This window comes from Ciconia boyciana, chromosome 2, assembly GCF_034638445.1.
Source record: "Ciconia boyciana chromosome 2, ASM3463844v1, whole genome shotgun sequence".
Lineage (NCBI taxonomy): Eukaryota > Metazoa > Chordata > Aves > Ciconiiformes > Ciconiidae > Ciconia > Ciconia boyciana.
Genome location: NC_132935.1, coordinates 137,909,963 through 138,037,537, shown reverse-complemented (window position 1 = coordinate 138,037,537; position 127,575 = coordinate 137,909,963). Strand labels below are relative to the sequence as shown.

The window sequence follows — 127,575 nt, the reverse complement described above, 5'->3', positions numbered from 1 at the left end:
CTGGGGAACTCTGGTCATTACCAGAGGGGTAGTTTGGGGTAGTTTCTTCTGCTGCCCTACAGCTTTTGCCATGTAAACCTGCTTTTCTGCCTGTAGACAGGCCTGTTGGACTGGAATGGTTGTCTGCAAGGAATCTGTACAATTAAAGTTAGTGTCAGGCCCTACGGTGTGGTATGAGACTGTTCAGTGGCAGTAACATACTGATCCTCATGCTGTCCTCTTCCACCAGCCATCATAAGGGTCTTACAACCTGGATGCGTATGTCTTGGGTACTGAAACTGCTTTTGCTTTGCACGGGCAGGGATGTTTGGTGCCAGACATGCAAGTATATCATGGTGCCTGAATATTTTGGGTCTTACTGTCAGTGATTTAGTTCTTTTTTTGTTTTGTTTAAGGAAGCAAACTTAACCACTGTTAACATCCACTGTACAGAGTATGCATATAATAGCTTGAGATATGTATAGAAATACTAATGAGTGATAACTATTTTTGTAACTTAAGAATTGTAAACTGTTGTTCTTGTAACTATGTAGCAAACAATCTATCAACTTAAGCATGATAAACATTCTAGAAGTCAAGGGGTATTTGGGAATGACTTGTAGGACACAGAAGATATCTTAATGTAAGTTACCTGGGACAAAGGATCTTGTTATTAGAGGTTCAAAATCTGGAGTTAACTTCATTATGAATATATGTTTCTAGACAGGATTGTTTCACTCAAAGAATTATATTAAATTTTCTATTAAAAAAAGCTTGGGTCATGTATCTCTTTTTTAAAACTGACAATAATTTTCTCTCCTCCTTCCCTATCTCTCACAAGATTTCCCTGTATCTCCCCATACTTTTCCCACAAGCTTTCATGTATTTTTCAATGGTATGATTTCAATTTTTGTAACTATTGGCATTCCATGATGTGAAAACTGCAATCTACTTTTTTTGATACTATGTTTTATTGTGTTAAGTGTGTAATAAACTGGAGTATCTGAAGCTAAGCACCATATGTGAATGAATTAGTGTTGTCTGACTGGACTACTGAAGTAACTGAGTTAAAAACCTCGGCTGCTGTGGTGGGTTGACCCCAGCTAGCAGGTGAGCCCCCAGCCAGTTACTCATACGCTCTTTCCCCTGGTGGGATGGTGGAGAGAAGCAGAAGGACAAAAGCATGAAAACTCATGGGTCAGGATAAAGACAGTTTAATAGGGGAAGCAAAACTGTGTGCACAGGTGATGCAAAATAAGGAATTTATTTCCTGTCAGCAGGCATGTGTTTACAATGGGAAGACAAACACCATAACCCCACATGTCCCTTCTTCCTCTTCCTTTCCCTGAGCTTTTATTGCTGAGCACGATCCCATATGGAATATCCCTTTGGTCAGCTGGGGGCATCTGTCCTGGCTGTCTCCCCTCCCAGCTTCTTGACCACCCCCAGCCTAGTCACTGCTGGGCAGAGTCAGGGGGAGGAAGAGGAGGCGGCAATGAAAAAGGAAACCTCTGTACTGTATGTGCACTGCTCAGCATCAGCAAAAACACTGGTGTGTTATCAACACTTTTAGCCACAAACCCAAAACACAGAACTAATGGGGTGCTACGAAGAAAACTTAACTCCATCCCAGCCAGACGCAGTACAGCTAGTTGCAAAGTTATTTTAAGGAACTGTTATTGCCTAAAAGCTTTAATCTTTAAAAACAGGACAACAAAGAACACTGCTTTGAAATGTTCATGATGTTCAAATGTTACCTGTAGTATTACACAGATATTTTAGAACACCTTAGTGGTTTTTTTTAAAGGTTTGTCCTACAGAAACCTATTGCATATTCATGACTGCTACATTGTTTTTCTGGTATGGATAACTAATGGGGGTCTCTATGTAGGGGGTTTTTTAGCTGTTTTGTTTCAGCCTGTGGTTCTCTTTACAAAGACCTTTTTTAAAAAAAACCTAAGTTTAGATGGGAAAATAAGTAGTCATGCTTGCTGTTTTCATTTTCATATAGTCCTTTTTCCTTCCCAGAGTTGTCATAACCATTGTCCAAACTTTCCTATTTGAACAAGCCCTTTATTGAACACTCTAAATGGGAGAACAATAACTTTTAAGCAGTATTTTGCTATCTATAAATAAGAGCTTGAAGAGATGTAAAGAACTGCTGCTCTCTTGCTCTACCTGTCTGGGGACAGGTAGGCAAAATTGTCTTTAGCAGTGAAGAGTTTTACTTGATCCAAATACTTCAAACTACAGGATTTGGATTCCTCTCCTGTTTTTTTCCATTCAGAGCAGTTAGGGGAGTACGAAGGTGAATTCCTACCAGGCAAATTTCAAACTGCACCTTGTCCATCTGGAGAGTGTGAAGAGGATTAAAAGGGAATACACTGACATATGGGAATAGGTAAACAAATGTGAATTTGGGCAAATTTAAAGACCCAAAAATTGTTATCCTGGAACACCCAAAGCAGATGTTTTTGAGATCTAACTACTGAACGATCTGACATCTTAAAATGGCCTAGTTTCAAAGACCTGACAATGACAGAAGCTTCTGAAAGATTTTGGAAGTTTCCCTGTCTGGGTGTAGGTTGCTTTCCTTTTACTTCTCAAGATTTCATACAGCTTTCTATATAACCGTGTAACTGAGTACATACTTCGGACATGCTTTTGTGCTAATACATTCACATGGGAGGACTTTGGGTACACCAGTGATGAATGACAGTAATTGCCTTTCAGGGTGAAGATGATGTCTATCTGGCAACTTAAGGAATACCAAATCACACATTTAATTCTGGTAGAAGTCTTCTCGATGTCAGATGAGGTAAAGATCCCTCTACACTTTTTTTTTTCCCCCTCCTCCTCCTCCAGGAATCCCTGCCTCTGAAGCCTGAGAGCTGAGATGCCTCACTCGTGTTTCCTGTGTATGTGTAGCAGGTGCCACAGAGTTTAATGAGCTATTATGGGCACTATGGAGCTGACACTGCTCCATAATGGAGCTGCTTTTTCATGAGCCACTGAATCGCCTAATACAGTAAAACTAGAACTTGATTAAGGAGCTTCAGCATCACTGTAATGTAACATTTCACTGACTGCAGTTATGGATATCTGAAAAGTAATGATGCATATAATTCTTGAGAGGTCTTTAGGAAGTAATACTTCTAGCAGCCCTAGCAATACTGTTGAGGTTGAGAAATGAACGCAATTTGCCTTTGACTTTTCTTCTGACAATCATACCACAAGACTGTTGTTCTGGTACTGGTCAGAGGAGTGATATAAGGGTTACTTCAATAGATGATAATATCGAGAAAAATAGGTAAAGACCTACTGACTGGTTTTCATGAGTTTTGGAGGCTTATATACTACTAAGATATATATAATTTCTTAAATGTTAAGTCTGTCTTAGTTTAGGCTGTGGGAATGTTAGCAGCTGTCTGCATGGGGACCCATTTAAGTGAATTCACTCACCATGAACTTGTGACCAAATTTTACATTCAATGTGTTTAAACACGTTGACACAATCAGTGCAACTATTTCACTTTCCATGCTGACACTAAATTTGTGAACTTTTCATCGAATATATGCTGAGAAATGTTAAAATAAGCCTTAGAAGTCCAAAATATTGCTGCAGAATATAGATACTAAAACTTGTACCATTTACAACCATTTTTGCTTGCAGCCAATCCTCGCCCAGAGATGGGGCAGAGTTGCTATTTCCATGTCACTTTTAATGAGCTATGTGACCTGACATGCCTGACTTCCTTCTGAATGTTTTACAGTCAGGAGATGATCCTGGCTACTTTGACATCTCTGCCACTCTGTGTGGCATGCCAGGGTCCAGCTCTTTGGTATTGGTGAATATTCTTGGGGGTCAGGACCGAAGTATTGCCTTGTAGACTTTAGGAAGGCCAGCAGTGTTTGTGGAGGGGCCCAGCAGATTTAAGCTGCTCTTTGATTTCTGGAAGGAAATTAAGCTGTTGTGTAGACACACCCAGTGTCCTGCTCTTGCAGATGGCTACCAAGCTTGCCTTTGGTTTGTTCTCACTAAAAATGCAAAATAGTAGGACAGAAGGAAGCTGAGACTTAGAAAAAAATAAAATGTGCTAATCTTATGTTGCATGCTGACAACTACACTGTTTGATATGCTAATAGTTGAAAAATCCTATTTAAACTGAAAGCTGGGCTTCTCAAACATGGGAGGGATTCAATTTCCTTCTCAAAAGAGCTGTAGAAATGCTGAATACAACCCAAGGTTACTTAGTAACCTTCATGAGATCAGCTAAACCCAGGAAAAGGAGTATGCAGGGTCCTTTATTTAAAAAACAGAAAGAACCACCCCTGGCTCCTAAGACACCCCCCTCCAAAAAAAACCCCCAAAACCCAAGAAACCACCACTATTATTGCCAATTAATTTGTACATCTAACTGATTGCTACTTGCAGTGCAGTCTGAGGCACCCTAGTTTTTATTCTGGTGCTGTTTAATCCTTTTTTTGTAGGCTGAACGCTCACCTGCCGAGGCCAGTGTGCGCTGGTGCCTTCCCTCTATAATGGGTGCTGGGAGCCCGCGGCATGTGCCGGGGGCAACTGCCTCCTCCGCGAGGCGGGTGTAGTTCAGGTGATGCTTGAGGAGCTGACGAGTGCTCCCTGAGGAAGGGAACCGGGTTCAAAGTGTGTTTCTGCTTCCCAGCCCTTCACCGCCCACCCCACCCCAGCATTTCAGTGCAACCAGAAGCAAAAATAACCTTCCAGAAAAGAGCGGGGCTGTCTCGGTTGAACTGTTCGGTTGAAATGGAGTTTTAAGCTAATAAATACAGTATATGACTTCCATTCTGAATGTGTGAAATATTCCCATTCAGAGGTCTATTTTGGATTTTGAAATGTAAGAGACCTGAGTATGTATTAACTGAACAGCACTGAGAATACGGTGTTGATGCCGAGACATTTAATTCAGTGCAAGACTTTGAGCAACCCCTGTTTGTGTCTGTGCAGCCACTTAAGGCTCACCAAACTCAAAATCTCTTTTTCGGGTTTCAAATCTGTTTTCTTGCTCTTCTTGTGATGGCCTGGTAACCACAGTCTACTCTGACATTCAAGCTGAGTTGTTTGGGGGTTTTTTTCATCCATTATTGCCCAGTTGTGCTCCTACCATGTTTGCTCTCTGCCTATGGTATACCAGCAGTGAGTCAATGGTACGGATGATAGCCTTTTTCAGAAGACCAGAAAAACGCTGCAGAGAAGTTTGCTGCCAGGGTGTGCTGTTGGCTCATTTGTACTCAGCTCACCGTCTGCCAACACCCCAGGCCCTTTTCAGCACAGCTGCTCCCCAGCCCCACGGTGCTCAGCTGTCTCGTTGCAGGGCTTCCCAGGTGCAGGGCTTTGCCTTTCTCCTTGTCAAATTTCATCAGATCCCTAGGACCCATCCCTCCAGCCTGTCCTGGTAACTCTGAATGGTGGTCTTCCACTTGAGTGTATCTGCTAGTCCCTCCCAGTTTGGTGTCTTCTGTAAACTTGATGTGTGCATTGTCACCTTCTCAAGGTCACTGATATGGTTGTTAAACAGGACAGGTCCTAGTACAGACCCCTGACCCCAGTCAGAGTACTGCCTGTTAACCACTACCCTCTGAGCCCAATCATCCAGCCAGTTTTTAAACTGTTTTAGCTGCCCACCTATCCAGAACATCATGTTCTTGCTTGGATACAAGAATATTGTGGGAGATGGTCTCAAAAGTCAAGCTAAAGTGGAGATAAATCGTATCTACTGCTCTCCCTTCATCCCCAAATCCAGTCACAGTGGTTATGATATCCCCTTCATAAATCTGCTCCGACTGCTCCCAGTCCACCCCCTCCTTCCCAGGAGTGTCTTCCAGGAGGACTTGCTCTGATTTTCCCAGTGAGGCTGACTGGTATGTAGCTCCTGGACTTGCTTTTTGGCCTTTGCTGAAGATGAGGGCAACATTTGCCTTTCTCCAGTTGTTTTGGACCTCTCTGGATCTCCACAGTCTTTCAAAGATGGCAGAGAGTGGCCTTGCAAGAGCATCAGCCACTTCTCCCAGTACTCCTGGACGCAGAAATGCAGAGGGCGAGCCCGTGCCTCTGGAACAGCGGCTAGCGGCCGAGCACATGGGGAATCAAGCGGCGGGTTAAAGGTGCCGGGCAGAAGGAAAGCTTTTGTAGAAGCTCTCCTCCCACCAAGAAAAATGTTTGGATGATATACAATTATGAATTTCAAAATTACTCTAGAAGAGACGGATGTAATATTTTATTTCCCTGTAAATCATTACCTTTTATCCTGCTGAAACCATGATCCTTGACTGCCTCTGAATTCAGTAGGTTTGCATTGTTGCTAAACCTAGACCTGTCACAATAAATCCATGGGAGGGGACGTTACTGGCACAGCAATTAATACCACTACCATTACATTAACATGAACATAGATAGAATCAGATAAATGTGTATTAGACGGAGAGGTGCTTACAGGCGATACTCTGTTCAGGCTTCTGGACCAAGAAAACACTGTTAAGAGATGATCTTGGTTAAAAACAAATAGCTGTGGACTCTGTCCCGGGGCACTACCAGAGGCACGTCCAAGACCTCATCGCTATGCATGTTTCCCTTAACATGTCAGAGTGATGGCTTTAAATACATATTGTGTTATAGAGTGCTAATATGTAAAAAAACTTGTTTGCATTGTGCAAATGTACATCTCTTGGTATCAGTTTCTGACCCTGTTCTCCACTAGATGTCTTCAGCAGCATTTTACAGTACATTAAATTAATATCTAACATTGAAAGGTACTTTTTGCTGCTACCTAGGGAATGAAATACAGAATGTACCTGTTCAGACTTCTGAGTTTTACCATATGATCATCCTTAGATAGTGAGTTGTTAACAGTACACTGAGAAACCTATCCCAAATTCAGTCTCTATCATACGCCTGGGAAAATCTTATTTCTCAGACATACCTCCCTGTGTAGTTTTTAGCATACTCACATAGTAGACTTGAAGTTTGTATCTAGTAATTTATTTAAAATCAGATGTATTGCTTAATGGCTCAGACCCAGCATTTGAAACCAAAAAATTCCTGAATTCATTCCCAGGCTCTCAAATTGTGACCTTTAAAGAGCTAACTGCCTTATTTTGAAAATGCGGATATTCCTACCCCTTCGCTACAGAGAGACTTATTAGGATATAATATCTTCAAGGTACGTATGTTAATCATCACTATTAATGCAAATCAGATTTTGAAAAACAATTTTCCCGTGGTATGAACAAGAGTACATGTGAGAGTTACACGTACCAGTGTATCTGGAGTGGCATCTATTTTCTGTAGACACTTAACTTTGTAGTAAATGGATATCTACTCAATAAAAATAGCCTAGCGTGACTGAGTTATTTCTTAATAGCTGGGGGAGGGGAAATTCACTGAGAGGGCGCAAATGTTTAATATAACAACAAATGCAGTGAGCAGATTTGTTAGTGTTTCACATCCATGCTCCTCCATAGGTTTTACATCTATAAGGCATTGAAGAACATCTCTGATGTTGTAGGATATATTTACAGTGACCATGCAACAGACAAACTGGTCTGGGATTTTAGGTTGATGAGGACGGCATTTTGCTTGATTTTTTTTTTCTTTTCTTAGTCTCCTGAGCTATTTGAATAATAGATCCTGTTAGCAGTATTACCTTACCAGGTAACCAGTATAGCCTTGATCTGACAATGTAATGCACTCATGATGGGCTTCACTAAATACATTCCTGGATATAACTTATCTATTTTATTTTGGGAAAGTCATCTGGGCAGCCTTTGCATGCTACTAATAGTGTGATACTGAACTATGATTGGGTGGAATCTCCAATGTATTAATACTTCTGGATAATTGTTCAATACCTATAGTCCAAGCATGTACAACTATTTCCAGCAATCCAGAGTTTCTTTGCCATTATGTCTTCAGGAAAATTTGAAACGCAGCTGCTATTGTGAGACTATAGCAGATGTGGTCATGTTGCTAGACACTGTGGCCATGACCTCTGATGAATTGCTGTAGTGCAGCAGCGCAGGTATTTTTGTGGGTTTTTTTTTTTCCTCAAGCCTGATCTGATAATTCGAACTAATTACCGAAGAGACTTACAAATTAACGTACCCAGGTTCCTGGGGTTTGGGTTCCTGCGGGAGAGCACACTGCAAATAGTGCTGTTGCCTTGCAGCGGCAGTGGTCACTCCATTAGGATGGCTGATTGATAGCGGGAGGTGTGCGAAGCACAGAGGTGTGCAAGTAACTGCCAGGAGACATAAGCTGGGGCTGTGCAGAATCTGACCCAAATCTCATCTCAAGTGTCAAGAAGAGCAATTACTTTATTATGGAGGTATATGAGATGATTGGTGATTCAGCCTGTGTGCGCGTGTATGTGCCTGTGCACATGCACACATTTTTCCCATGTGGGCTACTGATCCATTGCATTTGCAGTCTCCCCTTTAAGCCTGTGAATACTATGCTGAAAACTCATGGTAATAAAATTTATCGTTAGCATAACACCGTTCAAAAAAGGATTGTTTGGGGTCAGCCATTTGAAGGTAAAGCAATACTTTTCATTTTTCTCTGTGACTATTCTTTAGCTGAAGTAAACAAATTCTGCTCGGAAAAAAATCCATTCAAATTGCATGAATGCTAAATCATGATGTCATCAGGAGAGTTTAGAGCTGACCTTACAATGATGGTATAGAAGTCACAGAAGGTCTTTATTTCTACTCATCACCACTGGTCATGCCGTGCTGCAAGATCAGTGAGCACTTTCATTGGATAACATCAAGCATCCCTGGAAAAAAAAAACATAAAAAATGATGAATACTGAATCTTTGTCTAACTAGCAAAGTATAGGCATAATCCATGAAATATCTGAACATGTAAGTACATACAATGTCACTGAAATGTTAAGTTTTTATAAATAAAAATAAATCCCTCTCTCAAGTGGAAAACTAACTACCTCAGAGTTGATGTGATACATTGTGTAATAAGTGCTTTGGTGAATCCTTTTCGAAAACAAAATATCAGTTGTTAATAAATAAATAAACAAAATATATAAAGTATATATACACATATATATTATATAAGATATATATAAAATATAGATTAATAATATACACACACACACACACACAAAATGTGTGGATGTGTATATGTGTGTATATATATATCTCTAATATCCCAATAGAAACTACCAGGAAGGAAGAACAGATGTGTTACTTCTGCTAGTACTTTATACTGAAATGCTGATTCTATATTTGGTATATTGATAAACTGGACCAGTTTTTACATATCCCCTGGAAAGCTAATGAGATTTGCATCTGTGTAGTACTTTCCAAAATGAAGCCATTCATTTAAAAGATGAATGAATACATGTCTGATCCAACTTCTGGCTTCTGTGCTTTATTCTTTGGCAAGAATATTACTTCTTATTTAACAGATTTAAATTCTCTGCTTCTCCATTTGGCAGGTGGTGATAGGAAAGAGTGCAACCTGGAGAAATTAAATTGTGCAAAGTATCACTGCCAATGAACTGAATTAAAAAAAGAAACCTCAAAAGTAAAATGAGCTCCTGCATAACAGCATGCAGGTGTCAGAGGGAGAAATTGTAAAGTAGATGTAGAAATCAACCTTACAGTTTAGCAAAACGACTTATCTAATTCTCAGTTCATCTTTTCAATTTTTTTTCTTATTTTTTTCCATAGAAAGAAGAATCATGTAGTAGTTTAATTATTTTGTCTGTTACAAATCCCTCGGTGTTTTCCTTTGTCAACTTAATCATTTAATTAGAAGTATAAAACATGATTTTAAGTCATTTTGAAAAATTGAAGGTCCTGCTAATGAAATATTAAGTGTGCCATGTATAAGAAAAGCAGTCATTCAAATGCAGCAAGAAGTAAAGTGTAATTAAGATAATTTTAGTAGAATTTCAAGTAGTTGGATAGAAAGATACACAACTGTTCCATGATGGGGGGAAAGGATGGTTTATCCCTTGCATCCCTAATTCTATTAAAAAGTAATATAAAATAATCAGGATACCAAGGAAGCAGGGTCACGTATCTTGAAAATGCATTTTGGACAGTTCAAAGCTTAAAGCACTTAAAACAGTTTGGGAAGTGTTATGATTTTATCTGAAAATTGCTTGATTTTTTTTTTAAACTGAGTTCTTCCCAATGCATTAAGTGCTGCTTTATTAGCGTAGTACAAAACTCAAAGTCCAAAGCAATTTTCCAGAGACATATCTGGCTTTTGTCATTGTAATATCTTGATCTTTCTTAAAGGCTTATTTATTCTTTATTTTTTGTTCTGTAGACATTTAAGATTACTGCTCAAATGCCTAAGTCTTAGCATTAAATTATTAGTGCTGGCTGAAATTTGGTATTCATGGAAAGATTTATATTTTATTTTGAATCAGAAAAAAAAAATTTCCAGGAAGCAATATTCTGATTAAAATATATTTTTGAAATTTAAACTATGAGGATGTTATCAGGTAATGCATTTTAGTCTTCTGTAGGAGCAGGGTCCCATAAGCAGCCTCAGTCCCTGTCGTGGTTCGTGAGCAGGGTATCTGGCTTACAAAGAGACACCAGGGTTTCTATGAAATCTCTTGGGTATAGCTAAACCCAGGATTTTGGAGACCTAAAATTGGTGAAATCAAGACGGGAGGCATTTGAATTTGGTAAAGACTTCAACATGAGACCAATCAGTATGATTGGTTTGTCTACTAGAAAAAATAAAAACTATGAGACTAGACATTAAAATTCTGCATGGGAAGAGCAATGGTACTGATACTACTGATGTTCTGACAGCCTTCACCCGTGAAGTTTGTTTCTCTTCAGTGAGTAAAACTACACTGTAATTTTTAACTCTGGTGCATGAAAAAGTGTGTATACGTGTATGTATACACATCTGTGAATACACATTCGAGTTACTAAGCACTGAAGGACCATGATAAAAGACATAAACATTGATGGTATCAATGAGGCTAAGGATTATTCTGTTTTTTGCTGATGAGCAGGCCATTAGGCTTTAATATTGCCTTGTTTAAGCTATATTTTTGCAGAAAAATTATTACATAATGAGTGTCTGTGCCTTCTTTGTAATATATTGACGGTCTTGACAGATTTTCGAGACGCATGTGGGACTCATTTGTTACCAGTCCCAGGAGGGATGTCATGATGATAAATAATGACTGTATCATCCAGTTTTGTCTCTAGAGTGATGTTGCCTCTGGAACAGCGTGTCGGGGGAAGAAAATGGCTAATGGCCCAAACTGAATTGACATACAGACTGGAGTTTTCATACGACAGTATATCAAGCTAGAGGTGGGTCCTGAATATTGATATACATCACCTCTTCTTGGTGTGTTGTTATCCAAATCATTCCCTGATATAGTTTATTCAGCCTTTCCCACTTTCCTCTGACCTTATTCCTAGCTACAAATGGTGCAGCATCAACTTACAACACATGTGATAGAAATGTCTGGCTTGTAGGCTGTATCTGAAAGCATACTAAGCAAAACCACAATAATGCCTGGAGGCCATAACCCTGAACATGTCAGGTGGAGGATGCTGGAAATAATACAATTTCTAGTTTAGCTGTCATTTGAGATGTATTGAAAGTGAATAGTGAAGTTAACATTTATATAAGTAACCCATGTATTTTCTTGGGATATCCAGAACAAAACTTTCCATGTGTCCATGTATGAAATGTGTCTTACAGCCTTGCAGGCCTTACACTGTCATATATAGGTAGACTTTTTGTGCCTAACTCACAACGATGAAGGACCTGATAATGTCAGATGATCAGCACTGGCAGCCCAGGCAGGTAGCTGGAGTGGGACTGAGAAGGAGGAAGGAACAAGCATTAAAAACTTCTCAGTTCTGGGAATTAATTACTTGATATCCACAAAACACATTAACAGACCTGAAGGAAAAAATGAGATTAGAAGACAGATGTTCCTCCTTACAGGTTTCTAACCTCCCGGTTCACCTCTGTGCTGGGGTGTTTTCCAACAGAGCAGAATCATGATTAGTTTTCTTACATTACATTTTTGTCATTTCCAGGGAAAATAATTAGACATTCTGCTGGCAGGAGATTGCTTAAAACATTGTTTCCCATATTGTTTGTTTCCATTTATTCGCATGAATACATATGCCTGTGCACATATTCAGAATACACAACTTATACACAAGATTGTGAAGGGTTCTGCAGCAACAAATACGACTAACAATATGCTGTCAATAACATTCATTAAAAAATTGTTAGCAAAGCTTATTCCTGCACCTCCAGCAAACCTACAGTATTCAGTCAGAAACATCTTTTTGTGTCACATTCTGCAAACACCAAGTTAAACAGTGAATAGATGAAAAAAATGTTCATTGCTCTACTAGAAACTAGCTATGGACTAGGTGCAAGCCTCAATATAGTCAGTAGAGGAATCACACTGAACTGGGATTTTGGAGCATTTACCCAAACTGAAGAAATTCTTTTTTGTTAAAATTTTGTTCATTTATTTTGTTAAAATTCTAAAGATAACTTTTACTAAACTAAGAGGTTTGTGAAGTTTATTAATTTCTTTTTTGAGATCTTTGGTCCAAAGTTATGTAAAAATATTACTGAAAGTTTTTAATATAATTTAAATAGGAAAAAGAAGTTGTTTTTTTTCTTTTGAAGACAAAATGAATGTTCTAGATTTGATAAAGATGCTTACTTAAATTTTTGTTTTGGGCAATCATCATTCTGCCAATGATTTTAATGTGATCTGGAAAGGCTGGCACCTCTAGAGCTTGATGATATTTGCTTTCTGCTCAGAAGCAGCACAGAGCTGGAACTGGGGAGCAGGGAAACAGGAGATGCTCCTCGATCCAAATAATACCCAGGGGTTGTAATGTAATGTGAAGTGCTGTCTGGACACTCTGACCCATTCCATTTGGTCACATACTGGATGTGACAGTCCTGTTGGACAACTGGAAAATAGCCCCTAGCTTTGCGGTTGTTCGAAGGACCTTCTGGCCTGCTCATCTGGCGAACTTGTCAGTCAGGTTCACTGCTGGAAGTGCAGCGGCTGAAGGACAGGGCAGCGTTGCCGGGGTTTCAGAGCGTCCCTTCAGTTTCAGGTGCAGGCAGCACCCATGAAGCGTGTGTTAAGATGCATCTTGCGCTACTTTGCGCCTTCTCCCTGAGGGCCTGTGGCTTTTTGCACGGTTCTGCCTTTCAGCAGCAGGTGCTCGCCATGTGCCTGCAGATGCTCCACCGACACGGCGCGGCAGGGGGGACGTGCTCTCTTACACGCCTTGAGCGCATCCTGTGGGAAAGTCCCTCAAGCCTTTCCTCAGGAGACTGCTATACGCAGTGTGACAAACCCCACTTGTCAGGCCCCGTCAGTTTGGGGATTTGACGTCCATAGACCGAAGTTATTTGTTTATTTAATCTTAATTCCATGCCTGCATTCAAGGCAGTGGCTTTGTGCATGTGTTTACTTGCTCTTACATGCACGCTCACATCCTTGTACCCTTGGGTCATTGTACATTTAGCTGGAAAAATACATGTATGTGTAATACGCTGTTAATATTTAATCAAACTCCCTAGTAAGATTTCCACCAAGCTAACGTTCAGAAAACTGAATAGATTAAAAAAAAAAGACAACTGTCATAAATGGGGTTACTTTGTAAAGCCCCAAGTGAATTAGGTTTCTGCACTGTTAGATATGATGGAGAAAATACTGTAGGGAACATATTCTTTGTCATGTATCTGCATTTTCATAAATGACAAATGACAAAGTTGTGGGGGCCCGTACTGCGGATACAATTCCCACTCTGTTTTATATTGTTAAACAACATATGCTTGGATGAGTTAGTGTCCCATCATAAATTCAAGCCTTCAGGCAAATTCTGACAAATTGTAAATGTAATTTAATTACATTAGGGGGAGAAACAAAGACATTTCTTAGGCTAAGAGTTTGCAGAGAGCCATAGGTTCCACTCCTGATTGGGCTAGCTTTATGCAACGTGCTGACTGCAGCCAGCTTAACTGAACCAAGTCCTAGAGTTTTTTGTGTATATATATGTCAACGGGCTTTTTTCCCAGGTCTCTTGCTGGGAAAGTCACTTTTCTTGCTGTTACATTTTCAACGCCACGACTGAACTGTGAATTAACATTGCAAAAGGCTGTCTTTAGTCTCTGGTTCCTGACTGTACAGGTAGTGTTTGCAGAAAGCCTCCTCTGAACTGTTGAACTGCAGAAAAGCATGTTAAATCTATCCAGCGTTTGGACAAGAAAAAAATTGCTATTTTTAATTTTGTGTGAACAAACATTTTAAAGCACTTTAGTACAGCTGACAGATGGTGAAAATGAAAGGTGAAGATTTTCTCATGTGAACGATTTTATGTGTCATGAGACTAACAACATTGACAGAACTTAAGATTTCCTCTTTCTTAGCCCCAGCTTTAGTCTCTCAAGCCACAGATTTCTTCAGACCACCAAGTCTTGGCCATGGAGTTGAGCTCAACATGCAAGTCAATCTGCCACCCTTGTCAGTGCTCCCCAGAGATGAGTTTGTTCTGTCTCCAGCTTCCCAGGCGTTGTGGTGGTTTCTGTAGGAGTCGCACCACCGATCCCGCTCATAGCCTGCTGCTTGGCTCACGGGCTCTGCAGGAAGCATCCTTTCTCTGCAAAAGGTCTAGCAGAGAGATCAGCCCATCCCTGGGGCCTCCGGGGGGACCGCACTCCCCCCTCGAGTGTTAACAACCGGGGAGGGCTGTGCCCAGCCTCTGAGTTCCTCCTGATGGGAAATGGTCTAGACAACGATGTTTATCCTTTCACAGAAAGACATTTACCTTGCAGTTTCTCTGCACCCTACTGACTGTACTTCCTTCGTCTTCCCCACTGCTGTGCCCCAGAATACTATATGCTCTAATGGCTAAAACAGATCATTGCAATGCTGGTCTTAGTGTTTGTACTTCAGATTTAAGGATGTGGTTTTGACAAGACATCTGCCAAGCAAACCACTTTTGTTTTTCTTTAATCAGCACGCTGTCCCCCTATCCTCTTAATCTCTTCTAACTCTCATGGCAAAAATAATTGAACAATCTCAGAAGCATAGGCTCTTATAGGATTACTTATGGCACTGACTAATTTGGGATTTATTTCTTAGAAGGGTGCTGGTTTTGGAAATCTAGGCACCCCTAATTTTCCTTCCTTTAAAATTTTTATAACACTGTCAGGAACTTTCTCTTTTCCAATTTTTTTTTAAGCAGTAATTACTCTGTCAGATAAATCAGTAAATCCTTTAGATTAGATATTTAGCAACGGGACCGTTTCTATGTGGATTCTTCAGTGTCCCATAAAAGTTGTATCCTTCCTACAACAGGGGTATTTTTGAGATCTCTCTTTTACACAACCATCAATTTTTGCAGCACTTGCACCTGATATCTCAACTGACTTCATTTCTATGTTTGGTTGGTGGTGTTTAATGGGTTCAAAGGCAATAGGCAGGTTGGGGTCAGACAGATAGACCAAGTGTATGCTTAAGCTTTGTTTCTCTAGAACCAAGCTAAAAGCCAATAGTCCCTGTTTTATTAAGACTGTACTTATTAGCTGCTTCACCCACAGGTTTGATTCACATGATTTTGATTTGGAGAAGCCTTGCAAAGCTCCTTTGTAAATAGGGCTCTGCATGATCAGAGGAGATCTGCAGGAGTCAAATAAATGAGTGCCATGTGAATGTGTGGAACCTGACAATCTCCACCATGCCCTGCAGATGCAAGACATGGTAATGAAGGGAGCATGAATTAACAAGCTTTTTCATGAGATACACAGGCATCTTTCATTAGAGTTTGTGCGCCTTTGATGAACCGGATTTGGGTCTGGTCTCTGAAACTGGCTTCACTGCTGAGTCACTGTGTGTTGGTGGCAGAGGATGGTATGAATAAGCCCTAGCATCAGGGATCTGTGTCCTACTCCACTGGTGACTCAAGACTAACCTCAGCAAAGTCATTTGCTTTCTCTATATTGTAGTCTTCCCACGCCTGAAAAAGGGCGGGGTGAAGATGAACCCACCTCTTCTGGTGGCTGGACACTTGGGAAGAGCCTTATGTAAATGCAGTGCATGACTAATCTTTCTTCTCCTGATCAACTTGTCTCTTATGGGAACTGCTGAAACTTCTGTTCTCTTGCTCTTTGGAGCTACAGAGTCCTTTTGGAGCTCTCTTGCTCTCTTGCTTCTAGCTCTCTTTGGAGCTACAGAGTCCAGGTGTTGTTAATGACATCACGTAGGCGAGCAGACAGTCACACAAATAAGCAAAATTAAAGTTAACTTCATCTGTGTTTGTCCCTGCAGTGTGCAAGTATCCACATGCTGTACCAATTTTAGCTCTTAGATGAGGAGGAGGTGGCTCGTGTTTTGCCAGTCTGGAGGAGGAAGGTGGAAGACAGAGGGTCGACAACTGGCAGGAACTGAAATCTCTGCCTTTGAGATGTGTTATCAGCCATGGAGAGAAGGGAGAAGCTGCAATGGTGCCAAGAGCATGGTTGCTGTCCTTAACAACATATTTCTTTGGGGATTGTTGCATTCCCAGTTGGTTTCAGAAAAGCAGAGCACCCTGACCTGCTGCGCACATCCTGCTGAGGCAGGGCGGACGCTGGGGCAGAGCATCCAGCTCGCTGGCTCCTGGTGCTGGCCGTCTCAGCAGAGCCTTGCTGCGATGCCCTCTCCTTTTCCTTTCTTTTTCCCAGCTCAGTTTCCGTTAAACGTATGTCACTGCTGGCCAATGCTGCGGCAGTTGAGGCCTCCTCTTCCATTTTGATCATGTGAAGTGGAAGTCATGCTGGTCCTGGCATGCTCATCTCCTCCGGCCTTTGTGACTGCTCAGTTTATGGTGTAACTCTGTAAAGATGAATCAGAGCTGCAGGCACTTTTGTCAACGTTTGGCTTCACCTGTCTTCCTGGCTCTGTGGCTATCGCCTTCCCAAGGGTGGGAAGGAAAATTATGTACCTGGCCACTTCTCCATATTCTACAAAAGAATTATAGCTTGTGAGACGGAGGAAACAAATGGTGCTCAACTTCTGAAGTGCTCTTACCTCTCAGAAATACTCTCATGAAATGCTCCAAATGAAAAGCTTTTGTCTACATTTTTTATCATTTAGCCAGATGTGCGACTGTTGTGGAGAGGCTTCATTTATTACTTCACCTGACTGTGGAGTCCTAATTTGTGGTTTCATCTGAAAACCATTTCAGATTTGGGCTCTTTGGGAAAAGGAAAAGAAAGTGGGTTCAAGAGCCTTTTGTTTCCTGAACCCCTGGTTCCCACCAGGAAAGCGTGTTCGTGCCACAAACGGATAAAAACTACAAGGGTTCATTCAGGAATGTAACATCCATTTAATTCATCTATTCACAATCACAAAATCAAAGGCAGGATTTATTAGGCTTTGACATACGGATTGAGTATGCTCCTTTTGTTTCTAGATGACATTTTCCTCCTCTCAAACTTAGCTAAAAATGTAATAGCCCCTCAGTTCAACACAGATTCACAAACCTCCTTTGTCCCTTCTTGGTCAACCATTGACTCTTTGTGAAGCCCAACAAGGAATCACAGTCTCAATGGATAGTCCCACAACACTATGGAGTAAGAAAGAAAGAAAGAAAGAAAGAAAGAAAAAAAAAGAATATAATGAATTACTTATAAAGTTCACTGAGATACGGCCACTGACAAGAAGAGTAATGACTAGCTTCTAGGCTTAACTACTCTAGGCTTTTTTTTTTTTCTTCACATAGACTTTCATTACTGAGCCACAAAGGTGTAAATGGGCTGAAAGTGTTTCCTGTATTCATAGAGTGATGGAAAAGCTATCAAGTAATGTGGGACATGCACATTTTTCATGGCATCATGTTTTATTTTTAAGTTCAGAAATACCAGCTGCTTCAGAAGAACAAACCTACAGTCTCCCTTAAACATGAAAGACACTGCCTGCTTCCTCCTCACTGTGCAAGCCACAGCTGCTGGACCTGTTTTGAATCATTGAAACGAGGGGGAATACCCGCCAGCAGCAGGTTACTCAGGTCTCATCCTAATTTTAGTACTAAGAGGGGAAGCACTAACTAAATTCCTCGGGATGTGTGGGTGAGATTCAAGGGAACGTGGGCTGAGGTGGCCTTAAGGCATAGCCGTGCTTTTCCAAATCTGTACTGTGCTAGGGGCTGAAGCAGTCAGCAGTCCCAAGTGGAGCATAACCAGGCTTCTAAAGTATGCTCCGCTTGCTGTCACCCGCTGTCACTTGGACACTGCTATAGAATTACAAGGACTGTTTCTGCAGTGTCAGGAGCTGCTGGATGTGCGGGTAGCCATAAACTACATCAGCCAAACCACACAACACAAACAAAAACATTATTCATTTATTTATTTTAAATTCAACCAGACATGCAAAATCCCACTGTTTCACCAATTTACATGTGTATAATTTTCTTGCACGTCCTTTAAGATAGCTGAGTCCCCTCAGGCTAAGATAGCGGCTTATGTGGGTTAGGTTAGGGTACAGACCTATGGGCTATAATGCTGATGAACCCTCTGCAAAACATCCTCCCACTCTGCCAGAGAGCTCTTGGAAAGAGCTCAGGGTGTTTCCCACCGGTTCTGCTCTCACCCCGCAGCAGTCTCATCTCCCCCAGCACGTTGCCCTCGCCCCCCGGTGAGATTGTCACACATAACCATGTCAAAGCCTTATCAAAGCCACAGGAGTGGTAAGTTAAAATGCTAGTGGCAGGCAATATAAATCCTGTTCTTTTGCAGTTAACACTGGGAAACTCATTTCCTAATCTCGCTTTCATGTTTGCATGGCCTTTCCGTTATATTGTGCCCAAAGAGCATTAATAAGGACAAGGTGTGTGTTGTGGTCTGCACTGGCTTGCCGAGTGCATCGTATTATGTGTTGGGATACAAGAGCCCTCCCCTGCACGGGCGAGGAGCTATAGCCATTTCACAGGCACTGTCGATGTTCAGGGTTAACATCTCAATTTCTGCTGGCCTCCTAGACAGCAGAAAAGTGCTTTACTCATCAGTCAGGGGCAGCTCTTAGCCTCCTTCCTATTACCCTTCCCTCTTACCATCGGTACCGTGCACTAAAATGGTACATTTTCCTGACTGAAACTTCAGTGTATTGAAGGCTGTTTGCACCAGAGCTACGCCAGGGAATTTCTAGTTCTTGCATTATTTCATGCCCAGCCGGAAACCTTTTGCTTAATTAACAGTGTATCTTTTAGAAACAGGAGCAATCCTTGCAGCCAGATGCCCTGACTTTAAAGGCTAACTGTGTAATTAAGTAGGGTCTTTGCCTAGGACTAGTTTCTAGGCCTATATCAATATAAATTCAGATTTTGTTTGGCCTTATTTTAGCTGCAAAAAGGACTCCAAAAGAGTTTTCTCACAATCAGATTTTTAAGACCCCCCAAAAAGTCACAGTAAAGGTAAGTGCAAAGTTTTACCCTTGATGTTAATTAACAGCTGAAATAATTTGCCAAGAGAAAAGCAGATTTTTCCATCCCTTGCAGCATTATAGAGGGGAACTTTTTAGGAAATGGGAAAACTTACCATCATAGCTTTAAAATGATTTAACCTCTCCCCACTTTACCATCTGATCCTCTTCATTTACTATGGCTTGTAATTAGCTTCTGCAGGCTTCAGTCAGAGGTGCTTGTTCAGAAGCACTTACCAACAACTATTGCCTTGGTACCATTACATGGAAATGCTCGAAGCTCTGGGGCTCACTCTGGGTGTAAGTAGGGCCAGATGACCCACTGTACCAAGATCAGGAGGGTAAATATTGTTCTATAGCATGTACTTGTTATGTGTGTTAAAAGTGGAGCCAAGTTTTGCCGCATTTGCTTCAGAGGAGTTATATGGCCTTATCCTGGAAAGAGTAAGGTAAGTGCTATTGATACAAGGTTGTTTTACCCCGTGTCAGAGGTGACACCAGGATTTATTTCTTAACACTTAGCAGGACTGAACTCAAATTGAGGTCTGCAACACTTTCTCTTCAGATTTTGTTGGAACAAATAAGAAAGCATTTTAAAATATATCCATTTTGTTTACAGTCTACATTAAATTACAGGCTTCTAGGTAAAAGTATTAGCCTGTCTTTGTTTTCTGTGAGACTCATGCTGAGGTTCTCTGAGTTGCTGAGCAATAGTATAGTTAGAGCTTTACATCGATTTCTATGTGAATTGGATGTACATGTGAACCCTCAAATGCACACTATTTAGAGGGACATTTACTGCCTCCAGAATGTATTCAAATTGCTTGTTTTTCCCAACCATCTCGGTTATAAACAGTTGTCACAACGTTTGGTTTTGTTTTCTCATTTCTGTGCTTTTTAGCGATACTGAACCTGCTGGAGAGACAGATTTGTTTTCTTTTTTTAATGATTATTGTCTACACTGATGACTTTCCCCAATAAAACGCAGGACAATTGATTAATGTTGTGAGTAGTAATTTGCGTTCTTTTGTAAAGGTTGCAATTATATCTGTGTTGCTTATATGTTAGGCTGCAGACTGTAAACCCGATTTTAGGAGCAAAGCATAAGTGGAGTATGCGTTACCGTGAGGATAGACTGGAAATTAAAAAGCTGTGATAGCCAATCCAGAAGTGCTTTCCTTCTGCCTCTGTGATCAAGTTAATAGCTGGTAATCACAAGTCCCTCATCCTTCTACAAGCTTTCTTGTGGATGCCTTCTTTTTCCAAAATCATGTCAAACCATGGAGTCCCTCTCAAAGTTGTCATAGTAATAAAGAAATGTACTTTGAACGTTTTTCCTACTATCTAGTCTGAAATAGACAGAAGTAGAATATTTTTAGCTTAAGAAGTATGAGAGGAGAATATTGCCTGCAATGGTATTAAAGCAAATATCTTAGTACAAATTATTCTAAACAGTTCTCTACTAATCTGTTTATAACACTTTCTCTCACACTTATCATTAACCTTTTAACCTTAATATTGCGTAAAATATTTTGCCATCTGAATGCTGAGCAGTTCTTCCTTGACAACATAATGTGGAGTTAGTACTTTACGCATCTAACCCAATATTGTGCCTGTGTATTTAAGACAGAAATGTAATAGCATTTGACATATAATTAATCTGCCTGTGGCTATTCCACTGAAGTAAAAGGCTCTTTTGGTCAGAGATGGATCACAACTGAGATTTTCCTCTGTTTCCAAATCCTAATATACATACTGGATAACAGTGAATCTGCTTGGTGTAGGTCTTAGGGCAGATAACCCTGTGGTGCATTAGGGGATGCTAGGGCTGTAAAGCTACATCTAGATTAGGATATTAAAAGTATCCAGGTCCGTTTGCTGGTAGAGACTAACAGGCATGATGTACCCTGCCCATGTAAACTGTCTTATCCTGCAAAACAAGGTGGATGGGCACAAGCTGCCTGCTGGGAATGGTCCTCGAGGAGTTCAAACTCAGTAAGTGTCCATAGGGGTGGCCTGGGAGAGTGCTGGCTGGTATGGCCAAGAGCAAGGCACGTCATGCGAACAGTTTACCAACACAGAATTTACCGATTTCCCGGTAATAGTCCCTGGCACTGTTTGATGCAGAACTACATGTTTAGTTTCTTCAGTTTAGAAACTTCAGTTTCATGCTGGTTTCATTCTGGTTCTTGCTGTTTAGCTGCAGATTTGCTTCACCACATCCCAAATTCATCTTGTCCGACCTATTTGTGATTTGAATGATTAAAGGTGTCACTTTCCCAAGTAGAGTATGGACGGGAAGACTGGCTGGTCAGGGGGATTCAAGGCTGAACACCGAGAGGTCTGGGCACACTTGGTTGTTTGACCAGACCAGGAAATATTAGGATACTAAAGTCCCACCTATAACATATACAAACAGTGCCAGAGCACCCGCTAATTGCATGGTTTGGAAAGAGAGCATACACAGACAGTGAAAGGAATAATGACGAAGGCCAGACCATGGGATTGTATAGGATACACACTCTTCTGTTGCTTCCATGCTTTGACTGCCTTCTATCCTGACTTCAGCTTCTTTTCCTGTTTTTATTTATTTATTTATTTTCATTCCTTGCTAGAGGTTTAGAATCCTCTCAATCCCCCACCAGCAGTTTATCAGCAAACTCCAGGTTAGGAACCTGTGATGCCCAGAAATGCACAAAAGACTTTTTCAGTAACTAGTTTTAATGGAGGTTGAGTAAACAAATCTACAAAATTGTGATTTTCTTCTGGCAAATGGAAGTAACACAGAGAGGGGTGGATTTCAGTGGGCTTTAGTTTTGGCTAATTCCAAGCAGTTTAAATTAAACATTAATTCTTCTTCACAAAACCAAATTAAAAAACCCTGCCAACGCTGTTTGCATCATTACTGTGCATATGCTAATATGGAATTGTATTTCAGAATTAAAGACTATAATCTAAAATGATCACAAAAAAATAAATCATAAGTCCCAAGGCATTTTTCTAGGTTGTATTTTTTTGTCCATGTCGGGTAGTATATTATACGCTGTTTGGATTTGGTACTTTGAAAATACCTCTTGATTATACTCTAGAAATTTAATCGTTGCTAAGTAATTCTAATACCTATATTGCTGGATGTGAACAGAACCTAAAGAAACTGAGGAATGTACTGACAATGAAGAATAATTATGCTTCTGGGCAGCAAATAATTTAGTACATTTGGGGGGAAAAAAACCTTGGGGGGGAAAGGCAGCTAGTCTCCATTAGCAAATAAATGGCAGGAAGTCATACTTCACATGGAACTAGAATAACACAAATGACACAGTGAAGCACAGGCTAATAACTGCAGCCATTCTGCTGGGGGCAAGTAATTGAGAGACACGGGAAGCATTTTTAGGAATGCCGAAAACCACATCATTACTGGCTATTTGATGGGACATGTCAAAAAGCCACAGTCAGCTAAAAATTAAGACACATTTAAATAGATGTATCTGTAGCAGTCTGGACAATATTCTACAGATGGAGAGCTAATGCTCAGGAATGACATATGCAAGGAAGACATTACGGTATTTACACTCCATTTTAGCTCTGTTGTATACATAAACTGTGAACAGCTTAGATGTGAAAACTCACCAAGTCCCAGTGATGCACTATACAAATGCACTATACAATTGTATGCACACATACAATGTGATGCACTATAGGGACTATGCAGATTGCTGGGTCATCTCCTTCTATTGCAAATCCATAATGGCCAATATTGAATGCGAGGACTGCAAAGGAGACACAAATTCTTACAGTCTCATAATAACTCCATTCACTGCGCTAGACAGTATTGTGTATTGACTTCCATGTCAGCTTACAGATAATAGTGGTAGAGGAAAAATAGCTATGAATGCGGTGTTATTCCATGTAGGTGTTCTTAGCACTGAAAATAGGAAATAAAACTTCCTTTTTCCAGACCACTATTAGATCATTTTTATTCTTACTGTGAAACAGAAATATAACCCAGCTTTTACAATTGTAATTTTTGCAACTTCCCTTATTTGGTACTACTTTAAAATCAGTCTTTCTTGGCTTTGACTATATATTGCTTATTTTACTGCTGTGATTAGCCTCATTGCCTTTGCAGCAATGAAAGTAACTCACAAAAATAATATCCGTAAGTGTACCCAGGAACAGTAGCACTGCCCTGCTATTGGCCAGTACCTAGGCAATAATGCTGGTTTTGCACTGGGTAGACTCCAGTGGGATGATTTTTATGTAGGCAAAATGATTGCTGCCTGACTTTGACTGTGCTGCTCAAGAGGAGCTCATGTCCTCCTTTTGTTGCAGACTGGGCTGGCCGGGAGCCACTGGTGGGGTATTTTTTTTTATGATGGGAAATGTTTCCTTCTTAGGGTTATTTGGCTTATCTAAGTTTTCACTAAGAAAATTCCATGCAGGTATAAACAACAAAAGCTTTGGTAGTGTCTTTCATATCTTTTGCCTTCTTTCTGAGGAACGATGCACTGTTCTGAAGAGGCTGATGTTACACATTAGGAGCTTTTAGCTTGTGTGGGGTGTTGGTGCTGGATGGCTCAGAGTGCTAAGGAGAGATGTAGGGACCAGGTGTCCTTGGAGCCATTGGGATGGTGCAGATTCCCATCAGCCTCATCTTCTTTCAGCAGTGTAACAAAAATAACAGTTTTAATGGTGAGTCAAACATTACTCATGTTTCATATTGATTAACGAGCGTAAAGGTCACTACGAATTGTGCCTGGAACGCTTGAATGCCACCCCTGAGCTGACTGAGGAGGGAAGCGATGGCCCTGCTTTTGTCATCTTCAGCCCATCTGCTCCTCTGAGTGCCATTAAAAAGGAAGTGAAATAGAGGATGTATGGTTTATAGCAAAGAGCATGGCTGTTTTGTCACCTTCTTCCTTGCAAATACATATTGATTTGCACTTGCAGGGCAGGCTTATTTTAAGGTGTCAGGGCAGTAGGATAGCAAGTTTATCAAGGCAAGTGGCCAACTTTAGAAGTTCTAGTAGACAGCAGAAACAAAGTTTTGTCCTTTTCTTCATAAGCCATGCAGGTTTTTTTAGCCCATAAACTAATGCAGTATAAAGCATGAAAAATATCAACCCCCCAAAAATTAAGTCAAGCACCCTCTAACAATGATTTGTCTTGAAACAGGGTCCTGCAACCTACATTAACTCTGCAATCCACATTAACAGGGCCTTGTAATAACTTTGCAGAGCAATATTTGACATCCGCTACTGAAGTATTTTTGTTAACCTCTATAGTCAACCAGTATAGGGTCTTAAAACAGAACCATATGCTCCAAACATGAGCAAATATATGTGATAGAGGAATGTTGCACAATTGTTTATGCAGATATGATACCTTTTGAAAGATTTTGCTGTTAAATATTATCAGGGCTGTGTTTGTTACTAGTTGTCACTGTGGTGAAATACAATTATTGATCAGAAATTATTTTTAGAAATTGAAACTGCTGCATATTTCTAAAGAGGGGATGGAGATTATATAATCTGACAGTATTAATTAAATTGTAGTTATGCTATTTCATTCTGGTTTTTCCTTAGAAAAATTGCTAAGACTCTTAATGAAAATTTGAAAAAAAAAAAAGATGTTAAAAAGGGGAAGGTCTGTTCTGGCATTGTCTCGTTGTCTTGTTTAAGGCAAAGGAGAGGCTAAGTAATGCAGGTCTGGACTTTTTCGTCACTGAAATCAGTAGAACTGAATTATTTCAACATTAATATTAACCATTGCAGAAAGGAAGAGGCTGTCTTACAAGCTGTTTGCAGTATTGAGGCTGGTTTTCAGATTAATTTTTTAAACTTTGGTTATTCTTTTGAAAATATGACATAGTGTGTATGTCCAGTCTACCTATAAATCCCCAACCAGCAACATTAAATTTGGAAGCAAAATCATCTTGCCCATAAGTAGCGTGAGCTGGAAGTCTAAAGTGCTAAGCAGCTGGGCTTTTATTAAGCTCATCTTCATCAAGTATACTTAGCCAAATGTATACAGTCAACATTTTGTTTTCAATTGTCTGAAACATTTTTGCTGAGCTTTTCTACCACGTTTCAAGCCAGAGTGGTGTTTGCAGCAGCTCTGCACTCCTCTGTTCAGCATCTAAGTCCTATATCGCAGTCCTACATCCATTATACAGCTGTAGATAGGATCAGCATATACGAGGTGATGTGATCATTTTGTGCCAATGGTTGACAATTAGGTGCAGAAAGGTATCTTGTTTATTTACATTTAATTGCCTGTTGTGGTGACTGAAACTTTGATAACTGCCTGCTTTGTCAGTGCCAGATTTAAACCAGCTCAGAATAATTAGGTGACAAAATGAGAAAGCATGAACGTCCTCTATCCACACTTGAGATTCAAATATAACTTGTAATTGTTGTTTTGTAACAAGGAGAAGGACGCTTTCCAGAAGAGACACAGCCTAAGAAATTGGATTAATAAAAAGTCAAATGTCAAAATCACCTAAGGTAATGCAAGGGATTGCATTAGTAATGCCTGCAGATGTGACATTTAAATTAGCAAATGGAGACTCTTATGTCTTGGAAGTCTGATTTTCAGGATTTTTGGACTGGGACTGTGCTAGAATGTCAGGCCACCTCAGGCTCTGTTTCATGAACATGTGCAGGTGTGCATGTATGTACAAAGTTGCCAGTTCACATTTATAAAAAGTGAAATTAAGGACAGTATTACCAACCCTAGGAACTCAAAAGACAGACACAAAAAAATACTAGTTAAAAAAAAAAAAAAATTTTTAAGAAGTTGGCAGTTAAGAAGTTTATCTGCTTGAGCTTTCTAGAATCACATTCTTAGCTCTTTTTCACAGCTTTCAAAATTAAAACTGAGTGTTAAAACTACTCACAGGATTCCAGAATCTGAAGATTTAGGGAAGGAAAAAAACCAAACCACAAACTGTGAAAACTCTTCACAATTGGCAATACTGTCAATACACAAATATGACATTCACTACTAAATACAACATGAAAAGTCTTCACAATCAGCACAGACAAAAGCGTCCATCAGAGTTAGTGTGCATCAAGGGACTGAGTGTAAATGGGAGCATGAATGGCAGAGAGAGCTGAGCTGATCCACTGGAGATTGCCTATCTAATGGGATGTTTAAAGAGAGACCCATGACAATAACAAAGATGCTGGTGTTCTTTTTCTACAAATGTTAAAATTTCCTGGATATATTAATTTCCTCCACCTGTTACCCACGCATACGTGAGTCAGAGGTAGATTTGAGGTATTTTCATTGACAGTGATGATGATTTTCACTTTTTTGTTTGTTGGCTAACAAGAATTTTAACTCAGTGTCAACCTGTTTGCTCTGTTGTCATTAAGGATTTAGGTTAGCAACTCCTAATTTTTAAGTTTCTTGGATCCAGATTCCAGCTCTATTCAAATTAGAGGTGAGATCCCTTGACATGACCATACCTGTGTGATTTGGAAAGATGATGTCTACCGGTGGTTTTCAGATGAATGACAGCGTTCTTTAGAAATAAACTATTACCCAACTTTTTTCTTTTTTCATATTCATTTCCTGGCCAGACTTGCACAGATCACATGAAGACACGTTTGTATCAGACATGCTGTCATGATTTGAAACCTGGACCAAACAAATAATACCATGTATACTCCAGCTTTGCTATTAGCTCTAAGTGTGAGTTGCCTAGCAACTTTGTGTTGCCTCACCATTTGTAAAGTGGTTCTGCTATTTAATTTTCCCTCAGGAGTGCTATGAAAGTTAGCACAAGCAGGCAACGTTTATAATGAACTTTAAATTTGTAAAGTGCTGCTCAACTTCCAAGTACTATTTACTTGAGCTCCCACTTTCTTTGTTCAGAGGTAGATTTGAGGTAACATAACTTAACAAACATAACAATGACATGAAAAACACAGAAATATGTATTAAACCAATTTTTTAACCACCAGCTGCCAAACTATAGTCTTCTCTGTTGGTGGACAGTAAAGAACTGATTGTACTTTTTTTTTTTTTTTTAATAAGGGAGCATTCAGAGTGCTGATGCTTTGAATGAATTCCAGCATGAGTAATTACATCCTACCATATCTAAATATCAATTAGATGTGGCCTTTTTTTATTCGTTTCCTGTTCCACATTGCTGGGTTGTGTTGCTGTGCCCTGTTGAACAGTAGACACATTCACCCTAAAGTTGGCAACATTTTTGTGGCAGACAAAGTGATATCTTTATGTCTCAAGGATGGTTCTCTGAATGCTTCCACAGACACTGGTTTTGCTCTGGGGCAGCTTGAGTAGTGTTGCTTTGGCTTACAGCAGCATAAGCGTGCGTGTAGGGATTATGGTCCAATAATAACTATACAAATATCAAATGATTAATAATATTTGATACTGTGGACAGTTGATGGATACAAAGCTGAATCCTGTGAGGCAGAGATTTAACTGCTGGAACAATATAAAATTCACTACTCAGTACTAAAAAACCCCTATCTTAGAATTAGCATTTACCCTCTCGGGTTTTTTCCTCAAGTTCGTTGGGATAAATTGTGAATGTGGACCTTCCACTTCAATTAATTTACAGACCATTAGGCCCCTGGTATTTATGCTGTGTGCAGTGGTGTGGTATCTGAGTCATAGTCAATAGTCATACCAAGTGCTATTCAATTATTCTTTTCATTGGATATGATGCCAAATTTCTTTGAGGGCAAAATATAAGATTCAGTGACCAAAAAAAATCATTTATTTATGAGGGACATGGTTGAGAGCCCACGAGTAGTGAGGAAATCAAATTCTTTTCATTTGCTTGCAAGGCCACTTCAGCAACTCAGCAGAATACAGTGCAGAAAGAAAAGAGGATGGGAAGACGACTATTTCAGTTTGACTTTGATGGCATTGTGAGATACTGAGCCCTTTAAACTCCAGGCCAAATAAAAATTCAAGGTACCTGGTGCCTTGCAACATCATGCCCTTTATTTGCCGGAATGTGGAGCCTGATACCACAGATGCTGAAGAAAATAAGGAGGTTTCCAGATGGCTCTAAAGGAAGCTGGATGTGATACTTAAAAGTGTCTCACAGTCTTGCTTAATCTGGACTTTGGTCCTTAAGAGTGATTTTTATATATGAATCACAGATTTGGTTTCTGCTGATGGGTATCTGCTCAGCATTTTTCAGATGGTGCATCTATAGAATGGGGCTAATCTTAAGACCTATAGCATGATCAGAAAGTTCCTTAGTTATAGTGAGACTGGCCTCAGCTTTTAAAATTAAATTGGGCAATATTTGTGTAAACATTTGGTCCCTCCTCATTGCAGCAACTAACCAAGGTGATCTGCAGTGGAAGATTAGGGCCTTGTTTTATAAAATTGCAACTTTGAAGTAACACTTTATGTTTGTGAAATCAGATAAAGGGTCACTGGTCTAGCCACTTTGTAGAAATGGAAGGTTTCTTAGCTTAGACATCGCCAAATGTTCCCAAAAGATAAAATCAGATCCAACAAGTAATTAGGGTTACAGTTGAAAGCTGAGTTGTTTGCCAGGGAATAAGACAAGCCTTGATCTTTTTGCTCAGTACTCTTTTAATGGGAAAAAGAAACATCATCTCTTTCCCTGTCAGGTAATTTACATCCAGGATTCAAAAGAGGGAGTAGTGACTGGGTGACCTTGTCTTGCACAAAACAGAGCTTCAAACAGAGGTAAACTGTTTCTAGTGAGCCTGGCTGGTCTTTTGACAATACTCTTCTATTGCTTTGGGATACCCAGAGTCCCCAGGCACAGATTTATTCTGCAGTCTAATTGGAAATGCCTAGTAAAGGTGACAATCTGAGAGATTTATAACTAATTGCAATGATTAAAGTGTTAATTCTGAAATATCTCACTAAGATATACCATTTCCATGTTTCTATCTAGTAAGCAAGATAAATCTGTGAACAAGGACTTCAGTGCACATCAGTCTTGTTGACTGAACATCACACATTGAGAGTTTGCCGTTATGAGAAGAAAATTACTTATCAGAATAATGGTTCCAAAAGTTGCATACAGAGCTGGCATCCTTTGGATTAATATATTTGTTTCAGACAAATTAAAATAGGGCTTCATATTATGAAATCAGGGCTAGGTGCACTAATGGGGACAATCTGTACATGCAATCCATAGAGGCCCTTAATTTTGGAGACCAACAAGAGATGTGCATGGCAGTTGTGGATGAATGTTTGTACACAGCCTGTACATATATAATATTTCTGCTCACCTAATTCACACATGGGCATGTTTGAAAATAAACCCATATATCATTTTCCTTCTTTTGGCAGAATTATAGTGACTTTCATACATATTTTTCAAATGCCACTGTAGCCCAATTGCACTGAAAGACAGATCAGTATTCAAACTGTCAACAAAGAAGACTGATGTTGATCATAAGTCCCTATTATCTGGAAGATTTGACATGGACTTGAGTTGGGATACAGCTTTGATCAATGCTACTTAACTGTATCATTACCTGATGGCTCATCCATACATGATAGAATGGACATCAAATTATGCTGAAAAGTACTTATAAACGTGGGTGCTAATTGTGATGCTACACCGATAAAGGAAGTGTCAGCTCTGGATGACACTTTATTAGGTGTAATTAAGTACAGCACTGAGTCCAGCAGTAACAGTGCAGCTGTGATTGTCGGCTTTGAACTGTGCATACTGCAGTGCTAGGAAAGAGGTTAGCTGTATAACACACCTCCTAACGTTACCTTCCACCCCAGCAAATCTACTTGATTAATGACCTACTGACATCTTATTAGATTATCATGCATCACAACTCCACAAGTACCCTCTAAAATTTTGTATCCTGATTTCTAGGCTTACCATTTCCTTGCAAGTCAGTACTTTTGAGAGCAGGTTGTGCTGTATTATGGCTGGCTGACTCACAAAATCCCATGGCACATGAAGATCTGAGCTTATACTTCTTCAATATTTTTCACACTGTAACGAAATAAAAATCTTTGAAATAAGCAAAAGACCCATGCGCACGCTCTAGGATGGCCAGAAGTGGGGTATGGAGTGGCCATGAAGTTGTGGGAGAGCCCAATCCTTGTACCTGCTCTGCCTTACAGGGAGCAGAATCCCAAACTCCAGGTAAGCATCCTTATTCCCACAATATATTGCCGAGTAACTTAGCTCCGATTATAGTGCAGGTTTTGCTTCTTCCCTGTCTTCTTCTCCGGACTGGACAGCAGTGCCCCTCAAGAGGCTATTACATATTGCTGTCTATGATACAGGTAGGCAGTACAGCAGAAGGATGTTGACACTCTTTCCTCTACTGTTTAAATAAGCAAAAAACAAGCCTGTGAATGTCCTAGTCCTAAAACTGCTTTAGTTTGTTTTTAGTTTGAAACTAAGTATCAGATATAACCGTTACAACATGAATCAATGAACGTGAATTCTCTTTGTCTAACCCTCTACTTAGCAACTCCATTAACAGCTGTCTTTTTTTTTTTTTTTAATCAGATTGTGCTTCTAAGGCTAAAGCATGTTGGGTGCCTGGAAGTATTTCTGTTTTCAGTGAGAACCTCTGTTAACATGACACAATCCCTTTAAAATGCAGACATGCACTCAGCAAATTTGATAAGCCCTGAGATGAATTTAGATGCACAAAGATGGTGAAGCAGCCTAATCCTTCCTACAGAAGATAATGTTTAAACAAATTTATTTCATTCAGTGAAACACCTGGGCAAGCTTATTTAATATAGTCTCTGCATTTAATTATCTCTGCTGAAGGGGCACTTGCCATATTTCAAAATATGATTCTTTTATTTTGTATTAATTATTTTAAGATCCTCAAAGGAAACCTGGAGAGAAATAAAAAAAGAAGGGCTCTTAATTAACCTGAGCCACCAGAAGTCATCTTTTTGGAATAGGGAAGCTGGGATATGGGACTGAAAATAAATGGTACTTTAAAAATCAGACTGTCTACATGAATAATGAAAAATAGCTGTTAAAACCTGAAAAGAATTCTGTATGAATGAATTGTTGCTAGGCATTAATATCAGAAAGGCACACTTACACATTGAACTGTCTTTTGGAGAAAAGACAAAAATAGAAAAAATAATTCTGTGAAGAACTCGGTCAAAATTATTGGCAGAAGGCAAGGAAGTGTAAAATTATGATATACCCAGAGAACAATACAGCCCAGAGTCAGCGTCTCGGTTCTTTTCTTCTCTCCTTTTGCTCTTGTGGTGTTGGCATAAACAAAGCTGTTCCTTTTGGGAAGAATTTATTCCACAATATATTTCTGGCAAGCAATTTTTCCAAGAGTGCTCTCACTACACAATCCAATTACCCTCATACTTGCAAGAGGGAATACTGTGTACGAAAATAGGAGACCCTGTTCTCCCCACCACAACTGGAACTGCAATACGAACAGGGTTGGATGTTTTTACCCTAGATAACAAATTTACAGACTATGGCAACTAATGCACGAGTAATTAGATCACTGCATTTTTGCAGCATCAGTACTACATGAAAGGATATTTGCAACATGGAGTTGCACAGGATGAATGTAATTGTATGTCTGTATCATCTAAAAGTTACTTTGGTTGCCTAGGTACAAGCAAGGGTGGAATTGTGCCCATTTTAGGCAATTATTGCCTAAATATTTAGTATTGCACGTCTAGGCTCCTCTTGTGTAATCATTTCACATGTTACTTTGCTCCTTGAAAGGCTAAATACAGTCTCGCAAAGATCACAGTGCCTTAATCTTTGCAGGAAGCCAGACACCACCTCATACTATCAGTAACAGATTTGCCTTGCATATTACTCCCTCTAGGAACTGTATGTTCCACACTCCGTAGGTGTGAAAAGGGATCAAAGCCAGTTTTCCAACAGAAGTACTTTTGCCTTTTATTCTATCAAGCAATTACACAAATTTTAATTTCCAGTCAAAGTGAATTCAGTTACCAGATCATACTACTGCTTCATTTAGACAACAAATGAAGCTGGTTTATGCCACTTGCAGAACTAATTCAAAGTCAAATCTCACTGTTGAAGACAGACTTGTTTTTCCTTAGTTTTTCAAAAGGCATGAGGTTTATTTAACTTTTCTGTAGACGCATTGTACAGTTGCTTATACTATCCTTTTATCACTATTGGTCAAACTCATCTGAAAAAAAATCCCTTGGGCTCCGTCCCTTGGGCGTTGAAAGTGTGTGCTTTCTCTGAGAAACATTTAAAATTATGGGAAATGCTTGTGAAAGATGGGAAATAACGGGGGGAAAAATGTTTTCTGATCATCTATGTCTGTGTTCTTGCAACTGAAGATATTTTCACAACTGAACTGAAATATATTGCTATTTTATTGGTCACAGAATTGTAGTCAAGCTGTAAGTTCCTAGAGAGTGCACGCTAGATGAGGCAGCAGCATGAAACTCTTACTCCTCCAGTTTTTGCATCTGCGAAGTGGCAGTGAGTTCAGTACGTCAGTCCTCTCTCTCAAATCACCCTTAAATATTGTGTCACAATATTCACATCGTATAGTGACTTTAGAGATGAAAGCGAATAGAAACTAGAGATTCTGGAAGGTCACGAAGAGGGAGGGAAGGAGGGAGATCAGTTACATGGCAAGAGCAGTGCCATCCTGGAAATGGGCAGAAGGCTAGGCTTCTGCTAGGCTTCTCGCTAAGGCTTCATGCTAAGGCGGACTCCTTGACCTGCGTACAGTTTCGCCCTGATAAATGACTACCTAGTGGCTGGTCCTCTGCCTGCGGCGGGCTCCGGGCCGGGCTGCGGCCTGCAGGCCCCCCGGGCCCGGTTTACTTCAGCCACTGCGGCCGAGTCCCGCGGAAGCCCCTGGTCGCCTGACAGGAGGCCGGTGCCGGCCCCCCTGGCCCTGCTCGCACCCGGGTAACCCGCTGGCTGTCACGGACACCCGGGTGGGACTTCCACCCGCCGTGACACGCCGCGGGGGGCGGCGAGGCGAGGCGGGGGGAGGCCGGCCCTGCTGTGGGGGTGAGGAGGAGGAGTGGAAAAGAACTGAGAGGGGAAAAGCGAGGGGGGCGTGAAGGAGCGGGGGGTGAAAGGGGAGTGAGCGGAGAGGAGGCGGCCGCGGGGAGCCGAGCGGAACGGCGGAGCTGCCCGAGCCAGCGGCTGCCGGCGGGCGAGGCGCCCGGGCCATGGCGCGGCGGGACGGCGGCGGGGGGCTGTCCCGCCTGCTGCTCTGGCTGGCGCTGTGGGGGCTGTGGCGCGGCGGCGCGGCCGGCGCCCTGCCCGCCCGCGGGGCGGCCCTGCCCTTCGGCGCGGGCCCGCCGGTGGCCTGCAGCCCGCGCTGCCAGCACGGCGGGCTCTGCCTCGGCAACGGCACCTGCATCTGCTCCAAGGGCTACGAGGGCGAGCTCTGCCAGCACGGTAACGGCCCGGCCTCGCCCCGCAGGGGCGCTCGGGGGTGCCGGTGGGCGGGAAGGCGGTGGCGGGTTCCGCTGTGGGGCGGCCGCGGGGCGATGGCGGGCGGGGAGAGGCCGCTCCGCGCCTCGCGTCGCCGTGGGGGAAAGGTGAGAAGCGCCGCGGGCAGGGCCGCGCCCGGCGGCCGGCCCCAGGCAGCCCGGAGAGCCCGGGGGCAGGGCGCCCTGCCATGCGTCGCCTGCCCGGGGCTGCGGGGACCTCTTCGTAGGTGGTGGTCCCTGGGGACCTGTCTTGGCCTGAACAGGGCTGGGAAAAAATACCTGTATGTGAGCTCTCGGAGCTGTTGGCCTTCCTGCGAGTAATCCCTCTGGGAAGGTCTGAGGAGCTCGGGTTTGGATATGGTATGAAACTGGTGGTTAGATGCTGGGGAGGACACAAGTAAAGTGGGGTGGAAGAAGATGGGTAGAGACACCCAGTTTCTGGTGAGGCGAGGCCATGTAGCAAACTGATAGAGCACAACCAAGAGTCGGCTCCTTTATGAAGACCCTCACATTAGGTGAGTAGACCCAGCTGTCGGAAAAGGCCGTATTGTCAGTAGATAGCGTTTAACCATTTGAACATTGGGTAAATGTCCACTTACTGGACAGGCTTCTGCCTCAGCTTCCTTTTATTGTTCTCTCTGTGCATGTTTAAGTACTTGCCTGAGTATGGAATGATGGTTTTAGAGGCTTGACAGCTTTCTGAGCCTGACCCACAGAATCATTTGTACATCCTGTTTCCATGGTGGGAAGCGTAAAGCTAGGGTGAACTGGAGTCTGTTCCTGTTGGTTTCCCAGGTGAGACAAAGTATTTTTGAAAATGTTGCCCAGTATGCAAAAGTAAACACTGGTGAGAAGAGTTTCAGTTTAAACCCTGTTTAAAGTAACATGCCCAATTTCTAATTCCTTTCTTCAAAAGTTTAACTACAGAGCATTGTGGTTAATAATTGCTAAAACACACTCCATATCAGAAGTTCTTTTGCTTTACATCTTGTCCTGTGTGAAGAGGCAATATAATTTGTACAGTATTTGTTTTAGTTCTCAATGCCTTTAATCTAAAACATGATTATTTTTAAACTCTGAAATGGGATGCTGAAAATTTCTTTCAGCACCGTAATCATTCACGGAATGTTGTTTTATTTAGAATTAAGGCTAGCAGGTGGTGACAAATGATATATAGCTAGTGCGCTGCATAGTGGGGATGAATAGCTATGCAGTATGCACTGTTCCAAACAACTGTTGGATCCTAGACATTTTGGGGTTTAGAGGAGATGTGAAAGATCATCGGAGGTGCAGATCTGGTTTTGAACTAGAGTTGAACTGTGTGGTATTGCTAAGGGAACCACTGAGTGATTGCTCTGATAAGGTCATCAATGCAGAAAAAAATCTGGATAAATGAAGCTTCATCCCTTGTTCTGTCAAGAAAATTCACTGAGATAAGTTAACTTTTTTCTCCCCCCCCCCCCTCACCAAAAACATACAAATGAAGGGTGGGACATGTCTGTTTGACTGGGGGGGTTCTTGTTTGTGCTGTGATTTTTTACTTGAAGTGTCATGTTCTTGAAATAGTGGGGTAAAAAACGTGTTTGTGATGCCTCTAGCCTTTTCTGGCTATTGAAATGATTCAGAGGGGAAGGAGAAAACCTGTTCTGTAATTAAAAAAAGGTGAAGTGAATTTCATTACAGTTGAAGGCAGTTTGGAAAAAAATTTTATTTGCTTTGGTTTTAAGTAGATGATCTCCAAACATATTGAATTCGTGGTTAGAAGCTAAATGGATCTAATTATATACACAGATGCTATGTTCATTATCAGTTTTGGAATACCCTAACCTGTGGGATTGTAAAACATAGATATAATGGAGGGAAAAAGTTGAACAAGACTTTTCCTAGGACTGGTTCTCTCTACTTGAGTGGATTGCTTAGGAAAGAGTTTTTCCTGCTTAGTCTTCTTGCTCAAAGTGGGATCACAATGACACGTGAGACAAGCATAGGGTAGTTCTGGTGGACTCAACTGTAGCACCTGTGAGCAGTCCTAAGAGGTCTCTGACATGGGTGTATTGTAAAATACTTCAAGGTGCATTCAGCGTAACCTTTATTCTGGTGAAGCCACTGGTAGTATGTTGTGCTGTCAAGCTGCAGGTCAGATCCCTCCCATTCACTGGAGATACAGTCTTGCTTGTTCTTAAAAGTCTGGGAGAAGCTGCAGATATTTTGGCAAAGGGTAAAACAAGCATAAGGAAAAGAAGTGCACTTTGGAGGCTGTGGATTTCAGGAAAATATTTAATTCTTTCACAAAGCCCCTGCCCTTTTGTCATGGACACCTTTATTGAAGTCCCTGCTTTCTAAAAGGTGCATGCCTGATGGAGAGTCTTTCTTCAGCTCTCTCCTATAAATGTTTTGCATGGGAAAGTGTCCAGCAGTCCAAATGGTAAAAGTTGGCAGATGAGAACAGTAGAATACAATTGCAGTACTCCATAGTGCACACAGTTAACCTTTTGGTATCTCACTGCTATTCTCTCTTTCCCCCCGCCCCATTTCATGCCAGTGCTTCCCACTTGCTATGCTTTCTTTGTGCAAGTGGTATCAAATTTAAGTATTAGGTCTTCAGGGCTAAAAGATGTTAGTATCTTTTAGCATAAATAGGTAAAGTAAACCTTACAAAACTATGTGAAATAACACAGAAATATAATTTTTCTTAAATTGAGAGCTCTTGTATGGCATTTCCAATGAACTGAAAGCATCTGGTAAAACAGTTATGCAGAGCTGAGTGCTGAATGGTTCTTTCATACATGTCTGTGTCCTTCATTTGCATGCAAATACCCATTCTGCAGATACTAATGTGAAAAATCCTCTATTCTTCAGTTGGATTGCTTGAGAGTGCACTGCGTATAGGAGGGCAAAATCAGTGCGGTGTAACTGCTCATCTTTTCCCTTTTCTTCCTTCTGTTTCAGACTTTTCACCCATCTAGTCAAAGGATAAAGAAATGTGATATAGAGAACTCATTCCACACCTGCAGTTAATTCAGATTAGACTCTCTGAAACACATGGGTTTCTAAAATCTGTGTGTGAATAAACAAATGTTTTCTCAGACACCAGGGCTGATTCAGGAATGATTTATAAGTAGCAAGGAGGGCTATGTGATAGGTAATTTATTTTCAGTCTGACTGGATTTACTCAGAATTTTGAAAAATGAAGTTTTTTATTTGTGCCTTATCCAACCTGTCCAAGCTGTCAGCAATGAAGAAGTTGCAGAATTTGTGATGATCATAGAAGCTTTTCTCCCAACAGATAATTACAGTTGTAACAAAAGTTACATTTATCTCAGATGATTTCTAAACACTGTACGTTGAAAGGTCTCTGAGAGGCCAACCGAGGCAAAAAAAAAAAGAGGATGGAGGAGAAGGAAGTGTTCTGGAGACATTTTAGAGAAGACATATGAGGAAATGAGCATGTAGTTTTTCTGGAGAGGTGTGTAGGAATCCAGTAAAGAGTTATGTCTGATCATTTTAAGAATCAGAAGGTGCCACTGAAGTTGCAGCATTTTTTATTAAATCTTTTCTTCTTCTCACCTCTTTTCTCACCTGTCACTTCTTGACTTCAGTTATCAAAAGCTGCTTTGGCAGTCCAGCTGTGTTCCTTTGTTCCTTTTTAATATGGCACTCTCTTTTGTCTATTCTGTCTAGGGTCCAAAAGTTTCCTTAGTTTTGAGTGTTTAAAAGCTTAAAATGGTGGAGTGCTCTCTGTGCAGGGAAACTATTTCACCTGATTGGCAATGTGGGATGGTAGGGCAAATATATCTTAGGAAATGTGAAGACAAAATGGGTACTTGGAGACTAGAATAATGCAAATTTCTTATGTACTTAAGCAGTAATTTTGGTAAGCTTCACCAATATTTATCCAAGCTTTGTTTGTTGTCTGTCTTACAGCAACATGTTATCCAAAATGCAAAAATGGTGGGGAGTGCCTCAGACCTGGAAAATGCAGATGTCCACCTGGCTATGGGGGTAGATACTGTCATAAAGGTGAGTAAAACTCAAACAAGTGATAGCTTGGAAAGAGAAGGAGTTTGAAAACAGACAAAACTAATTTAGGACTCCTCAGGTCCAGGAGCTAATGCTCTTTGAAATAATGACCTTAATTCCTTAGACCTCTGACCTTACTGTCAAAAAATGTATGGCCTAGAGGATCTGCATGCTTGCAGGAGAATAAGGTGGAGTACCTGTACTGAAATTTGTTGTGAGAATCTGAGACAATTTGGTCCCTTGGAAAATACCTTGTTTATGTGTTCTGTAAATATTCTGTCGTTTAAATGCTGTTTAGCTCTATAACAGACTCTTTCTAAATAATTTAATGAGATAACTTCTATAGATACATATTTCTGTATTAGGTGGTTGCAAGTTTTGTGTAGTATCTGCAAGATGGTAATATGGAGGGCAAGTTGCTAGAGGTATGCGTGGCAATGTATTGTCGATAGGTAACGGGAGATGACAGAGATGACGAGTAGCAAAGACCAATTTTTATGGTTTTGTGAAGCCTATCGAATATATGCATGGATTGGAAAAGCCAATCCAAGAAAACATTGTTATGTTGTTATGAACTGATCAGACTACTGATGATAACTTGAGCTCTGGGATAAAAGGGGAAGGAAACTTGAAATATTTGAGGGGAAAATGATGTAGTAGGCAAGATATCCCCAGAGACTGAAGGAAAAGAAAGCATTGTTTTCCTTTCAGAAGAAAAGCCTCAACCTGGCACTTAAGAAATTTCTAGAAGTTCTTTTTGAACAGACACTGGTAAATTAGTTGGGCAGTCATCACTGTGCTGAGAACTTAATAAGTATTCTCTCTGACTGTGGTCACAGCAGCTAGCAACATGTCACAGGATTCTCAGTTTGTGCTTGATGTTTATTCTGCGGGCATTTTCTTTATTTCCTTCGAATGTGAAATAGCTACAAGAGTTTACTTGGAATGTAACCTAATGGGTACTTGGGGAAGTGACTCAGCTAGCTTCTGCAGCTCTCTGGAGTCTTGTTGTTTTGGGTTGTCTGTGGGCTTTTTTGTTTTGTTTTGTTTTTTAATAAAGCTGTATTTGCTATTTTATGAAGAAAGCATGACCTGAGTGTACCTAATGTGGGAACATCTGTCTGAGTTTGCAGAAGCTTAAACTGTAGCTCTGGGATGTTAACTAGACTGAATGGGAATTCAACTGCCAGTGATAATAATTTGATATCAAAATTGTTAACATTGTAGAGGAATAAGAAAGATGAGGAAGTGCCTTCTAATGAACTGTATAACACAGTACTATTGTGTAATGCATTGGGAATTAACTGTTCATTTTGAGTAGACATAACAGTGTTGACAGCAGTGAGGTAAACTGGAGCATGGTCAGCTTCATTTTGCAGCAAAAGGATTTTTTTTTAATTTCTTAAAAGCCAACTGAAAGTATAGGTTTGTGGGGTCTTGACAGCGACCCCACAAGAAGGGGGAACTTGACCTTCTCAGAAGAGCCTAAATCGGAAGCAAGGTGAGAAGTACTGCTTAAACAGAAAAAGCAGAATGAGGATTCAGTTTATGCTAATACTACAGTCTAGACTTGGATTTGTATCTGAGTAAAGGTCCTACTTGTATCTGTTATCATGTTATCCCTGTAAAGCAACGGATGTGCTTGTGCTTACCTGTAAGGTGAAGTACTGTGGCATATGGACCCTGGATGTACAAACTCGCAGTGCAGTGTAGTGCAATGCGCTATTACAGAATCACACAGAATCACAGAATAGTTGAGGGTGGAAGGGACCTCTGGAGGTCATCTTGTCCAACCCTCCTGCTCAAGCAGGGCCACCTAGAGCCAGTTGCCAAGGACCATGTCCAGACAGCTTTTGAATATCTCCAAGGAGGGAGACTCCACAACCTCACTGGGCAACCTGTGCCAGTGCTCGGTCACCCTCACAATATCCACTGCTATCCCCTCATCTCATCGTATCATTTCATCGTAGAAGCGTATCAAGTTGGTCAAGCACGACTTCCTTTGGTGAAGCCATGCTGACTATTCTTGATGATTTTCTTGTCCTTAATGTGCCTGGAAATGGTTTCCAGGATCAACTGTTCCATTACCTTCCCAAGGATTAAGGTGAGGCTGACCAGCCTGTAGTTCCCTGGGTCCTCCTTGCCTTTCTTAAAGATTGGAGTGACATTTGCTTTCCTCCAGTCTTCAGGCACTTCTCCCAGTCACCACGACTGATCAAATACAATCAATATTAAATACATTAACTTATACTGTGTGACAAAGAAATATGCAAACAAGCTTTGAAGAGCTTTTCTGGCTGTACTGGAGTTGACTTGTGTGTCCTTGTGTGTTCAGCATTTGTGCCAAAAATCTGTTAGCTGAAATCATGCTTAAAACTTGTGGTAGAATAGAGATTTGGACTTTTTTCTACCAAGTATCAAGCAGACATCCCAACTGTCCATCATTATAATGAAGGATAGTTGTTTCTCTTCAATACAGTGAAGGTGGTGTATACCCTTACATTCATGCTTGTGGAAGGATGCATTTGATTGTACAAAACAGTGATTATACCATATTTCAAAGATGGTGCACACCACAGTCGATACCAATCATATGTCTGGTATAAATAATGCTTCATTAATGAGGCCTTCAGGGCTTTGACCTGTAGAATGATTCTGGAATGAGGAGGCTGACTTAGTTGGCCTTTGGGAAGGCACTGCTCAACTTGACTATAGCCATAGCTTCATTTGTCAAAGTAATATCACCTTTTCTTCTTCCTCTTGTTATGTGTAGGTCCTGTCAGGTAAGGAAGTATGTGAATCCTTGACCACATGTTACTGGCTTACAAGCTGTGATTTGGCAAGATCAATGAGAATATGCATGTTAGTAGTTACTGTGGTGTAGCTGATGAACAGTTGGTTCACAGTTGTGGGGGGAGGGGGCTGTGCCATAGCGATAATCGTGTTTGGTTGTTAGTACTCTCAGGCTAAATGCTCAAAGAGCTTTTAAGCACATGTTTAATTTTAACAGCATTTTGAGTTGGCATTTGCAGACATGGTTCTGTCATCCTCACTCCTTATGGAATTGTGCCTTTCTCCGAACAGTTGAAATTTTAGTCTTTGCAGATGTGATAAAAAAAGCAGTTGATGGTAGACCAGCTGTTTAAAGATAATTGTCTGAAGTCCTGTGCTGCTTCTGAAATGCACTGCGTATGCTGTTCTTCCGCAGTAAGCTGTGAAGGAGGCTGTCAAAATGGCGGGGAATGCATCTCTGTCAATGGAGTTGTGAAGTGCCTTTGTGCTTCTGGCTGGACAGGATCAAGATGCCAAGAAGGTGGGTATCTACATTCATGAAAATATTCATATTGAATCAAAATACAACTGCAGTAACAAAACCATTTTAAAAGTATTAAAAGGCTAATAACTATGGAAATGTCGTTGCATTACTACAGAAATGAAGGACCTGCATTATTGGTACATACTCAGATAAAATAGCGTCAAATTGTTTTGCATTAAAGTGTACATCTGTTAACACTTAAACCAAAATTCTTAACACAGTACGTAAGTATTTTTTTCCATTTCCAGGACCATGGAAATTCCTTTAGAGTTATACCAGTTGAATATCTGGCCTGGAAGAAAATGTGTTTTGCCATTTTGATTTGTATCATCCTGAATCTTTCATTCTGTCAGGATTCTTTTATATCAGTTTTATAAATCCTGCTGACTTACCCATTCTTTTCTTCTAGCAATTTGTCCTCAAGGTTGTCGGAATAATGGAGCTTGTGTGGCTCCTGGGATTTGTAGCTGTCCAGCTGGATGGGTTGGTGGAGCATGCCACTTAGGTAAACGACTTCTGACATTTTTCGTTTATCCTTTTCTCTACTTGTTTGATTTACCAATATAGTGCTCAAATCTTCAGCGCCTAACAAAGCTGCTAGGAAAGTATCTTAGAATAGTAAATGAGAGCTGCTTCTGCATACTGAGGATCTTACAAGTATGCATAAGGAGTAGATGGCTTTTCAATTTAGTCAGAAAGACAAAACTTTTCCACTTTAAGTAAATTCAGATTCAGATTTTGGTTGTCACCAAATTCATTACTTGTTATGTCTTGTCAGTATTTCTGAAATATTTTCTATAAACTGAGACCCCAGTATAAAGAACTGAAAATGGCCATTATAGAAACACTATCACTGCTGATGTGGGTTGGAAGCTTCACTAAATTTTATGGACATGGAAAATTGAAACTTGCTTCTCACTTTGAGGATAAGTTGGCAGCATCAACTCCAGGTGCTCTTAAAAGAGTAAGAAGAAGCCGGCTGTAATCAGGATTAGTACTGAGTGACAGTCTTGCTGAACAACCGCTTGCATTTTTCCAAATTTTGATTCACAAAAGCAGATGATGATTATAAAAACTTTAATCTACCCTCCTGTGGCAGGGCCTTGTATGCTTATAACAGCACTGCCTTGATGCTAAAAGCAATAATCCTGAGACTGTAAAAAGGAAAGGTTTTTTTGTTTGCTCTCTGGGAGACTGAGAGAAAGCTCATTTAAACATTGCTTATAAACTGGATATCGTGGGTGCAAGGTCTCCGGGTTAAGTCATCTGCATTTGAAATTTTTGTGTGGCTGTGGGAATCCAAATCAGCCAGTGTTACTTCTTCTGCAACATACATAATCAAGCAAACATTAACAAGTAATACTTTAACATTCCCATTTGACAAGCAAAACGCTTATCCTTTGTATTCATCAGTGTATTGAGACAGAGGGTGATATTAAAAGGTAAGTATGGGAGATGCAGAGAACTTACAAAATGCTTAGCTCCATTCCCTGCACCAGCAATAATGACAAAAGTGTTCAGGTTCTTAATGTCAAAATAATCACTGTTCCCAGACTAACTAGATCTGCATCCAGTTTGACTTCTGTTGGTACAGATGCTCATAAGCAAATTACAGCCCCTGGCTTCTTACCTTGAACTGGTGTGTAGCTAGGGGACAACTAAACCTGTGCCTACTCAGTCCTCCTCTGCTCCTCTTTTGGGTGAGTGGGGAAACAGAAGGGCAGTGTGTGAGCAACAGCTAGTATGTGGCTAGCGTTTCCTCATGGATGTGGATCCAAGAACCGGCTTGAATAAATTTCAGCAGGAATTTTTATTGTTCCCTCCCTTTCATGGAGGCATCCATCTCAAAAATAGCCTGTGCCTTATAGAACAACAGAAATGATGGTATTTTAAAAGGGGAATGGAGCATGAATAAGACTAGACGTACTGTGACTGTATTCTAGTGAAGACCACAATGCCATAAATCGAGAGACAGTGCTTTTCAGTTCTTCCATTATGCTTTTATTTATACTGTCCCAGTGCGGTCACCAGGGAACAATTCTGCTAGCACAGTGAGACAAAGAAGAAAAATGATGCTGTGTTGTGCTGAAGGTGTACTATGTATCTGGTGTCTCATTTCAGCTGTATGTAAACTACCTTGTCAACATGGAGGAAAATGCATAGCTCCAAATGTGTGCAGATGTCGACTGCCGTACTCTGGTCTACAGTGTACAAAGAAAAGGAAGGAATGAAGCAACTTCAGCAAAGATAAGCTGCATTTTCTTTATGTAACTCTTCATATAGAGATGAAGTCTGCAGCAGTGCGGGACCTTAAAACAAACATGGTAACTAATTGATTTCAGATAGCTTTTTGTCTTCATTATATTAAGTAAATGCATTTCTGTATGAAAGAAAATTATTGCTGATTGTAACAAAGCTGTTAAAAGTATCCAAGTGTGTGTAGTGTATAGCACATGTTTTCTTCTGTTCTCATTTTTCTTTGTAAGCAGAAGTATTATGTCTTGGTTGATACAGCTGACCTTGAAATAAAATTTACTCTTCAAATAAAGTACTTCAGAATAGATCTATGCTCTACTTTTTGAATTTTTTCCCCTTTGACTAGAATTATTGCGTTATATTAATGATATGTTTTTAAAAAGCACATGAAACAAAATGTCCTTAATTCAGATTATCAGAAGTGGATGTTAGTTCAAGTATAATTTACCTTTAATAAGATTACACAGTTGCAAGAGGAAACTTGCAGAGTTTGCATCTTTCTGGAACATCAGCAAACTGCAAAGCATCTTATTAAAATCCTGGTTATCACTTTATGTATGCTTCCTGCCCCTCCCCCAATCAGATTTGGATCTTGGTCAGTTAAACAGCATTAAAAAAACCCCCACAAAACACAGTACTTGTTCATACAGTTCCACTGTTACTTTCTAAAAGCTTAATCCATACTGATACTCTAAAAGAGTCCTTATCTTGACCACTTCTACAATCATATTATCTGATCATCTCTCAACTTCCAATTCCTTTCCTTATTCCAGTAAGGTAGGGAAATGTGTTTATCTCCCTTCTGGAGATGTAGACATCAATGATTCATTCCTATTCAAGATTCCTATTCCTATTCAAGACTGTGTTGTTACAGGAGCAATATAATGGGAGGCTACAGAGTGGCAGTGAGAAAAAGCCGTGTCTGTCACAAATCACCTGTGCGGAGGATGCTGAGGCTTGTCCTCTGGACGTGTTCCAGTTTGGCCTCGTTTAGGTTTTCCAGCCTTTTGAATGGGCTGCAGATTGGACTGAGACTCCTACGTTCATTATTCCATGTCTCATTTGTGCTGTTTCTTGAATCCTACAGTTGAGGAAGGTTTTGACAAAATATGCAAGTTGAATCACTCAATTTTCTGAATGGTTTCCAGATCCATTTTTTTTGAGAGATAGATTGATTTTCATTGTCTTCTAGGTGCAACTGGAATTTTTGGTGGCAGAATTTTAACTATGCATTATTTTAATCCATTTGCCTATGCATTCTTTTAATCCATTTGATGGAATAACATTGTATCTGTGTATAAGCTCCCTTACCAGAACATGTAGCTTTCATGGGCAGAGTGATTTACATGGACACATTTCTCCAGGAATTACAAGCCACCAAGCATTGACAAGAAGCAAGGAAATGGGGTCTTCTCAGTTACCAACCTTCTCTAAAAGACAGAACCCAAGCATACGGAGGGCAAATGAAAGACAATGGTATAGTTCATGAGACTCCTGTTTTCTGTTACAAGCAATTGCTGCGTTGTGTAGTTGAGAAGCCTTCCTGGAGGCTGTTGCATTTGGTTCAGATGAAACCTGCTGTGGACATGTGTTATGCAGGTTTTGTTGCCAGGGGCAGGGGACAGAGTAAGAGAAGTGTATGGGTTTTGTGCTGCTTTTGCTGTGATACACTGGATATTTCAGACATGATGGTGCAAAATGTGGTTTTCATGCATGGAACAAGATTATTTCATCAACGGTTCTGGAGTAGGCTTTATGACAATGAAATTCTGTGTCTGTGTCACAGTTCACTACAATAATCATGCCGTAATTTAGAAATTCAGGAGCTGAGTGCCTTAGATGACATACTGGTTGCAGGGAAGTGAATGGAGAAAAATTAATTGCCTCAGACCCAAGATTTCAGAGTAAATGAGCAGAAGAATGTAAATGCAAAGAGGCATAATCTCTCAGTATTGTTCCTGAAAAGACTGACTTCTACTAATAAAGCCAAAAGTGACAATAATGGTGATTAGAAGCCAAAAGAGATATTAGCATCATTAGGAGCATGAGACCAGGAGCAGTCAGTGAGAGACCTGTAATTGGTGTTTCTAAGCAGGCTAGAACAAATGCTAATTTAAATAGTTCCCTGTTTAGAAATGATTGAAGTAAGCAAGCAGTAATTTGATGGCACACAGAATGTGATGGCATATTTTAGAAATACTGCTTGAATGTAGCACCATCTACTGGCTACAGGGGTTTTCGTTGTAGTTTTTTGGTTTTGTTTTTAAGAAATATCATTTAAATCTCTGCAATATTTAAAGTGAATTTAAAGTGAATTTTCTAGTACTTAAAGTAGAACAGTCTCAGAATGTACTATTAATGACAGTCCAGGTCCCCAAATTATTATTTCCACAGTTCCACATATATTAAAAGATCTGTCAGTATTCCTTGTCTTTTGTTTGTTTCCCACTCACTGGAGGATTGAACATACTAGTTAGAGCATGTAATTTTGGGAGCTAGATGTATCTTCCTGTGAAAAGCTAGTTATGCATGCAGCTCACAGGCCAAGAAAAATGATACTGAACAGGTTACTTCCCTTATTTATTAGAGCTAACTGTAACACCTTATACAGATGCTCTGATTTTCACTACAAACAACTGGAAAATTTGTAGGGGTAGCGCACTGGTTGCACTTTTGATATTCTGTCTTTTTAGAGCATGTGTGGAAAGGTGGGAAGTGTTTCTTCTTTTTAATGTACTTACATGTACATTTTACCATTTATATTTTCTCTTCTACTGTAAGTGATTGTAGCAAGAATGGAGTTACATGGTTTATCTGTAAAATATCCTTTACTGGCTAAACTGAGCTGTGGGTGAAAGCTGAGTAAAATGACCCGACATTGCCATGTGGTACCTTTATACAAGAGAAACAGCATAAGCATCTTTAGTAATTAGTAGCACTTTCTAACCTCTGTGTTTGGTTTTTGTATATGTACCCAGGTGTTATGTTTTATTGGGAATTTAAACTTTGGATTTTCCCATTTGGGCAAGTAATGGAGTGGATATAGCCAATTTGTCAAATAGCTTAAGCTTTTATACTGATTTACTTTAGGGTTTGTGCTGATTCTTCTTCACGGGTTTGCTTTTGGTAGATGGAAATGTTGACTCACTTTCTGTTCTCAGCTATGAGGATGCATAATTAATTTTTGTAAAAAGAAAGAGCCTTTCACCTGGGGCCCACTTTTTTGGATTTTTTCTAAATCACAGCCAACATGGATACAAATGTAGGAAACTGAGTCCTTGCTAAGATCTGTGGTATCTTCTGTGACAGGAGTCCTTCCTTCAGAAAACATTCATTATACTGCATTTTAAAGATCTTTTCAAGATCATGGGCAAAAGTCAATCTGCACTTGACAGGATTTCTGCTGGTCTGCAGAGCAACTTTAGTGCAACCACATAATAAATGGATGATGTAAACAGGTACCTTCCAGCACTGTTTAGTATTTAAAGAAATCATGCAAGAAAATTCAGTGAAGATACCTGTATTCTGTGCTAAGAATCACTGTAAGATCTTCAGTTTGGCACAAGTTGCCCTTCGTTCCATCAGACTGGAAGTGTGGCAACTCCTGCAGTATGCAACCCTTCTCCCCCCTTCCAAATCCCCAAACTGTTTTGGGCCTAATTTCAGATTGCATTATGCAATTTTAGAACAATTTTGTTAACCTGTATACACAAGCCCTCTGTATGCTTCTGCCTCTTGTTAAACTGAGCAATTTTACTGCATTGTTGCAATGTGCTTTCTAATTACAGTGAATTCTGTTTCATGTGTATAATGGACAATCTAGTAACAAAATAGTTTCAACTAATCACATAAGTACTGGGCAGCTTTGAAGTAGCTGTCTGTCTTTATGCATGCACTAGTAATTTTTCTGCTTCACGTGCTTGCTGGAAAATAGCACAGCTTAGCACTGTGCATTTTTAACTACGGTAGCAAAACTCTGGATGTGTGTTTGTTTGCACAGCTTGCATTTGGAAAATGTGAAAGAAATAACTTCTACCTTTAGAAACACTGACAATAAGTGAGAAATACGAAAAGTTATGATTAAAAAACCCCCCTTTATTCAGCCTGAAATCCTAGAAAGCCATATCTATATGCCTTCACTCACTTTTGTGAATGAAGAGTTGCACAAACTCATTAACTGAAGTACTATTAACAGTGTTCCTGGCAGATGTTATCTCTCTCTTTAGCACAACACCTCTGTAACTGACACATGGAGTGGGGGTTATTGCAATATGAGGTTACGTGATATTGGTGTGTTTGCATTTTAAAGACATTTTCAGAACGTTGTGTATTCAAAGCATCATCCTGAGGCGTCAGTTCCAATAGCTAGTCAGGTTTTGATCCTAGAGATCTTTGTGAGATGTGAGAAAGGAAACAGTTCAAGTGGAGTAGGTTTTAAATAATACAACAGTTCCCAGCAGATCAGGCTATCAGCCACTTGGATGCTCGATTAAAAGAAACTATGGAAACATGGAAACTTAAAACACAAATGGGAAATTGAAAACATTTTTTAAATACACCAGTCAGGCACTTGGAAATCCATCAGGTATCATCCTGGAATGACACTGAGCTCTCATAATGACAGCTTACTTTGCAAATTGACTTAAGAGGACTATCAAAAGGTGAGGAGAAATCTAGGCACAGAGCTGCTAACAGCTATGATTTGGCAATCAGCATCCCACAGTGGCAGTAAATGCCAAAATGAGCTCCCTTTTATTCCCGTTCAGAATCAGTGTATGTAAATTGAATATTGCTCAGGAGAACAGGAACTCATGAAGTTTATTTTTGGTTTTAAAAAAACCAAAACAAAGCAGTGAACTTCAATGGCTTAGCTAAAGGGACATTTGTATCTATTACCAGAGCTCGGTTGCAGCAGGAACTGAAATGCCTTTCACAGCTCTAGGGGAGAAGATGGTGGTCCTCTGTGGGAAACTTCAGAAAAACTGGAATTTTATTTGTTTAAAAACTATCTGGCTGCTGGTAGGTACTAGCAGTTCATTGGAGGAATAGGTAATTAATAGAAAAAAAACTCCTCTATGAAGTTTTTAGAATACTTTCTGATTTGATGCATACATATGGCATGATGTACAGAAAATTCCTCCTCTTAGTAGTTCCTACTTTAAGATTCAGCATGGCTAAAAGCATTGTCAAATTTCTCTAAAAGACTCAGGGACAAAATTTTCCCATATTTAAGAATGCCATTTCAGAACTGGGCCATAAAAGTGTCTTACAGACACAGAAATCACTCAGCAGTTGGCTACTCAACTGCGTAAGTGTAAGTAATGGAGAAGTCAAAACAGAAGAGTTGGCATCTGGCTCCTGGCTCCAAAGGCTTGCCATAGATAAACCAGAATTATTCTGCATCTGGTTGACTGTTAACAAGACATACGGCCTTGCCTCCAGTGCTAGTAGCCAAGCCTTGGTTTAGATTCCCCTTCCTTCCTCACTACTAGCTTGTCATTATAACAGACCGATGCAAATACAAGACGAAGAAAAAAATAGTTCTGCTTTTTCTTCTATACGCAGCCAAATAATATGTATGTAAACAATGTTTAAAAACAGAAGGTACCACTCACAAGTGATGAAGTGCTGCCGCCTTTCCTAGAGACACTTAGCAGCTATTACAGTCTTGTTCCCACAAAGGAAATCTCATAGTCCAGTTGACTACATCAACAAACTGCAGAATTTTGGGTTTGCATCATTCATCAAATCTGTGAGCCCAGTGAAGAATCAGAAGCTGTAGGGTTTGTGCATGAGGTAGCAAAAAATTATAGCAATATACATATGTTTTAATGACTACAAGATCGTTGTACTGAAGCTCACCAAAATTCATGACTGTAATATGAAGCTTTTAAAATAATGCTTCTGGATATTCCTTTCATTTAAATAAACTCTGTAATTGCCTTCAACCCTCTTCCTATTTTCAAGTTTCATACATCCATGCAGCATTGCAATTTGATACACTTCTTTTCTTCAACCATGATGCCTTTGTACCTTGGAGAGAAAAAATCAATAAATAAATGTAAAAAGACCTTTAATGACACAGCCCATTTTAATGATAAAGTTTAAGAAGCAATTTTAATGCATCTCTGCTTTCCTGATATGCAGAAACACAACATTAACTTAAAATATGTGTATATAGCTTATTTCTTTAAGAAAATGTGCTGTTTTGGTCAGTGTATGATACAGCACTGGCTGACTGATCAGCAGTGTATTTTCTAGATTAAAAATATACTAATGCTTTGCAGGATATATTTATGTAAACATTTAAATCAAAATTATTTCTCTTTTTAGGTCACATTTTGGAGATCCATATTGCAAACATTATAGTCTTATCCTCATAGGATGTGTAGTTTTATGTTTTCAAAGATGTGTATAAGCATTTATTAATTGTTTCAATTTCTTAAACATATTTGCCCCATCTCTAGCAAGTTATCTGCTATCTGACCACAAATGGTATTGGCATTGTCTATTGGACTTGAGAAACTAGAAAAAAGATCTGCAGTCCCTATAGTTTCAACTGGGAGAAACTGGATGAAAGTTAAACCATTGCCGTCTTTCCTGTTTTTTACCCATTTCTCACTAAAAATGCCTGCACATCTAGCAGTCACATTATAGGTTTTAAATTACAAGACATAATGTGGCAAAGTACTAAAAAGAAAGGAAAGATGGGAAGGATAGAACATGCTAGTTTGGCTGCAGCAGGAGACCGCAGAACTAAATCGTTTTTAAAACAAAACACAAGTGTGAACAGTGGCATGTAATTAAAGATGAATGTAAAGGAACAGCACCAGCGTGCAGTGCTAAAATCAGCTAGGCTATGTCCCAGCTCCACCAAATGAATTCTGCTGGCACCAGAAAAGTGTCTAAAAATGTTGAAATTAAAAGAAGAGAAACATCACAGATGATGCAAAAAGAGTAGAATGCTTTCTAGTCACAAAAAAGTTAGTTGTAATGAAATGTTTAATTAAATTACTTCAGTGAGTGACTGTCAGCACTCAAGCAAAGGAATACAACAGATGATTACGTGACAAAACAGAGAAACGGTCATCATTCACTACAATGCAAAAAAGTAAAGCTATCCAAAGCTACACTTGGGAATAAGGAACGTTTGTATAAAACAGGGATGAACTGAGTGACATTGTAGGTAGGTAGGTAGTTGAAAAAGATCAGGGCTTGACTTGACACAAGCTCAGAAAGTCAGCAGTGGGATACTCTTCCCCAAAATGGGGCCAGATGCTGGAAAAGAGAATAGTGGTTGTTATGAAGAGGATAGTTATCAATTCCTGCTGCAGCCACTTAGGGAATGACAAGAGATAATCAGCTTAATTCGAAACAAAGGAAATTTACTTTAGGCCTTGAGAACAATTCTCTAAGTATTAGAGCCTATAAATTACTGGAATAGCTCTTACAAATTTTATGAATTTTCCCTCACCGGAGACTGAAAGGAAGAAATTAGACAAACACAGTTGGTGTATTTTGTGCTGCTTCATTGGACAAAGGTGGACTAGATAATGACTCCCAAATCGCTGTGTCTGTGATGGTGTCTTGACTCTACATGTACCTGAATTTTCTTCCCACAGAGGACTCCAGTATAACCAGGACGACAAGAGCATACGTTAGGCGATACACACTTGCCTCCAAACAGACACTTCTGGTTGCACACAGCTGAAACAAGAGAGGTATATATGTGGCTTTATTCATGAAAACTTGGTGAAGGAAAAGTGACTGTTATCTCTATATACTTATTCTACCTGCTTATAGGAGCTTAGAACTTGGTAGGTATTTTCACAGGGAAACACCCCTCAGTGTAAGGAGACTTCTCAGTCACATGGAGCCAACAATGCTTTTATGCCTATTCCATCCCCCTTATGCAAAGATGCAGATTTAATAGGGGAACATGCTGAGGGCATGAATGAAACTGAGATGGGGACATGAGTAAGTTGTTTTATAACGCATCCTACTATTTCAAGCTATTACAATGGTCTTTCGGGGCTGTTGCAGCAGTGTACAGCATACAGTCAAGCCGCTGCATACTGCCACGGTCCCAGACTACCATCATATTCTGGAGGGCTTCAGAACAGGCAGAGGAATCTCTACTCTTTATCCTGCCTTTGACACAGAATTGGATTAAAATACAACCAAGGTATAGGACCTTCCAGGCACTATGTATTGCTGAAGCATTCTTAACTGTGCTGAAGCAAGAGGTTTCAGGTCACATCATTCTTACGTGTTTGACACTGGATTCCTTCCCACTGCGGAGGACAATGACACGTACTTGGTCCGATACACTCCCCACCGTTCTTACATTCCTGAAGACAGATTGCTGCACAGACATCAGCACAAAGTTCCGTTATATCCCAAGTGATTACTTTTTCTATTATTTACATTTCAGGATGCCCATGAGAGGTTGAGTGCTTTCCCTACACAAGAGTCACATCATCTTCACTGAAAATCCATCTAAGATCAACAGGATATTAAAGAAGACAGGCAACTAGAAACAAAAAGCCCTACAGCCAAAGCATGCATTAAGATATTCTGATGAATCACAGATTGCTACAAAAGCCTGAAATACTGAATTAAGTCAGCACCACTAAATAGCTTTGTTTTTTCCAAATTTGCCTTTCTAAAACCCACACCTTGGTGAGAGATCTTTTGTGTATCATGCAATTTAACACACGGTGAATCAACTCATGAACATTTGATCCAAAGTTATTTTCTATGGCCCATTTTTCTGCACATTCATCCCTGCTTATTAAGCCATAACCTAAACCACTATTATTTCTCATTGGTTAACTGACTAGTTGATAATGAAATCTCTCTTCCACAGTGTCCAAGAATATCTCACCCCTGTCAATACGGGTAATATTTTTTTCAATAAAACTTTCCAATAATTACAGAAAGTAATAGAGGGAAAATTGTTTTTCCTCCATGCCATTAGAGAGCTCATTGGCCATATCAATTTCTGAGCCTCGGGTGGGTACTATGACAGACACTAACACTTTATCTATTGGATTTCTACCAGCCATCCTCATGCTGATTTTCATGCAGACTGTGCTTTTATCCACGCTGCCACATTTTATTTATGCACCGTCAATATCTTCATTAAGATACAATGTGACCCACAGCTGTGCTACCATCACAGTCCTATTTCTACCTTTCCTAAAGAGCTTGTGCCCATTGCATCTTCTATTCCAATAATTTCCCACTGTTTCCACAGTTTTCCAATCTTTCACTGTACCTCTTTTTCTATTATATCTGCTTTTATGGCCTACAGCACAAATTGAAATTCTTTCACTTCATTGACTCAGCTCTTTGCATAAATACAGACATTTCTTATTTAGACAAGAATTAAGAAAGAAACAAATATTATTTGCTTTACAAGAATTTAAAAGATATTTTGGTCTCATGGTGTAGCCTAAGAACTGCATGGTATTAGTTCTCCATCCTAAATTTTGCTGCTGTTATAGACATTTTTTCAATGTGTGTATATTCTTGAGTTCTTTGGCACTAACTTCATATTACTTGTGTGGACAGAGTCGTCCTTTAGTCATATATTACTTTTAAGGTATGGTTCTCCTGTTAGCTACAAGATACTTACGAGTGTTACATCTTTTTCCTCTCCATCCTGAAGGACAAGAGCAAATGTTTGGCTCTACGCACCTTCCTCCATTTATGCACCTTGGCTCACAGACACCTTAAAATCAAAAACATCTGCTGTTTAATACATTTAACTGATTACGGAATAATTTATTGGTCACTTTTGGATCCTGGAAGGCTTTTAACACTGGCTTACTTTTTTCACATCTTCTGCCTGTGTACCCATCAGGACAAGTACAGACATTATTTCTCATGCAATGACCACCATTCTTACAAGGCGGGCTGCAGACAGCTAAAAGACACAAACAGGAGGAAAAGGCTGTAGTTTGCATTTTGTTTGACTTCTTAGCAATATAATTCTAGGAAACAAGAGTGCAACACTAAAATACTGACAGCTTATATAGACATTCAGCACTGTCAGGCCTGTCTTGTAAAAATCGTATTAATGTGGATTGGCGCCTACATCAATAGTAAAGACAAAATCAGATAAAAAGGGGTCAAGGTTGCCAACTGTATGTGTATACGAGTGTACACATGTGTACACCGGCCATGTAATATACAATGGAACTGGTTGAACACTGCTCAAAAGTTGAGTGGAAGACAAGGCAAATTTTGAGTCTCCCTTCTCCTTGGACATTCACTGAATCACCCATAACATTTAAAAAGTAATCTCTGTTTTGCACCACTTCTCGGGTATGTGACTTGATTGTGAATTTTATGTCTTAAGATAATGTTTTCTCACAGATTTCCTCATAATGGCAGCTAAGGGGGGGGGGGGGGGGAAGAGAAAAAAAAAAAAAAAAGATTACCATTCTGACACTGGGCACCAAAGAATCCATGTGGACAGAGGCAAACATCTGGCTTAGTACAGGAACCACCATTGAGACACACGGGGTCACACATCGCTGCAGAAACAGGGTCAGGAAGAGTGGGAAGCATGACATCCAAATAAAGTCTATAAAATATGCGCTTCTGTTGCAAGGACAGGAATTAAACACCTAAGATAACTGCAGGTAACACCATTCACATAAAATCTTTACCCAAAATTTTAGGATCAGTATTAGACTTTCTAGAGGTGCTGCCGGCAGCAGAACTAACATACAGAGACAAGAGGGAGTATGGGGCTCTGCGGCAGTAAGCAGCCGCCCATCGCTGCTGTCTGAGCCACGCGGTTCCAAATTTCAAACTATGGGAGGTCCTACGGACGTTTTCCCAGGCACACGGAAGTGGCAGGAGTGTTACCTGTACTGCATGTAGGTCCGTACCACCCAGGTTTACACTGGCAGATGTCTGGCGTAAAACATTCACCACCATTTTCACAGTGTCTGTTGCAAACCACTACCATCCAAGAAGGGGGAGGAGATAGGGCCGGGGGGAAGGGGGGAGAGAAAGAGGTATGTCACAAATTATGCTTGATTCATTTTTCAGTTCTGTCCCAAATATTAACACTGGAAATAACATACAATTCCACTAGTTGAAGAGGAATTGCTGAAGAGATTAAACCAGTCTCAAAGCCATAAAAAGCTAGCACCAGACTATAAAGGTAAATAAAATATCTTTCCATGTAATTATCCATGGTCTGGTTATATTCAGTGATAAAAATCTATAACATTTCAAATAATTTCTAAAAAAAATGGGAAATTCAATACTAAGAGACAAATGAACCATGTTACATGATGGATTTGATGGACTCCAAGAAAGTTCACTCAAGTGTCCTCCATCATTCAGCAAGCGCAGCTGCATGCATAGCATGACACAAGACCAACAAGCAAAGACATTAAAATATTATGGCTGTGGAAAACCATGAATCACTTCTTCAGGACAACATCTCATTCTCTTTAGTACTGCTTAACAAAGAGCAGCATTTTTTTTTTTGCGTGTGTCACAATTGAAACTAGAACAAGAGAAACTGAGAATGAAGAGTCCTGTGATTTGAGGAGGAGACAAACAAAGGACTTTCTCAATTCGGGGTCAATAATGCAGTGGCACATTCAAGTGAATGATATATAAACAGCATGTCTAAATTTAGCCTCTCTGAATGACAACAATTACCAGTATGAAACCTACCCAAAATTTGGAGTTGCCAAACTGCAGCATGTAGAATTTTATATGTAAAAGACAATTTATGTGAGACTAATTCCAATTTTTCAGCTATTATCACAGCAAATTTTCCAATTTTCATGCCAGGTAAAAAAAAAAAAGACCCCATAATGTGGTTCTGAATTCAGTTTTCTTGTATCCCAGTTTTTCTGACCTGCCATTCACTGATACCAACTTCTGAATGTACCCCAGCATCTAACCAATTTAAGATGATAGAAGTTCAAAAGCTGTAAGGACATACTAAACATCTCTGTTCTGAAGGTAGTTACCACACACACAATGTGCTCAATGTTTCCACATTTGTGAATCATAAATAATAAACTATTTACAATTTTAATAGTACCTTATGTTTTCAAAGTTACGTGCAAATACTTTCTAACTAATGTTCGAAAAGCCCAAGAATACGAGCCTTCAAAGACACACAGGTACTATGTAATTTCCTAGCATTAGACAGAGTGCATCAAAAATTTAAACCATAATTTGCTGTCTTGCTCCTGAAGAACAGGAGAAATGTTCTGTGTTCTTCCCTTATGCTTTTTTGCTTACTTGTATCACATCTTGGTCCCACAAAACCATATGGGCAGGTGCAGAGATTTCTGGCCAAGCATGTGCCTCCATTTTGACAGGATGGTTTACAATGTGCTGCAGATATAGAATTATGTTGTTCAAGAAATCACCTCTAAAAAGATGCATGGATTGTTTATGCTTTAGAAAAAGGGAAACGTTAATAACTGACAGTGAGCAAAGAACTGGAAATAAAATAAGGAGACGTATGCAATGCCTTTTGACAAGAATAAGTAACAAGGAGAACTTAATTCCAACAGAGTACACAGAGTCCCAACAGTGGTGGTCACTCTGAAGAAAAGAAATCTGAGACAATTTCCAGACAGGACTTCCCACTCTTTGGGAGTGTTTAGCTTAGAGGCATCTACATTCACTGGTAAACTCCTCTACTTACTGTGAAAGCTAAATTTAGGAATATCCGATCACAAGCAACATTTACAGTGAATATCAAAAAAAGTAGGGTATATACCAACATGTTACTCAAAGAGTTCTGTTAAAGTAAAAGTAAAATGAACACACCTCTTTGCTGTCAGAATGAACAGTCATGGATGTTACTTACAGCATCCTTTGCGTATTTATGGATTCAAATGTGAAAAATATGCTATTTACCTTCCTCACAAATGGAGCCACTGTATCCAGGTAGACATTCACAGACATTGGGCTTAATGCACTTCCCATGGTTTTTGCAATCAGGTCTGCATAGAGCTGTGCAAAAAATCAACAGGGATCTTCAAATCATTAATTTGTGGATATGAGTTACCACAGACTAAACCAAAATGCCATACTCACCAGCCTGACAGTTATAACCAGCATAACCAGGCTTGCATTTGCAAATATCGGGTGCCACACACTCCATATTTTTGCCACATGTTTGTCTACATCTTGCTGAAAGGCAATGAAGAAAACAAAGAAAGGAATAAGGAAAATGAAAGTGGCATTTCAGCACAACTGTGTCTTGCCTAACGTAATGAACAGATCACACAGAATCCATTAGGTCCCTGCCCGTAAGTGAGGAGCCTGAGACATATCAGAAAAATATTTTAAAGTGCATCCATACAACTAAAAGCCTGTAGGCTATGCCAATATTAATAATGAAAATGAGAAAATTCAATACTCTATGCATTTCACTGATCACACAGTAAAAATGTACTTTCAAGTTATAAAGATGTCACAAGATTCTTTTCTGCAAAGCATTTAGTGCAGTTATTTGTAATACCTCTGCAAGTGAAGCCATCTCCATAATAACCATAAGGACAACGACCACACTTGATGCTTCCATCCTGACTTGGCTCACAAGGTACGCCAGGAAAACAGGGTAAATCGGTACAGGTTACTGCTTTAGGAATTGCTATTTCACTTAATTCTTCAGGAAGCATTTTTGGTGGGACAGTGACTTCAACAAGAAAAAAAGGTAAAGGACTCGCTTTATTCTTGGCTAATAGGTGCTGAACTCTGTGAGCATTTCCACCTTTGAATACTTTATTTGGCAAAGCAAGCCCTTTGCTTCTATTCGTTCTGCTGCTAGAAGTCTTCCTGCTGGTCTCAAAATAGCTGTAGGCCTCAGCTTGTGCTCTTGTTTTCTTCTCAGGTGATACAGCATGGCTCCTTGAAGGTGCAGTCATCACAGCATGTACTGAAGAACTCTCTTCCACGTTAGCAAGGTGACCGCTGATGGTGCTGAGAGCATGAGCAATGCTTCCAGTAACAGCAGGTTGTACAGAAGCACTTCTCTGAGAATTAAGTGACTTCCAAGCAGTGATTGTTTTTACTGTGGAGGCTGGTGGAGTGCTGCTACTGACCATTTCTGTAGAAACAAATCTCTCGGGGACATCTGTAGAACTGGGAATATAGCTTGAGATGCTTAAAACCTTCTCAAAGGATGATTGTGGAAAACCTACAGCATGTTAGAAAGAAAGGGGGGAAAAAAGTAGGGGAATATTATGAGACTTTTTTCCTTCTGAGGGTGGGGTAATGTCTTCTGAACAGAAAAAAGTACAGCCCATTCATTCTGTGCTTCAGGAATTCTCTCTATGTGCTACATCAGAATATATGTATGCAGTAGAACCTAACTCTCAACTGGCAGAATGGGAGAAGATCAAGGTATTCTGGTTACGTCCTTTCCCACCCTCACCATGGCCTTTTCTTGGCTGGAAGATAAGCAGAAAGCACCATATATATGAGGCAGAGAGCAGAGATTTTCCCATACTGGGTCAATAAACAGCTTTACTGTCAGAGCAAATTACCAGCTGCATATACTGCTTCCAACCAGATAACTGAAACAGACTTTAAAGAAAAGATACTACTTATGGTTCACCAGTGTGTCTAAGTGCTAGTAATAAGTCTAGAATCTAGAAGCAGATATTTAACCACAAGTATGTACATGCTTATACTTACTGATGCACCATGGACAGTATTTTAGGTGAATAATCCACCACCTTGTAGCAAAAGTATTACCACGTCTTACTCTCCAAACTTTTTAATCAACTTTCTTAAAGTTTCTGCATGGGTTTTATTAGTGGGATGTTTCATGTGTTTTATAAACAACAGAGACTGACTCAGCCTCCTCGTTGAAAGGAGTGCTATGTGAATGAAAAGTTTTTCATATTCTGCCCAGGAAAAGCGGGTGGTCTGGTGGGCTGTGGAAAAGAATATGGCACTGTAATCCCAGAATGGCAGAATGCTGTTTATGGGCTTTTAGCATTATGGGGCAGAGGAGGAATGAAACTGGAGGAGATTATCCAGCCTAACTTAAGCTCTGTCCCTAACCCCATTTAGAACGGTACTAGAATATGGTCTACAAAAGGTTAAACTTTACTGAGTCTTATTACAGAGTGCTGTCTCCCACTTCTGAAAAGCAAACCATTGTGCAGCCGATGAAGAATTATGCAGCACTAGCAGTGGAGTGAGAGAGTTTTCCTCCTCCCCCACGAACAATTCAGAGATAAAGGGAAAAGACACATGAGAATTTCCTGCAAAGAAAGCCCCAGCAGGCACAGAGCTGGAAATGCCAGCAACAGTGTTTATGGAGTTTTGGAATTAAGACATTCACTTGCTATATCCTTCACCTTTCCTTTGAGTTGAAGTAGGAAAATGGCATTCAACATAATGCCATAAACTTTTGCTTATCTCGTATAACAGATGTCCTTATCCCCATGTTTCCTATTTTATGTCAGTGGTTAGTCACAAAAACAAAAGGCAATGGTAAGAATGTCATACATCACACTGTCAATAAAATGACTTGACTGACCTAAGGGATTTGTTGATATTGACATTTCAGTCTCATTTTTCACATCAGAATACAACCCCAGTAATGAATTAAATTGAGTCAAACTGAAAAATTAAAGTGAATAACATAAAACTGACTAGAACCTTTATTTGCCACCTATATTATTATCAGTATGTGAATCAGAAATTCCGTTTTCTTCATGAAAAAAATCACCTTTATTCCCTCCAATTTCTCCTGTGGAATCCCTTCTTTCAACATTAGTGTCTTCAAAGCTTTCTAAAAACAAAAGATGTGAAGGCACATTAGTAGTTACTTTTGTTCAACTGCAAATAAATTACAGAGTTAAAGTTTTATACATAAAATAACTCAAAATTCAGAAAGCAGATAAAGAGTAAAAATTGTTTCTTAAAAGTTTTCAACAGAGTATTTTAAAAATACAAGTTATTCAGTAATTGCATTGTAAATAAATGTTTGGGCACCTTGTTTGGCAAGTGCCTTGATTTGGGTAAATAGGTCTATGTTAAGCAATCTAACAGAAAAATATTTTGTCAATAATTGCTCAAATTATGAAAATAATGCAAAAAAGATACATTTCATTGTATTGTACTTTGATATAGAAGAATTGGGGTATTTTGTATCTATTTTTTCTAGTCATCTGAAAAAGTGTTTTACAACTATGTGACCCAGAGCAGTCTGATGTTGTCATCAACTGAGATTCTGTCCCAGTCATCAAGTCAGAGACACAGTCCTGTTTTGCTGACTACTGAAAAGAGTTCTGAGTTACTGTTAGAAACATGAAGCACAACCAAAGATATTTTATCTGAATGACAATAAGATAACAATGTTCTTCTGAAAAACAAGTACTTTTACCATAACATGACTTCCCATCTCCTTGCAGATTATTTGGGCATGGACCGCAATAGTAAGAACCAAAAGTATTGAAGCAAAATACTCCAGGGAAGCAAGGACTGGACTCACATTCATCTACATCATCTTGACAGTTTTTACCTGCATTGAAATACAGATTTTTTTTTTTTTATATAATACTGTGCCATTAGACTTTGACAGTGTGTTTATAAAAGTAGAATGTATGCAGGTGCTGAAATACAAAAAGGACATCTATCAAGTGCAACAAAGTATTTCAGTACATCTAATATGTACAGCTGACTAGGTTTGCTATTCACATTTTTTCATCTTATATCAAGTATCTTGCTTATTGTGAAATATCGAGAAGATGGGCTGTGGGGACTACATGTTTATCTGCAGGCACAGGAGGAATCACACTGTAACCAAACACATCACTCCTATGTTTCACCATGTTGCTGAGTTTACCTCTGTGGAGGAAAACAACAGAAATTTGCTCTCATGATATAAACAACCATTGTATTCATACAAGAAAAATCTTGAAGTATATCATATAACTATCACAAGACCATAAAATTTCTTCATACTCTAACAGTAAGCTATTTACAGTCAAAATTTTTTTAAAAAAATTTAGACATAACATTAGAAACTCCTGTTTATCACTAAATGTGATAAATGCATATAAATAAAGTAGCAATTTACCTTGAAGTTCAGGTGGACATTCACAGTAATAGCTGTTTATTCCATCCACACATCTGCCAATACCACACTGGTTAAGTATACAGTCATCAGTATTGACTTGACAGAGATCACCTTCAAATCCAGCCACACACACACAAAGATATCTTCCACTTCCAGGTGGGAAATTAATGTTTGTCACACATGAGCCATTATTTAGGCAATCACACGATTTTACACTGACCTACAAGACATGCCCAATAAGACAGTTTTCATTTTTTAATGAACCAGCAATGAGTTTTGTAATTAGATATCTTAAACATCTTACTAGTAGGTGTCATTTTACGGTAATATTCATTACCTCTATTTCTACCTTAGTCTTTGCATTGCAGTCATCTGTCAAAGAAAATGTTAATTTATGGAGATTCATTGACACAGCTTTCCACAAAAGGAGACCTGATGGGGAAAGACTGGCACCTTCTGGACCAGAATCCAATGTGAAATGAATAGCAGAACCCTCTGGATCTGAAGCCAAAAACTGATATACAAAATCTTCTCCATAAAAAGTCTGTAGCATACCCTGAAAAGTTTCAAGCACTGGAGGCTGGTTGTCTGTAAAAAAGGAGATATTTTCCTCTTTTAGGCAAAAGTTGCAATATACTTATAAAAAATAAAAGGAGCATATCTTTCTATTAAGGAAGTCACATGTAATTATTTATCTTAAATTCTGATGTCATTTGAATGGCACAGGAAAAACACTAGATATTTTAACTGTAACAACATAACCAAGAAATTATTTATACTACGCAGAGCTTGTAAAGATGCAGTGCATCTATACATAGAAAGAACTCTAAATTTATCAAATTTAACCACTGTACTTTAACTATGCAGAGATAGTTTGCAAATGAAAGTACAGGAAGCCATAAAACTCAGAGGTGATTGGTGTTTCCTTTAACAAATGAATAGACCTTGTTAAGCAATACTTGGGAATGGGCTGCAGTGACTATCTTGACAAAACTGAGCATGAGGTGATGGAATAAGTTATTCACTCATTGTTCCTAGGAAGGATTTCAACCACACAACAACTTACTCACTGGTAAGTAATAGTCTATTTAGATGCCTGCACTGTTGCGCTCTAACCTATTTGGCAGGAATAACTAGATTTCTAGAGACATCAGGTAAAAACAAACAAACAAAACCCCAGTACCAGGACAAGTTCTGTGAAAGAGAGAAGAAGCAGCCCTGGGGAGAGTGTAGGTTTTGAAGTTGAGACATAGGAAGGTGACTAAGATTGCTATGTTTTGGGTTACAGTGAAGTGACTGCTCCAAGCAGGAACCCACTTGCTATGGCAGGAACCCACTCGCTATGGCAGAAGAAGCTGTAATCAGTGTCTCAGCAGTCAGATTCTGACACCCTGTGCCTAATGTCATCCACTTTGGAGAAGAGGGTGCTCCTTGGTTTTGGGGAATTGCCTCTGGTTTACATTCTTCTCCCATTTCTGACTTTAGCAATATTGAATTCCAGTCCGTGGCTGTAACATGGAAATCCCTTGACTCCCCAACTGCTGGATGAGTTTAATTTCATTTGTTTCATTCAGGTTTCATTCTTTTGGAATAGGTATAGCTACCTTGGCTTTCACTACAAGTTCAGACTAGAGAAAGATTCAGCAAGACAGGCACCAAAAGTCCCACTCATATAGGACCGTTCCCAATCTAGGCGGTGTTGCCAGCACATTCACCCATGAAAACACTGATGGAACGCTTGTATTTGAGATGTTATGGACTTGGGTGGATGGGGCAGGCTGGATGGCTACTAGTAAAGCGCCAAGAGATGTCCCATTTGGTGAAGGGACCAATATGATTTGTATCTCCAAAGACTAAGACCCAAGCCAAAAGAGCTACAACTTCTAGGCTAGAACTTTGTACTGTGGAGAAGGAAAATGAAGAATCTAGAATTGGGTATTCTTTTCATAGTGTGGTTTCTAACTGGACTGAAGTATGACAGCCTTGGATATACTTTCAAGTATTTGTTTAGGCCATGTATCTATGCCATCAATGTGGACTATGTCCAAATATTAAGTGGCTAATTAATATGACATGCCATTAATTCAGTTTGTGTTCTCCTCTTGTTTGGTATCAGAGTCATTTGTTGGAAAATATCTTTTATTCCTAAATAATGAAGACAAACGTTCATCGATGTAGCTGTGCCAAATATCAAAAGACTTCAAAGTGCCAATTAGGCTGAGAGTTGTTAATTTTCATTAGTTACTTGTAATGGCTACTGGGGGGGCAGGGCAAGGGAAAAAAAAAAAGCCTGACTTTTACACGTATGGTCTGGAAAACAAAATATTATTTTCAGAAATTAGGAGAAATGTGAGATGAAAACCAAGATCAAATTACAAGCTAAAGTAGTGGGTACTAAGCTTCAAATGAAACACTTAACTAGTTAAACTTAAAACTTCACTATTTCCATAAATGTAAAAACTTAGTAGATTTTCAACTTCTTGGTATTAAAAAAAACCCACAACTATTCAGAACTTACTTTCAACAACTGACCAAGTTAACTTTGATATGTCAGGTCTGCAGAGTAAGCAAGGGCTGGTTGGATTTGTGTCACCTTCACCGTAACAGAGTCCATCTATGTTGCATGTTTTCTCCTTTTAGAGAAATGACAACGTGAGTCATTAATTTTTGGTTATCAAACAGTAAATCTGGATGAATTTGTAAAGTGTCAAATAAAATCTAATCTATTCTGCACTTCCACTAAACAACTGAGGTTGTTTTTAAATCTAAACAACTGACAGCATGTTTGGTTTTATTTGGTAATTATATGAGGTGCTTTTGGTTTGATTTTTTTTTTTCATTCAAAATTGCCTCATCCCAGCTTCTCTTTCTGTGCTTATCATTTCTGTGCATGGAAAATTCCTGTTGGAAACAAGAACAGGGTACGTTCTGCTGATTTTTCTAGATTTTTTTCTGCCTGAAAAGATGCGTATTTTCATAATAAACATAGAGAGTAATGAAATACATACCTTTAATGTACATAACCCAGATTCTTGTGGTTCACATATCTGACAGGCTCCATCATATAATATCATTGTTTTAGAGTTGCTATAAATGAATCCATCATTAGAAATCTGCAAGATGTACAGTAAAAATGGATTAACGTATTACCAGCATATCAGGTATCAACGTATCACCAGCATGGACTGCTAGCATGAGCTTCAACTCATTGATAAACACCTACATTTAGCTGTTTAAACTCTCATAATAGTAATCAGAAATCTAATCAACCTTGCAATAAGTCTAGGCAGATATCTGACCAACCACATGTAGGTGTCTACTTTGGGGTAAATTGAATAGTGTGTAGGCTCTATTGACCTTATTGACTCAATCTGTGTGAGAGCTCAGATATCTACCTCACACAGGGATTCGTACATGTAGACTGGGCTCAACTCAATTTTCCCATAAATGTGTCTAAGGTCATTTGAAATGCTCTAGGGTAACTACCTGACCTTTAACTTCTGCTCTTGAAGAACGTGCATCTCTGTAGGTCCTAGGTTGTATCTACCAGTCCCTTGAAGAAGAACACTCTCAAATGGCACTCAACACTTCAGCTTAGGTGATGAAACTGAGACCCCAAATTAAGCAAGCTGAGTTCCACCTTTAGTACCATTAAAAAAAGGATAATATCTATGTGATATATTTTCATCTTAATATGAATATCTGTAAGTGAATATTTGAAATTTCTGTGAGTACCTTTATTTGCCACCTGGCAATGGGTTTATCATCAACCAGATCCATGACATCAGACTGCTGGCCATCATTTGGTAACTGGCAGTCGACAGTCCTGGCATTTTGGAAGGCAGCTGGCATAGTTAGAGGTTCTCTGGGAATCCATTGTCTATCGCTATACTAAACATTAAGACAGAAAATCTGTTTTTCAGTGAAATACATCATGAAAATATTTTTATCAGAGAAAAAACACACGTAGTGCACAGTGTTTGAACAAGTCTAATGTCTCTGGATTAGAATGCAGTGAGAAATATTAAATGCAGTGAGAAATATTATTTGCACACATAGATTTCTACCTAAGCCTGCTACTGTGGAAGAGAAGCCTTTCCTGCCGCACGGCCCTTTGACACTGCATTGCCAAGGACAAACAGTTCTTCCAGCTGGAGAGTAATGGGAGGGTTAAGCAGTGGGTGATCCTCTAACAGCACTGATCTGATGTATAAATGCCTCTATCCCTCTTCATCTCTGCTCCCATGAGAGGACAAGCTTTAGTCGAAGGAACAGATGAGGCTTTTGGCAGGGCTCAGGTATCATTTTGGGTGCTGGGGGAATACTGGCAGTTAGCCATTAAGCCCTTGCACAAACCAACAGATTACACCATTAACCCTGTAAACTTTTCTTCTAAACTGCATGAGGACAAGTCATCCAAGGATCTGTCTTGGGAGTTCAAGGTAACAGAATAGGGCTGATAGTACTATTTGACTGAAGTATTGATGTGGAAGCAGGGATAAGCATACTGAAAATAAAGTTAGATGGAAGTAAGAATCCAGACAGACTAAGAATCAAGAGAACAGCAGGATCAAAATGATTTTGAGCTTGACTAGGTTTTACTGAGCTGGTGCATTTTTCCAGTTACTAGAGCCAATCAAGACATTTATTCAATCCCAATCCTGACATGGGAAGTCATCTGCTGCTAAGGCCTTGCATTTTTTTTTTACTAACAAAAAAATAACAGAAAAATAAAAACTTTTGCTGAAAAGACATACGAGCTGTTTTTGTTCCAACCAAACATTGTTTTTCTTTCAACCTATAATCAGTTAAGGAATTCACAGCAAGGGTGAGTAAAAGCGTAACAGCTAAATATTTCTAAATATGTCATTTTGAGAGCATTTAGTACTATAACCTTTGAAATGTGATGCAGTCTCTTTCTCCAGAAACCTTTTGTTATTAGCTGGAGGCAAGTTCACATAATTTTTTCAGAAACATATTAACCTTTCAAAAACCAATTAAAAAATCTTCAGATCTACTAGCATTCTAGCTCGTTAGGTTCATAGAAAATCTTACTTCTGCAGTTCGACGTAAGTAAGAAAGAACTAAAACTGCATTTTCATTTTGGGGAGGTTAAACACACTCTCATCCTTTACAAAAATCTTAGTAAATTCCGGATCTGTGTAATCATAGGTTCCTTGGCCATTTCCTACCCAAACCTCTATCAAGAGATGTGCAGTAGTCCTGCATCTGTGAGGTACTTCAATACAGAATTCTCTGAATCACTTCTTTTAGCATCATGCACAAGACCTAAATCCTTCCTAACATGATAGGGCAGCCCATGGACAATGAATTTGATATAACCTTTCAAAAGTGAAAATATAAAAAATAAGAAATTCAGTGTGTACTAGCTCTAAATTCTGCCAAAATGCCTCTTCTATGAAATTTTGATCATTTAAGTTTAATCTCAAAATACGTGGAGTTCTATACTGTTGCAAGTCCACTGACATTTGCATAAAGTCACTACTACTCTGGCCTGAAAATTAAACAAACAAAACTAAACAAAACAAAAAACCCCAAACGTCCTTTCTTTTGTATTTTCAAGGAAAAAATTCTCAGCTTTCTCCTCAACTGCAGATAACAGCAGTAGTGTTCATTTTCTAACCTGGCTCTTGTCAGTGACAAGATCAGCAATAAAAGTGATTAAATAGAAAGTTTTTGTAGTTTGGAGCCAAATACATCACCACAAAGAGTGTTATATCAGAGTACCTTGCCATAAAGTTAAAACTGAGACATTTCAAACTGTGGTAAGTGAACTCCCAATAATTGTCTCACTGTGAGCTTGGTCTAAAAGTCTTTTAACCTAATGGAGTGTAAACTTACACTTGACTTTATCATTTCAAGCCAACTTGCAGATGAGTGGATACATGTTGTGTTTAAGAAAAATCTATAGCCAGCATTGCTTAATCTGTCAAAATAATTTTAGCATCTGCTGGAACTAGCTAAGGAAAACTTTTGTCTGAAGAACAAAATTTTCCCATTGAATGGTTCCCCTTTCGCCATCTCCCCCCACACCAGCATCATCACATCAATGAAACCCAATTTTACTTTGAAGCTTTTTTATTCTCACGTGACATGACATAAAAAACTTGACATAAAAACTTGTAATTGCCGACTGTTGTTATTCCAGGCTCACACTGGTAAACTGCTTGTAAATTTGCTGTGAGTAAGTTCTAGGTCCGAGTAACAACAGTCTCTCTATACAGATTCCTTCTAGTTTACAGTGCAACATTTTTAATCTCCTGCTCAAACCTGGGGTATAGAGCTGACATATATCATTAAATAGCCGTGGTATTCTACCCCAGGGAAATGGACAACACATCAAAAATGCCTTTCTGTTTTTGTAACAGATTTATTATGTTTATAAAAGGGCTATTTCAAGCATTAGATTTGAGGCAGAAATCTAGTAATGTCTTTAACCTTGCTGTCCTTTTTCAAAGAAGTGGTACTTCAATTCCTCTCCATAAGCACTTAAAAAAACCGAACAATGATGTACTGGTTGTTGCTAATAGGGCTGCCCTTGCCCTTTTCTGATGGATAGCTGCCATATGCTGTTATCTCCCTCTTGGCTGCTGAACATTCCCATTATGTTTTGTATTTCTCTTATCATCGAGGAAATGGCAATCTTGCAAAGACTTGAGTGTCTGCTGCAAAGTGCTGAGTGCCTTTGCTTTTAGCTTCTACTAAAGCATTGGGTTGTACCCACATCAATGAATAATGTTAGACAGTTTTTTCCTCATTCTCTGAGAAGTTTAAAATGTAATTGTTACTATTCAGGGAAACCTACCTGTAATTTGGTAATTTCACATTTCAGATTCAATGAAGCCCTGAAGCCATGTCCAAAAGCTCTCACTGATGTGCAGTCATGCTGTCGAATATCGCACAGCCCAGCATTCTCCAGCTCTGTAATTTCTGGAGCCTGGTCTTCAAAGTAGAGATTAGACAATGAATGTCAGTATATTAATGCATTCATAAGCATTCACATCAAGCATATGTTTATTTCTCTATCCAACTAAGAAAACTATGTAAACAACGAAATCTGGACCCAGCTGAAGAAAGGCATAAACAGAAACATTTTTTATTGTTAAAATGAATTTTAACTTTAAAGCTAGGCTTTTGTCTTCTCTTGGAAAGAGAGTATTGAAGCAGAGTATTATGAAGTTCTTGAGTATTATGAAGCAGAGAAAATATTAATCTAATAACAAACACTTGTGAATATGTGTTTTGCTTTCTCACCTATGGTTCTTTACATCACACTTGCAGAATAAAATCTAAATGAAACTCAGGCCCACAGGTTACAGTTATGCAGTAATTTATAATGGGAATTTTTTGTTTAAAGACTAAACAAAAACATCTCAGGTGGAAGTTATTTCAGGAAATAAACTGACAAAGATTAGAACACTCAAAAATAGTTTTTATGAAACAAAACCAGTTTATTTGACTTCAAGAGGAATAAAATATTTCTTTTTATTATTCTCTTACCTCTTTCTCTATTTGCTTTTAAATAGGTCACTAAAACAAAAACACCATTGCAAACCAAAATATTAACAGTTTTGTTTTGAAAGGGTTTTGACTTTTGTAGTACTTTTCATACTTTTCCAGTGTACCTGCTTAACTGATTTTTAGTGAATGTCTTATTTACCAGAAAAAAACCCTGCCCAGCTCTATTTGCTGTAGTTCTTTTTTCTTCACCATCAATTCTGCTCCCACCAAATCTAACAGTTAGCTTACAGAGATGCCACATCACCAGAGAGAAAAACATCCCACTTACAGTTAATAAACAGGATCACATAGACTATGAAAAATCAGCGAATGGATGGATGTGGCAGATCTTCCCTGAAGAAGACAGCATGTGGAAACACTGCTAATCTCTTGGGGCAATACTCTGGATTACAAACTCACTGAGTGGTAAATTTTTTAAATCTGACATATCAGAACCAAAGCCCATGTTTTGCCCTTCGGAAACAAGAGGGCTGAATAGAAAACAATTATGGCTGTATTAAACTGGAACTAAATTGCTGGATAATGAACAGAACCACCGTAGGGAACCCTTGTCAGCGTACAAAAGCAGGAGAGAAAGGCAGCAAAATAAATATATGTTGCACAAACACTGAGAACATTATTTAAGTAAATCTCACTTTTTCCCCCCACTTACCAGACAGCATGCTGCAGTCATATGAGCTGTAGCCTTGAAAACATGCACAGCCCCATTCTGTACATTCCCCATTACCATTGCAGAGACTGGGACACTTTAATGCAATAAGCAGGCTCTCAACTGACCCTTCAAGTTCCTGTTGGTTGTAATTTATTTCTTCCAGAACTCTTTTCTCACATTCATTCTCTAGAAGAGCTAGGGAAGCTTCTGCCCAACTGAGGTCATCTTTCAGCAGCAAATCTTTAACACACATATTGATCGCATCCTCTATTCGCCGGCCAAGAAGGCCACCACAAGATCTTCCTATACTGGAATTAGCTATTGCCTGCTGGCATAGTAACAAAGCGCTAGACTCAGTGAGGCCAGAAGGTGTGGGCCAAGAAGGAAGAAACTTTTGGTCTGTGTCAGTGGCATGGTCCTCTGGGAAAAAATAACTATATCCCTCTAAGTCTGTTTGGCTAAGACTTTGGAATAAAAATACCGGATGGTATTCATAATAATTTTGGCGCTTCCCCCTACTTGTAAAAGATTGACTTTTGTGAAGACGACTGCTGTAATGGTGAGAACTTCTTCTAATGCCTGAGCTTGAAGTTCCTTCTCTTTCTACACCAGTATTTCCCACTGAGGTTGCAGAGACACGTGTGTTTACTAGTGATGTTTTGTGAAGTTTTGTTTCATTATCCTCCCTCTGCAGAAGTGTAGATGAATCCATTTCATGTGCAGATGAACGTTTCTTTAGGCCTCTGACAAGATCAACAGGACCAAGATACTCAGCAGTGACATCCAGTCCTGGTATCAAAGAAAGAAATCTACCATTTTCACTTTCTTTACAAGACAGAGGAAGTTCGGACTGAGAAACTGTCTCTGGTTTATTCACTGATTGATATAATCCAGCATCTTCAAGTGCGCAGTCACAGAAGACTATTTTTCTAGAAGATGTAAAAGAAGCAGGTGTCTTGTCAAACAAGCTATCTCCTGGTGAAATTCTAGAGAAGAAAGAAAAAGGTGAAACTGTATCTTAAGTATTTTCATTGTTTTAGTAAAGCATTAACGTTTTGCTTTTTGTTGTTTCATAATTCTACAGCATAGATCACAGAATCTGCAGCATACAGCTATATTTAAAGACCAGTTAAATCACAAAACCATGAGAGTAACTTATAACAGAAGAACCAAGAAGACCAGATATTTTCTATATACCTTGATACTTTGTTCAAAACCTACTCAAACTAATCTTACATCATACTACTTAAATACTAATTTGGCACTTCAGTTTCAATTTCTCTGAAATTAATTATGGAGTGTAACGATGGCATTCTAACATTAACTTAAGAATCTAGAAGGATTTTTTAATTATTATTTTGACAAGTTTTTAAGAGCGTAAAGGAAAGGTTGAACCAAAAATGACGACATTTGATTGAAACTGAAGTGTTTTGTTACCTCCATTCCTTAATAAAAGAAAAAGGAACATTAGCATGGTTTGGGATTTCCACCCCGCTTGCAGTGTGATAGTCATTCTCCGCACTTCCATCAAAGGTGCCACAGAGTCCCATTGTATGTCTGTAATCTGAACTGGGTGCCCTAAGTGTTATGCTCATTCCCCATTCACTCACATCAGCACGAACGAAAGCTCCAGAAGAAAACAAAACCTAAAAAGAGATTGATGATATCATCATGAGAAACATGATTTTTATTTTACCTAATAAAACCAGGTATGTTTGTTGGGAAGGAACAATTGGAAAAGGCCAGGGATATAAAGACATCCCATTAAATTCTTGCTCTAACTATTCTAGATCAGAGAAATTTCGCTATTTTTTCTTTCATGAAGCCCTGTAAATAAACCCCCTATACATCTCAACCTTAGCAGGTAGCTAGATGGTGCACTATAGGTCCATAAAGTTCATCCATCATTAGCAGGTATATTGTGGAAGGTCAGTGACTGCAAAACCACAGAGAACCAAAGATCAGCTGGGCTGCTCACTCTTCACATGTTAGCGTATGGAAAGGGATGATTCTGGTAATACGAATAGACTCTTTGGCAGCACCTTTCTCAACCTTCTTTTTGTCACCTACATGATTCCCTGTGTTAGTAACTTATAGAGTCACTTTCTACCTGAGCAAGTCACTTAATTAAGTCTGAGCAAGTCACTTAATTTTTCTGGTTCCTCAGTATCCTTTTAATTTCCCTATTGCCTAACGTCATCTAAATATTTCACATCTGAGGTCTTCAGACAAAGTGCTTCAGATAAAAGTTAAATATTTAAAATAGTCTTATACCAAAAGCCAAACCCAAGTTGAAAAGGCATATCTGTTTTTATGGCTTGCCTTCCAGACCAACAGAGTGATTAAAGAGCAATTGAGGGTTTCATTTCTACATTCTGCTTCATTTTTACATTCTGCTTCATTTGAAGTTCAGTGGAGTCCTACAGCAATTCTATCTGCAAAAGAAAAGCTACAGGAAATTATACAAGCAAACGTGAATGTTTCATCTGAGGGCCACATTCTCTAGAGAAACCATCTACACCTCTAATTCTGTGGATGTCATTTGGCATACTTAATTATCTGCATGCACAGCCTTCCTATATGACACTGGCATGAGCAAAACACAGCACACAGAGATCTCATTTTGGAACATTAGGGCTGCTAAATAAGTGCATATTGAATCTGAAAACTGCGCCTTCCACACAAGGGTTGTATACTGTGATTGACAACATGGTTCCAGAAAGGTATGCACGTTGACACATCCTTGGTTTTGAGGACAACATCTTTCACTTACAAGCAAAACACTGGCCAAAGGACTATGATTGTAAAATAAACATTATGGTATTGCTTAATTTAAGAAAATAAAACATGTTTTAGTTCTGAAGTTGGTGTGAATTGTTAAAAATAATTGCTGAGATAACCATTACATCCGCAAGCAATTATTTACTACTTACTGTTACTTTTCTTCCTAGGTAGGATTCAGTGATTCTGACATTACTTCCTGTTGTGTCTCTATTTATTACAGATAAGTGTGGCTGTGACTCATGTAGCTGACCACTGCACATGTCAAATGCAATTATATCACTTCCTTCTTTGGCAACAAAGCCACAGTTACAGGATGCCGGGTAGTGAAGACTTCCACAGTCCCACTGGCGAACATGAACTTCAAAATCTCGAGACGTACTCTTATAGAGAACAAATGTTCCTGTTTTAAAATTGTCATAGAGTCTGGAATCAAAAGAATAGCATGTGATATCACTTTGGTTATGAGATAACTGTATCACCACATGTCAGCAACTTTATTTTAAAACAGGTTTCTAATATTTGGTGAACTTTGATACCGCAACTTATTTTCCTGCATCAGAAAAACCAAACAGTACAGCCCACAAACCAACACACAACTTTGTTCTGAACAGACACCATCACATCTTCCTCTGTGCAGCTCTAAATCAAAACAATTAAACCTGTTTTACAGCAGAAAAATAAGGAATAGAAGAAGGATCATGAGTGGAGTATATGTAGACAATGGTTGTGAATAGAAACATAGCCATAAAGTCACTGCCATTCTTTGATTTTTTTTTTAACAGTGCTTATGACAGGGAACTGGAGGGTACTTCTCAACCTTTGTGTTTCTACAGCAGTACACCTATGCAGCAAGAGCAATAGGATGCATAGCAGTGTGCATGTGGGGGGCAGCTGCTGAAAACTGCATAAGTACCCTTGACAAAATGATTTAGAAAGTCACATACTTTTAAAAAGGTCTGCTTTATTAAGATAGAGATGGGGACTGCTTATTCCCAAAGATTCGAAAATCATTTAAGATGAAAACCATAAATAGCGACTTCCTTTTTTTTTCTTAGTGTTAGTCATCTGTTCCCTGAAGCAAAGTTAAAATAGCCAATTTAATGATTCAGTGGTGAGAAGGAAAAAGAAAAAAAAATAAAAGAAAGACAAAACCCCAAACTTTTGCTGCAAGTTTAACAGCCTCTTGGCTATAAATGGCATTTGACAGTTAATTGCAGGATGGTGATTTGCTTTGTGTATAATGGGTCAGCAGACAAACTGCAGATGGCTACCCTACTGGGACTGCACAGGATTACCCGTGATTCAGTAAGGACAGTTCCTTTTCTATTTGTTTCCTCAATTTGTAAAATAAAGTAGCAACGGACTTTATCCATAAAAAGAAAGTTCTTCCCCCGCAGCATCACGCTTCCAGCCAGACCATATCACAGTAAATCATCGCTTCATAAGAAAGCTTGATCACAATGCATCGATGGTTAAAATGCCTCGTGAAGCCATCCCTATAATTTCCACTGAAGGAGGAACTGCAAGATCAGGATAAGCCCAGTGAATTTATTATTATTATTGCTAGTCACAGTGCTACCAGAGAAGCAATTACAACTTGTCTTTTCCCTTCCGTTATCAAGTTCACAAGACGAGTGGGGTTGTGGGCTGAACATCCTTATTTGGAGGCAACATAGCCTCTTCTTCTCACCCTGCCACTTGAAGAAATGTGCTTCTGCTGAGCAGAGAATATATAAGTCCCAGGTGTGGAACCTGTGTTTGTTTTGACACCTTCCATGAATTAGAAACACTTTGAAAGACAGCAGCATACCAAAACCATGCCAGCTGTGGCCAAGGAAGCTGTCTTCGCTTTAGAAAGAAGGTCAGTGATGTGCAAGTGACAGCAGTGAATAAGTTGCTTTCAGTGCCGTTAATGAACTCAGCACAATGTTACACAGACAGTAGATAGCTTCTAGCAACTTGATCCTTACAAGGATTCAGATACTGACACCCAGAGATAGGGAAACTATGCTGTAGATCAGAAACACCTTTGCATTAGAACAGTTTTGCCTAATCAATAATTTTATCATTGTTCATATTTAATAACATTTCTCTCTTTCATAGTCAACACTCTACAGCAACCACTCCTCTCTTGGCATACTCCTCTAAAAAGGAAAACAGTCCGTTTGCTTCACTCTTTTGCCACAACCCCAAAACCTGCATTTAGAAATACAAATATTACAAACATCATCATGACTGGCAAGTTTTTACTAACTAAAGCACGTTTATCCTTATTGTCCAAGAAAGAATGTAAAATACAGAGTGCAGTTGTGGAAAACTACAGCTAACTTTTATCACCAGCACAGATTTTAAATAAATAAATAAATAAATAAATAAATAAATCCCACAAAAAACACCCACAAAAAATCCCAACACACTTAAAATTAAGAGCAGCAACCCAGTGATTACCTTCCATCAAACGTAATTATATGAGGGTCAGTAAATGAGTAGCAGTAGGCAGTGGGTAGATCCTTTACTGTAATCTTCAAAACAAAGAAGCACATAGTAAGCCATGTCAGATTAGGAAATAAGCAGACTCAAGCACATTATTTATCTTATGATACTAGTTTACATTCTAATAAATATATTATATTATACTTTTAATCAATCTGAGTAGTTAATATTAAAATGTAAAAAAAATTAATTCAAATGAAAACGCAGCATTTCAATGAAAATAAAACAATGGAAAATTGACCACTTAGAAATCTTGGTGTGAGTCAGCAAGTCACAAGTGAAATAGAAGCTTCATTAACATCAGCCACATTCCTGGCCAGTTTACAGAGCTTAACATGAAGATTTTCAACCTGTGTGCTTTCTGGAACATAGCCATTCCATAGGAAATTCTCACTGGATATAGGTTCGACTGCAATTCTGGTAATTCTGTCTCCATCCTGCATAAAGTCTGTCACAGCAGTGAAATAAATTACAGCTTGACTACAGATTCCGTTATTGCAGGGTTTCTGGAGAAGATCCACATGACAAGAAGAAAGAGCCAAGTTTAAACCTAACTGCTCTTTACCTGTTTTAATGAAAACACATCATTAGTGAGTTTTCCTCTAAATAAGTCACATTTTGTATACTACTGTTAATATAGATACTAACTTATTTACAAACATTTTCATAAATTGAAAGAATTATGCATTTTTCTTGGGTTGTCTTGGGGGTCATGCAAAACCCCCTCTCTACATCTTCATACACACACCCAAGAAAATGGTTTTGAATTTTCCAGTTCGATAGACAAATGGAAATCATGATAGGCTTGCTAATGTGACATAAAAATGGTTGTCTGCATAGGCGAGGCTCCTCCTGGTGTTCACAGGACTTGTGCTTGAGAAAGTACTACAGAAAATGGTAATAATAGTAAAAAATAAGGACTTCATGACCTAATATACAATACTTGCCACACAACAGGTCAACAACATGAACTGAATTATAAACTTTGCAAGTATTATGGTATTCTGTCTATTCAAGTTAAAGAATATGGCTCTGATATCCATAGCTGCCAAAACCACCTGCTAACTTCAACAAGTAATGGATTATGGACACGTTCTTCCATACTTTCAGCAGCAGTATATACAGCCTGTGAATATTTTGTTTTAACATTTTAGAAAGTATTTTACAGTGTAACAGCTTCTCCAAAGAAGGAGACCAGCGGGAATATTTAGAAAAACACATTAAGCATACAAAATGCAACAAAAATCAGGATAATACTTACCTTCATCAACAGTATTTAATGTTAGTGAGATTTTGCAGTCACTTTCAAGCTGGCTAAGCTCAGGACAAGGAATAGGAATGCTACTTTCTATTGCCAGCCTGTATTCCTTCCCGTCTTCTGATATATCATATGTTTCTGGATGTATCTAGACAGAAGAAATTGTACTTAAAATGAAAGCTTCGTGAGTAAACTACAGCACTGCTTACTAACCAGCTAGGAGTACAGCATCAAGAACTAAAGAGGTGGAATGGTACGGTGCATGCCCTGCTCCACTTGATCAGGCTTATTTAGATGGTCTGAAGAGCAGCGGCATACTGGGCAGAAGATGAGGACACAGCAGCAAGAGTCTTGAAGAGGTGGGAATAAGGGGCAAGGATAAGGAAAAGGCAAGAGTAAAGGCTGGCTAGAAAGGTAAGGAATTAGCAAACCACATTAGCACCCCAAGAATGTATTCTCTGGGTAACTTCTGGAAGCTAAAATACAAACAGTTTGGTGTATTGTCTGGGGGGAAGGGAGGGGGAAGCTACCTACAGGCAACAGGGTCCAAAATAATTTGGAAGCACCGTATTTCTCCTGGGATTCCTCTCTGTAAACTTACAACACAGTTCATTATACATGCATAATAAAAAATGCAACTAGAGATCAGTAACAGAGGCCTACAGCTGAGCCTTGTACATGGGGTGAAATCTGAACACAGCCTCACAGGAAAACAAAAATGCATTCACACTGTGCAGTCAGCACTACAGACTTGCACTTACGTGAGATAAATCTGGGCCCTGATCCTGCAGAAACATAAGCTCAGGCTTAAGTTTACGAAGGTCAGATCCTTAAGTCAACAGGACTATTCCCAACATGTAATGACAGGCAGTATGTCCTTCTGGGGTTGGGGTCCCATTCCTGGCCAGCAAATGGGTCCCTATAGCTATATCCACAGTAGGAATTAAAATGAGTTTGGAGCTTGGCCTCCGACCAAGTGGCACGGCACAGCTCATGTCCCGCTTTCCCTCTCTAAGCCCAGACCAGGTTGCCCTCACTCTTCCCTTACCCTCACGGCCAGCTGGGAAGAGGCCCCGGCCTAGGCTATCCTGTCAGCCATGTGCTGGGAGAGCCTCTTGGCCCAGGCCAAAATCATGCCAGAAAAGGCAGCAGCAGGTAAAGGTAATGGACAACAGTGGGCCAGGGCTCTGGACTGAGCCGTGGCCCTCCTAGTTTACAAATACAGCGCGAGTCGACTCTAGCTGCTGGAAATCAAGGCTTTCACTAGGTGTGCGAGTTGCCAATTCCGCCTTCCTGCACCTTGAGTACATGGGAAGCATAGAAACAACTTTAACTCTTCTGCTTTTTGACAAATTTAAGTTCACCACAGCCAACAACATGCTCTGTTAATTCACAATTAATACATTTTGAGTGCCTTCTAGTCAGAGGACTGACTGCTGTAGCAATACTCAGAAAGATTGCTACTTTATTGTAAGTAAAACATTATTTTATTTCAAAATTACCTTAATGCCAGCGAAAAATTCCTTGCTCTCAACAGAAGAGCTTTGTATATCCGGCTTCTCCATGAAAAAAGCAGAACTGCTACAGTAGACCTGTAGAGCAAAACCAGCATACTAGAATACATTTTTGGTATGAAGCGGTCACATGAAGACAAAACCCAGCCATCGTGGGTCAGTTTGATGGATTTATCATGCCCAGTCTTCTGTTTGCACCAGAAGTTACCAATTGCCAGTGGTGCTGCTTAAGAAAAACAGAAACAGATCGAGCATCCTAAGACCTTTTCCTGGCACACTCCACCAGTGGTGCAGAGACTTCTTGAACTAAAGGCCGCATACAAACCATCATGTTTAACAAGCACCTAAGTCTCCACGGATTTAACAAATCCTTTCTGGAGCATTTCTGCACCCCATGACATCTTGTGAAAATGTATTCTATACTTTATTACATGTTATTTACTTCTTTTTGTCTGTTTCACATTTTTTGCCTTTTAATTTTGTTGAGTGCCCATTAGATCTTAGATTATGCAAAACAACCATCTTCTCCTCCTCCTCTTCTTACTATACTTTTTTCCTGGTGTTATGGGCCTGGATAATCTTTTTCAAGCTGAAGAATTTACTGTGCTTTCCCTCCACTGAACCAGTTCCATGCTACTAGACACTGTGGTTTTGCATTTTTTCTTTGTTTATTTTGCTGTATCCCTTTCGAGATGTGTTGACCATACATGCAATATTTCAGATCCTGAGGAAACCGAGGATTCATAGCAGCAGCAGGTAGTTTATGACCGTGCCTTTCCTTTTGACTGTCACTGAGCTAACGCTGTCAGGCAACTATTCACAAAGTCCCCAAAGGATTTTTGAGGATTAGCAATTGCTATTGTTGTCCATAAGCCATCCAAGCAGCCTGGCTTTGGCTTGAACACACATGCACACACACACCAACCACGTGCTTTTTTTTTTTTATTTATTTTGGCCAGGAAAAATGAAACTGTATTTTGGTATATACAGGTAGAAAGCTTATTGATTTTCCAATGCTTAAGCTTCTCAAAGTTACCACAAGAGCTTAGGTCTTGATTCTGCTATCACGGAAGGTAATGCAGGTACTCCCACTGCTTTGGATGGCAAAGATTAAACCATTTAAATCCAATCCTATAGACAAAACCATCAAGCACCAGCTCATTATTGATTCAGACAAAAGAAATCTATCTAATGAATCAACAACACAGCTTCTCACAACCCCTAGCTCTTACAGCCTCTCACTTAGATGCAGCTGCATCCAAAAATCCTCTTAATTTACAGTATCAAACAAAATCACAGTAGAGGGTGAAGAAGATGCAACTTGAATAAACATTTATCTCCTGGAGGCATGCTACACTGTACTGAGACAGACAGTCTCAAAACCTTAACGGCAGTGATAATTACTGATATATTCTGTGGTATTTCCGCATTCATATGGGCACTGCTGGTGTAAACAACAACTAGAGGCAGTATGCTTCTGCCAAGAAAAATTACACAGCAAGGTGCTGGAACTCTGTCTCTAACAACTGTTAGTGTCTACTGAGCCATATTTACTGAGCCAAGAGATTATAACTATGTTTTAACATACTCTGTCTCCAAGTCTGACGTTTATCCCATCTAGTTCTAGAAGTGAGAATGTATGAACTCCTGTTTCATGTTTCAGTTCTTCTTTGATACCTTCAGGAGAAAGTCTTGACCAAGTTACAATGAATCCGACCGAGCTGTTTGCAAAAGGAACGCCAAAGGTACACCTTAGGTAAATGCTGCCTTTGATCAACTCTGCTACAACTTCAGGAATGGCTGGTAGTGACGGTGACACAGATGGAGACGATGAAGGAGCCAGGTTACCTAGTCAAATAGAAGTGTGGTTTGTGCTTTTTATTCTGTGCAAAAACAATATTGGATGAAATGACATTGACATATATTTTGCCAATTAATACACTAATAATATTTACCTTTTTTCATATGTGGTAATATTACATAACTGCTTAGAGAATCAGAGAAAATGTGTATGTTCCTTTTATTAATTATTAAAAGAAGAAAAAACTCTTTATCAGCCTTTGATTATATTCTAGCCAATAGAAAGGTGCTGAAGAGGGGGGAAAAAAAACCAAACCCAAGGGAATAAAATACAATTAATTGTTTTACCAGACAGGAGAGAGCAACATGCAAAGGAATTTGCCTGAGAGAAGAATATTTTCTCTACTTATGAAGAAAGAGGGGAAAAAAGAAAAAAAAGGGCTATGTAAAAAGGAACAGAATAAGCAACAGTATGATTTGTAGATTCATCTTATATTTGACTCCCAAAGAATCAAAGTAATCTGTAAATCAGCATTATTAAAATTACTTTTTAACATTTTGGTACTTATTCTGAACATTATGCTGAGAAAGTACTTTTGTAATCCAAGGTCTGAAATTGCCTCCAAACTGTTCATTTTGCAACAGACTGAGCAATACTGTTGATAACATGAACATGTTTTTATTCAAGATAGAGTATGACTAAATGTTGACATTATTGGGTCATAGATGCACAGAAAATCTTGAAAATCAAAACAAGATACTCACTGCTACAGACACCTTGAATTTCCATTCCCTCAGGATCACAGGTCTGTGGCTTTGCGTCTGAAACAACTATAAATTGTTCTTAAATTGTATATTCACATACATACAGAATATGTACACCAATGCTCTTAAATTATTGCCTTGTGTTAAAAATACACCAAATATCACAAGATGCTAATTGAAGTGAATTTACACTTCAGAAGCAGAACAGAAGCAATCTTGTAATCCAATCCATGTACAATTATGGTAGCAGTCAATACAAAGCCTTGTGCGGGAAATCACAAGTAGACTGGCTACGCCTAGGAGGAAGGGTAAAGAACTTCCCACCACCCCTACATCTTTTACTGCAGATGTACCCAGCCAATACTTATAGATGCTGTTAGTGAATAAAAAGGAATTAAACTATTCTCTTGAATATATATTTTGTCTCCCCTAATCCACATCTGAATGCTTATTCATTAATTGTAACCCTGGACAGCCAAATTCAGTGCAGACCTGCTTTGAGAAAGATCATCTTTCCTACAGGGGCCTAAGAAAAAGTGCTTGTACACTGCTATTGTTTGGTACTTTGAATGTTATTAAAAAAAAGGCAGAACTTTGATTAAACATGAAAATATCGGTGCATTTGTAACAGGAGGAGAAAGAGGTTAGTCACTCCACTCGAACTAAGTCAAAAGGGCAGCAGCAACACTGAAAACCCCATTCACCAAAAAGAACGAAGAGCAGATTTTGATGTTCCACGTTTCAGTGAGACAACGTTTGAATTCCTTAGCATGTAGAGGAGAGACTGTTTGAAAATTTGCATCAAGTGTTTACAGCTATCAAGTGTTAAAGAGAAAACACAGTACACATGGTAACCTAGATACAAAAAGCAGCACAAGAGTACAATGCAATTCTCATGAAAACATCATCTTAAAAGAGGGCTTTTAAACTCAAAATGTGTTTCAGATTTACAGTATTCAGCAGAGCTGAACCAGAGTTATGTTTCTTGCCTACTTCGTTTGCAGGCAGTAAAAATTTGCTAGCTCGCTGCCTATGGTTTTTATACCCTCTTTCCTCTCCATAAGCCATCATCCAAAGTAAATGCAAAGTCCTATAGTGCAGGAGTTCTTCATTGTTTCAGCCACTTGCATGCTGAAATGTCCCATTTCTGGCAGTTTTTTTCTGTCAATAAAACCTTGGAGAATGCCTTAACAACTGGACCTAAAGGTATAATGATGGGCCAATAAAGCACCAGAAAACCCACGGATAGTTTTGCTATTAAGCTTTTGAAAGCAGTCAGTAATAGAGAATATGACTTGGAGCAATACAGTATATGACGCAAAAAATATTGCTAGTATTTTCACAATGGTGTTAGAGCTCGCAGACCTAATAAGAATTTCCTACCGCACTAATTTGTCACTATTTCACAGTATTTATAACTGTAAAGATTTAACCACGCCTTCCTGAGGCTATGTAAAACATTTAGCATAAATAATGAAATACTGAAGTTTTGAGCTGTGAACACCAACACACTTTTGCAGCACAAGGATCCAAGACAACGCAAAACGTTGCAAAAGGACTCCACTTCAGTTCTTTCTCAATAGTACTAATAAAGTTATGTATCAGTAGAGCATTTCTGCATTGAATTTTCTTCTAGCAACAATGTGTATACTCTCCAGAAAGATGACAGAAGAGTTACAGAAGAGTAAGAAAAATATTCCTAACGACGCTAAACAATAATTGATATAAATACGGTTTGGTCAAGTTCTTAAACAAAATTTACTCTGACACATAATTCTATGCATATTCAGCAGTGGGTATTTGCAGAGTATGAGTGCCATTCTAGGTACTCTAAATTTTGACTTCTAGATGTGTCTTATATCCCCACCTCATTATATGGAAAATTTCAATTCTTAAGTTTCTGAGCTTTGAACAATACTTGAGTGCTAATTGTAAGTTAAAAAGGAGTGGTGTGAACCCACCTTACCACACCAAGTCATTTTTCTATTGTATCACTATTAAAAGTAAGGATTGCAAGAAATGTTAGCATGTATAGCTATTTCCAGACATTTCCGCCCAGCCAAATACCAGAGAAAGACACTTACTCATAAACACACACACTTAGATGAGTTAGAGCATGCATTTTCTCACCTTCTGCACAATACCCCATGCATCCTTGGGTGGGCTGCAGTAAGTAAACAAAGAAATCTCCGCAGTTCCTCACACTGACAGGGATTCGGAAAAGACAGCAGTCTTTTGAAGTGCTGAAGAAAAACTGCCATGTAGCACAAGCTGTTAACTGTTTGATCTCACCGGGTCGAGGCATGGATTCTGACTCCCTCAGAGACAACCAGACAGGGGCTTGAGTACCACAGTGATTCATCTTCAGCACCAGAGAAAAACATCAGAAAATGGTTAATGCTATATCAAACTTGCTGTGCTTTAGTGAGAGGTACATATGTATTCAATTAATTACCTGCATGAGCTTTTAGCAAAGTTTAGACAGTATAATTGAGAGCTTGCTTACTTTCCTCCTCAAGGTTGAATACACATACATACACAACAGACTTAAGCCCTTCTCTGAGTCTAATGAATTTGTGTTTCTAAAGACAGGCTATAATTTAGTGCCTGAAGAACTTAACTGGGAGCCACACCTGAGTGTTTTGCCCAAAAAAGCTAACAGTTGTGTTACGGCTTAGTGAGTTACCCTGCACCCGTTAACCTACAGTAACTGACCGCGTGCATGCTATCAGAGCACCGCAAATACAGGGCAGAACATACATACACTGAATATCAACTAAAGGTGCTAAAGCTGACACGTTTTATCTGCCCTTTGCCACGGTCTGAAGGCTCAGCTAACCTCCTGGATTTCTTGTAAGAGATGTGGCCAGCTGATGCAAGGTTACTGAGTTGCAGCTCTGGCCAAAAATGCAAGACACCTGATAAGCCCTCTCTGTCTTTCAATTCCCCACTTTTAGAAATAGATGTGCTTGTAACATGCCCCCCTCCCCCCGCAACAACCACAGTGACTTTGTAGCAACCCTAAATCCTTTGGTGTTTACAAAGCAGTGGACTTCACAGGGTCTGTGGTTCAGTTGCGCTGATTCAACATGTGATTTAAGAGTGCTGTTGTTCCCTCTCTCGCAAGCAAAAGCCTTGTTCAGTGCTTTTCCTCATGGAGTGAGAAGTGTCCTGTGGATAGTCTCCTTCACCCCTCACCACTGTGGCTACACGAAGTCTTCAGGTCAAGGAAGCTGCCATGCAGCTCACAACTTAACAGTAGTACCAATCACGGTAACCAAAGCCTACACCTGATTTAGCAGACACCAGTTTACCAGTGGAATACAGAAAAATTAATCCTGAGAAAAGGAGACAAAGAAGGAATCTGGTTCATGGGTTACCAGTATGAGTTAAAGATCACCTCCTGTCTTTCATGTGCTGCAGAAAGCAAACTGAAGAGAAACACCTAGAAGGACACTGTGTGTTAAAGCCAGCATTTGCAAAATATTTACATGAAAACTACAAATCTGAAATAGTGAGATTTTGAGAACCTCTTCTCCTTCATATGTTGCCTCAAGTATTCCTTTCTCTGACCTGATAGTGAAACAAGGTCTTAGATCATCTTGTCTTTAGACCCCTTGGTCTAAAGACTACTGCAGACTCATTGAGCAATTACTCATCTCAAAAGTACACTTTTCTTTCTTAATCTAGAGTGTCTGAGCCCACCATCAATCCATCAGACAGACAGAATTAATGAGAAGTAGACAAAAATGGGATGGATTGTTTAACGGAGTCTGAATCTTTGACAAGGATTAAATATAGCTATAATAAAAGTTCTCCTAAAGGGAAAGGAAGGAGGAAACTTCCCAAACAAGACATCCATTTTAGTTTGGTTTTAATGTTTTGACTTTGAGATTTCAAAATAAATGTCTTGCTTTTGTCACCATATGCAAAGAAGCAGATGTCAATGTATAAATTTCATTTGCTGAATAAGTTTTGAATCAATCTCTTTCCAACTATAATTATCTGGACTCCTCTGTATTAGGAAGGTAGGCTATTTTTACCAAATGTTTACTAATCACTGAGAACTTTGGTCAGATTTCTAAAACTTTCCTAGATGATCTGAGAACGTATCTTGCTAGTCTAACCTCTGTTCTGAAAAACACACAGTTTTTTTCCCCTGGTTCTTTGCATAAAAGTATCCAGTCTGAGAAAATATAACTAGTTAATTAATTTGTATCAAATCTAAGTGAAAGAAAGTCCTTCAGGAATCCTATTTTTTGCTAGTTTTTTTCAAAATAAAAGCCTGGATAACAGTAGCCTCTACAACACAGCCCTCTGAGTCCTTGAGTCAGCTACACATTAAAGGTACTTCAGTGGCTTTATACTGCTGTAAAGATTTAATTAAAAATAAAATAAGTAAATAAATGGATAAAAATAAGAGGGGCTGGTATAAACTCAGCTTAGTTTTATTAGCATGTTTTAACTGTTTTGTAGTCCTTCAAAAGTGTTTCATTGTTGGGCTTTCCTTTTCTTTTTTTTTTTAAGACACTGTGACCAGGCAATTTCAATTCATTAGATAAATCACGGGTAAAATATTCTAATGACATTTTTATTTCTTTTGAACAAGGAAATGTTTTAAAATAGGAAACTACAAAGATATATCTCCTTAGAATATAACAGAGATGTTGGTACGCTCCAAAATAAAGCATTACAAGTCTAAAGTATTAAATATTCCAAGTAATTCTTGAGTCTTAGGGGACTTGCAGATGACAAGGCAACTAATCTTCAGTTAGCTCTGTTAGTTCAAGTCATTTTAGGAGTAATCTCTTCTCTCTAACATGATCACTTTAAAAGCTCCACAATTACTGGATTCATGTGGCTGCAAGTCTTTATACCACTTTCACATGGCCTTCCTAACAGACTGACCGTCACATAGTTGCAGCTTTACAACATGATATCCCTGCTACGCTGCCACTGAGAAAATCTTCTTTAGCAGTGACTACAAATGACAGGTTTTGAGTGCTCTAAAAGGGATGTAATTTATCATCCTCCGCTATTGCCCATTCAGTGTAAAATTTTCAACACTAAAGACTTAATTGTCCAGTTAACACATTCTAATACACTCAAGTATTTAGAGATAATAAGTATTCTGTATTCCTCCACATCAGTCTCCATAACCGTATTCTTTTTTTATACCTACCCTACTGAAAAATTCTTAAGAAAAAATATGTATTTCTCATAATCAAATGAGTTGTAACAATACCTCCACGCACTTGGTCGGCATCTCAGCAGGCTTATCAAAAATCATAAAGCGATACCATCCTGGTGTTAGGGAATGGTCACATATTAAATCCTGAATAGCTGATTGCTGGAGGTGGGATGAATCAAAATCAATGCTTCGGTAAGGGCTCTGCAGGATCTGATGTCCACCACGAGAGCATTCAAGAACTGTGGAGCAAGAGTATTTCAAGTATCAAGATGGAATGCCTAACAAGTATGTTAGAAAAGATGTTAAGTATGTTTAATGGGAAAATATGGATATACCGCAATATGATGTGAAGCTACTTTTACTGAAAAACGCATTGAGGTCTTAGTAACAACAACAAATAGGTATGTTAGCACTCTAAAATTTAACAGAATTCATCATGTGGTAACTTTCCCTTCTGTAAGTGGACAATAAATGCAAATTAATAACCACATTAGGCATTTACCCTAGATGTAAAAACAGTGGAAAGCAATATGTTTATACCTTCTCTCTGGATTTTGACTTTCTAGTTCCACTGACGTTTATGAAACCTAACAACCTGAATAAAAATGGGGTGTCAGATATATGAGAGGATCAAAATCTTACCTCAAGAGGAGTAAGGATTATCCAAAGGTCTTTTGTAAATAGGTTACCACTCTACAGGGTTCCTATCCATGAAATGAAGAATTCCCTCAAATGGATGAGAAGTAGTTGCATACAGTTTGCATGTATACATGCAGATCATAGCAAAAGTGTGTATGGAAATGGGTAGATACTTAGTCACACATTTTAACTCAATTTGCATGACCGACATGCTAAATTTTAATAAAGTAAATACAACTGACAAACATATTTTTGGACATGTAAGTGACCTTGTGGCCTCAAAAAAAATCCCAAAATTGCTGATAGGTAAAATGAAGGATCAGAATCTGAAGAAGTCTTTACAACAGTTTTTTTAAAATGCAGACTCTTTCAGAAATAAAGCAGAATGCCAGAACTTCTGAGTCTGATCTAGCAGCTGAGTTGACTCCTGTCAAAGACAGTGACAATAAAAGTTCTGGCTAATGGCATATTTGCATGCAACATACTGAATGGCCATTCTTGCTCAGGAACGTGCTTGGGAAGTGAAAGTAGGGGAAAATAAAGTAAGAGAATATTTATAAATAAATAACATTTAAAATATACCTATCTATTTACCTTGCTTTTAAAAATGGATACCAACGGTCACTGACTGTGAACGGAATTTCAGGTTATATTGAATGACACAGTTAATCTTAATTCTTGCCTCTACTATGCTACTGATGAAGTAAAAAAATGCAGCTGTAAGCAAAGCTCTATAATCTTACATTCTGAATATTAATACTCTGATCTTCAGTTTTCGCTCCCAGGTTTTTCTGTGTTTGTCCCGTGTTTTGCATGGTGTAATTGTGTCACTGATTACAAACATTTTGGTTCAAATCAAGCAATAATGCACTATCTTCCACAGTTTTCTTGTCATTGTCCAGATAACCACAATTATAAAACAGTTTCAAAATCAGGTAATTCCCCTCCTTTAAATGGAGAAGATGCCCCAGTGAAAGAAGAGACTTCATCTCTTTCAAGCACAGTATGAGAATCCTATAGTATTTCAAAGACTGAAGATTTAATCTGCTATGGCTTTAGGCTACCCAGGCAGGTAACAATAGCTTTATCTTCTATCCTCTAAGGGCAGATGGAAGTCAATGTGATTGACTGTGCCACCACTGTGCTTCTGAGTTGCTTGTAGTAGCCTGTAGGCTATTCATGTCCATACAAGTTGACCTCATCAAGAATTTATCCTTCATTGGAATTTGAAGAAAATCCCTTGAAGAATCACAGGTCAGTCATGTGTGTTATTGAAATGTTTTCCAAGCAAGCTACAGCGCAAGCAGTTTACGAACCATGGGGAAAGTTTCTTCCTGTCTTCTATTTTTTATTGGAATTCTCCCTTTCATACAGCACCCTCATTAGTTTTCTTTCCTGTAACTGAATCACTCCTGAAACAATTAATATCTGTTACCTTTTCCATTAATAAATCAAGCTAGACATGAGACAAGTCTTTATTTTCTTTTCCTCCACAGTTTAATTAGATCATCGTTTGATAGATCTTTAAAAGAGCTGACTGTACTCACTTGTAATAGGGTTATAAATCCTACTAAAGATCAAATTATACGTTCCTTATTATTATGCACATCACTTTAAAATGTCACCCAGCTCTTCGTGTATTCTTTCTTCCTTTTTAGAAGTATGCTAATATTTCCATAGTTATTGCTTGGGAATCTCATGTTGCGTAAACTGGTTGATTTTTTTTTTTTCTTTCTTTTATTTTCCTTAGCTATTCTGCAAAACAACTGAAAATAACTGCCATCATCAGTAATACAAATTAAAATATTTTGTTGAACATCTGAGCATAACTGCTGTGCTGTCTAACTCTAGCAACAGCAGAAACAAATAAAACTATCATATTTATGGATACATACACAAGAAATGAATGTTGTGTTCTCTGTAAAAAAGTTACCCCTGCAGACCAGATCTGTTGAAATCACAGGCATTTAAGAGGGGAGTTGGCTAAATTTTCCACTGAAATAATGATTTCCTTATTCAGGATGCATAAAAAAAAAATTTTGATATAAGCATTCTTTCAAAATTCATTCTCAGACTGATGAATACCGATTTTGCTGTAATGCTCCAGAAAAGCTTTGCTTGTGTCTAACATGCAGCAATTTTCAGCCCAATGATCAAGTCTGACAAAATAATAAGGAATGGAAAACAGGGTGTGATAACTTGAAAGTGCTAAGGAAGCTTACCTACAGGGCAAGCTTACCTACCACCTCTGCCTAGTATGGGAGGAACACTGAAGTATGGGAAGATGTTTGTGCTACTGTTGACTTAATCCACAATCACAAAATATTCTGACATGCTCTGACACAAAATGGAAAACTCATGTTAGTTTTAACAGAATTTATCATTTAAACATTATATTATTGATGGAAATCTTTCCATATATATGGGAATATTCTTAATTATTTATTTTTGGACCTTTAAATGTATTAGTGATTTAATAACTTTAATTTTAAATATTTGCTTTAGAATAATGAAATTCTAATTATAAAATACACAATTGAATACTTGAGAATTAAGACCATGAAATTCAGCCTCCTTTGTAGATTGTGCACCATTGGTTTAACTTAACCTAGCGGAGACACATGCGATAGGCTATGAGGAGAGACTTATTTCTAGGAAGTCAAACTCTCCCATTTTTGTTTGGAGGTCCAGGTACTACATACTGTCTGCTGAAAAAGCAATCCATTTTGGGAAATATGCAGCTGTTTCCCTAGAATTTGAGTTTACTTATCATATTCTGTGCTTCTTTCCACAAACACCCTATATTCTGTATATGGCTCTCTACTCTTCTTTGACTGAGGTCTCTGCATGCCAGGAAGAATTTGATTCCATATTTGCTTTTTCCTGACCATCTTCAGGATTAATACAGTGAGCTTTGCCTACTTGGTCCTGCCAAGGACCTACTTGGTCCTGCCAGATGTGAGAAATGTGACCCTAAGCTGGAAAATAATTCAACTTTTGCAACATCTTGAACACAAGGACAGCATTGTGCCGGCAGATGAGCCTTTTGGGAGAGCGAGAGACAAAATCTCTGCCAACACAATGGGGTTTGTACCATGACTGCCACAAACGGGGTCAGGTAATAGGTACTCTGAACACCACACGTTAACCAAAAGTCAAAGAGGTTCTTGAAATCAACACAGGAGCTCATTTTCCACAAAGAGATATTGAAGCGGCTCCTGATGACTGCCTCTGAGGCAGTCGGGTGGCAAACCAGTTCCACAAAGGAAGGGCAGAGGAAGGACTCGTCGATTCCCTGTTCCCATCTCTGTTCCAATCCATGGGCAGAGAGGGGCCGATGACTTTCCACCTGTCCGTAATGTCTGCAGCATTATGGAGCAGTCAGGACATTATGGACTGAGGACTGCTGGGTGCAAACCAGAGCAGAGATGGGAAAAGGAGCCACTCGCGGAGAACAGGCAGGCAAGGGCAGAGTAGCAGGCCTGGCAACGCAGTTCCTCAGGTACAAATAGCTTCTCAGTTTATACCTCTGCTGCCCAAAGGCCGGGATCTGGCAAATGACTACAGGTGAACAAATAGTGCCATTAGTAAGTGCCCACTCTGATCTTGAACGTGCTTTTTCTTGCGTCTACTGCCTGCAAAGGATACAGCATGTCAACATCCCGAGGCAGAAATTAGAACTAGGACTGCATTTAACAAAAGCACTCAGATGTATTTGTGGATTTAAACTCTTCCAAAATACTAAAATAGAAAGAAGTTCACTTTTTGGAAGAAGTTATCCTGAAATAATTATTTAGGGTAATACTTTTAAAGCAAAATATAAAAATTACTATTTACCTAAAAGATACCATTTGCTTGGATGAGACATATAAAAGAACACAATCCCAGATGTTGTGGCAATGACAGTATTATCGCAATGCAATGGAACAGGAATATGAATACTCCTGTACACAGAACAACGAAGGAAATAGAATCAACACGCACACATTAATACATCTTTATAAATAACCCTACCTGAACGGGCGTGAAAACATTTTTCAACCACTCATGTGCACACCCTAAGGGGTACTTTGTAAAGGTAGTAAATAGTTGCATAACCTTTAAAAAAATGTAAAACATATGCTTACAGAATATTTTCTAGTAGTTCTCAATATAATACGCTATTGTATCTACTCTTTACGAGGATTTTCTCTCTGAAATTTGAAACAATACAGATACGGTTTTTGCACAGGTTTTGCAAAGCATTTTGCCGAGGACCCAGGGAAGGGTGTGCCAATGCACCGAATGTGCTCCAGCACACAGGGCAAGGAGAGCAAGGAAGACAGAGTGGGAGAATTAACATTCCTGGTCTTCGACTTTCACTTGGTAGGTGTTCCCTGCAGGTGCACCGTGACAATGAAAATGTCTGTTTTGTCACTTCATAAAGTTAAGCCTCTTCCAGTGAAACCAGTTGCATGGAACTACCGGGCTGGAAAACAAGCCATGTGCGGGCTCAGGGGAAGGCCCTGACCCGCGCCGCTCCCTGGCACCGGACAAGGCGAGCGCCGCCCGCCAGCGGGCTCTTCAAAGCCCGGCGGGGCTGAGGGCCAGCACCGCCCTCGCTGCGCCACGGCGCCCGGAGCGGCCGCCCGCCTCCGCGCCCTCCCGTTCACCTGCCGGCGGCGATGCCCGCGCCCGCAGGCGCTCGCCCCCTGTCGGTGCCCGGCCCGGCGCCGCTTACCTCGCCGGCGGGGCCTGGCCGCCGCCAGGCTCACCAGCACGGCCGCGCAGAGCCAGAGCCGGCGGGCTGCGGGGGCGGCCCCCGCCATGGCCCCGCCGCGCCGGCCGACCGGCCGCTCCGCTCCGCCCCGCCCCGCGCCGCGCCGCTCCGCTCCGCCGCCGCGCTCGCCCCGCGGCCGGGAGGCTCTGCCGCCGTTCTGGCGGGGCGGGCGGCCTCTGCCCGCGCTTCTGGCCGCTCCGCGCTCCCACGCCGCGCCTTAGAGCAGCCCCTCCCTCGGGGGGTCCTCGGCCGGGCCCGGCCCTCAGCCCGCCTCCCTGCCGGCCCCCGGCCCGGCCCCGCCGGGGGTCGCGGCGCGGGTGTCCGCTCCCGGCGCCTGGGCGGCGGCAGGCGGCTGCGGCTTGTGCCCGGGCACGGCGCGGGGGGCTCGGGCCCTGGGCGCCAGCGGTTCCCCGGCGCGCCTGGGCATCCCCGGCCCGGGTTTTCCATGGGGGGATGTTACCAGCAACCGAAACGCAGTGACTCTTGTCGGGGGCTCTGTGAAGTTGCCTTTTTGAATCCTAGACAGACCCAGAGGTGCTGGGTGTCACGAAGGAGCAACGTCCTACTGTCCTCTGACGCATAAGTGCATTGATTTTCTAATGTGCAGTAAAATGCTGGAAAAGAGCCAGTTTCAAATTGTTTGCCATGAATGCTTTGGTCATTTCCTTAGATCACCAAGAGTGTTTTATACTTCTGCTTTAGTAACAATTACAACCTGCTGCGTGTGATACCGTTAATGCAGAATGAGTTTAGCGAATATTTAACAGTTTCAAGCACCCAAGTTTCAAGGCTTGCTGGGAGATGCTCTTCTTTGGAAATGTCTAGCAGAGGGCAAAGAAGAAGACAAATCTCAGCATTTAAGATGTGGTAATGCTGGTGTTTTTCTTCGTAGGCCTGAGGTTGTGCAGGCGCTGGACTACTTTGCACACACAAGGCTGTACAGCAGTCCACAGAAATGTTTCATGTTCTCTGTAGGATATGTAGACCTAAATCAAACAAATAAATATTGCTGATACTAAAACACAGCTTACTGCCATCCACTGAGCATCTGCAGGGGTAAAATTTTCAGCAAGAACTGCTTCTGGGAGGTACTGATCTGGGTGGCTCTTTGCAGAGCAGGTTTCCCTGCAGAAGGAGGTGCCAGGGCTTGGAGTCGAGGCGGAGACGCAGCATCGTTGTGTGGGTAACCTCCGTCCGCTTTCGTGCACACACCCTGAGCCTCTTCACTGGAAGAAGCAGGTCAGCTCCGTGACAGCAGTGAGTTTTTAAAAGGAATCACTGGCACAGCCTGGGTGTTGAATTCAGAGTCTTGGATTTCTGTCAGTTCACTGAGGCAGATACTTTTCTCCTAAGCAGTCGGGGAAATTTTAACAATGAGTTTTCTTAATTGTTTATTCAACTATCATCTGGGTTATTTGTTACCAGATATGATAAACTTTTATCCTGAAAAGCTGCATACACCTGAAATTAGTTCAGGTTTTGTATTTATTTTTTTTCCCAAACTGTGTGCTTATAAAGAAGACAAAAGGAAAGAAAGAGGTATTTCACAAAACAAGTTAGTTACAAAATAAGGACCTAAAAAGAGAGACGTGAAAAGCTTTGACAAAATTTAAACATTGAGCTATTTCTTTGACCCCTGTTAATCATGATGGAGTGGTATTTACAGCAGGATTAACACCTTTCATCATGGATCATGCAGGAGACCAAAAGAGGTGGCAGTAACGGCTGCTGGAGTAAAGATACCTTTCATCTTTTCTGCACTGGTTTTCCTCTACCAGCTCCCTCTGCTACTATCAGCCTTGTAGCCTCTTACAGCGACAGCAGAGCAAGAGCATATTGTGGTTAAAAGAGCTGACAACTTGCCAGAAGTAGTACTCGGCGCTCACGGTGACAGTGAATTTATGAAAAATGAAAGTAATTCTAGAGCAGCCTCACGCTTATAAAAGGAGTATAGGTCTTTCCAGCAGGTTGCAATTTCAGAAAGTTTTAGACAGTAATTTACATAGTTTTAATTAAGTAAATCATGGCTATGTAAAATCAGTTTGCACTACTGAAAACACTTCTTTCACTTACGATGGAATATGAAGTCAAACTACGATTTTGTATATACGTATTATTAAGTAGCAGGATGTCTGGGAGGAAAAACCAAGACTATTGAATGGAGGAAGAATTTAAGATACTATAAATGATTATGTAGTCGAAGTCATTACTGTTGGAAACAGTTTAAAGTTCAACTGAAAACACAACACAAGGAGCAATGGTATCAATGCTAGGGAGCATTTAGACATTGCAGCACAGAGCAGCATTTCCCAGAGTGGATTTTATGAATAACAATGAAGAAACAGAGATGTAAGGTTGGTTTTGAAAATTATTCCAAGACTAACTTCCAGTTTAGTAATCTCAGTCTGTTCAGTAAAGCTTTTAAATAGATACTTAATTTAAGGTGGATTCTTAAGTTTTGTCTATGAATGAACTAAATTATTTTTTTGAACGAAGCCTGAGTAGAAGTGCTTTTGCTGACTCAGGATTGACTTATTAGGGAGGAAAGAGCATAGTGATAAATTGGAGAAAACAGACGTGTTGGATGACAAGGAGCAGGGACTTGGGCAATGCTGAAAATAGAGTCACTGAAGAAGTTTAAAAATTCAGATAGAAAAGAAGGTGGCTCTGCTGATGCTAAGTCCTTGGTGCTGCAACTAGATTGTTCTGGTTTAATGGTTATCTGCATAAGTTTGTGACTGCGCAGCTCCAGTGTGTGTGTATGCGTAACAGGAATCCTAGAAAAAACGTGAAAGAGAAAAAAGGGAACTTTCTCATAAATGCAGTCAGCATGGCAACTTCTTACTTCATCTGTCACTTCTATTGCCAACATGCTAGTGTGATCTCTGTAACAGTGCACCTTAGGTCGTGAACTTAATATATATGAAATACGCGTCTTGTACAGTGTTTAACAAGATGATGTTATCTCAAATTGCATTTGGGGGAACAGTCCAGAGTGGGCAGCAGGCAAGTGGATAGCAGGCTGATTAAAGATAAAGGAGTAATAGCTAACTAAGTCAGGAAGAACAATGAGCAGTGTTTGCCAAAATGCGTACATTCACAAATATGTGTGCATAGCTGTTCAGGTGTGAACTGGAAATGGGAAATCGCCTTTGAGTTTTAAAAGTATTTGGCTCCAGCCAAAGCCACGAATATTTTTTGTAGTTGTATCCAAGCCCTAAACTCAAAGGTAAATAAGGGGATCGCCTAGAACAAAGGCAGTGCTTGTGGTAGGCTACTTGGAATAACAAGTAATTAGTGTGAATGCTGGTGCACAAGAGAGGGGAAGCAGAGGTTGAGAGCCGAGGGCAGCAGCTGGGTGGGTGGATGCTGCCCTGAACAATGAATCCCCAGCTCTGACACTTAGAGGTTCTTAGCGATATTTTGTAAACTAGGGTAAACAATTAGAGAAGAATCTGATTAAGTCTAAGCTCAAATTGCCCGCTATATCTGATGTATTATAAGCCTTTTCTTTCAAACTGTGTAGCTAAGAGTACGAATGGAAGTCTTTCTTAAATGAACCCTCTGTGCTGTACCATTAAGCCTGTCTGTATTGTAGGCAAGGTAAATCTGAATAAGCCCTTTAAACCTCTGTTGCTGTATTTGTTATCTGTGCAGAGACAGAACATGGATGATAACTCCAAATAAAGCTGTGAGCAGAACTTGGAAGCTGGGAGAAATTTCCCTGCAAAGCTTCAAAGGGTCATTGTAGTAATGCCAAGTGCTGAATGTTTGGAAAGAGTTGCCTTCAGCAGATAACACCGCTCCTGTAAGGAGCAGATGGCTGAGAGATAGCCCACAGCTCTGGGCAGATCCAAAAGCATCAGAGAGGGATGAGTTCCCTTGCACTTGCCTTTTAATGTTTCTAGTTCTTTCTGTTTGTAAAAATAATTTCTTTTCAATTGTGCCAGTTCGTGTATGTGAATGGTAAGTGAACTTGTCCTTTCTGAAACAATAAATTGTTGACATTCTCTGTCTAATCTAATTAATTCTGTCCTTAGAGTCAAATTCAATCTTCCCTTCAAATTGTGGGTTGTGTGACTTTTAACTTAGCTAAGGCTCATTTGATTTAAAAACATGGTTTAACAGCTCTGAAACTAATGTCCCAAAACATCACTAAGACATAGGAAGACACACTAAGACACATTGCCAGTTCCAGTTCAGAATGAGGTATACAATTCTACCCCCCATCCCTATCTTTGAAACCAAATAAATAGAAACAGAGAATCAGTAATGGTCATATGCATTTATTTATTTTGGTCATTCTGTGGCTAACATTACAGCATTACAAGAGGTTAAATTTGCTCGTGTTTATTCTGCTGGCAGCTTTTTCTGAAAACTGCATGGCTTTTGAGTGGCATTTGTTTTTCAAAATGCTTTTAAAATTTGTAGAGGGTATTTTTTAAACTGCCATGTAAATGTACTCAGCGTTGACAGTCTGTTTAGCTTTCAGAAGTAGTGACAACTTTAGTATGTTTTAGCTCCTAATTCTCTTTCGTATTTGACCTCTTGTGTATACTATATTTGACTTATGTAGTAAAGGACTTCAGTATAAAAATGTAATGTAATTTGGCTTGGATAAGCAGTATGAGGTTTAATATAAATTGTAGGAAATCTGTCCCCAGGGGTTATTAAGAGCCAAATAAAATCAGTGGTAGGCTTTCCATTACAAGTGGTAGGCTTAAATTGTCTTTGGATCAGCCCCTTACTCTTTTATGGTTCTCAAGTATTTTTATATTCTTTATTACATAATGGCTTGAAACTTAACTCAAGGGTCTATCAGCTGTATTTACTCAGAATGTGCCAGAATATTTTGAAGTCTGGGAAGTCCCTTGGCTGGTGGAATATTAATGGAATAATCTTTGTTTTACCCATACTGAACTGGGGCACTGACACGTAATTACATTGATCACTGGCATGTGATACAACTGTCACGTATTATTTCTTCTGTTTCTGTCTCCCATGGTCTGTTTTTGTGTACAGCTTAGTAAGTTGTGATTTTTAAAAAGTAGAAAAAACATGGAATTCATTCTTTAGCCTATATAGAATAAAGATTACTTGAGAAAGGTCCAAAGCATTGATCTTGTAGGTAACCATGTACTTCATACTCTTAGTCTTACTGACTTTAGCCTGTTTGTATTTGCACTACTATTTTTGATATTTGTCAAATAAAAATTAACATTACTGGGTAAAAGTCTTGACTAAATTAAGTGCTCTACTAAAATGCAGGTGAGAAAAAATATTCTTAAAATATATAACCTATTCAGATGATGAACAAATAGTGAAATATTTTTTTCAAATTCTCGGATTACCTTTGTTAGTATCAAAGGCTTTGGTCCTAAAGTAAGGACTAAAACGTGTTTTAGTGAAATCCTTCAAGAAGAAGGGGGATTAAAAATCAAACCTCCCACATCCTAGTGCTAAGAGCTATGTTCTTTCTTTCTGGGCCTGTCATTTCTCCTAGCTTTTTACCTTCTATGTGGAACCAGCTCTCTAGGTTGTGAGTCAGTAAGATCACTGCACAGCCAGCTCTGGCTGTGTCCAAATACAGACATGGCACCCCTGATTAGAGGTACATCCTATCCACACTCAGTGGTTATCTGATAACACTGAAAATACAAACAAATAAACTATGCCTAGCTCAGCAAGGAAAAGATGCATTCACCAAAGCCGAAAAAGCACATTTTTGGCTTTCTTTTATGAAAAGCTCTGGTCCCTGACTCAAGAGAGTTCACAGCTGAGGATCATAAAAGGAAGGAAGCACATGAGTAGGGTTTCCTCAGCTTTGGCTACTGCGCTGTTAGCCTGTGTCGTTCCTTAAGTCTTTGCCTGCATTGAAGAGAAAGGCAAAATGTATTTATTTAATAAAGAGTGGGATGGTAAGAACAGATGCACTCTAAAGGAGCAGAAGCACAGATGATCAATTAGCTTCAGCTGGGTGGAGTTGCACTGATTTTTGCTTGAGGATTTCACCCAGAATTCCTGTTTTCATGTGTATCTTTATGCAGTAAGAAGAAAATCAGAAATAAGTACTCACAGAGAGAAGCAGATGTGATTTTTTTCCCCCTCCCAATTTTCCATTGGGCTTTGTTGAGGCTTTAAACAAGTATTTAGAGGAATACAGGTTCCCCCTGCCTCACACTAATGGCAAATATGGTTCCTGTCTGTTCCCCAGCAAAAATTATGTATTTTTCTTGGATAGGAGTAAGATATCTCACTGCAGATAGCACTTTCTTGGCACAGCAAATTATGAAAATGTTTTTTATCATCTGTAGTTTGAAGAAACTGGAAGGACAATCTCTGTCTGGTGCCCTGTTAACTTCCCTCTCTGATGGTTTGGCCATCTGAATTTTTAGGTTAATGCCATTGGTTTCTAAAATGCTTAAAAGAACAGAGCATGACTTGGTCTGACATCTGTTGACACAGCAACAAAGCACAGACCTCATTTTGAAGTAGTAATAAACAAAATGTTCAAAAACTATTTTACAAAATTGTGCAAGGTAGTGTTGCTAGTTGGATTTCTAAAAAAGCAAACAATGTGAAAATCCACTACAATATTATTTCAGTAGTACACCAGATTCAAAAGCCTGGTGCTAAATTAATTACACTGAACTATTTTGAGGGCTATTAATTTCACAAAGTGTTAAACATGATACAGCTACAGTGTCTGGCTCAGGAAGCCCTAAGCATCAGACTGGAGAAAATTGAGAACAGGACAAAGAATTATTTAACTTGTGTGTTCTATTTTCTCTAAGCAATATGATATTGGTCCCTCTCAGGCACTGGTACTGAGCTATATGGTTTGACTTTTCTTATGTTCTTAATCTTTAGCAAGGGGTGGACCTATAGAAAAACAGGATACACAAAATAACAAGGCAGCAACAGCTACCTAACCGTTGCCAAATTTACTTGGGAAACCTTAGATAGCTTGTGAATCTACCTTTTCTCTCTCTCATTGCCCTATCTTGTAAACAAATTCATGGTTTAGTTGACAGATAAATAATTTAATTGACTTCTGGCAGACATGGAATTTAAGATTAAATGTGCATGGATTTTCAGGACTGGAACCTTACTACTTTGAAGTTGTAAAAATGTGTCTTAAAATGGAAAGGGGATATAAGTGTAAGGCTGGAGGAGCTGCGATCTAAATGGGATGGGAAGAGAAGTCTGCCCAGGTAATACTAGGATGTATTACAGGGGAAAAATGGACAGAAGAAGTTGTAAGCCAACCTCAGCTAAAGTGAGGGTCAGCCTGAAAATTTCAAATTAATATTTCTAAGTCAGACAGTGATGGGCATCTGCAGGGAGAAAAAGAAAAACAAAGCCAAGTTACTAACAACATCCTCAATCAAATCAATGCGGTTTGGAATCCACATTTGTAGTTCCTATGGCTTGTTTCAGTGCCCCTGGGCACTGTCTTTGCATAGGCTTTGCTCAAGACTAAATTTGATGCTAACATCCAGATCTTTCTAAAATAGATATGTCTGTATATTCACAGTTTTGTATCCAAGGAAAGGAGGACGATTCAACTGCTAGGGGCTGAAGTCACAGCAAAGCCTCCGCCATCAGGTCTGTTTATCATTTTACAAGTTTGTCAGATTTATACTTTACTTTTCCACATTTTCTGACTAAACTGGATAAGTTTACCAGTGCAAAGTGTTTCCTAATTAAAAAAAAATATATTACGAGATGTAGATTCCATAAACACTCTGCACAGAAAATTTTATGTACTAGAATCTCTGTAGAAATTAATGATAAAGAGGCAAAGTGGTACTAATCTCTCTGAGATCTGGCTTGGGTTGTTTTGCTCATACTTTCAATATTAAACAAATCACAATATTGGAGGTTAGGAGAGATTTTTCTTTGAGTCACATTGTTAATGAGATACCCTAGGGTATAGACGTGACCCACACAATAGAGAAATAGAGAGCAATGGTCTCAACCAATTCCCTACTGCAAGGAATCATTAACAATGCTCTTTGGTTTGGTTTGGTTTGGTTTAGTTTGGTTTGGTTTGGTTTGGTTTAGTTTTGGTTTGGTTTGGTTTCTCTCTGTCTCTCATTCTCTCCTCTTCCCTTCCTGTGGAACATTATAGTTTTGGCTATCACTACAGATCATAAGTTTGTTAGCGAGGGTGGGAAAGCATCCCTTGAGTGTTCAATGGATCCCTCCAGACTAAAACTCTCTTACATGGATGCCCAGTCTTCCTGTTGGCAGGTTTGTTCAGGGCAGTGGCTTTATTCTTTGTACACCTCTTTCAACAACTAAAGTGAGTAGATCTGAATTGTCAATGTGCATTTAACATTACATTTAAAAAGAACCTCAAGTTTTGAGGCTAACAGTAGGAAGAAACAGAAATGTTGAGAAAGGAAAGCTCTAGGAGAGGTTCTGAAAGGGAGAGTGAAAAAAATCTAGAAAAATCTCAGGATAGAAGTGCAAACCCCTCATTTAAGTAATTTAAAGAGAGGTCTGAAACTGCAGTCAGGAATCTGTTTCAAGGCAAATCTCATTCTGGCAAAAAAAGAGACGATTATGTGGTTTCCCTGTATGAGGTAATTACTGTTAAATTTTGTAAATAATTTTTTTAAAGCTAGCTTTTCTTAATGAGGTGTCAACATTTGTATGAACTAAATGCCAGAAGGAAATCTGCTTTATAGGTAATGGATCAAATCTTACACCTATGCATAACAGCACAGGTGTATTGATAACAATACAGATATGTAAGCTTCAGTTACCTACAGATGACAACTGGAAATGGAAGGGAGAAAGTAATCTAATTCCATTAGATTAGTTTAAAAGATGAATTCTCATTTTATGGGTAGTATAACGAACTGTGGTAAATTCTATGTTATTTTTTTTAATGTCTTTCTGGCATAATGTTGATTTAAGTACTCTCTTCAGTTTTACTGTAATTTGAAGTTTCTGTTCCATTACCTTTCTTCCTCTCTGATTAGGAATTTTGATATGAACTGTGTGAGACAATGAGATGGCTTATGGAGACAGAGATTTGAGTAAGGATAAAGAAAATGTAACTGCTGTATTCTGACGTTTATTATTGTTAAAAATCTCAGTTTTGTTGTTTTAGAAATAGAACGTAAGTAGATCTGAGAATGAAAGCCAGATGGTCAGTGGGGAAAAAAATAAATCCTGGTGGCATCTTTCTTTATCATACAAATTTTGTTCCAATGACTATGTAGGTCAAGAATGAATAAAATGATTACTTCAGCAATAGAATTTAGACAGAGATAGTACTACTTAAAAAAACCCAACAAACCAGCTAGTTCATTTCTCCAGCTAGAACAAAAACTGTAGTGTATCAGCTTCCCCTAAGTTGCCTCTCCTACACGGACTATCTGTAGACATTTGTCTCTGCCTTAATCCTTCCCCAAACCCCATGTTTATGACATAATTTCTTATTTTTTCCAGTTAAAAATGCACTCGTTCTGTATCATAGCTGTCTGGCTTCTGAGCCGCTATGTTTACATCTGTGGTCCTGACAAAGGGAAATAATGATTAACTTGTTACATTTGGTAGGGTATTGTTTGTCTTTGAGAAAACATGGAAGCGAGTGAGTTAAGGGTGAACTCCTTCTTCACATTCCTTAAGCAAAGACTCATTACTCCAACCTGTTGGGGCAACTTATCTCCTTTACAGTAAAGAAGATATTATCTTTAATCTGACTTCATAGGTGTTATTTTTATAGTGCACCAAATATTTTATAAGGATATATAAAACTCTGTTTCTATCTAGAATTAACAAAGTATTAGTTAAATTAGTTATTAAATAAATGGATGTATTAAACAATGTACATGTGTAGATATATAACTGATAAAGAGAAAGGTATTGAGTGGTATCACTAGAATTGGAATACTTTATTTTACATTATGGATGCCCTTGACATAATTACATAAGTACCATATGACACTCCTTCAAACTTGAAAATGTTCAGAAGACGTGTCAGCAGCTCATACTCTTTCTGATGAAGAAATGTGGTTTTGACAAATACTTGAAGGTTTTGATAGGTGAACAGAACAAAGCCATGAACCTTTGTGTCTTTTCTGTCAGCAGTAGAAAAGCTAGTGCTGGTAAAACACAGTCCTATTTCCTGCTGTATCTCAATTTTCAATTAAATGAAATTCATCAGCTGGAAGAGCTTTGAGCTGCTGTGCTTTAAGGAGCTATAGAAATACTGCATTACTGTCAGTAATAGAGCAGCCTACTACTATTGGTATTCTAAGTGTTCTTCTTTATGAGCCTGAGCTATGAAAATATAAAATTAAATAAATATATCTTATTATTAATAATCTCCTGTTAAGCCTATTGGTCTGTAATACTGTTCAGTTTTCAACTCCTTTGCTGTATGGTTCAGAGACCACCCATGGGCTTGGAGAATGCTTTCAGCAGGTCATTGCTGAAACTGTCAGATGAAATCAACATAAAAGATACCAGAAAAAAGTGTAAGAAGCAGAGCCAAATTATACTGTTATACTACAGCAATGTCTGAATGCAAGTTGAGGGAGAAAGGTTGAAAAGAACGGAAAACGTTGGGTGTTGTAATAGTCCCTGGTGGGGGACACCTAGTTACACTGGTGTGGCCCCACTGAGCTACATGACTTTGTACTGGTAAAAGTTGGTTGTAGGATCTATATGATTTTAATACAGTTCCAGTAATTAGGGAGAGAAAGCTTTACATTTAAGTGAGTTTTCTTTCAGTCCTGTCTGTGTGGTTTTAGTTTTCCATTGCATATAATACTTTCCTTTTGCAGGATCTACTGTCATGAATTCAAAATACAGTCTGCAAGTATAAAATCAAAACAGGAGCTAATGAAAAACACTGGATAACAAAACTTCTCATCTCTTCAACAGCCCTCAAACACCTGTTAGAAATTTGTTTTGTAACCTGCCCTGAAATGTGATGGAGATTAATGCTTATGAGTCCCTGTGAAAATGTAAAATATCACAGTTTAAAGCTTCACGTACAGGTCGACAGATAACACATATCTCAAACACATCTACTGTGTCCCACCAGGACTATTCCAAGCTGATGTCCTCTGCATTCAGATGAAAAGAATAATTATCCTGGTCAATGCTGTTCTTTAACTATCTGAAAGCAAATGTGATCTGATTAGTTACTAACCTAAAGTGACTATTGCTCAGAAGTGACCATATTTAGAAGTAAAAGTGATCAATACAATGAAACATTTGCTTCCTTTCATTTTGCTGTATTTAGACTGGTCTGAGCTTACATATATTACAAAGGAAAGGGCTGTTTAAAAGATGTTCTTTTTTGTCCACATAGTGATACAGACTTGTTCGTAGGGGAATGAAGGAATGTTCAAACAAGAAGAAGGAAGATAATGTAGGGGAGGCAAAAAGGTGATTATTTGCCTTGTGTATAATGACAATCTTAGAACTAAAACCATCTATTTAAGCAAGATATATATTCTGTAACATTTTTTCCCCACTCAGTCCTTGATAACCTCCTTGGCTTCTCTTTTCAGAGTACCCCTGCATATGTAGAAGCCAGTTCATCTATATTTTGAAGATGAAGGGTCATTTTAAACTCCACAACCCATTAACAGCAGGTTTACTGAAGTTAAAACATTCAGTCTCTAGGCCCTCTGCAAAGGCAATATAATCAATCAGACCTTATTTCACATATTTCCTCCTTGATGATACAGATTTAATCTAGAGATATTGCATTTGCTGATTTCTAAAACTAGGAATTCCCCTTCTATAGATCTATGACTCTTTGTGATGCTCTTACCTCTCTGTTTCCAGACTTGCTGCTCTGCTAAGAACAGGCGTCCTGCTGTTCGACTGGAGCCTTAGCATTGGGTATTTGAAGATAATCCCTAGACCACCAGCATTTTTTTGGCATCTGTGAACACAAAGGTTATGGCAGTTGCCCCTTCTGAGTGTAATCTTTGGTTTTACAAGAATTCTGTTAAAAGATTTTCAAGCTGTGATTATCTCTTCCTGCTTTGTGTGGTATTGCTAAGGAAAAAAAAATAGTGGAAGTTTTAAAAGCAATACATTCTGCAGTGTTTTAAGACCTTCAATTTGCAACTAAATTATGTACTTAGCTTTACACACTTGACTTCTTTGGACTATTTAACAGCTTACACTGCAGCACATGTGTAAGTGTTTGCAGGATCAAGATCCACATCCTCTCTGCACCATTAAATGTTTTGCAATTGAAGAGTGGTTAGATTCCCCAAGGGACTGCCTTTTATGTATAAATGGAGAACATCCATGGCTTGCATCTGGGATTTCTCATCTTATTTGAGTGATCTAATCTCCTTAGTGTGTATGTGTGTACTCATGCACTTAAATATGTAGACATAGTAATGACCAGAATAAGCTTGCTGGGGGAAAAAAGCAAGCAGGAAAAGGAATTGCCAAATATTCTTTAAAACATTTCCCTCCGTTTCACAGAAATTTTAAAACATTTTGTTTTCTGGCCAGCTCTATAAATTACCCACTGCTTCCCTATATTCTGTCTGCCTAGCAAAGCTCAGGGCAATTTTCAATATTCCAAACCATTGACTAGCATTTAGTGTACAAACTAGGAAAGAGTCAAACTCTCCAAATTTTCCTTTTGCTTTTTTTATTCTAATATTAAATTTCACCTCCACTTTTCTGGGCTTCCCTCCAATGCTGGTCTGGAGCAGTTTGTCATAATTTATATGTGTGTGTATATATATGTTTATATATGCATATGAAGAATATATGTGTGTGTGTGTATATGTGTAAATACATACACATGTGCCTTTTACATATAAAGAATATATAATGCTCTTGGTGGATATAGGAGGTTTATTGTTTTGTCCTATGGTTTAAACTGTAAATCTGCCTAAAGCATCTAAGCAGAATTTTTACTGCATGATGCCATGCAATTTTGTGTTCAATGTAAGTCACATTACAGACACCAAATTTTAATATATAGGGGTTTTTTTGTGTTCATGACCTATATCACCTGGTATTATCAACTCTCTGCAAAGATCTTTTAAGGCCTCTGTAAGAAGATTGCAGTTCTTTCTTTGTGTAGCTTTTGTGAATCACAGAAAAGTTACACTGCTAGCCCTGGAAGTATTGTCCAGCTTTTCAGTCCTCGGCCTTATCGCAGAACATAGGTAGCACATGGAAACAGTTCATAGAATCACAGAATCATAGAATCATATAGGTTGGAAAAGACCCTTAAGATCATTGAGTCCAACCGTAAACCTAACACTGCCAAGTCCACCACAAACCATGTCCCTAAGCACCACATCTACAGGTCTTTTAAATACCTCCAGGGGTGGTGACTCAACCACTTCCCCGGGCAGCCTGTTCCAATGCTTCCAATGATAACCCTTTCAGTGAAGAAATTTTTCCTAATGTCCCATCTAAACCTCCCCTGGCACAACTTGAGGACGTTTCCTCTCGTCCTATCACTTGTTACTTGAGAAAAGAAACCGACACGCATCTCGCTACAACCTCCTTTCAGGTAGTTGTAGAGAGCGTTCAGTCTTCCTCTCCTTGTTACCTGCAGTCCTGCAGGTTGCCAGCTCTGGAAAGATTCCAAGATCCGTGGGTTTGAAGAGGATAATGCTCAGCTGAATGCCCCTGCAGAAACCAAAGACTGAAAGACTTCTGAAGTGGCCACACTGAGCAAAGGAGAGAAGTAGGCCTTGTAGTACTGTTTCAGTGTCACAGTAAATAAGTTTTTTCTTATATTTAAACAGAACTCCTGTATTTCAGTTTGTGGCCATTACTTCTTGTCCTTTAAATGAGCACCATTGCAAAGGGTCTGGTTCTGTCTTCTTTACTCCCCCTCCGTCAGGTATCTCTACACATGGAAGATCCCCCCTGAGCCTTCCCTTCTCCAGACTGAACTGTCCCAGCTCTCTCAGCCTCTCCTCACATGGCAGATGCACCAATCCCTTAGTCATCTTCCTGTCCTTTCACTGGATACAATCCAGTATGTCCATGTCTCTGTTGCACCAGCGAGCCCAGAAATGGACCCCGCACTCCACGTGTCTCGCCAGTGCTATGTAGCAGGAAAGGATCACCTCCCTTGACCTGCTGGTGACACTTCGCCTAATGCAGCCCAGGGGCTGTTGGCTGCCTTTGCTGCAAGGGCACGTTGGTGGCTCATGTCCAACTTTTTGCCCACCAGGACCCTCCAGGTCCTTTCTGCAAAGCTGCTTTTCAGCCAGTTGGTCCCCACCCTGCGCCCCATGTATGGAGTTATTCTTCCCAGGGGCAGGACTTTTGCATTTCTCTTTGTTGAACATGAGATTCCTGTTTGCCCATTTTTTCCAGCCTGTTGAGGTCCCTCTGAATGGCAGCACAAACATCTGGTCCATCAAGAACTCCTCCCTATTGCAAAGTTGCTGACAGTGCACTCTGTCCCATAATCCAGGTTATAAATGAAGGTATTAAAGAGTGTTGACCCCTGGGATACATCACTAATCACTGTCGTCCAGCTGGACTTTGTGCCACTGATCACAACCCTTTGAGCCCGACAGTCCCAGAGAGTTTTAAGTCCACATCACTGTCTGTTTATCTAGCTTGTACTTCATCAGCTTGTCTATGAGGAGGTAGACAGTGTTGAAAGCTTTGCTAAAGTTGAGATAAACAAAATCCACTGCTCTCCCTTTGTCCACTGAACTAGTCATTTTGGTGTACAAGGCCATCAGGTTGGTCAGGCATGATTTCCCCTTCATAAATCCCTGCTGATTATGCCCAACCACCTTCTTGTCCTTGCTGTTTTTGGAAATGGTTTTCAAGATGGTTGCCTTCATCACCTTCCCATACTTCAAGGTGAGGCTGACCTGCCTGTAGTTCCTGGATTGTCCTTTTTGCACTTCTTGAAGACAGTGGAGATATTTGCTTTCTTCCCAACCTCAGGAACCTCCCCTGATGGCCATGACATTTCAAAGATAATTGAGACATTGGCCAGCTCCCTCAGCACATGTGGCTGCATCCCACCTAGTCCCATATATTTTTTTTATTCACAGTTTATTTAAATATTCCCTAATCTGATCTTCCTCTACCAAAGAGAGTTCATTCCAAATTCTTTAATTGGCTTTATTTGTTATATTTTGAAAAGTCAACATCTTTAGTACTTTCTACAATTATTTCTGGACTTTTCAGTAGCTTGAGTAAAGCATTATCATTTATTGCAAAGCAATCTTACTAATGTACTACAAAAATCTTCAAGTTTCTACAAAAAATGTTCAAAGTTTCAAACACCGCAGTTGCATTGCCCACTGGAAAAAAACCATTAAACCTGTCAATCCAGAGGCCATTTCTTTCAGTTGTAATTTCTCTCTGGAGCTATTCTCTGTACAGTAAATATTAAGACTGCTTTTCCAATCTGTGGAAATTTATCTAAGTAAAAATGAAATGTAGCTAACAAGATATTATCAGTCTAATAGGGCATATTAGTGACTTAAAATGGTGAAGAACATTGCTATGTGTAAATACAATAATCAAGCTTCATATACGAGATCTTGTGTCTTGTTCCATGGCAAAATTCACATCTTTCAATGAACACAAGAAATTGCTTATGGTTTACTGTGAGCTTAATGTATAAGTGCAAAGTCATTAGTTTTAACAGTATTTATACATTTGACTGATTTTTCTTAAAGCTTCCAGAATAGCAATAACTGCCTAGGCATATCTCCATGAATGAAGATAAAGTACTGGAATATACCTGCAAAGTGCTCGTTTTTAAATAATCTGATCATAAATCAATAGATAGGTTTTGTAGATTTTCACTAATATAGGCACAAAGAATATACTGTTTTACTTTCCCATGAAGTTTTTGTAACTGTAACCCGTGGGCTCTAGAGGAGTCAACTGATGAATAGAAATCATCAAAAGTATTTAGAGAAACAATTCCCAGCTGCTTGGGAACAGCGTGTTTTGTCAGCAGCTCAGTACGAAGATGTGCTCTCCGACCTTGGCTCTGCATTAACCTTACGCTCTGTAGCACGACCACTTGGCACTATGGACATGATTGAAGATGTCCCATAGTATAACTCTGCAGGACTGAGAGGGCTGCATGTGTGTGTGCATCTTTCTGGCTATTTCAGTGGTAGTTCTAGAGGTAGTTTTCAGTAAAGAGTTCCATAAAAGCTTACTGAATAAACATTAAAGCCATTAAAAAAACCCTAGATGAGATAGCTGAAAGCTGCTGAGACCCATTTGCACTAAAAAATAAAAACATCTGTTTGGTTTTTTTTTTAACGCTCTGCTATCATGGGTTATTCAAACACACACTCCAGAAAACCAAAACAAAACAATAGAAGCAAAAAACCTGGATGTACGCCATTGCTCATAGCAGTATGATAATGAAATAAAAGCTAAATTTTTGTTATTGGAAGGATAGGGTTTTCCTCCTATTAAAACGTTGGTCTTGTGTGTATATTCCTCTGTAAAAATGTAGAAGATAAGAGAACCTTTCAGACAGAAAGGTTAGTTGCCTCTAGAAGTAGTCTCAAACAAAATATCTGAAGGACAAATTCTGTCATGTTTTCTCAACTAGAGAGAGCGCTTTAGGCCCAAATTGTACAAAAATGTAAGAACAAACATTTTGCTTACAAACTTTCCAGTTCATGTAAATCATGTGTACAGAGCTGCAGCAGCATCCTGTCATGAAATAATTCTTCCTCCCTTCTAAACACCTTCTTCTGGAGGACCCTCAGGCTCTTTAAAGAGCTGCCACAAACCTGAAACAGTATCAACATGTTCCCCCTCTCACACCTTGGTATTCAGATTATTTCAGCATAATCAATTATGGAGTAAAGTATTACCATCATTTAAAGAATGGGATATTTGGAAAAATCTTGAAGATTACAAATCCCATTATATAAAAATCCCACATGAAATATGAGATGTGAGACAACACAGTATTTTTTTTTAATTATACGACTGAGTTTAAAGACAGGTTTTTTAAAGTCACTCAGACAAGGCCTCTTTTACTGTATGTATAGGAATAGCTCTGATTTTGTGTGACTTTCTAAACTAGATCTAGGTGAAAGCAGTGACAGGGCATGGAGGTCACCCCATACCGTGATTTCATTTTCCTAGAAAGCAAAAACATAATGTGCTGAATTGCTATAACTGGAAGGCACTTTAATAAAAGTCTGAATACTTGAAAACCATTCTTTACATATTATAGCATTCCTTTACTTAGGTGTCAGTATTTAACTAGTTGAGGACCTTATACTTAAAAAAAAAAAATCAAAGTTCTATGACAACTTTTCATGTATGTCAAAAGGTCTTTCTAAACAGGACTAAGTAGAAATGCAGAAAGCATGAGGAATGCTGTAAGGATTTGGGGCACAAGTAGCTTCTTGTGAAGGATGCAATTTAAAAAACAGCTTTAATTATGATCTTTAGACAATAATGATGGCTTTGAAACTAGCTTGTTTTCTTGACCAAGTCAAATGCAGAATGTTGCTCCAGGGTACATGTTTTCCTGATCATCTTTTCTTTCAGGTGTGAACATCAGCAGACTGAGTGGTGGTTTGCTTCCAGCACTGATGAAAAACTGTGTGTTGATGAAGGCTTCTAACACAGGGCTCAGCAAATGGGCGAACCTGCTTACTGAATGAAGAAATGTGATACTTCACAGCTTATTGTGCCATTCAGCTCTTATTGCTCAGAAGGAAGCACATACCCTAGTCACTGCTTGTCTTTATGACACCAGCAGAAACTGAATTTACTGGGAACAAAATTTTGTTCAGTCTCTGGTGCCCCTGTAAAAGGATTCTACATATTGTAGTGATCTTTGCCTCTGCCCTTTGTGGACTCCCTTATAAAAGAAAACTGTTCTCCTGTTGTGCCATTTATGGACATGATAGGCTTAATTTGAATGTTGCAGCAAACATAACCTTAGAAATATCAATGCGCAAGTTAAGTCAAGTCCTTTATCTGCTATATGACTCTAAGTGTATCTTTTACCTATATATATGAGAAGAGACACAAGCACACAAACACATACGTATAAGAAAAGGCAAAGCTGTAAAAAATACATCTTCGTATTTCTTATATATGCAAAAAAATGACTTTGGAGTGACACTGGAAATAGCTGAAGGGCTTACTGTCCCCTTGGGATAAAATGCACAGCTAGCGAACATAGATATCTTTCAGGAAGGATTGACCCCAGTATTTTATCTTTAACTTGTTAATGTGCCACACTGAACAGTTTCATTATAGAGGTTTTGTGTTGCATTTAGGTTGGACTTTCAGGGAAGATCTAAAACTTTGTTTAAAAACTCACGATTAAGTATGAAAATTTTAAAATGCTTTGAAGTTGTAGAAAATATTTGCAATTCTCCAGTTGTTGAATGAAAGGCAGAAAAAAATATTTTAAAGGGATCTTCTAGATGAAAAAAGTATATCCTAAACTTAACAGGCTTACAGACTTTTATGTCTAGTTTGACATACTCTTATTTGTGAAGGAATTAATCTAAATTTAACAACAAAGTTTTAAGAGCATTCAAGATTTGTAAACTGTTACTTCTTTTTGTAATTGATTATTCTTGTAGTATCTTGGTTGAGCCATACTGTGAATATACCACTGACTTCTCCATTACTTAAAATATACTTCTGTCTATGCTAAAATTAACTACAATTTTGAAATTACCTTTGATGAAAGCAAGAATAGATTTTTTCCTTTTGAAAAGTATTAGTACTAAACCACACTGTTATGAGTTTTTCACGAACATTATCACAAGAATTTATCTCCCCAGCAAACCCTGAGGTCATGGTCCCCTGGTTATTGTCTCTAAGTCATGGCCATGGTCCCCCCATGGTTATTGTCTCTTAAGTACTGTACCTATGAGATAGCACCTCTAGCAGATCCAAGAAGAAGGCTCAAATCTTCTGCTGAGTATTACTGCATCTGAAGTGCTTTGGGTCCAGAAGCAACCGTCAAGTTTTCTGTTGTCTCTGCTCAGTCAAAACTCTCTGATTTTGATTTGTGCAGTAAAATAAAGTATCTTTATTGAAACCTGTTTTGTACCTTTGTTTGTAGATAGCTATATACTTCTCTGTCTATGAAATCTTTTAGTTATATCCCTGATTTCAACTTTGGATACACGTATTTTAATTCCACTTGATCATCTTAAACATGCATACGTTGCCATGTTCATTAGTAATGAATACATATTCTCAAGTGCATTTCTGTTTAAAAGGAACTTCATTAATTGTTTCTGTATGTGATTCATGAGGAGATGCATACTGTGTCATGACTCCTTTGTTAGAATTGTTATTGCCTTTCATATCCAGAAATGTATGGAAGGGGAAAAATCAGACCACAGGACATCACTGGGTGCTCCTTCATATCTGCTGTGGGCGGAATAGCAGTGGGTTCAGGATTTTATTGGCCAAAAAGCCATATGAAATATTCTGAGGGGATGACATAAAACTCCAGTGAGGTACAGATAACTATGCTGTATTTGTTCTAAGGCTCCCCAAAATATCAACATGGACAGGTCGGCAATTATGCTGTAATTAGGTCCCCAACTGTGCCTATTTTCAGCTCCTTCCTTTTCCTACCAGGAGGTCTGTGAATGCATGGCACAAGAAAAATCTAGTCCAAATTAGAGCAGGTTGGCAAAACTTCCGACAAAACAGTTTGTCCTGATGAAAAATACCTTAATTCCTGTGAAATTTCAGTGAAGCAATAATCTGGTTCTTTGCCTGGCAGTCTGCTTAGGAGACCAGGTTTCCTAAGTCTGTGGTCCCTGACAGCTTCATCATGATTTCTTCTGAGGCTGAGAATCTTGAACAATAAAACAGGGAAGCTAGAAGTATTAAAGACTTTTAGATAAGTGTGGTGCGTTGACCCCAGCTGGTAGCTAAGCCCCCACCCAGTTGCTCACTCACTCCCCCCCAGTGGGATGGGAGAGAGAATCAGAAGAGCAAAAGTGAGAAACTCATGGGTCGAGATAAAGACAGTTTAATAAGTAAAGGGAAAAAAGAGGAAGAAAGTCAAGTGATGCAAAAGCAAGCACTCACGACCAGCTGACCAATGCCCAGCCAGTCTCTGAGCAAAAACTACTTTGTAAAAACTCCCCCCAAGTTTTATTGCTGAACATGACATTATATGGACCCTCTGGCCAGTTAGGGTCAGCTGTCCCAGCTGTGTCCCCTTCCAACCTCTTGTCCACCCCCAGGCCTTTGGTGGGTAGTTGGAGACAGAGCCTTGACACCATGCAAGCACTGTTCAGCAACAGCCAAAACACTGAAGTGTTAACAACTCTGTTTCGGTCACAAATCTAAAACACAGCACCATATGGGCTGCTATGAAGAAAATTAACTCCATCCCAACGAGCCCCCGTACACTAAGATTGTTGCTAAGTGGTTGGCCCTGCATTCTACAAAAAACCACTGTGTCAGTTGTAACTGTTTTCTAGGGGAGACAGAGTACTTTTGCTCTGTACTAACATCCTAACTCCCTAGGAAAATACTAGGATATTACATCAAAACACTTTTGCTAATTTGCCCAGTTTTTACTAGGAAGTGGTGATTGCTCGCAAAGAGTAAAGGCTTCATATTTGCAAATAACCTGTTTGTCAGTCATAACTTCTCCTTCTCATGCACGTTTCTCAAAGAAGGGAAAAGTTAGGAAAAGGATCCTATATTTACAGCTTTTAGATTTAGGTATTGTATGCTATTCACTACTTTTTCCCTGCCTGAGTTTCCAAGCCCTTTTTTGCATATTTGATGTGTACCTGCATATCTTGGTAGTGTAGAAATGGAAGGAATGCAGCATGAGAGTCATTTCTGCAGGAGAAGTCAGCATGAGGCTTGTGTATCATTAAAGTTACAGATGGATGGTTTAATAGAACTTAAAAGATGCACTAGCTTTCTACTGACACTCAGACTGTGTGGACTGTGGGTCAGACTCTTAAAATTTTGAATCTCTAGCTAAATATAAATACCTAGCTGTTCACTAGAGGTTAAACAGCTTTTGGGGATGTTAGCATCTTATTTATTTTTGTATGTCTTAAACATCTGGTACTATGTGGCTTTCAGAATTGGGATGTTAAGATTATTGTATTCTTATCTTAAAGCAGAATCAATCCCACCTGAAATCTGCTGAAAGCAGTGGTGGCTATCTAACTTGTTGTTAATTGTCCTGTAGGGTCAGTCCTTAGAGGTTCTTTCAGTTTCCTGAATTAGGGGTTATTGCACCCTTTTTAGGTATGTACGAATAACGTTCTATTAGGAACAAATTCATGGATTTTTTTTGAAGATTGTTCTGTTAAAGAAATGAAGTTCACAAATGTGTCATAATACAGCCTGCAGGTGACAAACTCTGTATCAGCCACAGACACATTGCCCATTGCCCAGGTGAGCTGCCAACAACATGGGAAGAGCTGGCGGGTGGTGAAGTTATTTTGCTTCCTCACACACCATCTTGGCTTTTCATCCTCTTTATAATTATATATGAGAGCACATTATACAAGCAATCAGGCTCAGGGGAACTCCTCTTATTTATTATCTGAATAAAGTACATTGACATTAAATAACTATCATGAAGAAGTAAGTAATTGTCTCCCACAGGGAAGCTGTTCTTTTATCTTGTCTTGGAGATTGATAATTTCAGAGCCCACAGACAGGTCTCATCTTCTTTTCCATGTTTTTCCATTTACATATGCTAATGGCTATTCTGTCTGTAGATGGTACCAGTTTCCTAAAGCCATTGTTACAGAAAATTAAATTTCTCAGAGTTGATTGATGACAGAGTTAAAAATTTAACTTAATTAAAAAGTATAATTAGTAGCATGTGAGCTAACCTTGACAGAAAAAATACAGCATGAGGAGTAGACTTAAACAAGTACTATCACAAAAATAAGCTAATATAATACATAGAATGACATTTATTATGATCCCTCAGATCCCATACTGGATGAACAGAACAGCTATTTTGTCACTATAAACAGTATCAGAGTTATTTTCCTCAACGAAAATAAAATTACTTCTTGATTCTCGTAAGTGGAAACATAACTGTCTACCTCAAGTTTTATAAGAGTATTTTAAGCCTTCTAGTGTATTAGTCATAGAATGCCAATACAGTTCATGTTGTTGAATGAGGAGGAAAGAAACACACCATGCAGAACTACCTCCTTCACTACTGTGTAATTTAATGTCATGTCTATTTTCTGTAGAAAGTGCCATGCATTAGGGTTTCACCTTCTCACATACACATCAAAGAGGGGGAGAAGAGGAAAGTAGGGCCTCACTTTTGCAAGGAATTGCCTGTGTGTACAGCAGAATCTTCTACTGAAACTTGTATTGCACTTACTTGAATTTCCAGAGTCCCAAGGAGGTGTTGGCATGGAGAAGACAAAGTGTTTTCATGGCCCCACAACTCTTCAATCTGTGATGATTTGCCGTCTACAGTTCTTATATTCAAAGCTCTCAAGTTGTCCAGTTCTACAGTTGAGCAGAACAAGGGTTCAATAAAAGATTCAGCAAAGTTTCCCTGTTGACTTTGAACTGAGTGCCAACTCAGTGGCAAACCACAATCTTATTTTATTTATGTACAAAATCTGAGACTGCATTTAGAAACAAGCTACCAAATCACAAGACACGGGGAAGAAGAGAGGGATCTTGGGAATAACTAGATAGCACTGTGTATGATGTCTGCAGTGTGGCTAAGAGGAAGATGGGACAGGTTTTAACTTATGCCTAGGGCTTCTACTAATCTAACATTACATCTGCATGTAAATGGCATAAACACATTTGAATTAATCAGTCCTGAAATGGAGTCTCTCGGACCAGGTTCTTAACAGGCCAGTCTTCATGTTCCAAAGGAGGATGTCTGTAGGTTTTAATACAATATTCCATATCCTCTCTTCGACTACATACATAATAGATACAACATTATCAATTCTGGGTGTTTGAAGAAATATGAAAACATTTTTTATAGACATTAAATATGAAATGAGGACATTACTTCAGCTGGTGCCTCAACCAAATACATTTGAGTTCCTTTTGGTTATGACTTACTGACTTGCAGTATTTTGATCATGTAGGTTTTAGTGCTCACAGAGTGGGTTCCTTTCTTTAGAACAAAGTTCCCTTACAGGCCTAATTGCTGCAGGGAAAGTATGGCTTAAATACTTCATTAGATTGCCAAAGCAGAGATAAAACAATTCCTTATTTAAGTTGAAAACTCAGTAGTCTCCCTAGGGATTACAGTCTTGGACTTGTTTGTCATTGCTGATTTATCCTACCTCTTCAGGAGGAAAGTGAATTCCCAGATTTCAAGGTTACCTTCCACATCTTATTAAAGACATTTCTAACATTTCTCCTCTGTGTCTAGATCTGCAAGTGTATTGTGTATCTTGCTAAAAAAAGTCTGTACTTTCATTTCCTTCAGGAAGAAACTAGAGACAAAAAAGTTAACCCTCAGGAGCTGAGGTTTAGAGTCCTATCTCACAAACGATGTAGAAAAGCTGTTAAAAGGGGCATTTGGAGGGGCCAAATTCCAACAGTGCTTCTATAGAACCTGGTTTTTCTCAGCAGCTTTGCTTGTGCAACCTGGGGCAATTAAAGCTCCAACACTTCAATGCACGATGAATTTCCATTGGTCTATAGTGAAGTACGGATATATCTAAAAGTGTTTTCTGGTTGCTGTGTTTTTTGCCTTGATGCAGCTGTTTGGATTTCAATAATAAAGTAGTGTTCACTCAAGCTTTCATCGCTGCTGTGATTTCCTTCAGAGTGAACCTAACAAAGCAATGAATATAAAATTGGCCCTGTCTAGTCTGGATCTAATTTGAGAGTAAATGTTAGACTACAGTGTCAGTTAAAGGGGGAAGGAAACTCGGACAGGGCCCACTGAGTTAGTGATATTCCCAGATGCTGCGTGTCAACAGGTAAAATTTGTCTTAGGAGCTTAAGGCACTTTTTTTCTTGGTTATGCCTTTATCTTTCTTACTGACATATCAGCAGTTGCAGGAGGGACCCTAAGGGACACTAGCTTTTAAAATAGCTTTTCACAAAGGTATTTTTGTATGGTTTTCTTTAAGAATTTTCAAAAATGAGTGTCCTAAGGTTTGACAATGCAGGAGTACAAGTGACATTGTTCAAAGAGTTCGAGCCAAAGCACTTCTCAAAATGAATTAAAGTTGTTCATCTGCACCCTAATATACCCTGTCCTCAGACAAAAAGCACATTGCAGGTGGAAGTACGTAAGACATAGTTTTACATCAGCATGCTAGTGTGTATATTCAAAAGTTTATACTCTTTTACAGTCTGAATTCTGCCATACTCATACCAATCGGACAACCATCTTGATGTGCAACAAATAATTTCCCAGATATAAAAACTCAAAATGGCCAAGAACTTGGTTATGCCAGAGTGGGGCCACACATTTGGTAGCCATGTTGAAAACTGTGTGAAAATTATGGCTCTTTTCACTGTTCAGCAGTCTTTCCCCCTTCTGGTGATGTTGGTACAATTAAAGTTGAGTGCCATCACTAAAAGAAGTTTAATCCTTTTGCTGCATTGTGGTCATATGGTAAATTTTTATAGCTATAACTACTCCTGCTTTATTTGTTATCCCAGCAGGGCATGGCTGAGATATAACAATATTGCACAGCAGGGCTGTCTCTTTTCACAAAACATTTTATTGAGGCTTTTGAGCTATCTCCTACTTATCAGATTTCTCACTGAGGTGCCCACCCACCCAAATCAAGTGTGGTCAGTGGACCTGGCAGGTTACCACGTTCCAATCAGTTTAATGAATATCTACCCATTTAATTTTGCTTAAGAAGAACCAGCAGGGTGGCTTCATAGGGTGGGATTATTGTCTCTGCATCCTGTTGTTCTTGACTGTGGATTTAATTCCTGTTTCTGCAGTATGAGTTGGTAATTGTAATCTGAGATAGTACATTTGATCTTGCTGCTCCTGGCAATGGAATCCCATTGAGCCACCTATTCCAAAACAATGTGTGAAGGTTTCTTATAAACCTAAATATTGCCTGACATAAAGTAGCGCATCTAACTGTAGAGCAACAGCTGGCATGCTGAGGATATATTCATTTGCACCCTTCTGCACTGCCTCGAGCAGATATTGCTATACATAAAAGAATTAGAAGATGACATTAGAAATATTATTTGTAGAGATGGTATTTGTTTCCACAGCTGTTTTCAGTCCTCTTTTCTTGTTCCTAATGTTTTGCAGTTTCCTTCTTATTCTTGTTTCTCTGGTGGTACCTGTGATGTAATTTTGAAACTTTAATAAACAATATTATTTGCAGAATCTTCCATGTAGAATTTTAATTTGTTTTATAACTGTTACAATATAGATCATTACTTACTTCTTAGGCATATTATCAGACAGGTTTCTGGTCCAAAGGATTAAGAAATTAAACCAAAAGCAGAAGAAAATCAAATAGCAGATAACTTGGATAGGTTCTGAAATACCCATTATTTTGCTGTCTGGTTTATGCCTTACACAGTACAAGCCAGCCCAGAATTCAGTCTCAGCTCTGTATATAATTGTAATTTTTTTGATAACTGTGTTCCAACTTTATCATTAGGGACTTAATTCTGCAATTGCTTGTGAACAGAATTCCCATTTAAGTCCCTGAACATGCATTCAGATTACAGAAGGGAAAAAATGGTCTGTAGAAATATGATTGCAAATACAGCTATAAATAAGTGGGTTGCTAGAAATCTCATACAAGAGAAGACACTTAGCCTACAGGTTTTCATCTGATTGCAGCTTCCTGTAATACAATAAGAAAGATACAGCTGTCTGGAAGACAGTTATGTTTTCTTTAAAATGAAGTGAAGCTGTAAGACAGAAAATGAAAGCTTAACCAGTTTTTTCTTTTTTTATTTCTTTCTTTTTTTCCCCGGTCTATATGGTTCAATTACATTTCTCTCCACTCTGCCTCTTATTGTGGGATTTGCAGGAAGTTCCTTTGCAAGCACAGCTCACAGGCATTCCTTAACACATTCTCTCATGGAGACAGAGCTTGCTTTGTTTGTGGCTAAATGATTATATTAAATTTTTCGATGTGACTATCCTGACAGAGGGTCTTGGACTTTTCAGAATGGAAGAGTGGCTTAAACACAGAGCAGTCAAAAACCAGAAGGTGTTGATGGGATACTGTTTTAGGAACTTCAGAGCTGCACTAAACAGTTACCTTTTAACTGCCACAAGCAGCCCTGAAGCCCTGATGCAAGAAACATTGAAACTGCATAGAGAGCACATCTATCATCTAGACACTGATAAGATCCGCCTGAGCTTCTTCTCCAGGCTAAACAGTCCCAGCTCTCAGCCTCTTCTCATACCAAGGATGCTCCGGTCCCTTAATTATCCTCATGGCCCTTCACTGGGCTTGCTCCAGTGTGTCCATGTCTCTCCTGTATTGCTGAGCTCAGAAGTGGACACTGGACCCTGTGTATTGTTATATCACTAATAACTAGAAGGCAGACAGGAAGGATAATATAGCAGGAGCTCCAAAGCAACATTTCAAAATGATCACATGTGACCACCAGAATTAACGTACCAGAGCTGTGGGTTTCAAGGGCTGCAAAACTTACACAAAAGTGACTGTTAGAAAATGTGAAATAACTGTTTTCTTTAAGAGAAATCAATACAAACCAGAAATCAGCATTGGACATTTTGGATCATCTTTGCAACAGAAAGGTTTAGAAATTATATTATACTGTTGTGGTGCTGCAAAAAAACCCCCCATTTTAATCAATCTTTTTACTCAATATTTTCCCTTTTCCAGATGCAGTGGCTGGGGGGGAGAAGATAATGGCTAACCTACTGTACTCCAGGAAGCAAAACCTGAGAGAACAATAAAATAGAGTTATTGAACTAGTTAATGAGTATGCTGAAAGCATCTCTCTTTTCATTCTGTTTATAATTTTTCAAAAGAATGCTAATATATTTTGACATGACAGAATGAATGAATATTAGTGCACTGGAAAAAAGGAAACTAAAATCTCAAGAGGAATGGGAAATGAGAAATCTTCATGTTCTTCCATAAAGAGAATCACTCTTTATCAAAATTCCTAAATCCCAGGTTGAAAAGCATAAAGTAATGCATTCAATTTCCTGGCTCTAGGTAGTTGCTTATAAAAGACCATCATGGGGTATATTTCCTGTTCATGTAAATGCTGGGCTTCTGGAATAAATAATATTTTGTCCCCCCTCCCAGGACCGTTTTCAAAGGACACTATTGAGAGATGCTGTCAAATTTGAGTGTTTGGTTTCTCAGAACTTAAAAATGAAACTCTTTATAACTGCATATATCATCAGGGGTTAAAAATAATGAATACCAACTTTTTTTTCTTCTTTTGCTTAAGAAGTAAGATTGAATCTTTCCAAAGTCCGGAAGCTTTATAGCTATACGCTGAATGTTCTGTTCAGCATCAAGGCAAATCCCAAGTTAAGCTATCAGAGACGAAGACAACAACAATACCATCGCCTTATCTAAAGCTTTCCTTCAGAGGATTCAAAAGCATTCAGTAAACATTAGCAAATTTAAGTAATTCTCTGTGAAGGAGATAGTCAGAATTTTCAAAAGCCTGTAAGTGCCAGGAAATCCATTAACTCTCTATTATCAAAGGGCATCCCAGAGTAAGCCAATGAAAAATAGAGTATGTTAGAAGAAAGTCAGTCACAGATTACACAGACTCTTACTGTCAAAAGAGTATAACTTGAGAAAGAGCTGATGTATGCAGTTAGTTTCCTTTCCTTTTATGTTCTGATTCAATGCTCGTTAGTCTTGATAGCAATTCTCTCATTCATTTTCATGGGACTTGGCTCTCACATACAGAAAGTGTTCTGAAATTTGGTCTGATCATGACAATAAAAGCATCTGAAATGGTGATGTTTTTTGAATCTAGAACTGGAATCTCACCCTTGGTCATGTACAGTGGAGTAGTGACTGTGAGGTAGGAGCCTTCCAAAATTCTGAGGTCTCTGGGTCATGTGCCAAACCTTTGCTGAACTCCGGTCTTTACACCATGACCAGATACTGGTTAAGAGAGAAATTCAAAGATCAAATGCCCATCAAATCTCACTGTTTATATAAAATCAAGAAACATCTTTTTAGTGGCAATAAGCCTGGAAACTAAACTAAGTCTCAAGTTTTGTAACTTATTGTTCTTACTCCACACTTCCTTGGTGGGTGGCTGTTTAAATTCAGCATCTGAAATCTTTTGGCACAGCATAAATAACCTCTCTAGTGAGCTGTCATTAGACATATTGGTTTTACTCCCCCTCTATACCTGGTTGGTATAAAATAACACCATCAATCTTGTAAAAAGGACCCCTTGTTTTCCTCCTCCATCCCAGTTACCACCACTGTCTTTCCATAAGTCATGAATACTCCTAGCACAGCAGGAACGCATTAATGATTTATTTTTTCTAGGGAATACCCTTATTACAAATGATTTTGTTACCTTGCTGGGTACTCTCACTGCAGGACATTGTTGCTAATAGATCCCCTCGAGCATTTGTAGTCTACATTCCTCATTTAACTGGATCCCAGGTGCTATGCATGTTAAATACCTCATCTAGAATCTCTTTAAGCATGAGATTTCTGTCACAATCTCTTTTGTTGGCTAGGCAATTTCTTGCAGCAACAGTAAAAACAGTGCAAGGCTTTTCTAAAATTCATGGGAGAAGTTGCTAGTTGTAGTTACTGACAGTTGCATGCAGCAATGGGCTCACATTTAGGGGGAACATCAGTTCCAGTGCCCCTTATCTCTGCCACTCTGTATAACTTTTCAGTTTTCTGAAATCCCGGATCACTTCAGACCCTCCTATTATTTTCTTATATGCCTCTCAAATTGTGGCAAAAGAAGTTTTACCATAGACTGCTGTAGGGACAGAACTGAGTGCCAAGACTGAATGCTTTTAAAAATCCTAATTTTCATGCCTTCTGCAAGATTTTCTTAATAGATCCCTACTAACAGACAGAGGAAGTCCTTAGTTAGCTGAGGAAAAGGTTTCAGAGATAAAAGACATAGAAAAGGACTGAATAGATGGTAGCTCTTGCACTGACACAGTCCTGCAAGCATGGGGTGTGCTGGACTATGCAAGATGCAGACTGACTGTGGTTTTGAGGGGAAAGACTGAAAAATAGTGAGATGTCATTTGCGTTGGGAACAAAGAATGGATCAGCCGGAAGGAGTGGCTCTGTGTCGCAGGAGGAGAGGCTGATGCCTGTCTAGTGGACTTGGAAGTTGTTATATCTTTTGTTGGTTATATAGCAGGTATGAAGAGAGTATCTAAGCAGTGGTGAAGTGTTGTGTAGTATGTATACAGAGCAAGTATATGGAGCATGCAAGCCTCTTGGATTTCATCTCATATGGATTGCAAACCTAAAGGACAGCAATGTTGTGAAAGGCCTGTGCTTCATGTCATCATCTTTTAATAAATACATATAGAGCAAAGTTTATTTGGAGATGCTTGAGGACTTACTTTATCATTTTCCCTGGAGTATTTCTTTATTGTCCATTTTTTCATGCTTTTGCACATACTCCTTTGTAACTGTAATTGTAGCTGGTGCTTGTGTGTGATTAATCTGTCACGAAGAGCCAAGTTCTACTATTTTTTTAATGTACATTCTTCCAAAATAAGATCTTACTAAATCTAAGTAAGTGTTTGAACATGACTCTGTATTGTTGGATATGTGCGATGCTTTGCACTTTTTATTCCTCTTTACAAAGGATCAGAAAATATAAGATTAATTCCAAACACTTATGGGAGGGGGGGTATGTGGAAACAAAGAACTACAGATTGACACTATTTTGGCACTATTTATAAACAGAAACTGAATGATAGGCCTTCTGTTTTTCCAAGTAAATGTTAATTCATCTAAGTGACCTATTGTAGTCTTTGAACTATGGTAACACATCTGTTCATATATGAAGAATAAAACATAACGTACCATATTTCATTTATAGTATAAACATGAAATATTATAAAGAAGTCTCCTCAGCTTTGCAGTTCCCACTGAGATATTGCTTCCAAAGTTGCCTGGACACCTTAGTCTATTTCTGAAGTCCTTACACTCTTAGAAGTTTTGCCTTGCAAAGGTACAGGGAAAAAAAACCAAAACTGAATGGATTGTGGAACTATGGAAAGCCGCCTAGGAGGAAGCCTTTTTGTTTGTATGCATAATTTATAGTTTTTACACATTCTTTTAGAACCTATCTGTAGGTTACATGGCAGATGGGCCTCATATGTCCTGCTAAGCATTTTCTCTCACTTTAGCACTCTGAGCAGATAATGGAGGCAGGAATGGCTGGCAAGGGAATGCACTGCTGCTCAGCCAGGCAGCTTGCAACTGGACAGCCACAGCTGATGGCGAGCAGCTGAGAGTCAGCCACAGCTCTGTCTCTGCACGCGGCATGACACGCAGACTTCAGGGCTAGGTGGCCTCTGTAGATGAAGAGCTAACGGGCAGCCAGGTTGCTGCTGCAGGGAAGGGAGGTAGGGGCCGTTGTATTTTCTTGAAAAGAAAGGTAGGTGACAAAGTGGCAAGCAGGTACTGCAGTAAGGATGGTGGCTAGACACGTGGGAAAGAAATCCCACCAAATTACTGCATCAGGTCACTGCTGATCTGTGGACTTTTCTGACTCCAGAATAATGGCTGATTAGGGCCTGTTACTCAATAATTGCTTGTCTGAGTCGGGAACACCTAAGCTAGAATAATTTCCTTGATGGTTGGATTTCTGTAGCATTAATTGTCCAGCTTTCTTTTCCAACAGAAAATATTTTCCTATAGTTAATTAATGTGCAATATATTTACTTGATAGATGCTCATATGCAGTTTCTGAAATGCAACATAATCACATGACATCACAAGCTGTAACCACAGAGAAGCTATGATGTCATTTATGCACCATCTTTACAAACAATGCGTTACATTGTGCAGCAAGATGTGTCACTGAGCGTAGCAGCTGTGGGAATCAGTCATTCAGAAGCAGCAGTAAGTCATGAGAGACATTTGCAGCCTTCCCCCTCCAGAGGTAAATAATATACCACTGGCCTCTTCTCAAGTGTGCTTGTCAGCAAGAATGGAGCAGCACCTGCCTCTGCACCTTCGCTGTCACCACTGAGGAAAGAAAATACACATTTTTTCCTCTCACTGGGACCTAAGGTCTTGGTAGGTTGAACAGATATACTGGTTTCCTCCTAGACTCACAGCACCTAATCTTTAAATCTTTGCTGTTTTGATACTGATCTGTAAATTCTCTAAAGCTTCTGCAATACTTGTCAGTTCTCCTATATCTAAGAAAAGCTCATCTACAGATTGCATACATTATGTACCAATTGAAGAGTTTTGATAGTGCCTCAGGTATATAGCACAGCTTGGCTCCCCAGCTCCAAAAGTTTAGTTGGAAGAATTGTACTGAAATAAGATGCAGAATAAGTTTCTTTTCTGAGATGCCAAATGCACTGGCTTTATTGAAAACATTTCTGCAATTCTGCAGTTACCCTATATAAGTAATATCTAATCTTTATTTAGTGAAAACAGCCCTTGACACCAATGGCAGGAAGGAACTTGATAGAGTAAGAATGTTTGGTTTGGATTAAGGTGTTTTTTTCCTTTTGCATAACCTCTCTCCCAAAGAAAAGGCTCATTGAATGAATAGTGTTTGCTGGGACAAAATCGTTCTCTTTGGTTGAAGACAAAAGAATGAGGGATTAGCAAAGTAGATGGACTCCATGGTTCTCAGACAATGGGTCTGTTTTACCAGAACACTTTACAAGAGGAGTCTACATCCTGTTAGACAGACAGTGTTTGCTCCACTGAACCAGGCTCATCCAATGCAAAATGTAAACATTTGAAATGGAAATGCGTTTTTTTAACATTTTTTTGAACATTTAATAAAAACCATCCCCTTGAAACTCTTGACAATCTCTATCCCTCATCACTTCAGTATTGGTTTCATGTTTCATTTAGTGTGATGCCAGCAGGAGAGCAAACTTTTGGCTGGGAATATCTCTACTTCCATCAAAAATATTTCCCTTTCTTAATGGAATACAGGGTGAAGGTATAGGCTAAACTGCTGGAAATCAATGGAGTAACATAAAGGTAACCCTGGAATACCACTGAATACTGTTACAGCTGTGTGGAGCTGTGCCTGAAATGCCTCAAGGCAAAAAAGACATGTTGACTCTTTTGCATAGGAGAAATGCATTGAGCTTAGAGACACTGAGAAACACTGAAAACAGGACTTTGTCTGAAAAACCTTATGACTCTAGGGATTAGGTCCAAGCCTGGGTTTACTGCCAATCCTTATGTGAATATTCACTTGAAAGCACCTAGTCCTTCCCCTGGACCTTGCACTATTGTTTGTCTAGTGGCATACATATAATCCACATATTCATCAAATAAGAAGAAAAGTGCAAGAATATCTTAATCTCTTCCTTTGGCCACAGGCTAAAGGAAAGTGGAAGCTACTACTGAATTTTAAAGGGAACCATGTCATAGAAGCTTATTAAGCACATGAGAGAGTATCCAGCAGATAAAGCCTACCAGTATCTTAGGTGTAATGGTTCTGTGTTTCTGGACTCTGATGCCATGATTTGGATGCCCAGCTGTTCATTTCCAAAAGGACTGGGAAAATGCTAACATAAATTTGTAGCCTTATTGCTGTTTGAAGTTTCTTGGGCACCTAGGAGTATGTGGCCATTGAAACTGAGCACGGGGTTCTTGTGATTGATGTTCTGGTCTTAGCTCCAGATGTTGCCGCAGGAATGGAGTTTTTATGGGATAACAACTGTTTAAAATATTTGAAAAAACACTAGGCAGAAATTAGTAGTTATTATAAGAGAGAGAGGTTATCAGTAAGAAACACAGAAATCTGCACCTGTAGCACAGGTTTCAATATAGGCATAAATGAGCTGGAAAAAACGTGAATAGGAAGATGACAATTTGCTGATGATCCAAATAATTCAGGGTAGTCAAAATGAAATGGACCATGAAGAAGTATAGGGAATGGCTGGGTGGTAAACTGGCAGATTAAATTTTGCTTTGATAAATGCAAATAATGAACATGGGACAAGGCAATAATCTTAATTGTACATGAAGGGCTCTTATTAGTTATGGCCACTCAGAAAAGAGAACATGTTATTGTAGATGGCTCTCTGAAAACATACTTTTAATGCTCAGCTGCAGTCACAACGCAGCAAGCAGAATGGTTAGCTTTATTCAGAAAGGAACAGAAAACACTGCTATGAGCCTGCATGGGTCTGTGGGGTGCCCACACGTTTCAGACTCCGTGTGCATTCATATACAGTGAAGGGTGGTAAAGACACTCACGGTAAGGCATGGCTTCCAGGTCAGGGGAGAGCCCCTGTGAAGCTAGGACTCTTCTGCTTGGAGAAGAAGTGACTCAGGTGAGGAATATGATAGGGTTTTATCAGACTTGAGTGGGATGAAGAAAACAAATAGGGGAAAAAAAAAAATTTCTCATAAAATAAGGACTGGAGAGCATTTGGTCAAATAATCAAGTTTCCAGTTTAAAAAAAACATCTTTTTTCAAACTGCATAATTAAAATGAATGTTTGGCATACCAAATGTCTAAATAATTCAAAAAATGAAGTTTAGAAATTCATCAAAGAAAGAGCTATCTGAGGACCATTAAAGATAGAGATTTGAATGACATCTGCAGCACCCAATGTTAAGACTGCCAAAACTAGGAAGATATACCAAGGAAAGTGCCCGTTTAGACTCATCCCATTCTTTCACCTTTTTTTTTTTCAATACAACTTATTATTCCTGCTAGAAACAAGACTTTTCTGCATATATCCCTGATTTTGCTGAAAACTCACTTTAGAGTAAACCTCAATGTATGCTTCTAATTACATTATCTGACCAAGACATTCTGTGTCTCAAATGCTTTTATGTAAAATGTAGGCAGTTATACCCTGACTTTGGGGCACATTATGACAATAAGGTGTAAGACAGTCAGACACTACAGATGGAAACACCAAAGAGTGAATAAGCGACCCCATATGGCTGCTGTTATGGTTTTATGCTAATAGGGATGCAGGCTTTGCTTGAGATGAGCTTTGGTGAGAAAGCGCAGATTTTAATCTCAATTACATTTCATAGTAGATGTCTTACTGAGGCATTAGAAATGTCCATGTGTTGAAATCTTAGAGAGAACTGAAAATGAGTGAGTCTAATCCTGGAAACCCTGCAGTGGCATTAGTGTGATGCTCTGCTCAATCTAGTTATTTGTGCTGGTAAGTCAGGCACCTGTGCTCCCTCTACAATGTGCCATTTACTCTTAAAAGCAAACAGCTGCTTTCATCTTGAAAACTAAATTTAAAATTCCCAGTTCTTTCTCAGACTTGCTACTTGAATTTGTGTTAGTCTGATCTGTATTTTATTTTCTTTATTTACACCATTTATAAAGCAGGATACTACATTTTTAAAGGCAGCTCACCTTATAGCAACCACCAAAATTCTCTAACAGAAAATTACAAGCAGTGTAAAGTAATTTTATTAACCCTTTGCTTTAATAGGCAGTAAGAAAACAAGGAAGTCCTTGAGACCTATTTATGTAACAGGTCAAATCAGAGTGGCTTCTCCTTGTGTTAAAATATATGCATGGATAAATTTGGTAAAGTTGGAAAAATACCCACTAGAAAAAGCAAAGTATATTGTTACACTGCATAGTTAGCATTAGGGATATAGCAAAGACTATTTTTCAGTAAATTACTAATTCCTTTATACAAAACTAAATATGACTATTTTACATCTTAAACTGTATTTTTCTTGGCATACTATCTGTCTGCAACTTTGTTAACAAACCAAAAAGTGGCCTCAGGAAGTTGAAAAAGCAAATCACAGATACATCATTATCATCACAAACTAAGTTCATTTTCACAGGTGCTCCAGGTCAGAACAGGCTGGGGTGTTGGTTACTGAGAACTAATTTTTGAAGTGCCCTTTGCCATGGAGCTGTAAAAAGCTTTCTGATGTTCACAAGGCTTAGTCATGTGGATTTCAGCTCTGTACACAGATATGCAAGAACAGGAACTATTCAGCTGTGAACCGAAGTCAGTTGTGAACCAGTGACCTGTCATAAATCTTTTAACAAAATTAATTAATTTTAAGCTCGTTGACATAGGGAAGCTTTGACTATGCCAGTGATCATGATACACCTAGAAAACTTTCTAACTTTGAAAGGGGGATGAATAATTGATCTACTTAAAATTTTTCAATTAAATTCACATAGTGTAAAGCCTGTAGTGAATTTAAAAGGAACATAAAGATTGTATTGTGATTTCCAGCTTAATTAACTTATCTTTCAGGACTTGGGTTTTGCCACAGAACTGAAGAGCACAGTCCTACCCAGCTGTATGCATGTAACTTGTCCATGTGAGTATTCAACTGAAATACATTCTTTGTGAAATTCTGGATTTATTAGTCAATAGAATGGAAGCTGCAAGACCTGTGTGACAGGAAACAAGTTGTGCTCTTTTTTAGAGTAATCCTATTAGTTCCTGACATGGTAAACCATAATTTCATGACATATTGACTTAAGAAGTTCCTGTCTCTTCGGTTGTGTCAAGACAGCTGTTTGTGGGATCCGATAGACTATCTTGTTTGATTCCTGTCTATCACTGAGTAACCATGTGGGAAGCACATTTGACTTAGATGTAACACAATGTCTTAAGCCTTGGACCAGGAATAAACTGGGTTTGCTTAAGCACAGATCTGTAAAGAGCTTCAGTTACCTATCCCATGTTCTTTTTACTGCACTTGCATGCCTGGTTGGGACAGACACAACAGGAAGAGCACAGGGAAAGCTGTGCCCTCTAGTGAGGCTGAGCACAGGAAAAAGAGGACTCCAATGACTCAGATGGAGAAGTGATCTCCATAAGAGGACCACAAGTCCACCTCCCAGGACAGTGACTTTCACTGAGTGATGGAGTCAGCCCACTACTTTTTCATTCTCTAATTCCTGGTTCTTCCATTCCTCATTTCTCAGTGGTCCAGCTTCACTAGGAGAAATAACAAAGAGCTGTCCTGCTGCCTTCCCATGAAGCACTTCTCTAAGAATTGGGAACTATGGCTTCAGCTCTGCCCTTCTTCCCTCCCTTCCAAATGAAGAGGGTGCATAACAAGTTCTTTGGTGGATGCTGCATTTGCTCTTTACATGAATGTCAGCATCACATCTGCAATTGCACTTGTGTCTTGATCTGGACCTGGCACAGAGCCAGGTGTGAATGAAATTAATTAAACAAGCTAAAGGGCTCTGACCTTTCCAGAGACTTAAGCACAGTTTTACAATCCTCTTCGCATATCTCAGCATCCCAATAAAATATGTCTCCAGACCTGGGTATTCTGCAGCATACATGGGGTGGGGAAGTGAGAGAATACTCTTACCCCAAAGTGAAGGAACATTTGTTTTAATCTGTTGACTTTTTTCACTTTTGTTGGAGGTCAGAATTATGTTCTGAGACCTAGACACCAAAGGTGGAAATTAGGCAGAAAGCAGGTATTTTACTATCAACAAATGGACTGAGATGGGAAGTAATTACAAGGCCTTTTTGGTGCCTCTCTTGAAATGGTAGCAGCTGATTTGGAAACTCAGTCCATCTGTGGTTTGTTTTCCAGTATCTACAGATGAGGAAAAACATCTCTGTTGTTCCCTGTAAGGAAAATGCCAGCAGTAACTCTAGGTGGCAGCTGGAGGCAGAGTGATAACATGCGGAGCAAAGTCTCTTTCAAGTCAGGCTGTCTGAAGTAGATCCTCAGGAATACTACATTGATCAAACAGTAAAAGGAGTTTTCTGAGGTGGAAATATAATCTAGCTATCTGACCATCTTTAAATTAAATCAATATCAGTCATGTCAGCAAATAAATTTATTGTCATTATGAGGTATGCAGATTAAGAGACAAAAAAGATTTTCCTGTGACTTTGTCCTGGCTATTCTGGGGTATCTGAACTTTTCCAGGATGGCGTCATGATGGCAGCCAGTTTAGGCAGCACATTTCTTACGAATGCTTATAATATTTCTATGCCCTCCAAAGTCATCCAAAAGAAATCTAGACCTTTCTGCATCCTTCAGATCTGGGATACATAATCTACCTCCATATTGTCTTCCATAAAGACTGCTAATTTCTAACTCTCTGGTGTCTCTACTGTTCTTCAGTGTCAGTTCCCTCTGATTATGCAATATATTTTTCCTCTCAGAAAGTAAACACGATTATTCTTGGGAAAGTGAACTAAAAATAAAAATGAGGCTTTCAGGTATTAATATTAATTCTGGCAACACTTATGCACATGGCCATATTCACAGCTCTTTTTGGCCAGCTCTCTCTGCAGGCATACTATGCAGATGAAGAGTGGTTCATCCAGTTGAAGAAACCTCAGCAACAGAAGCCCGTAAAAGAGCACTGTAACCTTTGCTAGCCTCCACTCTGTCTTTTACTTTATGACAGTGATAGTGAGTGTTTCCACTCCATTTCAAGAAGGAAGCATCTATTTCTTTTTCTTCAAAGCTCTGACAATAGCTTATCCA

At 39.2% G+C, this 127,575-nt stretch overlaps 2 protein-coding genes across 2 annotated transcripts; one reads left to right on the top strand and one right to left on the bottom strand.

Moving 5' to 3' along the window:
• The first annotated feature begins 33,641 nt into the window (after positions 1 to 33,641).
• On the top strand, positions 33,642 to 43,674 carry LOC140647126 (uncharacterized). Its single transcript, XM_072851480.1, has 5 exons — positions 33,642 to 33,873; positions 37,833 to 37,928; positions 41,137 to 41,241; positions 41,654 to 41,749; positions 43,366 to 43,674. Exons 1-5 carry the CDS (start codon positions 33,642 to 33,644, stop codon positions 43,473 to 43,475), a joined length of 639 nt encoding a protein of 212 aa, XP_072707581.1. The 3' UTR covers positions 43,476 to 43,674.
• A 5,805-nt stretch (positions 43,675 to 49,479) lies between these two features.
• VWDE (von Willebrand factor D and EGF domains) lies at positions 49,480 to 90,072 on the bottom strand. The gene is made up of 31 exons (XM_072851479.1): positions 89,954 to 90,072; positions 84,649 to 84,833; positions 81,534 to 81,765; positions 79,404 to 79,469; positions 78,427 to 78,686; positions 76,827 to 76,916; positions 75,328 to 75,472; positions 74,417 to 74,631; positions 74,022 to 74,095; positions 71,723 to 71,996; positions 70,227 to 70,435; positions 68,790 to 69,775; positions 67,422 to 67,558; positions 64,331 to 64,486; positions 63,604 to 63,708; positions 63,114 to 63,228; positions 60,933 to 61,183; positions 60,596 to 60,815; positions 59,900 to 60,037; positions 59,243 to 59,305; positions 57,020 to 57,697; positions 56,593 to 56,688; positions 56,413 to 56,508; positions 55,786 to 55,881; positions 54,382 to 54,477; positions 53,949 to 54,044; positions 53,336 to 53,431; positions 53,141 to 53,236; positions 51,770 to 51,865; positions 51,104 to 51,207; positions 49,480 to 49,533 (listed from the first exon to the last, which is right to left on the bottom strand). The coding sequence occupies exons 1-31, from the start codon at positions 90,039 to 90,041 to the stop codon at positions 49,513 to 49,515; spliced, it is 5,580 nt and encodes a 1,859-aa protein (XP_072707580.1). The 5' UTR covers positions 90,042 to 90,072; the 3' UTR covers positions 49,480 to 49,512.
• Positions 90,073 to 127,575: the final 37,503 nt, after the last annotated feature.

Excerpts from the sequence above, each read along its gene's own strand:
- LOC140647126 (XM_072851480.1), top strand. The coding sequence starts at position 33,642 with ATGGCGCGGCGGGACGGCGGCGGGGGGCTGTCCCGCCTGCTGCTCTGG. Across the intron at positions 33,874-37,832 it reads GGGCGAGCTCTGCCAGCACG|CAACATGTTATCCAAAATGC; the intron begins GTAACGGCCCGG and ends TCTGTCTTACAG. Across the intron at positions 41,750-43,365 it reads TGGTGGAGCATGCCACTTAG|CTGTATGTAAACTACCTTGT; the intron begins GTAAACGACTTC and ends GTCTCATTTCAG.
- VWDE (XM_072851479.1), bottom strand. The coding sequence starts at position 90,041 with ATGGCGGGGGCCGCCCCCGCAGCCCGCCGGCTCTGGCTCTGCGCGGCC. Across the intron at positions 74,632-75,327 it reads ATTAAATACTGTTGATGAAG|GTAAAGAGCAGTTAGGTTTA; the intron begins GTAAGTATTATC and ends TCATTAAAACAG. Across the intron at positions 55,882-56,412 it reads TGGCTCCATTTGTGAGGAAG|CACATTGTAAACCATCCTGT; the intron begins GTAAATAGCATA and ends CTATATCTGCAG.